The sequence below is a fragment of the Ascaphus truei genome, chromosome 3 (assembly GCF_040206685.1).
Source record: "Ascaphus truei isolate aAscTru1 chromosome 3, aAscTru1.hap1, whole genome shotgun sequence".
NCBI lineage: Eukaryota > Metazoa > Chordata > Amphibia > Anura > Ascaphidae > Ascaphus > Ascaphus truei.
Window position 1 is genome coordinate 173222702 of NC_134485.1, and position 144179 is coordinate 173366880.

Sequence of the window (144179 nt, forward strand, 5' to 3'; positions counted from 1 at the left end):
CATTTTGAGAGCTCCTAGACCTTCCTATAAGAAGTTAGCCAAAAAGTAGCTTCGAAAAACGCTTAGGTTAAATTTCAGAGTTGCTTCTAATGTACCAAAGCTGGACTTAGACATAATTTCACTCTCACAACATTATGGCTGGTTGGAGACAGTCCGAACCACAAGTACCGGGTCCATGGTTCTGGGCGTATACTGGGGGGACGGGGACGACTCCCATTAACCCCTGACTATACCGGGGATACGCTTATCACAATGCCTTTCTGGTCTGTGCTGAAGCAGGGCATTCTGGCAGCCAAGTGGCTTGACCTTTATTAGTGAGCCTGGTTACCCCCTCTCGGAACCACAGACTTAGAAATCGCCAGCTCATATACAGTGCATAAAATATATTTATATAATATATTTATATATAAACCCTTATACACCATTTTAATAAAAAATATCACAAAATTCTTCTAAGTCCCTCGGGAAGAGTGAAAGACGCTCACGTTCATTTTCAGAGCTCCTACTTCCTATAAGAAGTTAGCCAAAAAGTAGCTTCGAAAAACGCTTGGGTTAAGTTTCAGAGTGGCTTCTAATGTACCAAAGCTGGACTTAGACATCATTTCACTCTCACAACATTATGGCTGGTTGGAGACAGTCCGAACCACAAGTACCGGGTCCATGGTTCTGGGCATATACTGGGGGATGGGGACGACTCCCATTAACCCCTGACTATACCGGGGATACACTTATCACAATGCCTTTCTGGTCTGTGCTGAAGCAGGGCATTCTGGCAGCCAAGTGGCTTGACCTTTATTAGTGAGCCTGGTTACCCCCTCTCGGAACCACAGACTTAGAAATCGCCAGCTCATATACAGTGCATAAAATATATTTATATAATATATTTATATATAAACCCTTATACACCATTTTAATAAAAACTATCACAAAATTCTTCTAAGTCCCTCGGGAAGAGTGAAAGACGCGCACGTTCATTTTCAGAGCTCCTAGACCTTCCTATAAGAAGTTAGCCAAAAAGTAGCTTCGAAAAACGCTTAGGTTAAGTTTCAGAGTTGCTTCTAATGTACCAAAGCTGGACTTAGACATAATTTCACTCTCACAACATTATGGCTGGTTAGAGACAGTCCAAACCACAAGTACCGGGTCCATGGTTCTGGGCGTATACTGGGGGGACGGGGACGACTCCCATTATCCCCTGACTATACCGGGGATACGCTTAGCACAATGCCTTTCTGGTCTGTGCTGAAGCAGGGCATTCTGGCAGCCAAGTGGCTTGACCTTTATTAGTGAGCCTGGTTACCCCCTCTCGGAACCACAGACTTAGAAATCGCCAGCTCATATACAGTGCATAAAATATATATATATATATATATATATATATATATATACCCTTATACACCATTTTAATAAAAAATATCACAAAATTCTTCTAAGTCCCTCGGGAAGAGTGAAAGACGCGCACGTACATTTTGAGAGCTCCTAGACCTTCCTATAAGAAGTTAGCAAAAAGTAGCTTCGAAAAACGCTTAGGTTAAGTTTCAGAGTTGCTTCTAATGTACCAAAGCTGGACTTAGACATTATTTCACTCTCACAACATTATGGCTGGTTGGAGACAGTCCGAACCACAAGTACCGGGTCCATGGTTCTGGGCGTATACTGGGGGGACGGGGACGACTCCCATTATCCCCTGACTATACCGGGGATACGCTTAGCACAATGTCTTTCTGGTCTGTGCTGAAGCAGGGCATTCTGGCAGCCAAGTGGCTTGACCTTTATTAGTGAGCCTGGTTACCCCCTCTCGGAACCACAGACTTAGAAATCGCCAGCTCATATACAGTGCATAAAATATATATATATATATATACCCTTATACACCATTTTAATAAAAAATATCACAAAATTCTTCTAAGTCCCTCGGGAAGAGTGAAAGACGCGCACGTTCATTTTCAGAGCTCCTAGACCTTCCTATAAGAAGTTAGCCAAAAAGTAGCTTCGAAAAACGCTTAGGTTAAGTTTCAGAGTTGCTTCTAATGTACCAAAGCTGGACTTAGACATAATTTCACTCTCACAACATTATGGCTGGTTGGAGACAGTCCGAACCACAAGTACCGGGTCCATAGTTCTGGGCGTATACTGGGGGGACGGGGACGACTCCCATTAACCCCTGACTATACCGGGGATACGCTTATCACAATGCCTTTCTGGTCTGTGCTGAAGCAGGGCATTCTGGCAGCCAAGTGGCTTGACCTTTATTAGTGAGCCTGGTTACCCCCTCTCGGAACCACAGACTTAGAAATCGCCAGCTCATATACAGTGCATAAAATATTTATATATATATACCCTTATACACCATTTTAATAAAAAATATCACAAAATTCTTCTAAGTCCCTCGGGAAGAGTGAAAGACGCGCACGTTCATTTTCAGAGCTCCTAGACCTTCCTATAAGAAGTTAGCCAAAAAGTAGCTTCGAAAAACGCTTAGGTTAAATTTCAGAGTTGCTTCTAATGTACCAAAGCTGGACTTAGACATAATTTCACTCTCACAACATTATGGCTGGTTGGAGACAGTCCGAACCACAAGTACCGGGTCCATGGTTCTGGGCGTATACTGGGGGGACGGGGACGACTCCCATTAACCCCTGACTATACCGGGGATACGCTTATCACAATGCCTTTCTGGTCTGTGCTGAAGCAGGGCATTCTGGCAGCCAAGTGGCTTGAACTTTATTAGTGAGCCTGGTTACCCCCTCTCGGAACCACAGACTTAGAAATCGCCAGCTCATATACAGTGCATAAAATATATTTATATAATATATTTATATATAAACCCTTATACACCATTTTAATAAAAAATATCACAAAATTCTTCTAAGTCCTTCGGGAAGAGTGAAAGACGCGCACGTTCATTTTCAGAGCTCCTACTTCCTATAAGAAGTTAGCCAAAAAGTAGCTTCGAAAAACGCTTGGGTTAAGTTTCAGAGTTGCTTCTAATGTACCAAAGCTGGACTTAGACATAATTTCACTCTCACAACATTATGGCTGGTTGGAGACACTCCGAACCACAAGTACCGGGTCCATGGTTCTGGGCGTATACTGGGGGGATGGGGACGACTCCCATTAACCCCTGACTATACCGGGGATACACTTATCACAATGCCTTTCTGGTCTGTGCTGAAGCAGGGCATTCTGGCAGCCAAGTGGCTTGACCTTTATTAGTGAGCCTGGTTACCCCCTCTCGGAACCACAGACTTAGAAATCGCCAGCTCATATACAGTGCATAAAATATATTTATATAATATATTTATATATAAACCCTTATACACCATTTTAATAATAACTATCACAAAATTCTTCTAAGTCCCTCGGGAAGAGTGAAAGACGCGCACGTTCATTTTCAGAGCTCCTAGACCTTCCTATAAGAAGTTAGCCAAAAAGTAGCTTCGAAAAACGCTTAGGTTAAGTTTCAGAGTTGCTTCTAATGTACCAAAGCTGGACTTAGACATAATTTCACTCTCACAACATTATGGCTGGTTAGAGACAGTCCAAACCACAAGTACCGGGTCCATGGTTCTGGGCGTATACTGGGGGGACGGGGATGACTCCCATTATCCCCTGACTATACCGGGGATACGCTTAGCACAATGCCTTTCTGGTCTGTGCTGAAGCAGGGCATTCTGGCAGCCAAGTGGCTTGACCTTTATTAGTGAGCCTGGTTACCCCCTCTCGGAACCACAGACTTAGAAATCGCCAGCTCATATACAGTGCATAAAATATATATATATATATATACCCTTATCCACCATTTTAATAAAAAATATCACAAAATTCTTCTAAGTACCTCGGGAAGAGTGAAAGACGCGCACGTTCATTTTCAGAGCTCCTAGACCTTCCTATAAGAAGTTAGCCAAAAAGTAGCTTCGAAAAACGCTTAGGTTAAATTTCAGAGTTGCTTCTAATGTACCAAAGCTGGACTTAGACATAATTTCACTCTCACAACATTATGGCTGGTTGGAGACAGTCCGAACCACAAGTACCGGGTCCATGGTTCTGGGCGTATACTGGGGGGACGGGGACGACTCCCATTAACCCCTGACTATACCGGGGATACGCTTATCACAATGCCTTTCTGGTCTGTGCTGAAGCAGGGCATTCTGGCAGCCAAGTGGCTTGACCTTTATTAGTGAGCCTGGTTACCCCCTCTCGGAACCACAGACTTAGAAATCGCCAGCTCATATACAGTGCATAAAATATATTTATATAATATATTTATATATAAACCCTTATACACCATTTTAATAATAACTATCACAAAATTCTTCTAAGTCCCTCGGGAAGAGTGAAAGACGCGCACGTTCATTTTCAGAGCTCCTAGACCTTCCTATAAGAAGTTAGCCAAAAAGTAGCTTCGAAAAACGCTTGGGTTAAGTTTCAGAGTTGCTTCTAATGTACCAAAGCTGGACTTAGACATAATTTCACTCTCACAACATTATGGCTGGTTGGAGACACTCCGAACCACAAGTACCGGGTCCATGGTTCTGGGCGTATACTGGGGGGATGGGGACGACTCCCATTAACCCCTGACTATACCGGGGATACACTTATCACAATGCCTTTCTGGTCTGTGCTGAAGCAGGGCATTCTGGCAGCCAAGTGGCTTGACCTTTATTAGTGAGCCTGGTTACCCCCTCTCGGAACCACAGACTTAGAAATCGCCAGCTCATATACAGTGCATAAAATATATTTATATAATATATTTATATATAAACCCTTATACACCATTTTAATAATAACTATCACAAAATTCTTCTAAGTCCCTCGGGAAGAGTGAAAGACGCGCACGTTCATTTTCAGAGCTCCTAGACCTTCCTATAAGAAGTTAGCCAAAAAGTAGCTTCGAAAAACGCTTAGGTTAAGTTTCAGAGTTGCTTCTAATGTACCAAAGCTGGACTTAGACATAATTTCACTCTCACAACATTATGGCTGGTTAGAGACAGTCCAAACCACAAGTACCGGGTCCATGGTTCTGGGCGTATACTGGGGGGACGGGGATGACTCCCATTATCCCCTGACTATACCGGGGATACGCTTAGCACAATGCCTTTCTGGTCTGTGCTGAAGCAGGGCATTCTGGCAGCCAAGTGGCTTGACCTTTATTAGTGAGCCTGGTTACCCCCTCTCGGAACCACAGACTTAGAAATCGCCAGCTCATATACAGTGCATAAAATATATATATATATATACCCTTATCCACCATTTTAATAAAAAATATCACAAAATTCTTCTAAGTACCTCGGGAAGAGTGAAAGACGCGCACGTTCATTTTCAGAGCTCCTAGACCTTCCTATAAGAAGTTAGCCAAAAAGTAGCTTCGAAAAACGCTTAGGTTAAATTTCAGAGTTGCTTCTAATGTACCAAAGCTGGACTTAGACATAATTTCACTCTCACAACATTATGGCTGGTTGGAGACAGTCCGAACCACAAGTACCGGGTCCATGGTTCTGGGCGTATACTGGGGGGACGGGGACGACTCCCATTAACCCCTGACTATACCGGGGATACGCTTATCACAATGCCTTTCTGGTCTGTGCTGAAGCAGGGCATTCTGGCAGCCAAGTGGCTTGACCTTTATTAGTGAGCCTGGTTACCCCCTCTCGGAACCACAGACTTAGAAATCGCCAGCTCATATACAGTGCATAAAATATATATATATATATATATATATATATACCCTTATACACCATTTTAATAAAAAATATCACAAAATTCTTCTAAGTCCCTCGGGAAGAGTGAAAGACGCGCACGTACATTTTGAGAGCTCCTAGACCTTCCTATAAGAAGTTAGCCAAAAAGTAGCTTCGAAAAACGCTTAGGTTAAATTTCAGAGTTGCTTCTAATGTACCAAAGCTGGACTTAGACATAATTTCACTCTCACAACATTATGGCTGGTTGGAGACAGTCCGAACCACAAGTACCGGGTCCATGGTTCTGGGCGTATACTGGGGGGACGGGGACGACTCCCATTAACCCCTGACTATACCGGGGATACGCTTATCACAATGCCTTTCTGGTCTGTGCTGAAGCAGGGCATTCTGGCAGCCAAGTGGCTTGACCTTTATTAGTGAGCCTGGTTACCCCCTCTCGGAACCACAGACTTAGAAATCGCCAGCTCATATACAGTGCATAAAATATATTTATATAATATATTTATATATAAACCCTTATACACCATTTTAATAAAAAATATCACAAAATTCTTCTAAGTCCCTCGGGAAGAGTGAAAGACGCGCACGTTCATTTTCAGAGCTCCTACTGTACTTCCTATAAGAAGTTAGCCAAAAAGTAGCTTCGAAAAACGCTTGGGTTAAGTTTCAGAGTGGCTTCTAATGTACCAAAGCTGGACTTAGACATCATTTCACTCTCACAACATTATGGCTGGTTGGAGACAGTCCGAACCACAAGTACCGGGTCCATGGTTCTGGGCGTATACTGGGGGGACGGGGACGACTCCCATTAACCCCTGACTATACCGGGGATACGCTTATCACAATGCCTTTCTGGTCTGTGCTGAAGCAGGGCATTCTGGCAGCCAAGTGGCTTGACCTTTATTAGTGAGCCTGGTTACCCCCTCTCGGAACCACAGACTTAGAAATCGCCAGCTCATATACAGTGCATAAAATATATATATATATATATATATACCCTTATACACCATTTTAATAAAAAATATCACAAAATTCTTCTAAGTCCCTCGGGAAGAGTGAAAGACGCGCACGTTCATTTTAAGAGCTCCTAGACCTTCCTATAAGAAGTTAGCCAAAAAGTAGCTTCAAAAAACGCTTTGGTTTAGTTTCAGAGTTGCTTCTAATGTACCAAAGCTGGACTTAGACATAATTTCACTCTCACAACATTATGGCTGGTTGGAGACAGTCCGAACCACAAGTACCGGGTCCATGGTTCTGGGCGTATACTGGGGGGACGGGGACGACTCCCATTAACCCCTGACTATACCGGGGATACGCTTATCACAATGCCTTTCTGGTCTGTGCTGAAGCAGGGCATTCTGGCAGCCAAGTGGCTTGAACTTTATTAGTGAGCCTGGTTACCCCCTCTCGGAACCACAGACTTAGAAATCGCCAGCTCATATACAGTGCATAAAATATATTTATATAATATATTTATATATAAACCCTTATACACCATTTTAATAAAAAATATCACAAAATTCTTCTAAGTCCTTCGGGAAGAGTGAAAGACGCGCACGTTCATTTTCAGAGCTCCTACTTCCTATAAGAAGTTAGCCAAAAAGTAGCTTCGAAAAACGCTTGGGTTAAGTTTCAGAGTTGCTTCTAATGTACCAAAGCTGGACTTAGACATAATTTCACTCTCACAACATTATGGCTGGTTGGAGACACTCCGAACCACAAGTACCGGGTCCATGGTTCTGGGCGTATACTGGGGGGATGGGGACGACTCCCATTAACCCCTGACTATACCGGGGATACACTTATCACAATGCCTTTCTGGTCTGTGCTGAAGCAGGGCATTCTGGCAGCCAAGTGGCTTGACCTTTATTAGTGAGCCTGGTTACCCCCTCTCGGAACCACAGACTTAGAAATCGCCAGCTCATATACAGTGCATAAAATATATTTATATAATATATTTATATATAAACCCTTATACACCATTTTAATAATAACTATCACAAAATTCTTCTAAGTCCCTCGGGAAGAGTGAAAGACGCGCACGTTCATTTTCAGAGCTCCTAGACCTTCCTATAAGAAGTTAGCCAAAAAGTAGCTTCGAAAAACGCTTAGGTTAAGTTTCAGAGTTGCTTCTAATGTACCAAAGCTGGACTTAGACATAATTTCACTCTCACAACATTATGGCTGGTTAGAGACAGTCCAAACCACAAGTACCGGGTCCATGGTTCTGGGCGTATACTGGGGGGACGGGGATGACTCCCATTATCCCCTGACTATACCGGGGATACGCTTAGCACAATGCCTTTCTGGTCTGTGCTGAAGCAGGGCATTCTGGCAGCCAAGTGGCTTGACCTTTATTAGTGAGCCTGGTTACCCCCTCTCGGAACCACAGACTTAGAAATCGCCAGCTCATATACAGTGCATAAAATATATATATATATATATACCCTTATCCACCATTTTAATAAAAAATATCACAAAATTCTTCTAAGTCCCTCGGGAAGAGTGAAAGACGCGCACGTTCATTTTCAGAGCTCCTAGACCTTCCTATAAGAAGTTAGCCAAAAAGTAGCTTCGAAAAACGCTTAGGTTAAATTTCAGAGTTGCTTCTAATGTACCAAAGCTGGACTTAGACATAATTTCACTCTCACAACATTATGGCTGGTTGGAGACAGTCCGAACCACAAGTACCGGGTCCATGGTTCTGGGCGTATACTGGGGGGACGGGGACGACTCCCATTAACCCCTGACTATACCGGGGATACGCTTATCACAATGCCTTTCTGGTCTGTGCTGAAGCAGGGCATTCTGGCAGCCAAGTGGCTTGACCTTTATTAGTGAGCCTGGTTACCCCCTCTCGGAACCACAGACTTAGAAATCGCCAGCTCATATACAGTGCATAAAATATATTTATATAATATATTTATATATAAACCCTTATACACCATTTTAATAATAACTATCACAAAATTCTTCTAAGTCCCTCGGGAAGAGTGAAAGACGCGCACGTTCATTTTCAGAGCTCCTAGACCTTCCTATAAGAAGTTAGCCAAAAAGTAGCTTCGAAAAACGCTTGGGTTAAGTTTCAGAGTTGCTTCTAATGTACCAAAGCTGGACTTAGACATAATTTCACTCTCACAACATTATGGCTGGTTGGAGACACTCCGAACCACAAGTACCGGGTCCATGGTTCTGGGCGTATACTGGGGGGATGGGGACGACTCCCATTAACCCCTGACTATACCGGGGATACACTTATCACAATGCCTTTCTGGTCTGTGCTGAAGCAGGGCATTCTGGCAGCCAAGTGGCTTGACCTTTATTAGTGAGCCTGGTTACCCCCTCTCGGAACCACAGACTTAGAAATCGCCAGCTCATATACAGTGCATAAAATATATTTATATAATATATTTATATATAAACCCTTATACACCATTTTAATAATAACTATCACAAAATTCTTCTAAGTCCCTCGGGAAGAGTGAAAGACGCGCACGTTCATTTTCAGAGCTCCTAGACCTTCCTATAAGAAGTTAGCCAAAAAGTAGCTTCGAAAAACGCTTAGGTTAAGTTTCAGAGTTGCTTCTAATGTACCAAAGCTGGACTTAGACATAATTTCACTCTCACAACATTATGGCTGGTTAGAGACAGTCCAAACCACAAGTACCGGGTCCATGGTTCTGGGCGTATACTGGGGGGACGGGGATGACTCCCATTATCCCCTGACTATACCGGGGATACGCTTAGCACAATGCCTTTCTGGTCTGTGCTGAAGCAGGGCATTCTGGCAGCCAAGTGGCTTGACCTTTATTAGTGAGCCTGGTTACCCCCTCTCGGAACCACAGACTTAGAAATCGCCAGCTCATATACAGTGCATAAAATATATATATATATATATACCCTTATCCACCATTTTAATAAAAAATATCACAAAATTCTTCTAAGTACCTCGGGAAGAGTGAAAGACGCGCACGTTCATTTTCAGAGCTCCTAGACCTTCCTATAAGAAGTTAGCCAAAAAGTAGCTTCGAAAAACGCTTAGGTTAAATTTCAGAGTTGCTTCTAATGTACCAAAGCTGGACTTAGACATAATTTCACTCTCACAACATTATGGCTGGTTGGAGACAGTCCGAACCACAAGTACCGGGTCCATGGTTCTGGGCGTATACTGGGGGGACGGGGACGACTCCCATTAACCCCTGACTATACCGGGGATACGCTTATCACAATGCCTTTCTGGTCTGTGCTGAAGCAGGGCATTCTGGCAGCCAAGTGGCTTGACCTTTATTAGTGAGCCTGGTTACCCCCTCTCGGAACCACAGACTTAGAAATCGCCAGCTCATATACAGTGCATAAAATATATATATATATATATATATATATATACCCTTATACACCATTTTAATAAAAAATATCACAAAATTCTTCTAAGTCCCTCGGGAAGAGTGAAAGACGCGCACGTACATTTTGAGAGCTCCTAGACCTTCCTATAAGAAGTTAGCCAAAAAGTAGCTTCGAAAAACGCTTAGGTTAAATTTCAGAGTTGCTTCTAATGTACCAAAGCTGGACTTAGACATAATTTCACTCTCACAACATTATGGCTGGTTGGAGACAGTCCGAACCACAAGTACCGGGTCCATGGTTCTGGGCGTATACTGGGGGGACGGGGACGACTCCCATTAACCCCTGACTATACCGGGGATACGCTTATCACAATGCCTTTCTGGTCTGTGCTGAAGCAGGGCATTCTGGCAGCCAAGTGGCTTGACCTTTATTAGTGAGCCTGGTTACCCCCTCTCGGAACCACAGACTTAGAAATCGCCAGCTCATATACAGTGCATAAAATATATTTATATAATATATTTATATATAAACCCTTATACACCATTTTAATAAAAAATATCACAAAATTCTTCTAAGTCCCTCGGGAAGAGTGAAAGACGCGCACGTTCATTTTCAGAGCTCCTACTGTACTTCCTATAAGAAGTTAGCCAAAAAGTAGCTTCGAAAAACGCTTGGGTTAAGTTTCAGAGTGGCTTCTAATGTACCAAAGCTGGACTTAGACATCATTTCACTCTCACAACATTATGGCTGGTTGGAGACAGTCCGAACCACAAGTACCGGGTCCATGGTTCTGGGCGTATACTGGGGGGACGGGGACGACTCCCATTAACCCCTGACTATACCGGGGATACGCTTATCACAATGCCTTTCTGGTCTGTGCTGAAGCAGGGCATTCTGGCAGCCAAGTGGCTTGACCTTTATTAGTGAGCCTGGTTACCCCCTCTCGGAACCACAGACTTAGAAATCGCCAGCTCATATACAGTGCATAAAATATATATATATATATATATATACCCTTATACACCATTTTAATAAAAAATATCACAAAATTCTTCTAAGTCCCTCGGGAAGAGTGAAAGACGCGCACGTTCATTTTAAGAGCTCCTAGACCTTCCTATAAGAAGTTAGCCAAAAAGTAGCTTCAAAAAACGCTTTGGTTTAGTTTCAGAGTTGCTTCTAATGTACCAAAGCTGGACTTAGACATAATTTCACTCTCAAATCATTATGGCTGGTTAGAGACAGTCCAAACCACAAGTACCGGGTCCATGGTTCTGGGCGTATACTGGGGGGACGGGGACGACTCCCATTATCCCCTGATTATACCGGGGATACGCTTATCAAAATGCCTTTCTGGTCTGTGCTGAAGCAGGGCATTCTGGCAGCCAAGTGGCTTGACCTTTATTAGTGAGCCTGGTTACCCCCTCTCGGAACCACAGACTTAGAAATCGCCAGCTCATATACAGTGCATAAAATATATTTATATAATATATTTATATATAAACCCTTATACACCATTTTAATAAAAAATATCACAAAATTCTTCTAAGTCCCTCGGGAAGAGTGAAAGACGCGCACGTTCATTTTCAGAGCTCCTACTTCCTATAAGAAGTTAGCCAAAAAGTAGCTTCGAAAAACGCTTGGGTTAAGTTTCAGAGTTGCTTCTAATGTACCAAAGCTGGACTTAGACATAATTTCACTCTCACAACATTATGGCTGGTTGGAGACAGTCCGAACCACAAGTACCGGGTCCATGGTTCTGGGCGTATACTGGGGGGATGGGGACGACTCCCATTATCCCCTGACTATACCGGGGATACGCTTAGCACAATGCCTTTCTGGTCTGTGCTGAAGCAGGGCATTCTGGCAGCCAAGTGGCTTGACCTTTATTAGTGAGCCTGGTTACCCCCTCTCGGAACCACAGACTTAGAAATCGCCAGCTCATATACAGTGCATAAAATATATTTATATATATATACCCTTATACACCATTTTAATAAAAAATATCACAAAATTCTTCTAAGTCCCTCGGGAAGAGTAAAAGACGTGCACGTTCATTTTCAGAGCTCCTAGACCTTCCTATAAGAAGTTAGCCAAAAAGTAGCTTCGAAAAACGCTTAGGTTAAATTTCAGAGTTGCTTCTAATGTACCAAAGCTGGACTTAGACATAATTTCACTCTCACAACATTATGGCTGGTTGGAGACAGTCCGAACCACAAGTACCGGGTCCATGGTTCTGGGCGTATACGGGGGGGACGGGGACGACTCCCATTAACCCCTGACTATACCGGGGATACGCTTATCACAATGCCTTTCTGGTCTGTGCTGAAGCAGGGCATTCTGGCAGCCAAGTGGCTTGACCTTTATTAGTGAGCCTGGTTACCCCCTCTCGGAACCACAGACTTAGAAATCGCCAGCTCATATACCGTGCATAAAATATATATATATATATATATATATATATATATACCCTTATACACCATTTTAATAAAAAATATCACAAAATTCTTCTAAGTCCCTCGGGAAGAGTGAAAGACGCGCACGTACATTTTGAGAGCTCCTAGACCTTCCTATAAGAAGTTAGCCAAAAAGTAGCTTCGAAAAACGCTTAGGTTAAATTTCAGAGTTGCTTCTAATGTACCAAAGCTGGACTTAGACATAATTTCACTCTCACAACATTATGGCTGGTTGGAGACAGTCCGAACCACAAGTACCGGGTCCATGGTTCTGGGCGTATACGGGGGGGACGGGGACGACTCCCATTAACCCCTGACTATACCGGGGATACGCTTATCACAATGCCTTTCTGGTCTGTGCTGAAGCAGGGCATTCTGGCAGCCAAGTGGCTTGACCTTTATTAGTGAGCCTGGTTACCCCCTCTCGGAACCACAGACTTAGAAATCGCCAGCTCATATACCGTGCATAAAATATATATATATATATATATATATATATATACCCTTATACACCATTTTAATAAAAAATATCACAAAATTCTTCTAAGTCCCTCGGGAAGAGTGAAAGACGCGCACGTACATTTTGAGAGCTCCTAGACCTTCCTATAAGAAGTTAGCCAAAAAGTAGCTTCGAAAAACGCTTAGGTTAAATTTCAGAGTTGCTTCTAATGTACCAAAGCTGGACTTAGACATAATTTCACTCTCACAACATTATGGCTGGTTGGAGACAGTCCGAACCACAAGTACCAGGTCCATGGTTCTGGGCGTATACTGGGGGGACGGGGACGACTCCCATTAACCCCTGACTATACCGGGGATACGCTTATCACAATGCCTTTCTGGTCTGTGCTGAAGCAGGGCATTCTGGCAGCCAAGTGGCTTGACCTTTATTAGTGAGCCTGGTTACCCCCTCTCGGAACCACAGACTTAGAAATCGCCAGCTCATATACAGTGCATAAAATATATTTATATAATATATTTATATATAAACCCTTATACACCATTTTAATAAAAAATATCACAAAATTCTTCTAAGTCCCTCGGGAAGAGTGAAAGACGCGCACGTTCATTTTCAGAGCTCCTACTTCCTATAAGAAGTTAGCCAAAAAGTAGCTTCGAAAAACGCTTGGGTTAAGTTTCAGAGTTGCTTCTAATGTACCAAAGCTGGACTTAGACATAATTTCACTCTCACAACATTATGGCTGGTTGGAGACAGTCCGAACCACAAGTACCGGGTCCATGGTTCTGGGCGTATACTGGGGGGATGGGGACGACTCCCATTATCCCCTGACTATACCGGGGATACGCTTAGCACAATGCCTTTCTGGTCTGTGCTGAAGCAGGGCATTCTGGCAGCCAAGTGGCTTGACCTTTATTAGTGAGCCTGGTTACCCCCTCTCGGAACCACAGACTTAGAAATCGCCAGCTCATATACAGTGCATAAAATATATATATATATATATACCCTTATCCACCATTTTTTTTTTTTTTTCAACTTTTTATTTTCATTGTTTTCCAAGCATACAGCGGTGTAAATACATTTTTTGGCCAATATTAGCTGAGGTTGCCACATAACTTGCTGATTCTCTTACACATAACACGTTGACTCGGGGGGGAAAGGGTTGCGCCACATCGGGGAAGACACATGTGGGAAATGGGGGGGGGGGAAGGGGTAACACAAAGGGGGGGGGCAGAGGTGGGGTAGGGGGGGATGGGGAGGGGGTGTTGACCCGTATTCCACAGCTTCTTGTAACTCCTCGAAACTCTCGGCTCACGCCGTGCAACCCAGTGTTGGGCTGTTCTTGCCACGTCCCCTCTCTGGTCTGTGTCTGGGGCTCGTACTCCCCCTGTTACCGTCCGGAACACGTCGAAGGAGAACTCACCTTCCATTATTACAGCCAAATGGTGGCATTGCTCACCCCTGTGATGTCAGTCTGTACCAACCAGGGGAACCAGACTTTTTGGAAATTTGCGCCAGTGTCGTTGACCAAACTAGTCAACTTTTCCATCTGGCAAACAAACCAAATTCTATTCCGAATCTTTTCTAACGATGGAGTTGTATTTTGCTTCCACAATGCTGCTGTCTCACACCTCACCGCCGTCGCAAAATGAGCGATCAATTTGTTCCCCGCTCTTGACAGGCCCTTTAGTGGCCGATTCAGGAGAAATAGCCAGGGGTCTAGAGGAATTTCAAGGCCCAAGATCCTCTCCAGCCAATTCTGAATCTGTTCCCATATTGGGCGCAGTCGAGGGCAAGACCACAGCATGTGCAGCAGGTCTCCGGGCTCTCCACATTGTCTAGGGCACAAGGGGGAGTAACCCGCGACAAATTTTGATAATCTAACTGGGGTGAGATACCACCTCATTAACACCTTATATGAGTTCTCCTTCAATGTCGTGCAAATCGATGTTTTTGCTGTCGCCTCGAGTATGTCTGTCCAGTCTTCGTCCTCTAAAGTCTCCCCTAAGTCCCTCTCCCAGTGGGTCATGTAGTCAAGACGTGTGTTGGGGCCGGTCCCAGGATCGACTACCTCTCTGTACAACCTAGATGTAAGTCCCGAGATGTTGTGCCCTCGTGCACAGAGCGATTCAAAATTTGTCACTTTAGGACGGTTCTTGTATTTGGTGTAAAATGCCCGGATCTGGAGGTATCTAAAAAATTCTGTGTTGGGGATGCCTTTGTCAGCCTGAATTTGCGTGAATGTTTGAATAGTGCTCATGCCCTCCAGATCCCTCAACCTCCCGTAACCCTTCTGCTTCCAAACCATAAAGTGTCCCTCGTCCAGCCCTGGAGCAAAATCTGGGTTGCCGAATAGTGGTGTCATCAAGGAGTACTTCTTAGTTAAGGCGCATTTGAATTTAGTATCTTCCCAAATCGAGAGTGAGTTAGTTATTGAGGATAGCGGTCTCGAGATTTTCTTTAACCTAAATTTTGGGTACCAAATCAGATTCTGAATGTCCAATGGGGCACACAGCTCGCTCTCCAGTTTCACCCATCTACGGCGCTCCGGATCTACGTGCCATTGGATAATTTGGCTCAATTGTGCCGCTTTGTAATATGAGAACAAGCAAGGTACCGCCAATCCGCCTGCTGTTTTGGGTTTAGTCAGTGTTTTTGCTGGAATCCTAGCTTTCTTATTGTGCCAAATGAATTTAAAGATCTGAGCCTGCAAGTCACTTATCTCCGCTCTATCTATGGGTATGGGGAGTGTCTGGAAAAGGTATAAGAGCCTGGGCAAAAGGTTCATCTTCACGCTATAAATTCTTCCAATCCATGAGATCCCGAATGTCGCCCATTCCTTCAGCTCTCTTCTCAAAGATTGCAAGAGTTTGGGATAATTTGCTTTATATAGTGATTTGACCTCCTTCGTGAGATTAACTCCCAGGTATTTAATCATTTTGGGTTGCCAATTCAGATTGAAGTTAATCTCTACTAGTTTTTCGGTAGTTTTGGGGAGGTTTAGGCTTAGCGCCTCTGATTTTGATTGGTTGATTTTAAACCCCGAAACTGAGTTGAATTTGTCCAGGAGGTCAAAGAGGTTGGGTAGGGAGACTAGGGGCTTTGACAGTGTCAGGATAACATCATCGGCGTATAACGCGGTTTTGTACTCCTGAGACTGAATGTGGATTCCCGTGATGTCTTTATTGCTGCGAATGTGATTTGCAAGTGGTTCCATGCATAGGGCGAACAACAGTGGCGAGAGTGGGCAGCCCTGTCTTGTACCACTTTTAATGTGCAGCGAGTCTGACGGGTACCCTTGATGGATTACCCGCGCTGTTGGATTTGTGTACAGCGCTTTGATTGCCCGTATTACCGTTTCCCCCATTCCAAATGCTGCAAGCGTGGCATCCAGGTATGGCCAGTCGATTCTGTCAAAGGCTTTTTCCGCGTCTAAGCTTACAATCATCCCCGGGATCTTGTTGGCATTTATGTAATCTATAGTATCAATTATCCTTCTAGTATTATCGGCCGCTTGCCTACCTGCGATGAAGCCAACCTGATCTGGGTGAATCAGCCTAGGCAGAATCGAACTCAATCTATTGGCCAGTAATTTGGAGTAAATTTTAATATCTGAGTTAATTAAAGATATTGGCCGATAGCTTGGACAATTGGTGGGATCTTTGCCCTGTTTATGGATCACTGAGATGGACGCTTGCAACATCATGTCTGAGAAGGAGCCCCCTGTCAAAATATGGTTGAACATCCTCAGCAAATGCGGGGACAGGATTCCTATGTATTTTTTATAATACAGGTTAGAGAATCCATCTGGGCCTGGAGCTTTAGCAGGTTTAAGATTAACAACTACCTCTTTTAGTTCCTCCGCTGTGAACTCCTTACCTAGGAACTCCCGCTCCAACCTTGTCAGTTTTGGTAGGTTTGCTTTGGCTATAAATTCGCCTAAAGCCTTATTTGTTTTAGCGTTATGCCGAACCTTCTGGCCATCGTATAGCTTTGCATAGTATGCTCTAAACTCCTCGACTATGTGTTTGGGATTGGCTGTTATCTCTCCCGTTCTAGTCTTAATCGCATGGATTGTGTAGTTGTGTTGTTTATTGCGAATTTTCCTCGCTAGCATGGTATCTGGCTTGTTCGATTTTTCAAAAAATTTCCTCTTTGTCCAACTCAGTTCTTTCTCAGCCTGGGAAGTGAGGAGGATGTTAAGCTCTATTCTAACGTCCTTCAACTCCTTCAATGTATCTGCGTTCCCGGATTGGATATGTTGTATAGAGAGCTCATGGAGCCTCTCTCGTAATAATTTTGTTTTGGCTTCCCTCACTTTTTTCTTACCCGCTGCTATGCTTATCAGGACCCCTCGCATAGTAGCCTTGTGAGCCTCCCACAAGGTGACGTGAGATTCCACACTGCCGGAGTTAGCTTTAAAGAATTGTGAGATCTCGGTTTTAATTCGTTGAGCGGTCTCTGGGATCTTTAATAAAGACTCATTTAGTTTCCAGTTTGCTCCCGGGCTGATCAGCTTAATCTGGGAGCACCTCAGCTCAATCGGTGCATGATCAGACCATGAAATATCATGTATCCCTGAGTAGGTGATCTGAGGGACCAGTCTAGCCGACACCAAAAAATAGTCGATCCTGCTGTAGCTGTCGTGTGGGTTTGAGTAGAATGTGTAACTCCGCTCCCCAGGGTGTTGTTCCCTCCAAATATCCACCAGCTGATTCTCTCTGATCCCCTGTCGGAGAGCTGTGACCCCGTCCACTCTGTCCCTATGTTTCGTCTGTGTTCTGTCCATATCTGGGTCCAACCGTTTATTAAGGTCCCCCGCGAGTACTATACTGCCCTCTGCGACCCTGCTTAGGATGGCGAAAAAGGATCTAAAAAACTGCGGGTCATTCTCGCACGGGGCATAGATTGAGGCCAATGTCAGTTTACTGTTTTGTGTCGTCCCTATCAGAATCAGATACCTGCCTCCCACATCCCTTTTAATCTTCTCTATTTTGAATGGGAAGTTATTGTGTAGGAGTATAGCCACCCCCTTCCTTTTTTCTCTTGCTGAGGCTAAGTAAAACTGTCGGTATTGGGCATCTAAATATTTGGGGTTATGTCTGGCCCGGAAGTGTGTTTCCTGTAGGAACAAAACATCTATTTTCTTTTTCTTATATTCAGAAAAGGCAACCCTCCGCTTCTGCGGACTATTAAAGCCTTTCACATTTTGGGATAACCAGGTTACAGACATTGGGGAGTGTGTATAGATCTGCTTACCCTATTCTGTGCCCTCATACGGATGATTTTGCCGGACGATGGCTGAGATTCCTTTAGACAGCGTGACTCCGAATGCTCCTGCAGTCGCTCCATGTGGGGGGTCGGGATAGGGGGGAGGGGGATACGCACAAAAACAGACAGGGGAGACAACACAACATGTGGTATAGACAGCATCACAATAGACAACAATATAAACTGTTCTGAGCTTATGCCAGCCCTTGCTGGTTTGAGCTCATGTGCCCGGGGACCCCGTGGTCTTGCGTCCACCTCACCGTTCATCACTGCAAGGCTCCAGTTCTGGAGACAGTCCACATTCCCCGGGTCTTGCCCACCTGACCCCAATGTATCTAGGTCAGTGTGGTTGAGGCCCATGCCTACTACCAGGAGAGCGGAGCTACCTCCTACCCCCCCGCGCTGTAGAGCATTATCTGATGTGTCACTAAATACCCACATAAAGTATACCATTAAGTAACTCTACCACCCAGCTTTCCTGGGAAACCCAACTTGTATCGAAACTTCAACTTCAACTTTAAACTTTATCTCCTTTCCCCCCCCCCCTCCCCCCTCCACTCCCTTGATTGGGATAATGAACCTGTTGTGCTACCCCTGTTTTAAATCATTTAGCTGCCTATCCTCTTTCCTGTGTTGTTATTTGTAATTTTGTTTTCCCTGCTTTTGTAATTTTGACTCCTCCTTTGTGCTTTCTTTACCATTCCCCTTCCACTCTCTGCCCTCAGTTCCCTCTCCTTGCCCTCTCTCCCCCCTCTTACCCTCTCCTCATCTGCCCTCCTTCTCAACCTCCATCCACCCCCCCTCCCTCCTCTCCCTCTATCTGTGGAGCCTAATGCTCCGCGTGTCAGCAGCTTCTGCCGTCTCCCCCTGCTGTGATATGGGGCTGCCTTGCCCAGTGTGTCGCCAAGCCTCTCCGCTGGCTCCCCTCCCCGTGTCTCAGCGCCCCCCTCCCGCTGGCCGACGGGACCCTCGGCTGAGGAGTGCGCGTACCTCTGCCTCGGGTCCTCGGCAGATCTCCCCTTCCCTTCCGGGTGGCGCGCCGATGACGTCATGTCCGGGCGCGCCGATGACGTCATATCCGGGCGCTCTGTTCCGGCCGACGTCAGATCCTGCTGCATGCGGATCGGGTGAGTGGGGCCTCCCTCTTCCTCTGCTCCTCCCGAAACTCCGCCCCCGCTTCCTCCCCTCCCTCCCACTTGCCTGGCAGCAGTCTGTTCGCGCCATTTGCAGGGGCGCCATGTTTCCCCGGGAGAAACTCCCGCTTCTTCCCCGGCTCCTCAGTGTAGCTGCAGAAGGCGCCATCTTGGGGGCCATTATCCCCTGACAGTAATACGATGCTTCTTATGCTGCTAACGGGGGACCGCCATCTTTCATTACACAGGAGGATAACTTGAGAGCTGCTTCAAACTGCAGCAACAGGTTGGAAAAAGAAACTTAGTCTCTATAGCCAATAACTGTCACTTCTAGGGGGCAACGTGTCCTCTAGGAGAATCGGGGGTATAACTAGGGGGTAATATCCAGTCCAATCTCCCCTCCCGACCTTAGGGTTTGTTTTTATTGTTGGTCTTCCTGTTCTCGGCCGCCCTGCTCACTCGTGTCCAGGAGGTTTCTGCAATCGGGCGCTGCTCTGATTGCTGCAGGAGCTTGTCCCCAACTCCTAAGGATTGCAGGAGTGCTGCCCCCTCCTCAAGATGCCTTATGGTGCGGGCTTTGCCATCCTTAATGACGAGGAGTCCAAAGGGAAAAACCCACCTATAACGTATGCCCCTCTCTCTCAGTATTTTTGTAAGGGGCTGTAGTGCCTGTCGTCTGTGTAGAGTAGTGGGGGAGATGTCCTGGTAAACAGCCAGCTTCACTCCCTCGAATTGGAGGGTGGGGGATGCCCTTGTGATTTTACTAAGCGCCTCTTTTATTTTAAAATAGTGAATGCGCAGGATGACATCACGTGGGGGATTGTTGGGAAGAGGTTTCGCTCGCAAGGCACGGTGACATCTGTCCAGTTGGAGATCAGAAGGGGACTTATCTGGCAGCAGGGACTCCATCCACCTCTCCACAAAGTCCTCGATGTCCGTGACCTCCTCAGGTATGCCTCTCAGCCGGAGATTGTTCCTTCTGTCCCTGTTTTCTCCGTCCTCTTGCTTCTCTTCCAGCTCGAGCAGCCTTTGTTTTATGTGATTTAATTCTTGTCCCGTGTGCTGGTGACACTCCATAGAGACATCCATCTGCTGCTCCAATTCGTGGGTGCGTTCTCCTATGCCCTGTATGTCCTTGCGCAGCCCATCTATTTCACTACGGAAAAAGTCTTTTATTTCCGTTAGGAACTTAGTCATGTCCTTCCTTAGGACGGGCTGCATCCCCGCATCCTCCTCTGGGTCTCCTCTGCCCTGCGTGGAATCTGTGTCAGAACTCCCCCCTGCAGACATGGCCATCTCGTCCCTGGCCTTTACTTGCTCTGTGTGCCAGAAATAGGATCTCAAATCCAGGGACTTTCTCTTCGTGCTTTTTGTCGTGGCCCGAGTTATGGGCATAGCCGCCGCTTCAATGCTGCTGAGGGTATATTTTGCGCTGAGTTTGGGTGGGTTTTTCTGGTATTTATTTATATAAATGCGCTGGGGATCGGAGGAGCTCTCAGCTTAAGCAGCCATCTCCCAGTCCGTCGCACATGTGCCTCTCCTTATCCACCATTTTAATAAAAAATATCACAAAATTCTTCTAAGTCCCTCGGGAAGAGTGAAAGACGCGCACGTTCATTTTCAGAGCTCCTAGACCTTCCTATAAGAAGTTAGCCAAAAAGTAGCTTCGAAAAACGCTTAGGTTAAATTTCAGAGTTGCTTCTAATGTACCAAAGCTGGACTTAGACATAATTTCACTCTCACAACATTATGGCTGGTTGGAGACAGTCCGAACCACAAGTACCGGGTCCATGGTTCTGGGCGTATACGGGGGGGACGGGGACGACTCCCATTAACCCCTGACTATACCGGGGATACGCTTATCACAATGCCTTTCTGGTCTGTGCTGAAGCAGGGCATTCTGGCAGCCAAGTGGCTTGACCTTTATTAGTGAGCCTGGTTACCCCCTCTCGGAACCACAGACTTAGAAATCGCCAGCTCATATACAGTGCATAAAATATATATATATATATATATATATATACCCTTATACACCATTTTAATAAAAAATATCACAAAATTCTTCTAAGTCCCTCGGGAAGAGTGAAAGACGCGCACGTACATTTTGAGAGCTCCTAGACCTTCCTATAAGAAGTTAGCCAAAAAGTAGCTTCGAAAAACGCTTAGGTTAAATTTCAGAGTTGCTTCTAATGTACCAAAGCTGGACTTAGACATAATTTCACTCTCACAACATTATGGCTGGTTGGAGACAGTCCGAACCACAAGTACCAGGTCCATGGTTCTGGGCGTATACTGGGGGGACGGGGACGACTCCCATTAACCCCTGACTATACCGGGGATACGCTTATCACAATGCCTTTCTGGTCTGTGCTGAAGCAGGGCATTCTGGCAGCCAAGTGGCTTGACCTTTATTAGTGAGCCTGGTTACCCCCTCTCGGAACCACAGACTTAGAAATCGCCAGCTCATATACAGTGCATAAAATATATTTATATAATATATTTATATATAAACCCTTATACACCATTTTAATAAAAAATATCACAAAATTCTTCTAAGTCCCTCGGGAAGAGTGAAAGACGCGCACGTTCATTTTCAGAGCTCCTACTTCCTATAAGAAGTTAGCCAAAAAGTAGCTTCGAAAAACGCTTGGGTTAAGTTTCAGAGTGGCTTCTAATGTACCAAAGCTGGACTTAGACATCATTTCACTCTCACAACATTATGTCTGGTTGGAGACAGTCCGAACCACAAGTACCGGGTCCATGGTTCTGGGCGTATACTGGGGGGACGGGGACGACTCCCATTAACCCCTGACTATACCGGGGATACGCTTATCACAATGCCTTTCTGGTCTGTGCTGAAGCAGGGCATTCTGGCAGCCAAGTGGCTTGACCTTTATTAGTGAGCCTGGTTACCCCCTCTCGGAACCACAGACTTAGAAATCGCCAGCTCATATACAGTGCATAAAATATATATATATACCCTTATACACCATTTTAATAAAAAATATCACAAAATTCTTCTAAGTCCCTCGGGAAGAGTGAAAGACGCGCACGTTCATTTTCAGAGCTCCTAGACCTTCCTATAAGAAGTTAGCCAAAAGTATCTTCGAAAAACGCTTAGGTTGAGTTTCAGAGTTGCTTCTAATGTACCAAAGCTGGACTTAGACATAATTTCACTCTCACAACATTATGGCTGGTTGGAGACAGCCCGAACCACAAGTACCGGGTCCATGGTTCTGGGCGTATACTGGGGGGACGGGGACGACTCCCATTAACCCCTGACTATACCGGGGATACGCTTATCACAATGCCTTTCTGGTCTGTGCTGAAGCAGGGCATTCTGGCAGCCAAGTGGCTTGACCTTTATTAGTGAGCCTGGTTACCCCCTCTCGGAACCACAGACTTAGAAATCGCCAGCTCATATACAGTGCATAAAATATATTTATATATATACCCTTATACACCATTTTAATAAAAAATATCACAAAATTCTTCTAAGTCCCTCGGGAAGAGTGAAAGACGCGCACGTTCATTTTCAGAGCTCCTAGACCTTCCTATAAGAAGTTAGCCAAAAAGTAGCTTCGAAAAACGCTTAGGTTAAGTTTCAGAGTTGCTTCTAATGTACCAAAGCTGGACTTAGACATAATTTCACTCTCACAACATTATGGCTGGTTGGAGACAGTCCGAACCACAAGTACCGGGTCCATGGTTCTGGGCGTATACTGGGGGGACGGGGACGACTCCCATTAACCCCTGACTATACCGGGGATACGCTTATCACAATGCCTTTCTGGTCTGTACTGAAGCAGGGCATTCTGGCAGCCAAGTGGCTTGACCTTTATTAGTGAGCCTGGTTACCCCCTCTCGGAACCACAGACTTAGAAATCGCCAGCTCATATACAGTGCATAAAATATATTTATATATATACCCTTATACACCATTTTAATAAAAAATATCACAAAATTCTTCTAAGTCCCTCGGGAAGAGTGAAAGACGCGCAAGTTCATTTTCAGAGCTCCTAGACCTTCCTATAAGAAGTTAGCCGAAAAGTATCTTCGAAAAACGCTTAGGTTGAGTTTCAGAGTTGCTTCTAATGTACCAAAGCTGGACTTAGACATAATTTCACTCTCACAACATTATGGCTGGTTGGAGACAGTCCGAACCACAAGTACCGGGTCCATGGTTCTGGGCGTATACTGGGGGGACGGGGACGACTCCCATTAACCCCTGACTATACCGGGGATACGCTTATCACAATGCCTTTCTGGTCTGTGCTGAAGCAGGGCATTCTGGCAGCCAAGTGGCTTGACCTTTATTAGTGAGCCTGGTTACCCCCTCTCGGAACCACAGACTTAGAAATCGCCAGCTCATATACAGTGCATAAAATATATATATATATATATACCCTTATACACCATTTTAATAAAAAATATCACAAAATTCTTCTAAGTCCCTCGGGAAGAGTGAAAGACGCGCACGTTCATTTTCAGAGCTCCTAGACCTTCCTATAAGAAGTTAGCCAAAAGTATCTTCGAAAAACGCTTAGGTTGAGTTTCAGAGTTGCTTCTAATGTACCAAAGCTGGACTTAGACATAATTTCACTCTCACAACATTATGGCTGGTTGGAGACAGTCCGAAACACAAGTACCGGGTCCATGGTTCTGGGCGTATACGGGGGGGACGGGGACGACTCCCATTAACCCCTGACTATACCGGGGATACGCTTATCACAATGCCTTTCTGGTCTGTGCTGAAGCAGGGCATTCTGGCAGCCAAGTGGCTTGACCTTTATTAGTGAGCCTGGTTACCCCCTCTCGGAACCACAGACTTAGAAATCGCCAGCTCATATACAGTGCATAAAATATATATATATATATATATACCCTTATACACCATTTTAATAAAAAATATCACAAAATTCTTCTAAGTCCCTCGGGAAGAGTGAAAGACGCGCACGTACATTTTGAGAGCTCCTAGACCTTCCTATAAGAAGTTAGCCAAAAAGTAGCTTCGAAAAACGCTTAGGTTAAATTTCAGAGTTGCTTCTAATGTACCAAAGCTGGACTTAGACATAATTTCACTCTCACAACATTATGGCTGGTTGGAGACAGTCCGAACCACAAGTACCAGGTCCATGGTTCTGGGCGTATACTGGGGGGACGGGGACGACTCCCATTAACCCCTGACTATACCGGGGATACGCTTATCACAATGCCTTTCTGGTCTGTGCTGAAGCAGGGCATTCTGGCAGCCAAGTGGCTTGACCTTTATTAGTGAGCCTGGTTACCCCCTCTCGGAACCACAGACTTAGAAATCGCCAGCTCATATACAGTGCATAAAATATATTTATATAATATATTTATATATAAACCCTTATACACCATTTTAATAAAAAATATCACAAAATTCTTCTAAGTCCCTCGGGAAGAGTGAAAGACGCGCACGTTCATTTTCAGAGCTCCTACTTCCTATAAGAAGTTAGCCAAAAAGTAGCTTCGAAAAACGCTTGGGTTAAGTTTCAGAGTGGCTTCTAATGTACCAAAGCTGGACTTAGACATCATTTCACTCTCACAACATTATGGCTGGTTGGAGACAGTCCGAACCACAAGTACCGGGTCCATGGTTCTGGGCGTATACTGGGGGGACGGGGACGACTCCCATTAACCCCTGACTATACCGGGGATACGCTTATCACAATGCCTTTCTGGTCTGTGCTGAAGCAGGGCATTCTGGCAGCCAAGTGGCTTGACCTTTATTAGTGAGCCTGGTTACCCCCTCTCGGAACCACAGACTTAGAAATCGCCAGCTCATATACAGTGCATAAAATATATATATATACCCTTATACACCATTTTAATAAAAAATATCACAAAATTCTTCTAAGTCCCTCGGGAAGAGTGAAAGACGCGCACGTTCATTTTCAGAGCTCCTAGACCTTCCTATAAGAAGTTAGCCAAAAGTATCTTCGAAAAACGCTTAGGTTGAGTTTCAGAGTTGCTTCTAATGTACCAAAGCTGGACTTAGACATAATTTCACTCTCACAACATTATGGCTGGTTGGAGACAGCCCGAACCACAAGTACCGGGTCCATGGTTCTGGGCGTATACTGGGGGGACGGGGACGACTCCCATTAACCCCTGACTATACCGGGGATACGCTTATCACAATGCCTTTCTGGTCTGTGCTGAAGCAGGGCATTCTGGCAGCCAAGTGGCTTGACCTTTATTAGTGAGCCTGGTTACCCCCTCTCGGAACCACAGACTTAGAAATCGCCAGCTCATATACAGTGCATAAAATATATTTATATATATACCCTTATACACCATTTTAATAAAAAATATCACAAAATTCTTCTAAGTCCCTCGGGAAGAGTGAAAGACGCGCACGTTCATTTTCAGAGCTCCTAGACCTTCCTATAAGAAGTTAGCCAAAAAGTAGCTTCGAAAAACGCTTAGGTTAAGTTTCAGAGTTGCTTCTAATGTACCAAAGCTGGACTTAGACATAATTTCACTCTCACAACATTATGGCTGGTTGGAGACAGTCCGAACCACAAGTACCGGGTCCATGGTTCTGGGCGTATACTGGGGGGACGGGGACGACTCCCATTAACCCCTGACTATACCGGGGATACGCTTATCACAATGCCTTTCTGGTCTGTACTGAAGCAGGGCATTCTGGCAGCCAAGTGGCTTGACCTTTATTAGTGAGCCTGGTTACCCCCTCTCGGAACCACAGACTTAGAAATCGCCAGCTCATATACAGTGCATAAAATATATTTATATATATACCCTTATACACCATTTTAATAAAAAATATCACAAAATTCTTCTAAGTCCCTCGGGAAGAGTGAAAGACGCGCAAGTTCATTTTCAGAGCTCCTAGACCTTCCTATAAGAAGTTAGCCGAAAAGTATCTTCGAAAAACGCTTAGGTTGAGTTTCAGAGTTGCTTCTAATGTACCAAAGCTGGACTTAGACATAATTTCACTCTCACAACATTATGGCTGGTTGGAGACAGTCCGAACCACAAGTACCGGGTCCATGGTTCTGGGCGTATACTGGGGGGACGGGGACGACTCCCATTAACCCCTGACTATACCGGGGATACGCTTATCACAATGCCTTTCTGGTCTGTGCTGAAGCAGGGCATTCTGGCAGCCAAGTGGCTTGACCTTTATTAGTGAGCCTGGTTACCCCCTCTCGGAACCACAGACTTAGAAATCGCCAGCTCATATACAGTGCATAAAATATATATATATATATATACCCTTATACACCATTTTAATAAAAAATATCACAAAATTCTTCTAAGTCCCTCGGGAAGAGTGAAAGACGCGCACGTTCATTTTCAGAGCTCCTAGACCTTCCTATAAGAAGTTAGCCAAAAGTATCTTCGAAAAACGCTTAGGTTGAGTTTCAGAGTTGCTTCTAATGTACCAAAGCTGGACTTAGACATAATTTCACTCTCACAACATTATGGCTGGTTGGAGACAGTCCGAACCACAAGTACCGGGTCCATGGTTCTGGGCGTATACTGGGGGGACGGGGACGACTCCCATTAACCCCTGACTATACCGGGGATACGCTTATCACAATGCCTTTCTGGTCTGTGCTGAAGCAGGGCATTCTGGCAGCCAAGTGGCTTGACCTTTATTAGTGAGCCTGGTTACCCCCTCTCGGAACCACAGACTTAGAAATCGCCAGCTCATATACAGTGCATAAAATATATTTATATATATACCCTTATACACCATTTTAATAAAAAATATCACAAAATTCTTCTAAGTCCCTCGGGAAGAGTGAAAGACGCGCAAGTTCATTTTCAGAGCTCCTAGACCTTCCTATAAGAAGTTAGCCAAAAAGTATCTTCGAAAAACGCTTAGGTTGAGTTTCAGAGTTGCTTCTAATGTACCAAAGCTGGACATAGACATAATTTCACTCTCACAACATTATGGCTGGTTGGAGACAGCCCGAACCACAAGTACCGGGTCCATGGTTCTGGGCGTATACTGGGGGGACGGGGACGACTTCCATTAACCCCTGACTATACCGGGGATACGCTTATCACAATGCCTTTCTGGTCTGTGCTGAAGCAGGGCATTCTGGCAGCCAAGTGGCTTGACCTTTATTAGTGAGCCTGGTTACCCCCTCTCGGAACCACAGACTTAGAAATCGCCAGCTCATATACAGTGCATAAAATATATTTATATATATACCCTTATACACCATTTTAATAAAAAATATCACAAAATTCTTCTAAGTCCCTCGGGAAGAGTGAAAGACGCGCAAGTTCATTTTCAGAGCTCCTAGACCTTCCTATAAGAAGTTAGCCAAAAAGTAGCTTCGAAAAACGCTTAGGTTAAGTTTCAGAGTTGCTTCTAATGCACCAAAGCTGGACTTAGACATAATTTCACTCTCACAACATTATGGCTGGTTGGAGACAGTCCGAACCACAAGTACCGGGTCCATGGTTCTGGGCGTATACGGGGGGGACGGGGACGACTCCCATTAACCCCTGACTATACCGGGGATACGCTTATCACAATGCCTTTCTGGTCTGTGCTGAAGCAGGGCATTCTGGCAGCCAAGTGGCTTGACCTTTATTAGTGAGCCTGGTTACCCCCTCTCGGAACCACAGACTTAGAATTAGCCAGCTCATATACAGTGCATAAAATATATATATATACCCTTATACACCATTTTAATAAAAAATATCACAAAATTCTTCTAAGTCCCTCGGGAAGAGTGAAAGACGCGCACGTTCATTTTCAGAGCTCCTAGACCTTCCTATAAGAAGTTAGCCAAAAGTATCTTCGAAAAACGCTTAGGTTGAGTTTCAGAGTTGCTTCTAATGTACCAAAGCTGGACTTAGACATAATTTCACTCTCACAACATTATGGCTGGTTGGAGACAGCCCGAACCACAAGTACCGGGTCCATGGTTCTGGGCGTATACTGGGGGGACGGGGACGACTCCCATTAACCCCTGACTATACCGGGGAGACGCTTATCACAATGCCTTTCTGGTCTGTGCTGAAGCAGGGCATTCTGGCAGCCAAGTGGCTTGACCTTTATTAGTGAGCCTGGTTACCCCCTCTCGGAACCACAGACTTAGAAATCGCCAGCTCATATACAGTGCATAAAATATATTTATATATATACCCTTATACACCATTTTAATAAAAAATATCACAAAATTCTTCTAAGTCCCTCGGGAAGAGTGAAAGACGCGCACGTTCATTTTCAGAGCTCCTAGACCTTCCTATAAGAAGTTAGCCAAAAAGTAGCTTCGAAAAACGCTTAGGTTAAGTTTCAGAGTTGCTTCTAATGTACCAAAGCTGGACTTAGACATAATTTCACTCTCACAACATTATGGCTGGTTGGAGACAGTCCGAACCACAAGTACCGGGTCCATGGTTCTGGGCGTATACTGGGGGGACGGGGACGACTCCCATTAACCCCTGACTATACCGGGGATACGCTTATCACAATGCCTTTCTGGTCTGTACTGAAGCAGGGCATTCTGGCAGCCAAGTGGCTTGACCTTTATTAGTGAGCCTGGTTACCCCCTCTCGGAACCACAGACTTAGAAATCGCCAGCTCATATACAGTGCATAAAATATATTTATATATATACCCTTATACACCATTTTAATAAAAAATATCACAAAATTCTTCTAAGTCCCTCGGGAAGAGTGAAAGACGCGCAAGTTCATTTTCAGAGCTCCTAGACCTTCCTATAAGAAGTTAGCCGAAAAGTATCTTCGAAAAACGCTTAGGTTGAGTTTCAGAGTTGCTTCTAATGTACCAAAGCTGGACTTAGACATAATTTCACTCTCACAACATTATGGCTGGTTGGAGACAGTCCGAACCACAAGTACCGGGTCCATGGTTCTGGGCGTATACTGGGGGGACGGGGACGACTCCCATTAACCCCTGACTATACCGGGGATACGCTTATCACAATGCCTTTCTGGTCTGTGCTGAAGCAGGGCATTCTGGCAGCCAAGTGGCTTGACCTTTATTAGTGAGCCTGGTTACCCCCTCTCGGAACCACAGACTTAGAAATCGCCAGCTCATATACAGTGCATAAAATATATATATATATATATATATACCCTTATACACCATTTTAATAAAAAATATCACAAAATTCTTCTAAGTCCCTCGGGAAGAGTGAAAGACGCGCACGTTCATTTTCAGAGCTCCTAGACCTTCCTATAAGAAGTTAGCCAAAAGTATCTTCGAAAAACGCTTAGGTTGAGTTTCAGAGTTGCTTCTAATGTACCAAAGCTGGACTTAGACATAATTTCACTCTCACAACATTATGGCTGGTTGGAGACAGTCCGAACCACAAGTACCGGGTCCATGGTTCTGGGCGTATACTGGGGGGACGGGGACGACTCCCATTAACCCCTGACTATACCGGGGATACGCTTATCACAATGCCTTTCTGGTCTGTGCTGAAGCAGGGCATTCTGGCAGCCAAGTGGCTTGACCTTTATTAGTGAGCCTGGTTACCCCCTCTCGGAACCACAGACTTAGAAATCGCCAGCTCATATACAGTGCATAAAATATATTTATATATATACCCTTATACACCATTTTAATAAAAAATATCACAAAATTCTTCTAAGTCCCTCGGGAAGAGTGAAAGACGCGCACGTACATTTTGAGAGCTCCTAGACCTTCCTATAAGAAGTTAGCCAAAAAGTAGCTTCGAAAAACGCTTAGGTTAAATTTCAGAGTTGCTTCTAATGTACCAAAGCTGGACTTAGACATAATTTCACTCTCACAACATTATGGCTGGTTGGAGACAGTCCGAACCACAAGTACCAGGTCCATGGTTCTGGGCGTATACTGGGGGGACGGGGACGACTCCCATTAACCCCTGACTATACCGGGGATACGCTTATCACAATGCCTTTCTGGTCTGTGCTGAAGCAGGGCATTCTGGCAGCCAAGTGGCTTGACCTTTATTAGTGAGCCTGGTTACCCCCTCTCGGAACCACAGACTTAGAAATCGCCAGCTCATATACAGTGCATAAAATATATTTATATAATATATTTATATATAAACCCTTATACACCATTTTAATAAAAAATATCACAAAATTCTTCTAAGTCCCTCGGGAAGAGTGAAAGACGCGCACGTTCATTTTCAGAGCTCCTACTTCCTATAAGAAGTTAGCCAAAAAGTAGCTTCGAAAAACGCTTGGGTTAAGTTTCAGAGTGGCTTCTAATGTACCAAAGCTGGACTTAGACATAATTTCACTCTCACAACATTATGGCTGGTTGGAGACAGTCCGAACCACAAGTACCGGGTCCATGGTTCTGGGCGTATACTGGGGGGACGGGGACGACTCCCATTAACCCCTGACTATACCGGGGATACGCTTATCACAATGCCTTTCTGGTCTGTGCTGAAGCAGGGCATTCTGGCAGCCAAGTGGCTTGACCTTTATTAGTGAGCCTGGTTACCCCCTCTCGGAACCACAGACTTAGAAATCGCCAGCTCATATACAGTGCATAAAATATATTTATATATATACCCTTATACACCATTTTAATAAAAAATATCACAAAATTCTTCTAAGTCCCTCGGGAAGAGGGAAAGACGCGCACGTTCATTTTAAGAGCTCCTAGACCTTCCTATAAGAAGTTAGCCAAAAAGTAGCTTCGAAAAACGCTTAGGTTAAGTTTCAGAGTTGCTTCTAATATACCAAAGCTGGATTTAGACATAATTTCACTCTCACAACATTATGGCTGGTTGGAGACAGTCCGAACCACAAGTACCGGGTCCATGGTTCTGGCCGTATACTGGAGGAACGGGGACGACTCCCATTAACCCCTGACTATACCGGGGATACGCTTATCACAATGCCTTTCTGGTCTGTGCTGAGGCAGGGCATTCTGGTAGCCAAGTGGCTTGACCTTTATTAGTGAGCCTGGTTACCCCCTCTCGGAACCACAGACTTAGAAATCGCCAGCTCATATACAGTGCATAAAATATATTTATATATATACCCTTATACACCATTTTAATAAAAAATATCACAAAATTCTTCTAAGTCCCTCGGGAAGAGTGAAAGACGCGCAAGTTCATTTTCAGAGCTCCTAGACCTTCCTATAAGAAGTTAGCCGAAAAGTATCTTCGAAAAACGCTTAGGTTGAGTTTCAGAGTTGCTTCTAATGTACCAAAGCTGGACTTAGACATAATTTCACTCTCACAACATTATGGCTGGTTGGAGACAGTCCGAACCACAAGTACCGGGTCCATGGTTCTGGGCGTATACTGGGGGGACGGGGACGACTCCCATTAACCCCTGACTATACCGGGGATACGCTTATCACAATGCCTTTCTGGTCTGTGCTGAAGCAGGGCATTCTGGCAGCCAAGTGGCTTGACCTTTATTAGTGAGCCTGGTTACCCCCTCTCGGAACCACAGACTTAGAAATCGCCAGCTCATATACAGTGCATAAAATATATATATATATATATACCCTTATACACCATTTTAATAAAAAATATCACAAAATTCTTCTAAGTCCCTCGGGAAGAGTGAAAGACGCGCACGTTCATTTTCAGAGCTCCTAGACCTTCCTATAAGAAGTTAGCCAAAAGTATCTTCGAAAAACGCTTAGGTTGAGTTTCAGAGTTGCTTCTAATGTACCAAAGCTGGACTTAGACATAATTTCACTCTCACAACATTATGGCTGGTTGGAGACAGTCCGAACCACAAGTACCGGGTCCATGGTTCTGGGCGTATACTGGGGGGACGGGGACGACTCCCATTAACCCCTGACTATACCGGGGATACGCTTATCACAATGCCTTTCTGGTCTGTGCTGAAGCAGGGCATTCTGGCAGCCAAGTGGCTTGACCTTTATTAGTGAGCCTGGTTACCCCCTCTCGGAACCACAGACTTAGAAATCGCCAGCTCATATACAGTGCATAAAATATATTTATATATATACCCTTATACACCATTTTAATAAAAAATATCACAAAATTCTTCTAAGTCCCTCGGGAAGAGTGAAAGACGCGCACGTACATTTTGAGAGCTCCTAGACCTTCCTATAAGAAGTTAGCCAAAAAGTAGCTTCGAAAAACGCTTAGGTTAAATTTCAGAGTTGCTTCTAATGTACCAAAGCTGGACTTAGACATAATTTCACTCTCACAACATTATGGCTGGTTGGAGACAGTCCGAACCACAAGTACCAGGTCCATGGTTCTGGGCGTATACTGGGGGGACGGGGACGACTCCCATTAACCCCTGACTATACCGGGGATACGCTTATCACAATGCCTTTCTGGTCTGTGCTGAAGCAGGGCATTCTGGCAGCCAAGTGGCTTGACCTTTATTAGTGAGCCTGGTTACCCCCTCTCGGAACCACAGACTTAGAAATCGCCAGCTCATATACAGTGCATAAAATATATTTATATAATATATTTATATATAAACCCTTATACACCATTTTAATAAAAAATATCACAAAATTCTTCTAAGTCCCTCGGGAAGAGTGAAAGACGCGCACGTTCATTTTCAGAGCTCCTACTTCCTATAAGAAGTTAGCCAAAAAGTAGCTTCGAAAAACGCTTGGGTTAAGTTTCAGAGTGGCTTCTAATGTACCAAAGCTGGACTTAGACATAATTTCACTCTCACAACATTATGGCTGGTTGGAGACAGTCCGAACCACAAGTACCGGGTCCATGGTTCTGGGCGTATACTGGGGGGACGGGGACGACTCCCATTAACCCCTGACTATACCGGGGATACGCTTATCACAATGCCTTTCTGGTCTGTGCTGAAGCAGGGCATTCTGGCAGCCAAGTGGCTTGACCTTTATTAGTGAGCCTGGTTACCCCCTCTCGGAACCACAGACTTAGAAATCGCCAGCTCATATACAGTGCATAAAATATATTTATATATATACCCTTATACACCATTTTAATAAAAAATATCACAAAATTCTTCTAAGTCCCTCGGGAAGAGTGAAAGACGCGCAAGTTCATTTTCAGAGCTCCTAGACCTTCCTATAAGAAGTTAGCCAAAAAGTATCTTCGAAAAACGCTTAGGTTGAGTTTCAGAGTTGCTTCTAATGTACCAAAGCTGGACATAGACATAATTTCACTCTCACAACATTATGGCTGGTTGGAGACAGCCCGAACCACAAGTACCGGGTCCATGGTTCTGGCCGTATACTGGAGGAACGGGGACGACTCCCATTAACCCCTGACTATACCGGGGATACGCTTATCACAATGCCTTTCTGGTCTGTGCTGAGGCAGGGCATTCTGGTAGCCAAGTGGCTTGACCTTTATTAGTGAGCCTGGTTACCCCCTCTCGGAACCACAGACTTAGAAATCGCCAGCTCATATACAGTGCATAAAATATATGTATATATATACCCTTATACACCATTTTAATAAAAAATATCACAAAATTCTTCTAAGTCTCTCGGGAAGAGTGAAAGACGCGCACGTTCATTTTCAGAGCTCCTAGACCTTCCTATAAGAAGTTAGCCAAAAAGTAGCTTCGAAAAACGCTTAGGTTAAGTTTCAGAGTTGCTTCTAATGTACCAAAGCTGGACTTAGACATAATTTCACTCTCACAACATTATGGCAGGTTGGAGAGAGTCTGAACCACAAGTACCGGGTCCATGGTTCTGGGCGTATACTGGGGGGACGGGGACGACTCCCAATAACCCCTGACTATACCGGGGATACGCTTATCACAATGACTTTCTGGTCTGTGCTGAAGCAGGGCATTCTGGCAGCCAAGTGGCTTGACCTTTATTAGTGAGCCTGGTTACCCCCTCTCGGAACCACAGACTTAGAAATCGCCAGCTCATATATAGTGCATAAAATATATTTATATATATATACCCTTATACACCATTTTAATAAAAAATATCACAAAATTCTTCTAAGTCCCTCGGGAAGAGTGAAAGACGCGCACGTTCATTTTGAGAACTCCTAGACCTTCCTATAAGAAGTTAGCCAAAAAGTAGCTTCGAAAAACGCTTAGGTTAAGTTTCAGAGTTGCTTCTAATGTACCAAAGCTGGACTTAGACATAATTTCACTCTCACAACATTATGGCTGGTTGGAGACAGTCCGAACCACAAGTACCGGGTCCATGGTTCTGGGCGTATACTGGGGGGACGGGGACGACTCCCATTAACCCCTGACTATACCGGGGATACGCTTATCACAATGCCTTTCTGGTCTGTGCTGAAGCAGGGCATTCTGGCAACCAAGTGGCTTGACCTTTATTAGTGAGCCTGGTTACCCCCTCTCGGAACCACAGACTTAGAAATCGCCAGCTCATATACAGTGCATAAAATATATTTATATATATACCCTTATACACCATTTTAATAAAAAATATCACAAAATTCTTCTAAGTCCCTCGGGAAGAGTGAAAGACGCGCACGTTCATTTTCAGAGCTCCTAGACCTTCCTATAAGAAGTTAGCCAAAAAGTAGCTTCGAAAAACGCTTAGGTTAAGTTTCAGAGTTGCTTCTAATGTACCAAAGCTGGACTTAGACATAATTTCACTCTCACATTATTATAGCTGGTTGGAGACAGTCCGAACCACAAGTACCGGGTCCATGGTTCTGGCCGTATACTGGGGGGACGGGGACGACTCCCATAAACCCCTGACTATACCGGGGATACGCTTATCACAATGCCTTTCTGGTCTGTGCTGAAGCAGGGTATTCTGGCAGCCAAGTGGCTTGACCTTTATTAGTGAGCCTGGTTACCCCCTCTCGGAACCACAGACTTAGAAATAGCCAGCTCATATATAGTGTATAAAATATATTTATATATATACCCTTATACACCATTTTAATAAAAAATATCACAAAATTCTTCTAAGTCCCTCGGGAAGAGTGAAAGACGCGCACGTTCATTTTCAGAGCTCCTAGACCTTCCTATAAGAAGTTAGCCAAAAAGTAACTTCGAAAAACGCTTAGGTTAAGTTTCAGAGTTGCTTCTAATGTACCAAAGCTGGACTTAGACATAATTTCACTCTCACATTATTATGGCTGGTTGGAGACAGTCCGAACCACAAGTACCGGGTCCATGGTTCTGGGCGTATACTGGGGGGACGGGGACGACTCCCATTAACCCCTGACTATACCGGGGATACGCTTATCACAATGCCTTTCTGGTCTGTGCTGAAGCAGGGCATTCTGGCAGCCAAGTGGCTTGACCTTTATTAGTGAGCCTGGTTACCCCCTCTCGGAACCACAGACTTAGAAATCGCCAGCTCATATACAGTGCATAAAATATATTTATATATATACCCTTATACACCATTTTAATAAAAAATATCACAAAATTCTTCTAAGTCCCTCGGGAAGAGGGAAAGACGCGCACGTTCATTTTAAGAGCTCCTAGACCTTCCTATAAGAAGTTAGCCAAAAAGTAGCTTCGAAAAACGCTTAGGTTAAGTTTCAGAGTTGCTTCTAATATACCAAAGCTGGATTTAGACATAATTTCACTCTCACAACATTATGGCTGGTTGGAGACAGTCCGAACCACAAGTACCGGGTCCATGGTTCTGGCCGTATACTGGAGGAACGGGGACGACTCCCATTAACCCCTGACTATACCGGGGATACGCTTATCACAATGCCTTTCTGGTCTGTGCTGAGGCAGGGCATTCTGGTAGCCAAGTGGCTTGACCTTTATTAGTGAGCCTGGTTACCCCCTCTCGGAACCACAGACTTAGAAATCGCCAGCTCATATACAGTGCATAAAATATATGTATATATATACCCTTATACACCATTTTAATAAAAAATATTACAAAATTCTTCTAAGTCCCTCGGGAAGAGTGAAAGACGCGCACGTTCATTTTCAGAGCTCCTAGACCTTCCTATAAGAAGTTAGCCAAAAAGTAGCTTCGAAAAACGCTTAGGTTAAGTTTCAGAGTTGCTTCTAATGTACCAAAGCTGGACTTAGACATAATTTCACTCTCACAACATTATGGCAGGTTGGAGAGAGTCTGAACCACAAGTACCGGGTCCATGGTTCTGGGCGTATACTGGGGGGACGGGGACGACTCCCAATAACCCCTGACTATACCGGGGATACGCTTATCACAATGACTTTCTGGTCTGTGCTGAAGCAGGGCATTCTGGCAGCCAAGTGGCTTGACCTTTATTAGTGAGCCTGGTTACCCCCTCTCGGAACCACAGACTTAGAAATCGCCAGCTCATATATAGTGCATAAAATATATTTATATATATATACCCTTATACACCATTTTAATAAAAAATATCACAAAATTCTTCTAAGTCCCTCGGGAAGAGTGAAAGACGCGCACGTTCATTTTGAGAACTCCTAGACCTTCCTATAAGAAGTTAGCCAAAAAGTAGCTTCGAAAAACGCTTAGGTTAAGTTTCAGAGTTGCTTCTAATGTACCAAAGCTGGACTTAGACATAATTTCACTCTCACAACATTATGGCTGGTTGGAGACAGTCCGAACCACAAGTACCGGGTCCATGGTTCTGGGCGTATACTGGGGGGACGGGGACGACTCCCATTAACCCCTGACTATACCGGGGATACGCTTATCACAATGCCTTTCTGGTCTGTGCTGAAGCAGGGCATTCTGGCAACCAAGTGGCTTGACCTTTATTAGTGAGCCTGGTTACCCCCTCTCGGAACCACAGACTTAGAAATCGCCAGCTCATATACAGTGCATAAAATATATTTATATATATACCCTTATACACCATTTTAATAAAAAATATCACAAAATTCTTCTAAGTCCCTCGGGAAGAGTGAAAGACGCGCACGTTCATTTTCAGAGCTCCTAGACCTTCCTATAAGAAGTTAGCCAAAAAGTAGCTTCGAAAAACGCTTAGGTTAAGTTTCAGAGTTGCTTCTAATGTACCAAAGCTGGACTTAGACATAATTTCACTCTCACATTATTATAGCTGGTTGGAGACAGTCCGAACCACAAGTACCGGGTCCATGGTTCTGGCCGTATACTGGGGGGACGGGGACGACTCCCATAAACCCCTGACTATACCGGGGATACGCTTATCACAATGCCTTTCTGGTCTGTGCTGAAGCAGGGTATTCTGGCAGCCAAGTGGCTTGACCTTTATTAGTGAGCCTGGTTACCCCCTCTCGGAACCACAGACTTAGAAATAGCCAGCTCATATATAGTGTATAAAATATATTTATATATATACCCTTATACACCATTTTAATAAAAAATATCACAAAATTCTTCTAAGTCCCTCGGGAAGAGTGAAAGACGCGCACGTTCATTTTCAGAGCTCCTAGACCTTCCTATAAGAAGTTAGCCAAAAAGTAACTTCGAAAAACGCTTAGGTTAAGTTTCAGAGTTGCTTCTAATGTACCAAAGCTGGACTTAGACATAATTTCACTCTCACATTATTATGGCTGGTTGGAGACAGTCCGAACCACAAGTACTGGGTCCATGGTTCTGGGCGTATACTGGGGGGACGGGGACGACTCCCATTAACCCCTGACTATACCGGGGATACGCTTATCACAATGCCTTTCTGGTCTGTGCTGAAGCAGGGCATTCTGGCAGCCAAGTGGCTTGACCTTTATTAGTGAGCCTGGTTACCCCCTCTCGGAACCACAGACTTAGAAATCGCCAGCTCATATACAGTGCATAAAATATATTTATATATATACCCTTATACACCATTTTAATAAAAAATATCACAAAATTCTTCTAAGTCCCTCGGGAAGAGTGAAAGACGCGCACGTTCATTTTCAGAGCTCCTAGACCTTCCTATAAGAAGTTAGCCAAAAAGTAGCTTCGAAAAACGCTTAGGTTAAGTTTCAGAGTTGCTTCTAATGTACCAAAGCTGGACTTAGACATTATTTCACTCACAACATTATGGCTGGTTGGAGACAGTCCGAACCACAAGTACCGGGTCCATGGTTCTGGGCGTATACTGGGGGGGACGGGGACGACTCCCATTAACCCCTGACTATACCGGGGATACGCTTATCACAATGCCTTTCTGGTCTGTGCTGAAGCAGGGCATTCTGGCAGCCAAGTGGCTTGACCTTTATTAGTGAGCCTGGTTACCCCTTCTCGGAACCACAGACTTAGAAATCGCCAGCTCATATACAGTGCATAAAATATATTTTTTATATATACCCTTATACACCATTTTAATAAAAAATATCACAAAATTCTTCTAAGTCCCTCGGGAAGAGTGAAAGACGCGCACGTTCATTTTCAGAGCTCCTAGACCTTCCTATAAGAAGTTAGCCAAAAAGTAGCTTCGAAAAACGCTTAGGTTAAATTTCAGAGTTGCTTCTAATGTACCAAAGCTGGACTTAGACATTATTTCACTCACAACATTATGGCTGGTTGGAGACAGTCCGAACCACAAGTACCGGGTCCATGGTTCTGGGCGTATACTGGGGGGGACGGGGACGACTCCCATTAACCCCTGACTATACCGGGGATACGCTTATCACAATGCCTTTCTGGTCTGTGCTGAAGCAGGGCATTCTGGCAGCCAAGTGGCTTGACATTTATTAGTTAGCCTGGTTACCCCTTCTCGGAACCACAGACTTAGAAATCGCCAGCTCATATACAGTGCATAAAATATATTTATATATATACCCTTATACACCATTTTAATAAAAAATATCACAAAATTCTTCTAAGTCCCTCGGGAAGAGTGAAAGACGGCCACGTTCATTTTCAGAGCTCCTAGACCTTCCTATAAGAAGTTAGCCAAAAAGTAGCTTCGAAAAACGCTTAGGTTAAGTTTCAGAGTTGCTTCTAATGCACCAAAGCTGGACTTAGACATAATTTCACTCTCACAACATTATGGCTGGTTGGAGACAGTCCGAACCACAAGTACCGGGTCCATGGTTCTGGGCGTATACTGTGGGGACGGGGACGACTCCCATTAACCCCTGACTATACCGGGGATACGCTTATCACAATGCCTTTTTGGTCTGTGCTGAAGCAGGGCATTCTGGCAGCCAAGTGGCTTGACCTATATTAGTGAGCCTGGTTACCCCCTCTCGGAACCACAGACTTAGAAATCGCCAGCTCATATACAGTGCATAAAATATATTTATATATATACCCTTATACACCATTTTAATAAAAAATATCACAAAATTCTTCTAAGTCCCTCGGGAAGAGTGAAAGACGCGCACGTTCATTTTCAGAGCTCCTAGACCTTCCTATAAGAAGTTAGCCAAAAAGTAGCTTCGAAAAACGCTTAGGTTAAGTTTCAGAGTTGCTTCTAATGCACCAAAGCTGGACTTAGACATAATTTCACTCTCACAACATTATGGCTGGTTGGAGAGAGTCCGAACCACAAGTACCGGGTCCATGGTTGTGGGCGTATACTGGGGGGACGGGGACGACTCCCATTAACCCCTGACTATACCGGGGATACGCTTATCACAATGCCTTTCTGGTCTGTGCTGAAGCAGGGCATTCTGGCAGCCAAGTGGCTTGACCTCTATTAGTGAGCCTGGTTACCCCCTCTCGGAACCACAGACTTAGAAATCGCCAGCTCATATACAGTGCATAAAATATATTTATATATATATACCCTTATACACCATTTTAATAAAAAATATCACAAAATTCTTCTAAGTCCCTCGGGAAGAGTGAAAGACGCGCACGTTCATTTTCAGAGCTCCTAGACCTTCCAATAAGAAGTTAGCCAAAAAGTATCTTCGAAAAACGCTTAGGTTGAGTTTCAGAGTTGCTTCTAATGTACGAAAGCTGGACTTAGACATAATTTCACTCTCACAACATTATGGCTGGTTGGAGACAGCCCGAACCAAAAGTACCGGGTCCATGGTTCTGGGCGTATACTGGGGGGACGGGGACGACTCCCATTAACCCCTGACTATACCGGGGATACGCTTATCACAATGCCTTTCTGGTCTGTGCTGAAGCAGGGCATTCTGGCAGCCAAGTGGCTTGACCTTTATTAGTGAGCCTGGTTACCCCCTCTCGGAACCACAGACTTAGAAATCGCCAGCTCATATACAGTGCATAAAATATATTTATATATATACCCTTATACACCATTTTAATAAAAAATATCACAAAATTCTTCTAAGTCCCTCGGGAAGAGTGAAAGACGCGCACGTTCATTTTCAGAGCTCCTAGACCTTCCTATAAGAAGTTAGCCAAAAAGTAGCTTCGAAAAACGCTTAGGTTAAGTTTCAGAGTTGCTTCTAATGTACCAAAGCTGGACTTAGACATAATTTCACTCTCACAACATTATGGCTGGTTAGAGACAGTCCGAACCACAAGTACCGGGTCCATGGTTCTGGGCGTATACTGGGGGGGACGGGGACGACTCCCATTAACCCCTGACTATACCGGGGATACGCTTATCACAATGCCTTTCTGGTCTGTGCTAAAGCAGGGCATTCTGGCAGCCAAGTGGCTTGACCTTTATTAGTGAGCCTGGTTACCCCCTCTCGGAACCACAGACTTAGAAATCGCCAGCTCATATACAGTGCATAAAATATATTTATATATATACCCTTATACACCATTTTAATAAAAAATATCACAAAATTCTTCTAAGTCCCTCGGGAAGAGTGAAAGACGCGCACGTTCATTTTCAGAGCTCCTAGACCTTCCTATAAGAAGTTAGCCAAAAAGTAGCTTCGAAAAACGCTTAGGTTAAGTTTCAGAGTTGCTTCTAATGCACCAAAGCTGGACTTAGACATAATTTCACTCTCACAACATTATGGCTGGTTGGAGAGAGTCCGAACCACAAGTACCGGGTCCATGGTTGTGGGCGTATACTGGGGGGACGGGGACGACTCCCATTAACCCCTGACTATACCGGGGATACGCTTATCACAATGCCTTTCTGGTCTGTGCTGAAGCAGGGCATTCTGGCAGCCAAGTGGCTTGACCTCTATTAGTGAGCCTGGTTACCCCCTCTCGGAACCACAGACTTAGAAATCGCCAGCTCATATACAGTGCATAAAATATATTTATATATATATACCCTTATACACCATTTTAATAAAAAATATCACAAAATTCTTCTAAGTCCCTCGGGAAGAGTGAAAGACGCGCACGTTCATTTTCAGAGCTCCTAGACCTTCCAATAAGAAGTTAGCCAAAAAGTATCTTCGAAAAACGCTTAGGTTGAGTTTCAGAGTTGCTTCTAATGTACGAAAGCTGGACTTAGACATAATTTCACTCTCACAACATTATGGCTGGTTGGAGACAGCCCGAACCAAAAGTACCGGGTCCATGGTTCTGGGCGTATACTGGGGGGACGGGGACGACTCCCATTAACCCCTGACTATACCGGGGATACGCTTATCACAATGCCTTTCTGGTCTGTGCTGAAGCAGGGCATTCTGGCAGCCAAGTGGCTTGACCTTTATTAGTGAGCCTGGTTACCCCCTCTCGGAACCACAGACTTAGAAATCGCCAGCTCATATACAGTGCATAAAATATATTTATATATATACCCTTATACACCATTTTAATAAAAAATATCACAAAATTCTTCTAAGTCCCTCGGGAAGAGTGAAAGACGCGCACGTTCATTTTCAGAGCTCCTAGACCTTCCTATAAGAAGTTAGCCAAAAAGTAGCTTCGAAAAACGCTTAGGTTAAGTTTCAGAGTTGCTTCTAATGTACCAAAGCTGGACTTAGACATAATTTCACTCTCACAACATTATGGCTGGTTAGAGACAGTCCGAACCACAAGTACCGGGTCCATGGTTCTGGGCGTATACTGGGGGGGACGGGGACGACTCCCATTAACCCCTGACTATACCGGGGATACGCTTATCACAATGCCTTTCTGGTCTGTGCTAAAGCAGGGCATTCTGGCAGCCAAGTGGCTTGACCTTTATTAGTGAGCCTGGTTACCCCCTCTCGGAACCACAGACTTAGAAATCGCCAGCTCATATACAGTGCATAAAATATATTTATATATATACCCTTATACACCATTTTAATAAAAAATATCACAAAATTCTTCTAAGTCCCTCGGGAAGAGTGAAAGACGCGCACGTTCATTTTCAGAGCTCCTAGACCTTCCTATAAGAAGTTAGCCAAAAAGTAGCTTCGAAAAACGCTTAGGTTAAGTTTCAGAGTTGCTTCTAATGTACCAAAGCTGGACTTAGACATTATTTCACTCACAACATTATGGCTGGTTGGAGACAGTCCGAACCACAAGTACCGGGTCCATGGTTCTGGGCGTATACTGGGGGGACGGGGACGACTCCCATTAACCCCTGACTATACCGGGGATACGCTTATCACAATGCCTTTCTGGTCTGTGCTGAAGCAGGGCATTCTGGCAGCCAAGTGGCTTGACCTTTATTAGTGAGCCTGGTTACCCCCTCTCGGAACCACAGACTTAGAAATCGCCAGCTCATATACAGTGCATAAAATATATTTATATATATACCCTTATACACCATTTTAATAAAAAATATCACAAAATTCTTCTAAGTCCCTCGGGAAGAGTGAAAGACGCGCAAGTTCATTTTCAGAGCTCCTAGACCTTCCTATAAGAAGTTAGCCAAAAAGTATCTTCGAAAAACGCTTAGGTTGAGTTTCAGAGTTGCTTCTAATGTACCAAAGCTGGACATAGACATAATTTCACTCTCACAACATTATGGCTGGTTGGAGACAGCCCGAACCACAAGTACCGGGTCCATGGTTCTGGGCGTATACTGGGGGGACGGGGACGACTTCCATTAACCCCTGACTATACCGGGGATACGCTTATCACAATGCCTTTCTGATCTGTGCTGAAGCAGGGCATTCTGGCAGCCAAGTGGCTTGACCTTTATTAGTGAGCCTGGTTACCCCCTCTCGGAACCACAGACTTAGAAATCGCCAGCTCATATACAGTGCATAAAATATATTTATATATATACCCTTATACACCATTTTAATAAAAAATATCACAAAATTCTTCTAAGTCCCTCGGGAAGAGTGAAAGACGCGCAAGTTCATTTTCAGAGCTCCTAGACCTTCCTATAAGAAGTTAGCCAAAAAGTAGCTTCGAAAAACGCTTAGGTTAAGTTTCAGAGTTGCTTCTAATGCACCAAAGCTGGACTTAGACATAATTTCACTCTCACAACATTATGGCTGGTTGGAGAGAGTCCGAACCACAAGTACCGGGTCCATGGTTCTGGGCGTATACTGGGGGGACGGGGACGACTCCCATTAACCCCTGACTATACCGGGGATACGCTTATCACAATGCCTTTCTGGTCTGTGCTGAAGCAGGGCATTCTGGCAGCCAAGTGGCTTGACCTCTATTAGTGAGCCTGGTTACCCCCTCTCGGAACCACAGACTTAGAAATCGCCAGCTCATATACAGTGCATAAAATATATTTATATATATATACCCTTATACACCATTTTAATAAAAAATATCACAAAATTCTTCTAAGTCCCTCGGGAAGAGTAAAAGACGTGCACGTTGATTTTCAGAGCTCCTAGACCTTCCTATAAGAAGTTAGCCAAAAAGTAGCTTCGAAAAACGCTTAGGTTAAGTTTCAGAGTTGCTTCTAATGTACCAAAGCTGGACTTAGACATTATTTCACTCACAACATTATGGCTGGTTGGAGACAGTCCGAACCACAAGTACCGGGTCCATGGTTCTGGGCGTATACTGGGGGGGACGGGGACGACTCCCATTAACCCCTGACTATACCGGGGATACGCTTATCACAATGCCTTTCTGGTCTGTGCTGAAGCAGGGCATTCTGGCAGCCAAGTGGCTTGACCTTTATTAGTGAGCCTGGTTACCCCCTCTCGGAACCACAGACTTAGAAATCGCCAGCTCATATACAGTGCATAAAAAATATATATATACCCTTATACACCATTTTAATAAAAAATATCACAAAATTCTTCTAAGTCCCTCGGGAAGAGTGAAAGACGCGCACGTTCATTTTGAGAGCTCCTAGACCTTCCTATAAGAAGTTAGCCAAAAAGTAGCTTCGAAAAACGCTTAGGTTAAGTTTCAGAGTTGCTTCTAATGTACCAAAGCTGGACTTAGACATAATTTCACTCTCACAACATTATGGCTGGTTAGAGACAGTCCGAACCACAAGTACCGGGTCCATGGTTCTGGGCGTATACTGGGGGGGACGGGGACGACTCCCATTAACCCCTGACTATACCGGGGATACGCTTATCACAATGCCTTTCTGGTCTGTGCTGAAGCAGGGCATTCTGGCAGCCAAGTGGCTTGACCTTTATTAGTGAGCCTGGTTACCCCTTCTCGGAACCACAGACTTAGAAATCGCCAGCTCATATACAGTGCATAAAATATATTTATATATATACCCTTATACACCATTTTAATAAAAAATATCACAAAATTCTTCTAAGTCCCTCGGGAAGAGTAAAAGACGTGCACGTTCATTTTCAGAGCTCCTAGACCTTCCTATAAGAAGTTAGCCAAAAAGTAGCTTCGAAAAACGCTTAGGTTAAGTTTCAGAGTTGCTTCTAATGTACCAAAGCTGGACTTAGACATTATTTCACTCACAACATTATGGCTGGTTGGAGACAGTCCGAACCACAAGTACCGGGTCCATGGTTCTGGGCGTATACTGGGGGGGACGGGGACGACTCCCATTAACCCCTGACTATACCGGGGATACGCTTATCACAATGCCTTTCTGGTCTGTGCTGAAGCAGGGCATTCTGGCAGCCAAGTGGCTTGACCTTTATTAGTGAGCCTGGTTACCCCCTCTCGGAACCACAGACTTAGAAATCGCCAGCTCATATACAGTGCATAAAAAATATATATATACCCTTATACACCATTTTAATAAAAAATATCACAAAATTCTTCTAAGTCCCTCGGGAAGAGTGAAAGACGCGCACGTTCATTTTGAGAGCTCCTAGACCTTCCTATAAGAAGTTAGCCAAAAAGTAGCTTCGAAAAACGCTTAGGTTAAGTTTCAGAGTTGCTTCTAATGTACCAAAGCTGGACTTAGACATAATTTCACTCTCACAACATTATGGCTGGTTAGAGACAGTCCGAACCACAAGTACCGGGTCCATGGTTCTGGGCGTATACTGGGGGGGACGGGGACGACTCCCATTAACCCCTGACTATACCGGGGATACGCTTATCACAATGCCTTTCTGGTCTGTGCTGAAGCAGGGCATTCTGGCAGCCAAGTGGCTTGACCTTTATTAGTGAGCCTGGTTACCCCTTCTCGGAACCACAGACTTAGAAATCGCCAGCTCATATACAGTGCATAAAATATATTTATATATATACCCTTATACACCATTTTAATAAAAAATATCACAAAATTCTTCTAAGTCCCTCGGGAAGAGTGAAAGACGCGCACGTTCATTTTCAGAGCTCCTAGACCTTCCTATAAGAAGTTAGCCAAAAAGTAGCTTCGAAAAACGCTTAGGTTAAGTTTCAGAGTTGCTTCTAATGTACCAAAGCTGGACTTAGACATTATTTCACTCACAACATTATGGCTGGTTGGAGACAGTCCGAACCACAAGTACCGGGTCCATGGTTCTGGGCGTATACTGGGGGGGACGGGGACGACTCCCATTAACCCCTGACTATACCGGGGATACGCTTATCACAATGCCTTTCTGGTCTGTGCTGAAGCAGGGCATTCTTGCAGCCAAGTGGCTTGACATTTATTAGTTAGCCTGGTTACCCCTTCTCGGAACCACAGACTTAGAAATCGCCAGCTCATATACAGTGCATAAAATATATTTATATATATACCCTTATACACCATTTTAATAAAAAATATCACAAAATTCTTCTAAGTCCCTCGGGAAGAGTGAAAGACGCGCACGTTCATTTTCAGAGCTCCTAGACCTTCCTATAAGAAGTTAGCCAAAAAGTAGCTTCGAAAAACGCTTAGGTTAAGTTTCAGAGTTGCTTCTAATGCACCAAAGCTGGACTTAGACATAATTTCACTCTCACAACATTATGGCTGGTTGGAGACAGTCCGAACCACAAGTACCGGGTCCATGGTTCTGGGCGTATACTGTGGGGACGGGGACGACTCCCATTAACCCCTGACTATACCGGGGTTACGCTTATCACAATGCCTTTTTGGTCTGTGCTGAAGCAGGGCATTCTGGCAGCCAAGTGGCTTGACCTTTATTAGTGAGCCTGGTTACCCCCTCTCGGAACCACAGACTTAGAAATCGCCAGCTCATATACAGTGCATAAAATATATTTATATATATACCCTTATACACCATTTTAATAAAAAATATCACAAAATTCTTCTAAGTCCCTCGGGAAGAGTGAAAGACGCGCACGTTCATTTTCAGAGCTCCTAGACCTTCCTATAAGAAGTTAGCCAAAAAGTAGCTTCGAAAAACGCTTAGGTTAAGTTTCAGAGTTGCTTCTAATGTACCAAAGCTGGACTTAGACATAATTTCACTCTCACAACATTATGGCTGGTTAGAGACAGTCCGAACCACAAGTACCGGGTCCATGGTTCTGGGCGTATACTGGGGGGGACGGGGACGACTCCCATTAACCCCTGACTATACCGGGGATACGCTTATCACAATGCCTTTCTGGTCTGTGCTGAAGCAGGGCATTCTGGCAGCCAAGTGGCTTGACCTTTATTAGTGAGCCTGGTTACCCCCTCTCGGAACCACAGACTTAGAAATCGCCAGCTCATATACAGTGCATAAAAAATATATATATACCCTTATACACCATTTTAATAAAAAATATCACAAAATTCTTCTAAGTCCCTCGGGAAGAGTGAAAGACGCGCACGTTCATTTTGAGAGCTCCTAGACCTTCCTATAAGAAGTTAGCCAAAAAGTAGCTTCGAAAAACGCTTAGGTTAAGTTTCAGAGTTGCTTCTAATGTACCAAAGCTGGACTTAGACATAATTTCACTCTCACAACATTATGGCTGGTTAGAGACAGTCCGAACCACAAGTACCGGGTCCATGGTTCTGGGCGTATACTGGGGGGGACGGGGACGACTCCCATTAACCCCTGACTATACCGGGGATACGCTTATCACAATGCCTTTCTGGTCTGTGCTGAAGCAGGGCATTCTGGCAGCCAAGTGGCTTGACCTTTATTAGTGAGCCTGGTTACCCCTTCTCGGAACCACAGACTTAGAAATCGCCAGCTCATATACAGTGCATAAAATATATTTATATATATACCCTTATACACCATTTTAATAAAAAATATCACAAAATTCTTCTAAGTCCCTCGGGAAGAGTGAAAGACGCGCACGTTCATTTTCAGAGCTCCTAGACCTTCCTATAAGAAGTTAGCCAAAAAGTAGCTTCGAAAAACGCTTAGGTTAAGTTTCAGAGTTGCTTCTAATGTACCAAAGCTGGACTTAGACATTATTTCACTCACAACATTATGGCTGGTTGGAGACAGTCCGAACCACAAGTACCGGGTCCATGGTTCTGGGCGTATACTGGGGGGGACGGGGACGACTCCCATTAACCCCTGACTATACCGGGGATACGCTTATCACAATGCCTTTCTGGTCTGTGCTGAAGCAGGGCATTCTTGCAGCCAAGTGGCTTGACATTTATTAGTTAGCCTGGTTACCCCTTCTCGGAACCACAGACTTAGAAATCGCCAGCTCATATACAGTGCATAAAATATATTTATATATATACCCTTATACACCATTTTAATAAAAAATATCACAAAATTCTTCTAAGTCCCTCGGGAAGAGTGAAAGACGCGCACGTTCATTTTCAGAGCTCCTAGACCTTCCTATAAGAAGTTAGCCAAAAAGTAGCTTCGAAAAACGCTTAGGTTAAGTTTCAGAGTTGCTTCTAATGCACCAAAGCTGGACTTAGACATAATTTCACTCTCACAACATTATGGCTGGTTGGAGACAGTCCGAACCACAAGTACCGGGTCCATGGTTCTGGGCGTATACTGTGGGGACGGGGACGACTCCCATTAACCCCTGACTATACCGGGGTTACGCTTATCACAATGCCTTTTTGGTCTGTGCTGAAGCAGGGCATTCTGGCAGCCAAGTGGCTTGACCTTTATTAGTGAGCCTGGTTACCCCCTCTCGGAACCACAGACTTAGAAATCGCCAGCTCATATACAGTGCATAAAATATATTTATATATATACCCTTATACACCATTTTAATAAAAAATATCACAAAATTCTTCTAAGTCCCTCGGGAAGAGTGAAAGACGCGCACGTTCATTTTCAGAGCTCCTAGACCTTCCTATAAGAAGTTAGCCAAAAAGTAGCTTCGAAAAACGCTTAGGTTAAGTTTCAGAGTTGCTTCTAATGTACCAAAGCTGGACTTAGACATAATTTCACTCTCACAACATTATGGCTGGTTAGAGACAGTCCGAACCACAAGTACCGGGTCCATGGTTCTGGGCGTATACTGGGGGGGACGGGGACGACTCCCATTAACCCCTGACTATACCGGGGATACGCTTATCACAATGCCTTTCTGGTCTGTGCTGAAGCAGGGCATTCTGGCAGCCAAGTGGCTTGACCTTTATTAGTGAGCCTGGTTACCCCTTCTCGGAACCACAGACTTAGAAATCGCCAGCTCATATACAGTGCATAAAATATATTTTTTATATATACCCTTATACACCATTTTAATAAAAAATATCACAAAATTCTTCTAAGTCCCTCGGGAAGAGTGAAAGATGCGCACGTTCATTTTCAGAGCTCCTAGACCTTCCTATAAGAAGTTAGCCAAAAAGTAGCTTCGAAAAACGCTTAGGTTAAGTTTCAGAGTTGCTTCTAATGTACCAAAGCTGGACTTAGACATTATTTCACTCACAACATTATGGCTGGTTGGAGACAGTCCGAACCACAAGTACCGGGTCCATGGTTCTGGGCGTATACTGGGGGGGACGGGGACGACTCCCATTAACCCCTGACTATACCGGGGATACGCTTATCACAATGCCTTTCTGGTCTGTGCTGAAGCAGGGCATTCTGGCAGCCAAGTGGCTTGACATTTATTAGTTAGCCTGGTTACCCCTTCTCGGAACCACAGACTTAGAAATCGCCAGCTCATATACAGTGCATAAAATATATTTATATATATACCCTTATACACCATTTTAATAAAAAATATCACAAAATTCTTCTAAGTCCCTCGGGAAGAGTGAAAGACGCGCACGTTCATTTTCAGAGCTCCTAGACCTTCCTATAAGAAGTTAGCCAAAAAGTAGCTTCGAAAAACGCTTAGGTTAAGTTTCAGAGTTGCTTCTAATGCACCAAAGCTGGACTTAGACATAATTTCACTCTCACAACATTATGGCTGGTTGGAGACAGTCCGAACCACAAGTACCGGGTCCATGGTTCTGGGCGTATACTGTGGGGACGGGGACGACTCCCATTAACCCCTGACTATACCGGGGTTACGCTTATCACAATGCCTTTTTGGTCTGTGCTGAAGCAGGGCATTCTGGCAGCCAAGTGGCTTGACCTTTATTAGTGAGCCTGGTTACCCCCTCTCGGAACCACAGACTTAGAAATCGCCAGCTCATATACAGTGCATAAAATATATTTATATATATACCCTTATACACCATTTTAATAAAAAATATCACAAAATTCTTCTAAGTCCCTCGGGAAGAGTGAAAGACGCGCACGTTCATTTTCAGAGCTCCTAGACCTTCCTATAAGAAGTTAGCCAAAAAGTAGCTTCGAAAAACGCTTAGGTTAAGTTTCAGAGTTGCTTCTAATGTACCAAAGCTGGACTTAGACATAATTTCACTCTCACAACATTATGGCTGGTTAGAGACAGTCCGAACCACAAGTACCGGGTCCATGGTTCTGGGCGTATACTGGGGGGGACGGGGACGACTCCCATTAACCCCTGACTATACCGGGGATACGCTTATCACAATGCCTTTCTGGTCTGTGCTGAAGCAGGGCATTCTGGCAGCCAAGTGGCTTGACCTTTATTAGTGAGCCTGGTTACCCCTTCTCGGAACCACAGACTTAGAAATCGCCAGCTCATATACAGTGCATAAAATATATTTTTTATATATACCCTTATACACCATTTTAATAAAAAATATCACAAAATTCTTCTAAGTCCCTCGGGAAGAGTGAAAGACGCGCACGTTCATTTTCAGAGCTCCTAGACCTTCCTATAAGAAGTTAGCCAAAAAGTAGCTTCGAAAAACGCTTAGGTTAAGTTTCAGAGTTGCTTCTAATGTACCAAAGCTGGACTTAGACATTATTTCACTCACAACATTATGGCTGGTTGGAGACAGTCCGAACCACAAGTACCGGGTCCATGGTTCTGGGCGTATACTGGGGGGGACGGGGACGACTCCCATTAACCCCTGACTATACCGGGGATACGCTTATCACAATGCCTTTTTGGTCTGTGCTGAAGCAGGGCATTCTGGCAGCCAAGTGGCTTGACCTTTATTAGTGAGCCTGGTTACCCCCTCTCGGAACCACAGACTTAGAAATCGCCAGCTCATATACAGTGCATAAAATATATTTATATATATACCCTTATACACCATTTTAATAAAAAATATCACAAAATTCTTCTAAGTCCCTCGGGAAGAGTGAAAGACGCGCACGTTCATTTTCAGAGCTCCTAGACCTTCCTATAAGAAGTTAGCCAAAAAGTAGCTTCGAAAAACGCTTAGGTTAAGTTTCAGAGTTGCTTCTAATGCACCAAAGCTGGACTTAGACATAATTTCACTCTCACAACATTATGGCTGGTTGGAGAGAGTCCGAACCACAAGTACCGGGTCCATGGTTGTGGGCGTATACTGGGGGGACGGGGACGACTCCCATTAACCCCTGACTATACCGGGGATACGCTTATCACAATGCCTTTCTGGTCTGTGCTGAAGCAGGGCATTCTGGCAGCCAAGTGGCTTGACATTTATTAGTTAGCCTGGTTACCCCTTCTCGGAACCACAGACTTAGAAATCGCCAGCTCATATACAGTGCATAAAATATATTTATATATATACCCTTATACACCATTTTAATAAAAAATATCACAAAATTCTTCTAAGTCCCTCGGGAAGAGTGAAAGACGCGCACGTTCATTTTCAGAGCTCCTAGACCTTCCTATAAGAAGTTAGCCAAAAAGTAGCTTCGAAAAACGCTTAGGTTAAGTTTCAGAGTTGCTTCTAATGCACCAAAGCTGGACTTAGACATAATTTCACTCTCACAACATTATGGCTGGTTGGAGACAGTCCGAACCACAAGTACCGGGTCCATGGTTCTGGGCGTATACTGTGGGGACGGGGACGACTCCCATTAACCCCTGACTATACCGGGGTTACGCTTATCACAATGCCTTTTTGGTCTGTGCTGAAGCAGGGCATTCTGGCAGCCAAGTGGCTTGACCTTTATTAGTGAGCCTGGTTACCCCCTCTCGGAACCACAGACTTAGAAATCGCCAGCTCATATACAGTGCATAAAATATATTTATATATATACCCTTATACACCATTTTAATAAAAAATATCACAAAATTCTTCTAAGTCCCTCGGGAAGAGTGAAAGACGCGCACGTTCATTTTCAGAGCTCCTAGACCTTCCTATAAGAAGTTAGCCAAAAAGTAGCTTCGAAAAACGCTTAGGTTAAGTTTCAGAGTTGCTTCTAATGTACCAAAGCTGGACTTAGACATAATTTCACTCTCACAACATTATGGCTGGTTAGAGACAGTCCGAACCACAAGTACCGGGTCCATGGTTCTGGGCGTATACTGGGGGGGACGGGGACGACTCCCATTAACCCCTGACTATACCGGGGATACGCTTATCACAATGCCTTTCTGGTCTGTGCTGAAGCAGGGCATTCTGGCAGCCAAGTGGCTTGACCTTTATTAGTGAGCCTGGTTACCCCTTCTCGGAACCACAGACTTAGAAATCGCCAGCTCATATACAGTGCATAAAATATATTTTTTATATATACCCTTATACACCATTTTAATAAAAAATATCACAAAATTCTTCTAAGTCCCTCGGGAAGAGTGAAAGACGCGCACGTTCATTTTCAGAGCTCCTAGACCTTCCTATAAGAAGTTAGCCAAAAAGTAGCTTCGAAAAACGCTTAGGTTAAGTTTCAGAGTTGCTTCTAATGTACCAAAGCTGGACTTAGACATTATTTCACTCACAACATTATGGCTGGTTGGAGACAGTCCGAACCACAAGTACCGGGTCCATGGTTCTGGGCGTATACTGGGGGGGACGGGGACGACTCCCATTAACCCCTGACTATACCGGGGATACGCTTATCACAATGCCTTTTTGGTCTGTGCTGAAGCAGGGCATTCTGGCAGCCAAGTGGCTTGACCTTTATTAGTGAGCCTGGTTACCCCCTCTCGGAACCACAGACTTAGAAATCGCCAGCTCATATACAGTGCATAAAATATATTTATATATATACCCTTATACACCATTTTAATAAAAAATATCACAAAATTCTTCTAAGTCCCTCGGGAAGAGTGAAAGACGCGCACGTTCATTTTCAGAGCTCCTAGACCTTCCTATAAGAAGTTAGCCAAAAAGTAGCTTCGAAAAACGCTTAGGTTAAGTTTCAGAGTTGCTTCTAATGCACCAAAGCTGGACTTAGACATAATTTCACTCTCACAACATTATGGCTGGTTGGAGAGAGTCCGAACCACAAGTACCGGGTCCATGGTTGTGGGCGTATACTGGGGGGACGGGGACGACTCCCATTAACCCCTGACTATACCGGGGATACGCTTATCACAATGCCTTTCTGGTCTGTGCTGAAGCAGGGCATTCTGGCAGCCAAGTGGCTTGACCTTTATTAGTGAGCCTGGTTACCCCCTCTCGGAACCACAGACTTAGAAATCGCCAGCTCATATACAGTGCATAAAATATATTTATATATATACCCTTATACACCATTTTAATAAAAAATATCACAAAATTCTTCTAAGTCCCTCGGGAAGAGTGAAAGACACGCACGTTCATTTTCAGAGCTCCTAGACCTTCCTATAAGAAGTTAGCCAAAAAGTAGCTTCGAAAAACGCTTAGGTTAAGTTTCAGAGTTGCTTCTAATGTACCAAAGCTGGACTTAGACATAATTTCACTCTCACAACATTATGGCTGGTTAGAGACAGTCCGAACCACAAGTACCGGGTCCATGGTTCTGGGCGTATACTGGGGGGGACGGGGACGACTCCCATTAACCCCTGACTATACCGGGGATACGCTTATCACAATGCCTTTCTGGTCTGTGCTAAAGCAGGGCATTCTGGCAGCCAAGTGGCTTGACCTTTATTAGTGAGCCTGGTTACCCCCTCTCGGAACCACAGACTTAGAAATCGCCAGCTCATATACAGTGCATAAAATATATTTATATATATACCCTTATACACCATTTTAATAAAAAATATCACAAAATTCTTCTAAGTCCCTCGGGAAGAGTGAAAGACGCGCACGTTCATTTTCAGAGCTCCTAGACCTTCCTATAAGAAGTTAGCCAAAAAGTAGCTTCGAAAAACGCTTAGGTTAAGTTTCAGAGTTGCTTCTAATGTACCAAAGCTGGACTTAGACATTATTTCACTCACAACATTATGGCTGGTTGGAGACAGTCCGAACCACAAGTACCGGGTCCATGGTTCTGGGCGTATACTGGGGGGGACGGGGACGACTCCCATTAACCCCTGACTATACCGGGGATACGCTTATCACAATGCCTTTCTGGTCTGTGCTGAAGCAGGGCATTCTGGCAGCCAAGTGGCTTGACATTTATTAGTTAGCCTGGTTACCCCTTCTCGGAACCACAGACTTAGAAATCGCCAGCTCATATACAGTGCATAAAATATATTTATATATATACCCTTATACACCATTTTAATAAAAAATATCACAAAATTCTTCTAAGTCCCTCGGGAAGAGTGAAAGACGCGCACGTTCATTTTCAGAGCTCCTAGACCTTCCTATAAGAAGTTAGCCAAAAAGTAGCTTCGAGAAACGCTTAGGTTAAGTTTCAGTTGCTTCTAATGCACCAAAGCTGGACTTAGACATTATTTCACTCACAACATTATGGCTGGTTGGAGACAGTCCGAACCACAAGTACCGGGTCCATGGTTCTGGGCGTATACTGGGGGGACGGGGACGACTCCCATTAACCCCTGACTATACCCGGGATACGCTTATCACAATGCCTTTCTGGTCTGTGCTGAAGCAGGGCATTCTGGCAGCCAAGTGGCTTGACCTTTATTAGTGAGCCTGGTTACCCCCTCTCGGAACCACAGACTTAGAAATCGCCAGCTCATATACAGTGCATAAAATATATTTATATATATATACCCTTATACACCATTTTAATAAAAAATATCACAAAATTCTTCTAAGTCCCTCGGGAAGAGTGAAAGACGCGCAAGTTCATTTTCAGAGCTCCTAGACCTTCCTATAAGAAGTTAGCCAAAAAGTAGCTTCGAAAAACGCTTAGGTTAAGTTTCAGAGTTGCTTCTAATGTACCAAAGCTGGACTTAGACATAATTTCACACTCACAACATTATGGCTGGTTGGAGAGAGTCCGAACCACAAGTACCGGGTCCATGGTTCTGGGCGTATACTGGGGGGACGGGGACGACTCCCATTAACCCCTGACTATACCGGGGATACGCTTATCACAATGCCTTTCTGGTCTGTGCTGAAGCAGGGCATTCTGGCAGCCAAGTGGCTTGACCTCTATTAGTGAGCCTGGTTACCCCCTCTCGGAACCACAGACTTAGAAATCGCCAGCTCATATACAGTGCATAAAATATATTTATATATATATACCCTTATTCACCATTTTAATAAAAAATATCACAAAATTCTTCTAAGTCCCTCGGGAAGAGTGAAAGACGCGCACGTTCATTTTCAGAGCTCCTAGACCTTCCTATAAGAAGTTAGCCAAAAAGTAGCTTCGAAAAACGCTTAGGTTAAGTTTCAGAGTTGCTTCTAATGCACCAAAGCTGGACTTAGACATAATTTCACTCTCACAACATTATGGCTGGTTGGAGACAGTCCGAACCACAAGTACCGGGTCCATGGTTCTGGGCGTATACTGGGGGGGACGGGGACGACTCCCATTAACCCCTGACTATACCGGGGATACGCTTATCACAATGCCTTTCTGGTCTGTGCTGAAGCAGGGCATTCTGGCAGCCAAGTGGCTTGACCTTTATTAGTGAGCCTGGTTACCCCTTCTCGGAACCACAGACTTAGAAATCGCCAGCTCATATACAGTGCATAAAATATATTTTTTATATATACCCTTATACACCATTTTAATAAAAAATATCACAAAATTCTTCTAAGTCCCTCGGGAAGAGTGAAAGACGCGCACGTTCATTTTCAGAGCTCCTAGACCTTCCTATAAGAAGTTAGCCAAAAAGTAGCTTCGAAAAACGCTTAGGTTAAGTTTCAGAGTTGCTTCTAATGTACCAAAGCTGGACTTAGACATTATTTCACTCACAACATTATGGCTGGTTGGAGACAGTCCGAACCACAAGTACCGGGTCCATGGTTCTGGGCGTATACTGGGGGGGACGGGGACGACTCCCATTAACCCCTGACTATACCGGGGATACGCTTATCACAATGCCTTTCTGGTCTGTGCTGAAGCAGGGCATTCTGGCAGCCAAGTGGCTTGACATTTATTAGTTAGCCTGGTTACCCCTTCTCGGAACCACAGACTTAGAAATCGCCAGCTCATATACAGTGCATAAAATATATTTATATATATACCCTTATACACCATTTTAATAAAAAATATCACAAAATTCTTCTAAGTCCCTCGGGAAGAGTGAAAGACGGCCACGTTCATTTTCAGAGCTCCTAGACCTTCCTATAAGAAGTTAGCCAAAAAGTAGCTTCGAAAAACGCTTAGGTTAAGTTTCAGAGTTGCTTCTAATGCACCAAAGCTGGACTTAGACATAATTTCACTCTCACAACATTATGGCTGGTTGGAGACAGTCCGAACCACAAGTACCGGGTCCATGGTTCTGGGCGTATACTGTGGGGACGGGGACGACTCCCATTAACCCCTGACTATACCGGGGATACGCTTATCACAATGCCTTTCTGGTCTGTGCTGAAGCAGGGCATTCTGGCAGCCAAGTGGCTTGACCTTTATTAGTGAGCCTGGTTACCCCTTCTCGGAACCACAGACTTAGAAATCGCCAGCTCATATACAGTGCATAAAATATATTTTTTATATATACCCTTATACACCATTTTAATAAAAAATATCACAAAATTCTTCTAAGTCCCTCGGGAAGAGTGAAAGACGCGCACGTTCATTTTCAGAGCTCCTAGACCTTCCTATAAGAAGTTAGCCAAAAAGTAGCTTCGAAAAACGCTTAGGTTAAGTTTCAGAGTTGCTTCTAATGTACCAAAGCTGGACTTAGACATTATTTCACTCACAACATTATGGCTGGTTGGAGACAGTCCGAACCACAAGTACCGGGTCCATGGTTCTGGGCGTATACTGGGGGGGACGGGGACGACTCCCATTAACCCCTGACTATACCGGGGATACGCTTATCACAATGCCTTTCTGGTCTGTGCTGAAGCAGGGCATTCTGGCAGCCAAGTGGCTTGACATTTATTAGTTAGCCTGGTTACCCCTTCTCGGAACCACAGACTTAGAAATCGCCAGCTCATATACAGTGCATAAAATATATTTATATATATACCCTTATACACCATTTTAATAAAAAATATCACAAAATTCTTCTAAGTCCCTCGGGAAGAGTGAAAGACACGCACGTTCATTTTCAGAGCTCCTAGACCTTCCTATAAGAAGTTAGCCAAAAAGTAGCTTCGAAAAACGCTTAGGTTAAGTTTCAGAGTTGCTTCTAATGTACCAAAGCTGGACTTAGACATAATTTCACTCTCACAACATTATGGCTGGTTAGAGACAGTCCGAACCACAAGTACCGGGTCCATGGTTCTGGGCGTATACTGGGGGGGACGGGGACGACTCCCATTAACCCCTGACTATACCGGGGATACGCTTATCACAATGCCTTTCTGGTCTGTGCTAAAGCAGGGCATTCTGGCAGCCAAGTGGCTTGACCTTTATTAGTGAGCCTGGTTACCCCCTCTCGGAACCACAGACTTAGAAATCGCCAGCTCATATACAGTGCATAAAATATATTTATATATATACCCTTATACACCATTTTAATAAAAAATATCACAAAATTCTTCTAAGTCCCTCGGGAAGAGTGAAAGACGCGCACGTTCATTTTCAGAGCTCCTAGACCTTCCTATAAGAAGTTAGCCAAAAAGTAGCTTCGAAAAACGCTTAGGTTAAGTTTCAGAGTTGCTTCTAATGTACCAAAGCTGGACTTAGACATTATTTCACTCACAACATTATGGCTGGTTGGAGACAGTCCGAACCACAAGTACCGGGTCCATGGTTCTGGGCGTATACTGGGGGGGACGGGGACGACTCCCATTAACCCCTGACTATACCGGGGATACGCTTATCACAATGCCTTTCTGGTCTGTGCTGAAGCAGGGCATTCTGGCAGCCAAGTGGCTTGACATTTATTAGTTAGCCTGGTTACCCCTTCTCGGAACCACAGACTTAGAAATCGCCAGCTCATATACAGTGCATAAAATATATTTATATATATACCCTTATACACCATTTTAATAAAAAATATCACAAAATTCTTCTAAGTCCCTCGGGAAGAGTGAAAGACGGCCACGTTCATTTTCAGAGCTCCTAGACCTTCCTATAAGAAGTTAGCCAAAAAGTAGCTTCGAAAAACGCTTAGGTTAAGTTTCAGAGTTGCTTCTAATGCACCAAAGCTGGACTTAGACATAATTTCACTCTCACAACATTATGGCTGGTTGGAGACAGTCCGAACCACAAGTACCGGGTCCATGGTTCTGGGCGTATACTGTGGGGACGGGGACGACTCCCATTAACCCCTGACTATACCGGGGATACGCTTATCACAATGCCTTTCTGGTCTGTGCTGAAGCAGGGCATTCTGGCAGCCAAGTGGCTTGACCTTTATTAGTGAGCCTGGTTACCCCTTCTCGGAACCACAGACTTAGAAATCGCCAGCTCATATACAGTGCATAAAATATATTTTTTATATATACCCTTATACACCATTTTAATAAAAAATATCACAAAATTCTTCTAAGTCCCTCGGGAAGAGTGAAAGACGCGCACGTTCATTTTCAGAGCTCCTAGACCTTCCTATAAGAAGTTAGCCAAAAAGTAGCTTCGAAAAACGCTTAGGTTAAGTTTCAGAGTTGCTTCTAATGTACCAAAGCTGGACTTAGACATTATTTCACTCACAACATTATGGCTGGTTGGAGACAGTCCGAACCACAAGTACCGGGTCCATGGTTCTGGGCGTATACTGGGGGGGACGGGGACGACTCCCATTAACCCCTGACTATACCGGGGATACGCTTATCACAATGCCTTTCTGGTCTGTGCTGAAGCAGGGCATTCTGGCAGCCAAGTGGCTTGACATTTATTAGTTAGCCTGGTTACCCCTTCTCGGAACCACAGACTTAGAAATCGCCAGCTCATATACAGTGCATAAAATATATTTATATATATACCCTTATACACCATTTTAATAAAAAATATCACAAAATTCTTCTAAGTCCCTCGGGAAGAGTGAAAGACACGCACGTTCATTTTCAGAGCTCCTAGACCTTCCTATAAGAAGTTAGCCAAAAAGTAGCTTCGAAAAACGCTTAGGTTAAGTTTCAGAGTTGCTTCTAATGTACCAAAGCTGGACTTAGACATAATTTCACTCTCACAACATTATGGCTGGTTAGAGACAGTCCGAACCACAAGTACCGGGTCCATGGTTCTGGGCGTATACTGGGGGGGACGGGGACGACTCCCATTAACCCCTGACTATACCGGGGATACGCTTATCACAATGCCTTTCTGGTCTGTGCTAAAGCAGGGCATTCTGGCAGCCAAGTGGCTTGACCTTTATTAGTGAGCCTGGTTACCCCCTCTCGGAACCACAGACTTAGAAATCGCCAGCTCATATACAGTGCATAAAATATATTTATATATATACCCTTATACACCATTTTAATAAAAAATATCACAAAATTCTTCTAAGTCCCTCGGGAAGAGTGAAAGACGCGCACGTTCATTTTCAGAGCTCCTAGACCTTCCTATAAGAAGTTAGCCAAAAAGTAGCTTCGAAAAACGCTTAGGTTAAGTTTCAGAGTTGCTTCTAATGTACCAAAGCTGGACTTAGACATTATTTCACTCACAACATTATGGCTGGTTGGAGACAGTCCGAACCACAAGTACCGGGTCCATGGTTCTGGGCGTATACTGGGGGGGACGGGGACGACTCCCATTAACCCCTGACTATACCGGGGATACGCTTATCACAATGCCTTTCTGGTCTGTGCTGAAGCAGGGCATTCTGGCAGCCAAGTGGCTTGACATTTATTAGTTAGCCTGGTTACCCCTTCTCGGAACCACAGACTTAGAAATCGCCAGCTCATATACAGTGCATAAAATATATTTATATATATACCCTTATACACCATTTTAATAAAAAATATCACAAAATTCTTCTAAGTCCCTCGGGAAGAGTGAAAGACGCGCACGTTCATTTTCAGAGCTCCTAGACCTTCCTATAAGAAGTTAGCCAAAAAGTAGCTTCGAGAAACGCTTAGGTTAAGTTTCAGTTGCTTCTAATGCACCAAAGCTGGACTTAGACATTATTTCACTCACAACATTATGGCTGGTTGGAGACAGTCCGAACCACAAGTACCGGGTCCATGGTTCTGGGCGTATACTGGGGGGACGGGGACGACTCCCATTAACCCCTGACTATACCCGGGATACGCTTATCACAATGCCTTTCTGGTCTGTGCTGAAGCAGGGCATTCTGGCAGCCAAGTGGCTTGACCTTTATTAGTGAGCCTGGTTACCCCCTCTCGGAACCACAGACTTAGAAATCGCCAGCTCATATACAGTGCATAAAATATATTTATATATATATACCCTTATACACCATTTTAATAAAAAATATCACAAAATTCTTCTAAGTCCCTCGGGAAGAGTGAAAGACGCGCAAGTTCATTTTCAGAGCTCCTAGACCTTCCTATAAGAAGTTAGCCAAAAAGTAGCTTCGAAAAACGCTTAGGTTAAGTTTCAGAGTTGCTTCTAATGTACCAAAGCTGGACTTAGACATAATTTCACACTCACAACATTATGGCTGGTTGGAGAGAGTCCGAACCACAAGTACCGGGTCCATGGTTCTGGGCGTATACTGGGGGGACGGGGACGACTCCCATTAACCCCTGACTATACCGGGGATACGCTTATCACAATGCCTTTCTGGTCTGTGCTGAAGCAGGGCATTCTGGCAGCCAAGTGGCTTGACCTCTATTAGTGAGCCTGGTTACCCCCTCTCGGAACCACAGACTTAGAAATCGCCAGCTCATATACAGTGCATAAAATATATTTATATATATATACCCTTATTCACCATTTTAATAAAAAATATCACAAAATTCTTCTAAGTCCCTCGGGAAGAGTGAAAGACGCGCACGTTCATTTTCAGAGCTCCTAGACCTTCCTATAAGAAGTTAGCCAAAAAGTAGCTTCGAAAAACGCTTAGGTTAAGTTTCAGAGTTGCTTCTAATGCACCAAAGCTGGACTTAGACATAATTTCACTCTCACAACATTATGGCTGGTTGGAGACAGTCCGAACCACAAGTACCGGGTCCATGGTTCTGGGCGTATACTGGGGGGGACGGGGACGACTCCCATTAACCCCTGACTATACCGGGGATACGCTTATCACAATGCCTTTCTGGTCTGTGCTGAAGCAGGGCATTCTGGCAGCCAAGTGGCTTGACCTTTATTAGTGAGCCTGGTTACCCCTTCTCGGAACCACAGACTTAGAAATCGCCAGCTCATATACAGTGCATAAAATATATTTTTTATATATACCCTTATACACCATTTTAATAAAAAATATCACAAAATTCTTCTAAGTCCCTCGGGAAGAGTGAAAGACGCGCACGTTCATTTTCAGAGCTCCTAGACCTTCCTATAAGAAGTTAGCCAAAAAGTAGCTTCGAAAAACGCTTAGGTTAAGTTTCAGAGTTGCTTCTAATGTACCAAAGCTGGACTTAGACATTATTTCACTCACAACATTATGGCTGGTTGGAGACAGTCCGAACCACAAGTACCGGGTCCATGGTTCTGGGCGTATACTGGGGGGGACGGGGACGACTCCCATTAACCCCTGACTATACCGGGGATACGCTTATCACAATGCCTTTCTGGTCTGTGCTGAAGCAGGGCATTCTGGCAGCCAAGTGGCTTGACATTTATTAGTTAGCCTGGTTACCCCTTCTCGGAACCACAGACTTAGAAATCGCCAGCTCATATACAGTGCATAAAATATATTTATATATATACCCTTATACACCATTTTAATAAAAAATATCACAAAATTCTTCTAAGTCCCTCGGGAAGAGTGAAAGACGGCCACGTTCATTTTCAGAGCTCCTAGACCTTCCTATAAGAAGTTAGCCAAAAAGTAGCTTCGAAAAACGCTTAGGTTAAGTTTCAGAGTTGCTTCTAATGCACCAAAGCTGGACTTAGACATAATTTCACTCTCACAACATTATGGCTGGTTGGAGACAGTCCGAACCACAAGTACCGGGTCCATGGTTCTGGGCGTATACTGTGGGGACGGGGACGACTCCCATTAACCCCTGACTATACCGGGGATACGCTTATCACAATGCCTTTCTGGTCTGTGCTGAAGCAGGGCATTCTGGCAGCCAAGTGGCTTGACCTTTATTAGTGAGCCTGGTTACCCCTTCTCGGAACCACAGACTTAGAAATCGCCAGCTCATATACAGTGCATAAAATATATTTTTTATATATACCCTTATACACCATTTTAATAAAAAATATCACAAAATTCTTCTAAGTCCCTCGGGAAGAGTGAAAGACGCGCACGTTCATTTTCAGAGCTCCTAGACCTTCCTATAAGAAGTTAGCCAAAAAGTAGCTTCGAAAAACGCTTAGGTTAAGTTTCAGAGTTGCTTCTAATGTACCAAAGCTGGACTTAGACATTATTTCACTCACAACATTATGGCTGGTTGGAGACAGTCCGAACCACAAGTACCGGGTCCATGGTTCTGGGCGTATACTGGGGGGGACGGGGACGACTCCCATTAACCCCTGACTATACCGGGGATACGCTTATCACAATGCCTTTCTGGTCTGTGCTGAAGCAGGGCATTCTGGCAGCCAAGTGGCTTGACATTTATTAGTTAGCCTGGTTACCCCTTCTCGGAACCACAGACTTAGAAATCGCCAGCTCATATACAGTGCATAAAATATATTTATATATATACCCTTATACACCATTTTAATAAAAAATATCACAAAATTCTTCTAAGTCCCTCGGGAAGAGTGAAAGACGGCCACGTTAATTTTCAGAGCTCCTAGACCTTCCTATAAGAAGTTAGCCAAAAAGTAGCTTCGAAAAACGCTTAGGTTAAGTTTCAGAGTTGCTTCTAATGCACCAAAGCTGGACTTAGACATAATTTCACTCTCACAACATTATGGCTGGTTGGAGACAGTCCGAACCACAAGTACCGGGTCCATGGTTCTGGGCGTATACTGTGGGGACGGGGACGACTCCCATTAACCCCTGACTATACCGGGGATACGCTTATCACAATGCCTTTTTGGTCTGTGCTGAAGCAGGGCATTCTGGCAGCCAAGTGGCTTAACCTTTATTAGTGAGCCTGGTTACCCCCTCTCGGAACCACAGACTTAGAAATCGCCAGCTCATATACAGTGCATAAAATATATTTATATATATACCCTTATACACCATTTTAATAAAAAATATCACAAAATTCTTCTAAGTCCCTCGGGAAGAGTGAAAGACGCGCACGTTCATTTTCAGAGCTCCTAGACCTTCCTATAAGAAGTTAGCCAAAAAGTAGCTTCGAAAAACGCTTAGGTTAAGTTTCAGAGTTGCTTCTAATGTACCAAAGCTGGACTTAGACATAATTTCACTCTCACAACATTATGGCTGGTTAGAGACAGTCCGAACCACAAGTACCGGGTCCATGGTTCTGGGCGTATACTGGGGGGGACGGGGACGACTCCCATTAACCCCTGACTATACCGGGGATACGCTTATCACAATGCCTTTCTGGTCTGTGCTGAAGCAGGGCATTCTGGCAGCCAAGTGGCTTGACCTCTATTAGTGAGCCTGGTTACCCCCTCTCGGAACCACAGACTTAGAAATCGCCAGCTCATATACAGTGCATAAAATATATTTATATATATATACCCTTATACACCATTTTAATAAAAAATATCACAAAATTCTTCTAAGTCCCTCGGGAAGAGTGAAAGACGCGCACGTTCATTTTCAGAGCTCCTAGACCTTCCAATAAGAAGTTAGCCAAAAAGTATCTTCGAAAAACGCTTAGGTTGAGTTTCAGAGTTGCTTTTAATGTACGAAAGCTGGACTTAGACATAATTTCACTCTCACAACATTATGGCTGGTTGGAGACAGCCCGAACCAAAAGTACCGGGTCCATGGTTCTGGGCGTATACTGGGGGGACGGGGACGACTCCCATTAACCCCTGACTATAACGGGGATACGCTTATCACAATGCCTTTCTGGTCTGTGCTGAAGCAGGGCATTCTGGCAGCCAAGTGGCTTGACCTTTATTAGTGAGCCTGGTTACCCCCTCTCGGAACCACAGACTTAGAAATCGCCAGCTCATATACAGTGCATAAAATATATTTATATATATACCCTTATACACCATTTTAATAAAAAATATCACAAAATTCTTCTAAGTCCCTCGGGAAGAGTGAAAGACGCGCACGTTCATTTTCAGAGCTCCTAGACCTTCCTATAAGAAGTTAGCCAAAAAGTAGCTTCGAAAAACGCTTAGGTTAAGTTTCAGAGTTGCTTCTAATGTACCAAAGCTGGACTTAGACATAATTTCACTCTCACAACATTATGGCTGGTTAGAGACAGTCCGAACCACAAGTACCGGGTCCATGGTTCTGGGCGTATACTGGGGGGGACGGGGACGACTCCCATTAACCCCTGACTATACCGGGGATACGCTTATCACAATGCCTTTCTGGTCTGTGCTAAAGCAGGGCATTCTGGCAGCCAAGTGGCTTGACCTTTATTAGTGAGCCTGGTTACCCCCTCTCGGAACCACAGACTTAGAAATCGCCAGCTCATATACAGTGCATAAAATATATTTATATATATACCCTTATACACCATTTTAATAAAAAATATCACAAAATTCTTCTAAGTCCCTCGGGAAGAGTGAAAGACGCGCACGTTCATTTTCAGAGCTCCTAGACCTTCCTATAAGAAGTTAGCCAAAAAGTAGCTTCGAAAAACGCTTAGGTTAAGTTTCAGAGTTGCTTCTAATGTACCAAAGCTGGACTTAGACATTATTTCACTCACAACATTATGGCTGGTTGGAGACAGTCCGAACCACAAGTACCGGGTCCATGGTTCTGGGCGTATACTGGGGGGACGGGGACGACTCCCATTAACCCCTGACTATACCGGGGATACGCTTATCACAATGCCTTTCTGGTCTGTGCTGAAGCAGGGCATTCTGGCAGCCAAGTGGCTTGACCTTTATTAGTGAGCCTGGTTACCCCCTCTCGGAACCACAGACTTAGAAATCGCCAGCTCATATACAGTGCATAAAATATATTTATATATATACCCTTATACACCATTTTAATAAAAAATATCACAAAATTCTTCTAAGTCCCTCGGGAAGAGTGAAAGACGCGCAAGTTCATTTTCAGAGCTCCTAGACCTTCCTATAAGAAGTTAGCCAAAAAGTATCTTCGAAAAACGCTTAGGTTGAGTTTCAGAGTTGCTTCTAATGTACCAAAGCTGGACATAGACATAATTTCACTCTCACAACATTATGGCTGGTTGGAGACAGCCCGAACCACAAGTACCGGGTCCATGGTTCTGGGCGTATACTGGGGGGACGGGGACGACTTCCATTAACCCCTGACTATACCGGGGATACGCTTATCACAATGCCTTTCTGATCTGTGCTGAAGCAGGGCATTCTGGCAGCCAAGTGGCTTGACCTTTATTAGTGAGCCTGGTTACCCCCTCTCGGAACCACAGACTTAGAAATCGCCAGCTCATATACAGTGCATAAAATATATTTATATATATACCCTTATACACCATTTTAATAAAAAATATCACAAAATTCTTCTAAGTCCCTCGGGAAGAGTGAAAGACGCGCAAGTTCATTTTCAGAGCTCCTAGACCTTCCTATAAGAAGTTAGCCAAAAAGTAGCTTCGAAAAACGCTTAGGTTAAGTTTCAGAGTTGCTTCTAATGCACCAAAGCTGGACTTAGACATAATTTCACTCTCACAACATTATGGCTGGTTGGAGAGAGTCCGAACCACAAGTACCGGGTCCATGGTTCTGGGCGTATACTGGGGGGACGGGGACGACTCCCATTAACCCCTGACTATACCGGGGATACGCTTATCACAATGCCTTTCTGGTCTGTGCTGAAGCAGGGCATTCTGGCAGCCAAGTGGCTTGACCTCTATTAGTGAGCCTGGTTACCCCCTCTCGGAACCACAGACTTAGAAATCGCCAGCTCATATACAGTGCATAAAATATATTTATATATATATACCCTTATACACCATTTTAATAAAAAATATCACAAAATTCTTCTAAGTCCCTCGGGAAGAGTAAAAGACGTGCACGTTCATTTTCAGAGCTCCTAGACCTTCCTATAAGAAGTTAGCCAAAAAGTAGCTTCGAAAAACGCTTAGGTTAAGTTTCAGAGTTGCTTCTAATGTACCAAAGCTGGACTTAGACATTATTTCACTCACAACATTATGGCTGGTTGGAGACAGTCCGAACCACAAGTACCGGGTCCATGGTTCTGGGCGTATACTGGGGGGGACGGGGACGACTCCCATTAACCCCTGACTATACCGGGGATACGCTTATCACAATGCCTTTCTGGTCTGTGCTGAAGCAGGGCATTCTGGCAGCCAAGTGGCTTGACCTTTATTAGTGAGCCTGGTTACCCCCTCTCGGAACCACAGACTTAGAAATCGCCAGCTCATATACAGTGCATAAAAAATATATATATACCCTTATACACCATTTTAATAAAAAATATCACAAAATTCTTCTAAGTCCCTCGGGAAGAGTGAAAGACGCGCACGTTCATTTTGAGAGCTCCTAGACCATCCTATAAGAAGTTAGCCAAAAAGTAGCTTCGAAAAACGCTTAGGTTAAGTTTCAGAGTTGCTTCTAATGTACCAAAGCTGGACTTAGACATAATTTCACTCTCACAACATTATGGCTGGTTAGAGACAGTCCGAACCACAAGTACCGGGTCCATGGTTCTGGGCGTATACTGGGGGGGACGGGGACGACTCCCATTAACCCCTGACTATACCGGGGATACGCTTATCACAATGCCTTTCTGGTCTGTGCTGAAGCAGGGCATTCTGGCAGCCAAGTGGCTTGACCTTTATTAGTGAGCCTGGTTACCCCTTCTCGGAACCACAGACTTAGAAATCGCCAGCTCATATACAGTGCATAAAATATATTTATATATATACCCTTATACACCATTTTAATAAAAAATATCACAAAATTCTTCTAAGTCCCTCGGGAAGAGTGAAAGACGCGCACGTTCATTTTCAGAGCTCCTAGACCTTCCTATAAGAAGTTAGCCAAAAAGTAGCTTCGAAAAACGCTTAGGTTAAGTTTCAGAGTTGCTTCTAATGTACCAAAGCTGGACTTAGACATTTTTTCACTCACAACATTATGGCTGGTTGGAGACAGTCCGAACCACAAGTACCGGGTCCATGGTTCTGGGCGTATACTGGGGGGGACGGGGACGACTCCCATTAACCCCTGACTATACCGGGGATACGCTTATCACAATGCCTTTCTGGTCTGTGCTGAAGCAGGGCATTCTGGCAGCCAAGTGGCTTGACATTTATTAGTTAGCCTGGTTACCCCTTCTCGGAACCACAGACTTAGAAATCGCCAGCTCATATACAGTGCATAAAATATATTTATATATATACCCTTATACACCATTTTAATAAAAAATATCACAAAATTCTTCTAAGTCCCTCGGGAAGAGTGAAAGACGCGCACGTTCATTTTCAGAGCTCCTAGACCTTCCTATAAGAAGTTAGCCAAAAAGTAGCTTCGAAAAACGCTTAGGTTAAGTTTCAGAGTTGCTTCTAATGCACCAAAGCTGGACTTAGACATAATTTCACTCTCACAACATTATGGCTGGTTGGAGACAGTCCGAACCACAAGTACCGGGTCCATGGTTCTGGGCGTATACTGTGGGGACGGGGACGACTCCCATTAACCCCTGACTATACCGGGGTTACGCTTATCACAATGCCTTTTTGGTCTGTGCTGAAGCAGGGCATTCTGGCAGCCAAGTGGCTTGACCTTTATTAGTGAGCCTGGTTACCCCCTCTCGGAACCACAGACTTAGAAATCGCCAGCTCATATACAGTGCATAAAATATATTTATATATATACCCTTATACACCATTTTAATAAAAAATATCACAAAATTCTTCTAAGTCCCTCGGGAAGAGTGAAAGACGCGCACGTTCATTTTCAGAGCTGCTAGACCTTCCTATAAGAAGTTAGCCAAAAAGTAGCTTCGAAAAACGCTTAGGTTAAGTTTCAGAGTTGCTTCTAATGTACCAAAGCTGGACTTAGACATAATTTCACTCTCACAACATTATGGCTGGTTAGAGACAGTCCGAACCACAAGTACCGGGTCCATGGTTCTGGGCGTATACTGGGGGGGACGGGGACGACTCCCATTAACCCCTGACTATACCGGGGATACGCTTATCACAATGCCTTTCTGGTCTGTGCTGAAGCAGGGCATTCTGGCAGCCAAGTGGCTTGACCTTTATTAGTGAGCCTGGTTACCCCTTCTCGGAACCACAGACTTAGAAATCGCCAGCTCATATACAGTGCATAAAATATATTTTTTATATATACCCTTATACACCATTTTAATAAAAATATCACAAAATTCTTCTAAGTCCCTCGGGAAGAGTGAAAGACGCGCACGTTCATTTTCAGAGCTCCTAGACCTTCCTATAAGAAGTTAGCCAAAAAGTAGCTTCGAAAAACGCTTAGGTTAAGTTTCAGAGTTGCTTCTAATGTACCAAAGCTGGACTTAGACATTATTTCACTCACAACATTATGGCTGGTTGGAGACAGTCCGAACCACAAGTACCGGGTCCATGGTTCTGGGCGTATACTGGGAGGGACGGGGACGACTCCCATTAACCCCTGACTATACCGGGGATACGCTTATCACAATGCCTTTCTGGTCTGTGCTGAAGCAGGGCATTCTGGCAGCCAAGTGGCTTGACATTTATTAGTTAGCCTGGTTACCCCTTCTCGGAACCACAGACTTAGAAATCGCCAGCTCATATACAGTGCATAAAATATATTTATATATATACCCTTATACACCATTTTAATAAAAAATATCACAAAATTCTTCTAAGTCCCTCGGGAAGAGTGAAAGACGGCCACGTTCATTTTCAGAGCTCCTAGACCTTCCTATAAGAAGTTAGCCAAAAAGTAGCTTCGAAAAACGCTTAGGTTAAGTTTCAGAGTTGCTTCTAATGCACCAAAGCTGGACTTAGACATAATTTCACTCTCACAACATTATGGCTGGTTGGAGACAGTCCGAACCACAAGTACCGGGTCCATGGTTCTGGGCGTATACTGTGGGGACGGGGACGACTCCCATTAACCCCTGACTATACCGGGGATACGCTTATCACAATGCCTTTTTGGTCTGTGCTGAAGCAGGGCATTCTGGCAGCCAAGTGGCTTGACCTTTATTAGTGAGCCTGGTTACCCCCTCTCGGAACCACAGACTTAGAAATCGCCAGCTCATATACAGTGCATAAAATATATTTATATATATACCCTTATACACCATTTTAATAAAAAATATCACAAAATTCTTCTAAGTCCCTCGGGAAGAGTGAAAGACGCGCACGTTCATTTTCAGAGCTCCTAGACCTTCCTATAAGAAGTTAGCCAAAAAGTAGCTTCGAAAAACGCTTAGGTTAAGTTTCAGAGTTGCTTCTAATGCACCAAAGCTGGACTTAGACATAATTTCACTCTCACAACATTATGGCTGGTTGGAGAGAGTCCGAACCACAAGTACCGGGTCCATGGTTGTGGGCGTATACTGGGGGGACGGGGACGACTCCCATTAACCCCTGACTATACCGGGGATACGCTTATCACAATGCCTTTCTGGTCTGTGCTGAAGCAGGGCATTCTGGCAGCCAAGTGGCTTGACCTCTATTAGTGAGCCTGGTTACCCCCTCTCGGAACCACAGACTTAGAAATCGCCAGCTCATATACAGTGCATAAAATATATTTATATATATATACCCTTATACACCATTTTAATAAAAAATATCACAAAATTCTTCTAAGTCCCTCGGGAAGAGTGAAAGACGCGCACGTTCATTTTCAGAGCTCCTAGACCTTCCAATAAGAAGTTAGCCAAAAAGTATCTTCGAAAAACGCTTAGGTTGAGTTTCAGAGTTGCTTCTAATGTACGAAAGCTGGACTTAGACATAATTTCACTCTCACAACATTATGGCTGGTTGGAGACAGCCCGAACCAAAAGTACCGGGTCCATGGTTCTGGGCGTATACTGGGGGGACGGGGACGACTCCCATTAACCCCTGACTATACCGGGGATACGCTTATCACAATGCCTTTCTGGTCTGTGCTGAAGCAGGGCATTCTGGCAGCCAAGTGGCTTGACCTTTATTAGTGAGCCTGGTTACCCCCTCTCGGAACCACAGACTTAGAAATCGCCAGCTCATATACAGTGCATAAAATATATTTATATATATACCCTTATACACCATTTTAATAAAAAATATCACAAAATTCTTCTAAGTCCCTCGGGAAGAGTGAAAGACACGCACGTTCATTTTCAGAGCTCCTAGACCTTCCTATAAGAAGTTAGCCAAAAAGTAGCTTCGAAAAACGCTTAGGTTAAGTTTCAGAGTTGCTTCTAATGTACCAAAGCTGGACTTAGACATAATTTCACTCTCACAACATTATGGCTGGTTAGAGACAGTCCGAACCACAAGTACCGGGTCCATGGTTCTGGGCGTATACTGGGGGGGACGGGGACGACTCCCATTAACCCCTGACTATACCGGGGATACGCTTATCACAATGCCTTTCTGGTCTGTGCTAAAGCAGGGCATTCTGGCAGCCAAGTGGCTTGACCTTTATTAGTGAGCCTGGTTACCCCCTCTCGGAACCACAGACTTAGAAATCGCCAGCTCATATACAGTGCATAAAATATATTTATATATATACCCTTATACACCATTTTAATAAAAAATATCACAAAATTCTTCTAAGTCCCTCGGGAAGAGTGAAAGACGCGCACGTTCATTTTCAGAGCTCCTAGACCTTCCTATAAGAAGTTAGCCAAAAAGTAGCTTCGAAAAACGCTTAGGTTAAGTTTCAGAGTTGCTTCTAATGTACCAAAGCTGGACTTAGACATTATTTCACTCACAACATTATGGCTGGTTGGAGACAGTCCGAACCACAAGTACCGGGTCCATGGTTCTGGGCGTATACTGGGGGGGACGGGGACGACTCCCATTAACCCCTGACTATACCGGGGATACGCTTATCACAATGCCTTTCTGGTCTGTGCTGAAGCAGGGCATTCTGGCAGCCAAGTGGCTTGACATTTATTAGTTAGCCTGGTTACCCCTTCTCGGAACCACAGACTTAGAAATCGCCAGCTCATATACAGTGCATAAAATATATTTATATATATACCCTTATACACCATTTTAATAAAAAATATCACAAAATTCTTCTAAGTCCCTCGGGAAGAGTGAAAGACGCGCACGTTCATTTTCAGAGCTCCTAGACCTTCCTATAAGAAGTTAGCCAAAAAGTAGCTTCGAAAAACGCTTAGGTTAAGTTTCAGTTGCTTCTAATGCACCAAAGCTGGACTTAGACATTATTTCACTCACAACATTATGGCTGGTTGGAGACAGTCCGAACCACAAGTACCGGGTCCATGGTTCTGGGCGTATACTGGGGGGACGGGGACGACTCCCATTAACCCCTGACTATACCCGGGATACGCTTATCACAATGCCTTTCTGGTCTGTGCTGAAGCAGGGCATTCTGGCAGCCAAGTGGCTTGACCTTTATTAGTGAGCCTGGTTACCCCCTCTCGGAACCACAGACTTAGAAATCGCCAGCTCATATACAGTGCATAAAATATATTTATATATATATACCCTTATACACCATTTTAATAAAAAATATCACAAAATTCTTCTAAGTCCCTCGGGAAGAGTGAAAGACGCGCAAGTTCATTTTCAGAGCTCCTAGACCTTCCTATAAGAAGTTAGCCAAAAAGTAGCTTCGTAAAACGCTTAGGTTAAGTTTCAGAGTTGCTTCTAATGTACCAAAGCTGGACTTAGACATAATTTCACACTCACAACATTATGGCTGGTTGGAGAGAGTCCGAACCACAAGTACCGGGTCCATGGTTCTGGGCGTATACTGGGGGGACGGGGACGACTCCCATTAACCCCTGACTATACCGGGGATACGCTTATCACAATGCCTTTCTGGTCTGTGCTGAAGCAGGGCATTCTGGCAGCCAAGTGGCTTGACCTCTATTAGTGAGCCTGGTTACCCCCTCTCGGAACCACAGACTTAGAAATCGCCAGCTCATATACAGTGCATAAAATATATTTATATATATATACCCTTATTCACCATTTTAATAAAAAATATCACAAAATTCTTCTAAGTCCCTCGGGAAGAGTGAAAGACGCGCACGTTCATTTTCAGAGCTCCTAGACCTTCCTATAAGAAGTTAGCCAAAACGTAGCTTCGAAAAACGCTTAGGTTAAGTTTCAGAGTTGCTTCTAATGTACCAAAGCTGGACTTAGACATAATTTCACTCTCACAACATTATGGCTGGTTGGAGACAGTCCGAACCACAAGTACCGGGTCCATGGTTCTGGCCGTATACTGGGGGGGACGGGGACGACTCCCATTAACCCCTGACTACAGTATACCGGGGATACGCTTATCACAATGCCTTTCTGGTCTGTGCTGAAGCAGGGCATTCTGGCAGCCAAGTGGCTTGACCTTTATTAGTGAGCCTGGTTACCCCCTCTCGGAACCACAGACTTAGAAATCGCCAGCTCATATACAGTGCATAAAAAATATATATATATATACCCTTATACACCATTTAATAAAAAATATCACAAAATTCTTCTAAGTCCCTCGGGAAGAGTGAAAGACGCGCACGTTCATTTTGAGAGCTCCTAGACCTTCCTATAAGAAGTTAGCCAAAAAGTAGCTTCGAAAAACGCTTAGGTTAAGTTTCAGAGTTGCTTCTAATGTACCAAAGCTGGACTTAGACATAATTTCACTCTCACAACATTATGGCTAGTTAGAGACAGTCCGAACCACAAGTACCGGGTCCATGGTTCTGGGCGTATACTGGGGGGGACGGGGGGGACTCCCATTAACCCCTGACTATACCGGGGATACGCTTATCACAATGCCTTTCTGGTCTGTGCTGAAGCAGGGCATTCTGGCAGCCAAGTGGCTTGACCTTTATTAGTGAGCCTGGTTACCCCCTCTCGGAACCACAGACTTAGAAATCGCCAGCTCATATACAGTGCATAAAATATATTTATATATATACCCTTATACACCATTTTAATAAAAAATATCACAAAATTCTTCTAAGTCCCTCGGGAAGAGTGAAAGACGCGCAAGTTCATTTTCAGAGCTCCTAGACCTTCCTATAAGAAGTTAGCCAAAAAGTAGCTTCGAAAAACGCTTAGGTTAAGTTTCAGAGTTGCTTCTAATGCACCAAAGCTGGACTTAGACATAATTTCACTCTCACAACATTATGGCTGGTTGGAGAGAGTCCGAACCACAAGTACCGGGTCCATGGTTGTGGGCGTATACTGGGGGGACGGGGACGACTCCCATTAACCCCTGACTATACCGGGGATACGCTTATCACAATGCCTTTCTGGTCTGTGCTGAAGCAGGGCATTCTGGCAGCCAAGTGGCTTGACCTCTATTAGTGAGCCTGGTTACCCCCTCTCGGAACCACAGACTTAGAAATCGCCAGCTCATATACAGTGCATAAAATATATTTATATATATATACCCTTATACACCATTTTAATAAAAAATATCACAAAATTCTTCTAAGTCCCTCGGGAAGAGTGAAAGACGCGCACGTTCATTTTCAGAGCTCCTAGACCTTCCAATAAGAAGTTAGCCAAAAAGTATCTTCGAAAAACGCTTAGGTTGAGTTTCAGAGTTGCTTCTAATGTACCAAAGCTGGACTTAGACATAATTTCACTCTCACAACATTATGGCTGGTTGGAGACAGCCCGAACCAAAAGTACCGGGTCCATGGTTCTGGGCGTATACTGGGGGGACGGGGACGACTCCCATTAACCCCTGACTATACCGGGGATACGCTTATCACAATGCCTTTCTGGTCTGTGCTGAAGCAGGGCATTCTGGCAGCCAAGTGGCTTGACCTTTATTAGTGAGCCTGGTTACCCCTTCTCGGAACCACAGACTTAGAAATCGCCAGCTCATATACAGTGCATAAAATATATTTATATATATACCCTTATACACCATTTTAATAAAAAATATCACAAAATTCTTCTAAGTCCCTCGGGAAGAGTGAAAGACGCGCACGTTCATTTTCAGAGCTCCTAGACCTTCCTATAAGAAGTTAGCCAAAAAGTAGCTTCGAAAAACGCTTAGGTTAAGTTTCAGAGTTGCTTCTAATGTACCAAAGCTGGACTTAGACATAATTTCACTCTCACAACATTATGGCTGGTTGGAGACAGTCTGAACCACAAGTACCGGGTCCATGGTTCTGGGCGTATACTGGGGGGACGGGGACGACTCCCATTAACCCCTGACTATACCCGGGATACGCTTATCACAATGCCTTTCTGGTCTGTGCTGAAGCAGGGCATTCTGGCAGCCAAGTGGCTTGACCTTTATTTGTGAGCCTGGTTACCCCTTCTCGGAACCACAGACTTAGAAATCGCCAGCTCATATACAGTGCATAAAATATATTTATATATATACCCTTATACACCATTTTAATAAAAAATATCACAAAATTCTTCTAAGTCCCTCGGGAAGAGTGAAAGACGCGCACGTTCATTTGCAGAGCTCCTAGACCTTCCTATAAGAAGTTAGCCAAAAAGTAGCTTCGAAAAACGCTTAGGTTAAGTTTCAGAGTTGCTTCTAATGTACCAAAGCTGGAATTAGACATTATTTCACTCACAACATTATGGCTGGTTGGAGACAGTCCGAACCACAAGTACCGGGTCCATGGTTCTGGGCGTATACTGGGGGGGACGGGGACGACTCCCATTAACCCCTGACTATACCGGGGATACGCTTATCACAATGCCTTTCTGGTCTGTGCTGAAGCAGGGCATTCTGGCAGCCAAGTGGCTTGACCTTTATTAGTTAGCCTGGTTACCCCTTCTCGGAACCACAGACTTAGAAATCGCCAGCTCATATACAGTGCATAAAATATATTTATATATATACCCTTATACACCATTTTAATAAAAAATATCACAAAATTCTTCTAAGTCCCTCGGGAAGAGTGAAAGACGCGCACGTTCATTTTCAGAGCTCCTAGACCTTCCTATAAGAAGTTAGCCAAAAAGTAGCTTCGAAAAACGCTTAGGTTAAGTTTCAGAGTTGCTTCTAATGCACCAAAGCTGGACTTAGACATAATTTCACTCTCACAACATTATGGCTGGTTGGAGACAGTCCGAACCACAAGTACCGGGTCCATGGTTCTGGGCGTATACTGTGGGGACGGGGACGACTCCCATTAACCCCTGACTATACCGGGGATACGCTTATCACAATGCCTTTCTGGTCTGTGCTGAAGCAGGGCATTCTGGCAGCCAAGTGGCTTGACCTTTATTAGTGAGCCTGGTTACCCCCTCTCGGAACCACAGACTTAGAAATCGCCAGCTCATATACAGTGCATAAAATATATTTATATATATACCCTTATACACCATTTTAATAAAAAATATCACAAAATTCTTCTAAGTCCCTCGGGAAGAGTGAAAGACGCGCACGTTCATTTTCAGAGCTCCTAGACCTTCCTATAAGAAGTTAGCCAAAAAGTAGCTTCGAAAAACGCTTAGGTTAAGTTTCAGAGTTGCTTCTAATGTACCAAAGCTGGACTTAGACATAATTTCACTCTCACAACATTATGGCTAGTTAGAGACATTCCGAACCACAAGTACCGGGTCCATGGTTCTGGGCGTATACTGGGGGGGACGGGGGGGACTCCCATTAACCCCTGACTATACCGGGGATACGCTTATCACAATGCCTTTCTGGTCTGTGCTGAAGCAGGGCATTCTGGCAGCCAAGTGGCTTGACCTTTATTTGTGAGCCTGGTTACCCCTTCTCGGAACCACAGACTTAGAAATCGCCAGCTCATATACAGTGCATAAAATATATTTATATATATACCCTTATACACCATTTTAATAAAAAATATCACAAAATTCTTCTAAGTCCCTCGGGAAGAGTGAAAGACGCGCACGTTCATTTGCAGAGCTCCTAGACCTTCCTATAAGAAGTTAGCCAAAAAGTAGCTTCGAAAAACGCTTAGGTTAAGTTTCAGAGTTGCTTCTAATGTACCAAAGCTGGAATTAGACATTATTTCACTCACAACATTATGGCTGGTTGGAGACAGTCCGAACCACAAGTACCGGGTCCATGGTTCTGGGCGTATACTGGGGGGGACGGGGACGACTCCCATTAACCCCTGACTATACCGGGGATACGCTTATCACAATGCCTTTCTGGTCTGTGCTGAAGCAGGGCATTCTGGCAGCCAAGTGGCTTGACCTTTATTAGTTAGCCTGGTTACCCCTTCTCGGAACCACAGACTTAGAAATCGCCAGCTCATATACAGTGCATAAAATATATTTATATATATACCCTTATACACCATTTTAATAAAAAATATCACAAAATTCTTCTAAGTCCCTCGGGAAGAGTGAAAGACGCGCACGTTCATTTTCAGAGCTCCTAGACCTTCCTATAAGAAGTTAGCCAAAAAGTAGCTTCGAAAAACGCTTAGGTTAAGTTTCAGAGTTGCTTCTAATGCACCAAAGCTGGACTTAGACATAATTTCACTCTCACAACATTATGGCTGGTTGGAGAGAGTCCGAACCACAAGTACCGGGTCCATGGTTGTGGGCGTATACTGTGGGGACGGGGACGACTCCCATTAACCCCTGACTATACCGGGGATACGCTTATCACAATGCCTTTCTGGTCTGTGCTGAAGCAGGGCATTCTGGCAGCCAAGTGGCTTGACCTCTATTAGTGAGCCTGGTTACCCCCTCTCGGAACCACAGACTTAGAAATCGCCAGCTCATATACAGTGCATAAAATATATTTATATATATATACCCTTATACACCATTTTAATAAAAAATATCACAAAATTCTTCTAAGTCCCTCGGGAAGAGTGAAAGACGCGCACGTTCATTTTCAGAGCTCCTAGACCTTCCAATAAGAAGTTAGCCAAAAAGTATCTTCGAAAAACGCTTAGGTTGAGTTTCAGAGTTGCTTCTAATGTACGAAAGCTGGACTTAGACATAATTTCACTCTCACAACATTATGGCTGGTTGGAGACAGCCCGAACCAAAAGTACCGGGTCCATGGTTCTGGGCGTATACTGGGGGGACGGGGACGACTCCCATTAACCCCTGACTATACCGGGGATACGCTTATCACAATGCCTTTCTGGTCTGTGCTGAAGCAGGGCATTCTGGCAGCCAAGTGGCTTGACCTTTATTAGTGAGCCTGGTTACCCCCTCTCGGAACCACAGACTTAGAAATCGCCAGCTCATATACAGTGCATAAAATATATTTATATATATACCCTTATACACCATTTTAATAAAAAATATCACAAAATTCTTCTAAGTCCCTCGGGAAGAGTGAAAGACACGCACGTTCATTTTCAGAGCTCCTAGACCTTCCTATAAGAAGTTAGCCAAAAAGTAGCTTCGAAAAACGCTTAGGTTAAGTTTCAGAGTTGCTTCTAATGTACCAAAGCTGGACTTAGACATAATTTCACTCTCACAACATTATGGCTGGTTAGAGACAGTCCGAACCACAAGTACCGGGTCCATGGTTCTGGGCGTATACTGGGGGGGACGGGGACGACTCCCATTAACCCCTGACTATACCGGGGATACGCTTATCACAATGCCTTTCTGGTCTGTGCTAAAGCAGGGCATTCTGGCAGCCAAGTGGCTTGACCTTTATTAGTGAGCCTGGTTACCCCCTCTCGGAACCACAGACTTAGAAATCGCCAGCTCATATACAGTGCATAAAATATATTTATATATATACCCTTATACACCATTTTAATAAAAAATATCACAAAATTCTTCTAAGTCCCTCGGGAAGAGTGAAAGACGCGCACGTTCATTTTCAGAGCTCCTAGACCTTCCTATAAGAAGTTAGCCAAAAAGTAGCTTCGAAAAACGCTTAGGTTAAGTTTCAGAGTTGCTTCTAATGTACCAAAGCTGGACTTAGACATTATTTCACTCACAACATTATGGCTGGTTGGAGACAGTCCGAACCACAAGTACCGGGTCCATGGTTCTGGGCGTATACTGGGGGGGACGGGGACGACTCCCATTAACCCCTGACTATACCGGGGATACGCTTATCACAATGCCTTTCTGGTCTGTGCTGAAGCAGGGCATTCTGGCAGCCAAGTGGCTTGACATTTATTAGTTAGCCTGGTTACCCCTTCTCGGAACCACAGACTTAGAAATCGCCAGCTCATATACAGTGCATAAAATATATTTATATATATACCCTTATACACCATTTTAATAAAAAATATCACAAAATTCTTCTAAGTCCCTCGGGAAGAGTGAAAGACGCGCACGTTCATTTTCAGAGCTCCTAGACCTTCCTATAAGAAGTTAGCCAAAAAGTAGCTTCGAAAAACGCTTAGGTTAAGTTTCAGTTGCTTCTAATGCACCAAAGCTGGACTTAGACATTATTTCACTCACAACATTATGGCTGGTTGGAGACAGTCCGAACCACAAGTACCGGGTCCATGGTTCTGGGCGTATACTGGGGGGACGGGGACGACTCCCATTAACCCCTGACTATACCCGGGATACGCTTATCACAATGCCTTTCTGGTCTGTGCTGAAGCAGGGCATTCTGGCAGCCAAGTGGCTTGACCTTTATTAGTGAGCCTGGTTACCCCCTCTCGGAACCACAGACTTAGAAATCGCCAGCTCATATACAGTGCATAAAATATATTTATATATATATACCCTTATACACCATTTTAATAAAAAATATCACAAAATTCTTCTAAGTCCCTCGGGAAGAGTGAAAGACGCGCAAGTTCATTTTCAGAGCTCCTAGACCTTCCTATAAGAAGTTAGCCAAAAAGTAGCTTCGAAAAACGCTTAGGTTAAGTTTCAGAGTTGCTTCTAATGTACCAAAGCTGGACTTAGACATAATTTCACACTCACAACATTATGGCTGGTTGGAGAGAGTCCGAACCACAAGTACCGGGTCCATGGTTCTGGGCGTATACTGGGGGGACGGGGACGACTCCCATTAACCCCTGACTATACCGGGGATACGCTTATCACAATGCCTTTCTGGTCTGTGCTGAAGCAGGGCATTCTGGCAGCCAAGTGGCTTGACCTCTATTAGTGAGCCTGGTTACCCCCTCTCGGAACCACAGACTTAGAAATCGCCAGCTCATATACAGTGCATAAAATATATTTATATATATATACCCTTATTCACCATTTTAATAAAAAATATCACAAAATTCTTCTAAGTCCCTCGGGAAGAGTGAAAGACGCGCACGTTCATTTTCAGAGCTCCTAGACCTTCCTATAAGAAGTTAGCCAAAACGTAGCTTCGAAAAACGCTTAGGTTAAGTTTCAGAGTTGCTTCTAATGTACCAAAGCTGGACTTAGACATAATTTCACTCTCACAACATTATGGCTGGTTGGAGACAGTCCGAACCACAAGTACCGGGTCCATGGTTCTGGCCGTATACTGGGGGGGACGGGGACGACTCCCATTAACCCCTGACTACAGTATACCGGGGATACGCTTATCACAATGCCTTTCTGGTCTGTGCTGAAGCAGGGCATTCTGGCAGCCAAGTGGCTTGACCTTTATTAGTGAGCCTGGTTACCCCCTCTCGGAACCACAGACTTAGAAATCGCCAGCTCATATACAGTGCATAAAAAATATATATATATATATACCCTTATACACCATTTAATAAAAAATATCACAAAATTCTTCTAAGTCCCTCGGGAAGAGTGAAAGACGCGCACGTTCATTTTGAGAGCTCCTAGACCTTCCTATAAGAAGTTAGCCAAAAAGTAGCTTCGAAAAACGCTTAGGTTAAGTTTCAGAGTTGCTTCTAATGTACCAAAGCTGGACTTAGACATAATTTCACTCTCACAACATTATGGCTAGTTAGAGACAGTCCGAACCACAAGTACCGGGTCCATGGTTCTGGGCGTATACTGGGGGGGACGGGGGGGACTCCCATTAACCCCTGACTATACCGGGGATACGCTTATCACAATGCCTTTCTGGTCTGTGCTGAAGCAGGGCATTCTGGCAGCCAAGTGGCTTGACCTTTATTAGTGAGCCTGGTTACCCCCTCTCGGAACCACAGACTTAGAAATCGCCAGCTCATATACAGTGCATAAAATATATTTATATATATACCCTTATACACCATTTTAATAAAAAATATCACAAAATTCTTCTAAGTCCCTCGGGAAGAGTGAAAGACGCGCAAGTTCATTTTCAGAGCTCCTAGACCTTCCTATAAGAAGTTAGCCAAAAAGTAGCTTCGAAAAACGCTTAGGTTAAGTTTCAGAGTTGCTTCTAATGCACCAAAGCTGGACTTAGACATAATTTCACTCTCACAACATTATGGCTGGTTGGAGAGAGTCCGAACCACAAGTACCGGGTCCATGGTTGTGGGCGTATACTGGGGGGACGGGGACGACTCCCATTAACCCCTGACTATACCGGGGATACGCTTATCACAATGCCTTTCTGGTCTGTGCTGAAGCAGGGCATTCTGGCAGCCAAGTGGCTTGACCTCTATTAGTGAGCCTGGTTACCCCCTCTCGGAACCACAGACTTAGAAATCGCCAGCTCATATACAGTGCATAAAATATATTTATATATATATACCCTTATACACCATTTTAATAAAAAATATCACAAAATTCTTCTAAGTCCCTCGGGAAGAGTGAAAGACGCGCACGTTCATTTTCAGAGCTCCTAGACCTTCCAATAAGAAGTTAGCCAAAAAGTATCTTCGAAAAACGCTTAGGTTGAGTTTCAGAGTTGCTTCTAATGTACCAAAGCTGGACTTAGACATAATTTCACTCTCACAACATTATGGCTGGTTGGAGACAGCCCGAACCAAAAGTACCGGGTCCATGGTTCTGGGCGTATACTGGGGGGACGGGGACGACTCCCATTAACCCCTGACTATACCGGGGATACGCTTATCACAATGCCTTTCTGGTCTGTGCTGAAGCATGGCATTCTGGCAGCCAAGTGGCTTGACCTTTATTAGTGAGCCTGGTTACCCCTTCTCGGAACCACAGACTTAGAAATCGCCAGCTCATATACAGTGCATAAAATATATTTATATATATACCCTTATACACCATTTTAATAAAAAATATCACAAAATTCTTCTAAGTCCCTCGGGAAGAGTGAAAGACGCGCACGTTCATTTTCAGAGCTCCTAGACCTTCCTATAAGAAGTTAGCCAAAAAGTAGCTTCGAAAAACGCTTAGGTTAAGTTTCAGAGTTGCTTCTAATGTACCAAAGCTGGACTTAGACATAATTTCACTCTCACAATATTATGGCTGGTTGGAGACAGTCTGAACCACAAGTACCGGGTCCATGGTTCTGGGCGTATACTGGGGGGACGGGGACGACTCCCATTAACCCCTGACTATACCCGGGATACGCTTATCACAATGCCTTTCTGGTCTGTGCTGAAGCAGGGCATTCTGGCAGCCAAGTGGCTTGACCTTTATTTGTGAGCCTGGTTACCCCTTCTCGGAACCACAGACTTAGAAATCGCCAGCTCATATACAGTGCATAAAATATATTTATATATATACCCTTATACACCATTTTAATAAAAAATATCACAAAATTCTTCTAAGTCCCTCGGGAAGAGTGAAAGACGCGCACGTTCATTTGCAGAGCTCCTAGACCTTCCTATAAGAAGTTAGCCAAAAAGTAGCTTCGAAAAACGCTTAGGTTAAGTTTCAGAGTTGCTTCTAATGTACCAAAGCTGGAATTAGACATTATTTCACTCACAACATTATGGCTGGTTGGAGACAGTCCGAACCACAAGTACCGGGTCCATGGTTCTGGGCGTATACTGGGGGGGACGGGGACGACTCCCATTAACCCCTGACTATACCGGGGATACGCTTATCACAATGCCTTTCTGGTCTGTGCTGAAGCAGGGCATTCTGGCAGCCAAGTGGCTTGACCTTTATTAGTTAGCCTGGTTACCCCTTCTCGGAACCACAGACTTAGAAATCGCCAGCTCATATACAGTGCATAAAATATATTTATATATATACCCTTATACACCATTTTAATAAAAAATATCACAAAATTCTTCTAAGTCCCTCGGGAAGAGTGAAAGACGCGCCCGTTCATTTTCAGAGCTCCTAGACCTTCCTATAAGAAGTTAGCCAAAAAGTAGCTTCGAAAAACGCTTAGGTTAAGTTTCAGAGTTGCTTCTAATGCACCAAAGCTGGACTTAGACATAATTTCACTCTCACAACATTATGGCTGGTTGGAGACAGTCCGAACCACAAGTACCGGGTCCATGGTTCTGGGCGTATACTGTGGGGACGGGGACGACTCCCATTAACCCCTGACTATACCGGGGATACGCTTATCACAATGCCTTTCTGGTCTGTGCTGAAGCAGGGCATTCTGGCAGCCAAGTGGCTTGACCTTTATTAGTGAGCCTGGTTACCCCCTCTCGGAACCACAGACTTAGAAATCGCCAGCTCATATACAGTGCATAAAATATATTTATATATATACCCTTATACACCATTTTAATAAAAAATATCACAAAATTCTTCTAAGTCCCTCGGGAAGAGTGAAAGACGCGCACGTTCATTTTCAGAGCTCCTAGACCTTCCTATAAGAAGTTAGCCAAAAAGTAGCTTCGAAAAACGCTTAGGTTAAGTTTCAGAGTTGCTTCTAATGCACCAAAGCTGGACTTAGACATAATTTCACTCTAACAACATTATGGCTGGTTGGAGAGAGTCCGAACCACAAGTACCGGGTCCATGGTTGTGGGCGTATACTGGGGGGACGGGGACGACTCCCATTAACCCCTGACTATACCGGGGATACGCTTATCACAATGCCTTTCTGGTCTGTGCTGAAGCAGGGCATTCTGGCAGCCAAGTGGCTTGACCTCTATTAGTGAGCCTGGTTACCCCCTCTCGGAACCACAGACTTAGAAATCGCCAGCTCATATACAGTGCATAAAATATATTTATATATATATACCCTTATACACCATTTTAATAAAAAATATCACAAAATTCTTCTAAGTCCCTCGGGAAGAGTGAAAGACGCGCACGTTCATTTTCAGAGCTCCTAGACCTTCCTATAAGAAGTTAGCCAAAAAGTAGCTTCGAAAAACGCTTAGGTTAAGTTTCAGAGTTGCTTCTAATGTACCAAAGCTGGACTTAGACATAATTTCACTCTCACAACATTATGGCTGGTTGGAGACAGTCCGAACCACAAGTACCGGGTCCATGGTTCTGGGCGTATACTGGGGGGACGGGGACGACTCCCATTAACCCCTGACTATACCGGGTATACGCTTATCACAATGCCTTTCTGGTCTGTGCTGAAGCAGGGCATTCTGGCAGCCAAGTGGCTTGACCTTTATTAGTGAGCCTGGTTACCCCCTCTCGGAACCACAGACTTAGAAATCGCCAGCTCATATACAGTGCATAAAATATATTTATATATATACCCTTATACACCATTTTAATAAAAAATAACACAAAATTCTTCTAAGTCCCTCGGGAAGAGTGAAAGACGCGCAAGTTCATTTTCAGAGCTCCTAGACCTTCCTATAAGAAGTTAGCCAAAAAGTAGCTTCGAAAAACGCTTAGTTTAAGTTTCAGAGTTGCTTCTAATGTACCAAAGCTGGACTTAGACATAATTTCACTCTCACAACATTATGGCTGGTTGGAGACAGTCCGAACCACAAGTACCGGGTCCATGGTTCTGGGCGTATACTGGGGGGACGGGGACGACTCCCATTAACCCCTGACTATACCGGGGATACGCTTATCACAATGCCTTTCTGGTCTGTGCTGAAGCAGGGCATTCTGGCAGCCAAGTGGCTTGACCTCTATTAGTGAGCCTGGTTACCCCCTCTCGGAACCACAGACTTAGAAATCGCCAGCTCATATACAGTGCATAAAATATATTTATATATATACCCTTATACACCATTTTAATAAAAAATATCACAAAATTCTTCTAAGTCCCTCGGGAAGAGTGAAAGACGCGCACGTTCATTTTCGGAGCTCCTAGACCTTCCTATAAGAAGTTAGCCAAAAAGTAGCTTCGAAAAACGCTTAGGTTAAGTTTCAGAGTTGCTTCTAATGGACGACTCCCATTAACCCCTGACTATACCGGGGATACGCTTATCACAAAGCCTTTCTGGTCTGTGCTGAAGCAGGGCATTCTGGCAGCCAAGTGGCTTGACCTTTATTAGTGAGCCTGGTATGTAATAATACTATCCTTATCCCTGTATGTACAGCGCCGCCATCACTGTCAGTGGGTAGAAAGTACTTTTCTCCACCCCTGTTATTGCCACAGACTTGCCCATTACAGGGCGCCGCCGTCACTGTCATTGCTATGTAATACTATCCTTATCACTGTATCTACAGCGCCGACGTCACTGTCACTGCTATGTAATAATACTTTCCTTATCCCTGTATGTACAGTGCCGCCGTCACTGTCACTGCTATGCAATAATACTATCTTTATCTCTGTATGTACAGCGCCGCCGTCACTGTCAGTGCTATGTAATAATACTATACTTATCCCTGTATGTACAGCGCCACCGTCACAGTCAGTGCTATGTAATAATACTATCCTAATCCCTGTCTGTACAGCGCCGCGGTCACTGTCAGTGCTATGTAATAATACTATTCTTATCCCTGTATGTACAGCGCCACCGTCACTGTCAGTGCTATGTAATAATACTATCCTTATGCCTGTATGTACAGCGCCGCCGTTACTGTCAGTGCTATGTAATTGTACCTACAGGGATAAGGATAGTATTACATAGCACTGACAGTGACGGCGGCGCTGTACATACAGGGATAAGGATAGTATTATTACATAGCACTGACAGTGACGGCGGCGCTGTGCATACAGGGATAAGGATAGTATTATTACATAGCATTGACAGTGATGGCGGCGCTATACATACAGGGATAAGGATAGTATTACATAGCACTGACAGTGACGGCGGCGCTGTACATACAGGGATAAGGATAGTATTATTACATAGCACTGACAGTGACGGCGGCACTGTACACACAGGGATAAGGATAGTATTATTACACAGCACTGACAGTGTAGGCGGCGCTGTACACACAGGGATAAGGATAGTATTACATAGCACTGACAGTGACGGCTGCGCCCTGTAAAGGGCAAGTCTGTGGCAATAACAGGGGTGGAGAAAAGTACTTTCTACCCACTGACAGTGATGGCGGCGCTGTACATACAGGGATAAGGATAGTATTATTACATAGCACTGACAGTGACGGCGGCGCTGTACACACAGGGATAAGGATAGTATTATAACATAGCACTGACAGTGACGGCGGCGCTGTACATACAGGGATAAGGATAGTATTATTACATAGCACTGACAGTGACGGCGGCGCTGTACATACAGGGATAAGGATAGTATTATTACATAGCATTGACAGTGACGGCGGCGCTGTACATACAGGGATAAGGATAGTAGTATTACATAGCACTGACAGTGACGGTTGCGCTGTACATACAGGGATAAGGATAGTATTATTACATAGCACTGACAGTGATGGTGGCACTGTACATACAGGGATAAGGATAGTATTATTACATAGCACTGACAGTGACGGCGTCGCTGTACACAGGGATAAGGATAGTATTACATAGCACTGACAATGACGCGGCGCTGTACATACAGGGATAAGGATAGTATTACATAGCACTGACAGTGACGGCGACGCTGTACATACAGGGATAAGGATAGTATTACACAGCACTGACAGTGACGGCGGTGCTGTATACAGGGATAAGGATAGTATTACACAGCACTGACAGTGACGGCGGCGCTGTACATACAGGGATAAGGATAGTATTACATAGCACTGACAGTGACGGCGGCGCTGTACATACAGGGATAAGGATATTATTATTGCATAGCACTGACAGTGACGGCGGTGCTTTACATACAGGGATAAGGATAGTATTATTACATAGCACTGACAGTGACGGCGGCGCTGTACATACAGGGATAAGTATAGTATTATTACATAGCAGTGACAGTGACGACTGCGCTGTACATACAGGGATAAGGATAGTATTACATAGAACTGACAGTGACGGCGGCGCTGTACATACAGGGATAAGGATAGTATTACATAGCACTGACAGTGACGGAGGCGCTGTACATACAGGGATAAGGATAGTATTATTACATAGCACTGACAGTGACGGCGGCGCTGTACATACAGGGATAAGGATAGTATTATTACATAGCACTGACAGTGACGGCGGCGCTGTACATACAGGGATAAGGATAGTATTATTACATAGCACTGACAGTGACGGCGGCGCTGTGCATACAGGGATAAGGATAGTATTATTACATAGCACTGACAGTGACGGCGGCGCTGAACATACAGGGATAAGGATAGTATTATTACATAGCACTGACAGTGATGGCGGCGCTATACATACAGGGATAAGGATAGTATTACATAGCACTGACAGTGACGGCGGCGCTGTACATACAGGGATAAGGATAGTATTACATAGCACTGACAGTGACGGCGGGGCTGTACATACAGGTATAAGAATAGTATTATTGCACAGCACTGACAGAGACGGCGGCGCTGCACATACAGGGTTAAGGATAGTATTATTACATAGCACTGACAGTGACGGCGGCGCTGTACATACAGGGATAAGGATAGGATATATATTAGACAGTACTGACAGTGACGGCGGCGCTTATCCGTCACTGTCAGTGCTATGTAATAATACTATCCTTATCCCTGTATGTACAGCGCCGCCATCACTGTCAGTGGGTAGAAAGTACTTTTCTCCACCCCTGTTATTGCCTCAGACTTGTCCTTTACAGGGCGCCGCCGTCACTGTCAGTGCTATGTAATACTATCCTTATCCCTGTATCTACAGCGCCGCCATCACATTCACTGCTATGTAATAATACTATCCTTATCCCTGTATGTACAGCGCCGCGGTCACTGTCAGTGCTATGTAATAATACTATTCTTATCCCTGTATGTACAACGCCGCCGTTACTGTCAGTGCTATGTAATTGTACATACAGGGATAAGGATAGTATTACATAGCACTGACAGTGACGGCAGCGCTGTACATACAGGGATAAGGATATTATTATTACATAGCACTGACAGTGACGGAGGCGCTGTACATACAGGGATAAGGATAGTATTATTACATAGCAGTGACAGTGACGGCGGCGCTGTACATACAGGGATAAGGATAGTATTGCATAGAACTGACAGTGACGGCGGCGCTGTACATACAGGGATAAGGTTAGTATTACATAGCACTGACAGTGACGGCGGTGCTGTACATACAGGGATAAGGATAGTATTACACAGCACTGACAGTGACGACGGCGCTGTACATACAGCGATAAGGATAGTATTACATAGCACTGACAGTGACGGCGGCGCTGTACATACAGGGATAAGGATATTATTATTGCATAGCACTGACAGTGACGGCGGCGCTGTACATACAGGGATAAGGATAGTATTATTACATAGCAGTGACTGTGACGGCGGCGCTGTACATACAGGGATAAGGATAGTATTACATAAAACTGACAGTGACGGCGGTGCTGTACATACAGGGTTAAGGATAGTATTACATAGCACTGACAGTGACGGCGGCGCTGTACATACAGGGATAAGGATAGTATTATTACATAGCACTGACAGTGACGGCGGCGCTGTACATACAGGGATAAGGATAGTATTATTACATAGCACTGACAGTGACGGCGGCGCTGTACATACAGGGATAAGTATAGTATTATTACATAGCAGTGACAGTGACGGCGGCACTGTACATACAGGGATAAGGATAGTATTACATAGAACTGACAGTGACGGCGGCGCTGTACATACAGGGATAAGGATAGTATTACATAGCACTGACAGTGACGGCGGCGCTGTACATACAGGGATAAGGATAGTCTTATTACATAGCACTGACAGTGATGGCGGCGCTGTACATACAGGGATAAGAATAGTATTATTACATAGCACTGACAGTAACGGCGGCGATGTATATACAGGGATAAGAATAGTGTTATTACATAGCACTGACAGTGACGGCGGCGCTGTACATACAGGGATAAGGATAGTATTACACAGCACTGACAGTGACGGCGGCGCTATACATACAGGGATAAGGATAGTATTATTACATAGCACTGACAGTGACGGCGGCGCTGTACACACAGGGATAAGGATAGTATTACATAGCACTGACAGTGACGGCGGTGCTGTACATACAGGGATAAGGATAGTATTATTACACAGCACTGACAGTGACGGCGGCGCTTATACCTGTATGTACAGCGCCGCCGTCACTGTCAGTGCTATGTAATAATACTATCCTTATCCCTGTATGTACAGCGCCGCCGTCACTGTCAGTGCTGTGTAATACTATCCTAATCCCTGTATGTACAGCGCTGCCGTCACTGTCAGTGCTGTGTAATACTATCCTTATCCCTGTATGTACAGCGTCGCCGTCACTGTCAGTGCTATGTAATACTATCCTTATCCCTGTATGTACAGCGCCGCGTCACTGTCAGTGCTATGTAATACTATCCTTATCCCTGTGTGTACAGCGCCGCCGTCACTGTCAGTGCTATGTAATAATACTATCCTTATCCCTGTATGTACAGCGCCGCCGTCACTGTCAGTGCTATGTAATAATACTATCCTTATCCCTGTATGTACAGCGCCGCGGTCACTGTCAATGCTATGTAATAATACTATTCTTATCCCTGTATGTACAACGCCGCCGTTACTGTCAGTGCTATGTAATTGTACATACAGGGATAAGGATAGTATTACATAGCACTGACAGTGACGGCGGCTCTGTACATACAGGGATAAGGATATTATTATTACATAGCACTGACAGTGACGGCGGCGCTGTACATACAGGGATAAGGATAGTATTATTACATAGCAGTGACAGTGACGGCGGCGCTGTACATACAAGGATAATGATAATATTACATAGAACTGACAGTGACGGCGGCGCTGTACATACAGGGATAATAATAGTATTACATAGCACTGACAGTGACGGCGGTGCTGTACATACAGGGATAAGGATAGTATTACACAGCACTGACATTGATGGCGGCGCTGTACATACAGGGATAAGGATAGTATTACATAGCACTGATAGTGACGGCGGTGCTGTAAATACAGGGATAAGGATATTATTATTGCATATCACTGACAGTGACGGCGGCGCTGTACATACAGGGATAAGGATAGTATTATTACATAGCAGTGACAGTGACGGCGGCGCTGTACATACAGGGATAAGGATAGTATTACATAGAACTGACAGTGACGGCGGTGCTGTACATACAGGGATAAGGATAGTATTACATAGCACTGACAGTGACGGCGGCGCTGTACAAACAGGGATAAGGATAGTATTATTACATAGCACTGACAGTGACGGCGGCGCTGTACATACAGGGATAAGGATAGTATTATTACATAGCACTGACAGTGACGGCGGCGCTGTACATACAGGGATAAGGATAGTATTATTACATAGCACTGACAGTGACGGCGGCGCTGTACATACAGGGATAAGGATAGTATAACATAGCACTGACAGTGACGGCGGTGCTGTACATACAGGGATAAGGATAGTATTATTACACAGCACTGACAGTGACGGCGGTGCTGTACATACATGAATATGGATAGTATTATTACATAGCACTGACAGTGATGGCGGCGCTATACATACAGGGATAAGGATAGTGTTACATAGCACTGACAGTGACGGCGGCGCTGTACATACAGGGATAAGGATAGTATTATTACATAGCACTGACAGTGACGGCGGCGCTGTACACACAGGGATAAGGATAGTATTATTACATAGCACTTACAGTGACGGCGGCGCTGTACATACAGCGATAAGGATAGTATTATTACATAGCACTGACAGTGACGGCGGCGCTGTACATATAGGAATAAGGATAGTTTTATTACATAGCACTGACAGTGACGGCGGCGCTGTACATACAGGGATAAGTATAGTATTATTACATAGCAGTGACAGTGATGGCGGCGCTGTACATACAGGGATTAGGATAGTATTACATAGCACTGACAGTAATTCTATCCTTATCCCTGTATGTATAGCACCGCCATTACTATTAGTGCTATGTAATAATACTATCCTTATCCCTGTATGTACAGCGCCACCATCACTGTCAGTGCTGTGTAATAATACAATCCTTATCCCTGTATGTCCAGCGCCGCCATCACTGTCAGTGGGTAGAAAGTACGTTTCTCCACCCCTGTTATTGCCACAGACTTGCCCTTTACAGGGCGCCGCCGTCACTGTCAGTGCTATGTAATACTATCTTTATCCCTGTATCTAAAGCGCCGCCGTCACTGTCACTGCTATGTAATAATACTATCCTTATACCTGTATGTACAGTGCCGCCGTCACTGTCACTGCTATGTAATAATACTATCATTATCTCTGTATGTACAGCGCCGCCGTCACTGTCAGTGCTATGTAATAATACTATACTTATCCCTGTATGTACAGCGCCACCGTCACTGTCAGTGCTATGTAATAATACTATCCTTATCCCTGTATGTACAGCGCCGCGGTCACTGTCAGTGCTATGTAATAATACTATCCTTATCCCTGTATGTACAGCGCCGCCGTCACTGTCAGTGCTATGTAATACTATCCTTATCCCTGTATGTACAGCGCCACCGTCACTGTCAGTTCTATGTAATACTATCCTTATCCCTGTATGTACAGCGCCGCCATCACTGTCACTGCTATGTAATAATACTATTCTTATCCCTGTATGTACAGCGCCGCCGTCACTGTCAGTACTATGTAATAATAATATCCTTATCCCTGTATGTACAGCGCCGCCGTCACTGTCAGTGCTATGTAATACTATCCTTATCCCTGTATGTACAGCGCCGCGTCACTGTCAGTGCTATGTAATACAATCCTTATCCCTGTGTGTACAGCGCCGCCGTCACTGTTAGTGCTATGTAATAATACTATCCTTATCCCTGTATGTACAGCGCCGCCGTCACTGTCAGTGCTATGTAATAATACTATCCTTATCCCTGTATGTACAGCGCCGCGGTCACTGTCAGTGCTATGTAATAATACTATTCTTATCCCTGTATGTACATACAGGGATAAGGATAGTATTACACAGCACTGACAGTGACGGAGGCGCTGTACATACAGGGATAAGGATAGTATTACATAGCACTGACAGTGACGGCGGCGCTGTACATACAGGGATAAGGATATTATTATTGCATATCACTGACAGTGACGGCGGCGCTGTACATACAGGGATAAGGATAGTATTATTACATAGCACTGACAGTGACGGCGGCGCTGTACATACAGGGATAAGGATATTATTATTGCATATCACTGACAGTGATGGCGGCGCTATACATACAGGGATAAGGATAGTGTTACATAGCACTGACAGTGACGGCGGCGCTGTACATACAGGGAAAAGGATAGTATTATTACATAGCACTGACAGTGACGGCGGCAATGTACACACAGGGATAAGGATAGTATTATTACATAGCACTTACAGTGACGGCGGCGCTGTACATACAGCGATAAGGATAGTATTATTACATAGCACTGACAGTGACGGCGGCGCTGTACATACAGGGATAAGTATAGTATTATTACATAGCAGTGACAGTGACGGCGGCGCTGTACATACAGGGATTAGGATAGTATTACATAGCACTGACAGTAATTCTATCCTTATCCCTGTATGTATAGCACCGCCATCACTGTTAGTGCTATGTAATAATACTATCCTTATCCCTGTATGTACAGCGCCGCCGTCACTGTCAGTGCTATGTAATAATAATATCCTTATCCCTGTATGTACAGTGCCGCCGTCACTGTCAGTGCTATGTAATACTATCCTTATCCCTGTATGTACAGCGCCGCCGTCACTGTCAGTGCTGTGTAATACTATCATTATCCCTGTATTTACAGCACCGCCGTCACTGTCAGTGCTATGTAATACTATCCTTATCCCTGTATGTACAGCGCCGCGTCACTGTCAGTGCTATGTAATACTATTCTTATCCCTGTGTGTACAGCGCCGCCGTCACTGTCAGTGCTATGTAATAATACTATCCTTATCCCTGTATGTACAGCGCCACCGTCACTGTCAGTGCTATGTAATAATACTATCCTTATTCCTGTTTGTACAGCGTCCCCTGTATGTACAGCGCCGCCGTCACTGTCTGTTCTATCTAATACTATCCTTATCCCTGTATGTACAGCGCCGCCGTCACTGTCACTGCTATGTAATAATACTATCCTTATCCCTGTATGTACAGCGCCGCCGTCACTGTCAGTGCTATGCAATAATAATATCCTTATCCCTGTATGTACAGCGCCGCCGTCACTGTCAGTGCTATGTAATACTATCCTTATCCCTGTATGTACAGCGCCGCCGTCACTGTCAGTGCTGTGTAATACTATCCTTATCCCTGTATTTACAGCATCGCCGTCACTGTCAGTGCTATGTACTGTAATACTATACTTATCCCTGTATGTACAGCGCCGCCGTCACTGTCAGTGCTATGTAATACTATCCTTATCCCTGTATGTACAGCGCCGCCGTCACTGTCAGTGCTGTGTAATACTATCCTTATCCCTGTATGTACAGCACCGCCGTCACTGTCAGTGCTATGTAATACTATCCTTATCCCTGTGTGTACAGCGCCGCCGTCACTGTCAGTTCTATGTAATACTATCATTATCCTTGTATGTACAGCGCCGCCGTCACTGTCACTGCTATGTAATAATACTATCCTTATCCCTGTATGTACAGCGCCGCTGTCACTGTCAGTGCTATGTAATAATAATATCCTTATCCCTGTATGTACAGCGCCGCCGTCACTGTCAGTGCTATGTAATACTATCCTTATCCCTGTATGTACAATTACATAGCACTGACAGTAACGGCGGCGTTGTACATACAGGGATAAGAATAGTATTATTACATAGCACTGACAGTGACCGCGGCGCTGTACATACAGGGATAAGGATAGTATTATTACATAGCACTGACAGTGACGGTGGCGCTGTACATACAGGGATAAGTATAGTATTATTACATAGCACTGACAGTGACGGCGGCGCTGTACATACAGAGATAAAGATAGTATTATTGCATAGCAGTGACAGTGACGGCGGCACTGTACATACAGGGATAAGGATAGTATTATTACATAGCAGTGACAGTGACGGCGGCGCTGTAGATACAGGGATAAGGATAGTATTACATAGCACTGACAGTGACGGCGGCGCCCTGTAAAGGGCAAGTCTGTGGCAATAACAGGGGTGGAGAAAAGTACTTTCTACCCACTGAAAGTGATGGCGGTGCTGTACATACAGGGATAAGGATAGTATTATTACATAGCACTGACAGTGACGGCGGCGCCTGAAGTGATCGGCGGCGCCGATTCCTGAAGAAGCCACAGCGAAACGCGTAGAATCGATCCGCTGTGGGAAGTGATTGTGCTGAGGAGATCGGGAGACAAGTGCTGGCAAACCATCAGGAGACGGATACACCAGGCAGCCTCTTCCGCCCTGACCCAAGACAACACAGGACGTGACGAGGGTATCCGTGACGTATGCGGAAGGGCTCCGCCGCTCCTGGAAAAACCGGCGTTCTCCATCCACAGCTGTCCTCTCCCTCGAACATTATTTTATTTCAAAATGTGAGTGTATTATACATATACTAATCGATTGCTGCTAATACAATTTAGACTATACTACTCTATTGTGCGTTCTCTCTTTTACTTTCACATACCCCTGGGAGAATAATTGACCATCCATACTACAAGCCTCCTGTATCAAGACACCACTCTGAGGGGTATCCATTAAAGGGCTCCCATCAGAGAGAGAAGGGTCTCTGATACGCTTATATTTGATATTACAATCTGTGAGTACAACTATTACAGAGAACATTTATATTCAGACTATCATTGTTATACCATCTGCACTATTGCATTTATTTTTCTTTTTCATAATCACGAATCACCCAGCGCTCCGCTCCAATTTGAAAACCTGCACAAGAACCATCTGGACCTGAACAGTCCGCCTTAAGGGTGTAGAGCTGCTTTTTTCATTATTGTATTGCACTGTAATATTTATATATTTTTTCACACATTGGTGAAGGTCACTAAACACAATTTGTGTATTGATTATTAATTGAACATCACTGTCACGTATATCGCATAATTACTTAATTATTTAATATTCACTTATCTTTGAGAAGCGCCCGGTTTTTATTTATTTTTTGTCTTAAACTAAGTGACCCTATTTCAAGAGAATATATAAGTATTTTACTGTGTATTTCTGTCATGTTGGATGTAGCATTGGGCTTCTCTGTCGTCTGTTCTATGTAATACAAACACTGACAGTGACGGAGGCGCTGTACATACAGGGGGCGCTGTACATACAGGTATAAGCATAGTATTATTACATAGCAATGACAGTGACGGTGGCGCTGTACATACAGGGATAAGGATAGTATTATTACATAGCACTGACAGTGATGGTGGCACTGTACATACAGGGATAAGGATAGTATTATTACATAGCACTGACAGTGACGGCGGCGCTGTACACACAGGGATAAGGATAGTTTTACATAGCACTGACAGTGACGCGGTGCTGTACATATAGGGATAAGGATAGTATTACATAGCACTGACAGTGACGGCGACGCTGTACATACAGGGATAAGGATAGTATTACACAGCACTGACAGTGACGGCGGCGCTGTACATACAGGGATAAGGATAGTATTACATAGCACTGACAGTGACGGCGGCGTTGTACATACACTGGCGACACACTTTATTCGAGCTCGGCTAGTCCCACGAATTCGGGTATACCCGGGTGTATTGAGGTTTGTGACTGTTTTCTGCCCGAGTGCATTGAGGTATTTTCCAGGCAGGGATTGAAGCATTTTATTCCCGCTGGCTGCAATACTGCACAGTATATATATATATACTGCATTACAATTCATGAATTTATGCCATCTGGTAGACACGCGAAGCATTGGAGCCTATTAAATCCTAATCATTATCATTTAACAGATCAGCCGCCCGTCAGCCAGGCATGAACCCAGGCTGGGAAGGCAAACGCAACGGGGCTTGTCAGAGGTGAGGAGCGGCGCATTCCAGGTATCTGCCAGGTACATACTGGGAATTTGCTCGAATAAAGTGTGTCGGTGCAGTACAGGGATAAGGATATTATTATTACATAGCACTGAAAGTGACGGCGGCGCTGTACATACAGGGTTAAGGATAGTATTATTACATAGCAGTGACAGTGACGGCGGCGCTGTACATACAGGGATAAGGATAGTATTACATAGAACTGACAGTGAAGGCGGCGCTGTACATACAGGGATAAGGATAGTATTACATAGCACTGACAGTGACGGCGGCGCTGTACATACAGGGATAAGGATAGTATTATTACATAGCACTGACAGTGACGGCGGCGCTGTACATACAGGGATAAGGATAGTATTATTACATAGCACTGACAGTGACAGCGCCGTCGTCACTGTCAGTGCTATGTAATACTATCCTTATCCCTGAATGTACAGCGCTGCCATCACTGTAACTGCTATGTAATAATACTATACTTATCCCTGTATGTACAGCGCCGCCGTTACATAGCACTGACAGTGAAGGCGGCGCTGTACATACAGGGATAAGGATAGTATTATTACTTAGCACTGACAGTGACGGCAGCGCAGTGGCATACAGGGATAAGGATAGTATTACATAGCACTGACAGTAACGGCGGCGCTGTACATACAGGGATAAGGATAGTATTATTACATAGCACTTACAGTGACGGCGGCGCTGTACACACAGTGATAAGGATAGTATTATTACATAGCAGTGACAGTGACGGCGGCGCTGTACATACAGGGATAAGAATAGTATTATTACATAGCAGTGACAGTGATGGCGGCGCTGTACATACAGGATAAGGATAGTATTACATAGAACTGACAGTGACGGCGGCGCTGTACATACAGGGATAAGGATAGTATTACATAGCACTGACAGTGACGGCGGCGCTGTACATACAGGGATAAGGATAGTATTATTACATAGCAGTGACAGTGACGGCGGCGCTGTAGATACAGGGATAAAGATAGTATTACATAGCACTGACAGTGACGGCGGCGCCCTGTAAAGGGCAAGTCTGTGGCAATAACAGGGGTGGAGAAATATATTTTCTACCCACTGACAGTGATGGCGGCGCTGTACATACAGGGATAAGGATAGTATTATTACACAGCACTGACAGTGACGGCGGCGCTGTACATACAGGGATAAGGATAGTATTATTACATAGCACTAACAGTGATGGCGGTGCTATACATACAGGGATAAGGATAGAATTACTGTCAGTGCTATGTAATACTATCCTAATCCCTGTATGTACAGCGCCGCCGTCACTGTCAGTGCTATGTAATACTATCCTTATCCCTGTATGTACAGCGCCGCCGTCACTGTCAGTTCTATGTAATACTATCCTTATCCCTGTATGTACAGCGCCGCCGTCACTGTAACTGCTATGTAATAATACTATACTTATCCCTGAATGTACAACGCCGCCGTCACTGTCAGTGCTATGTAATAATACTATCCTTATCCCTGTATGTACAGCGCCGCCGTCACTGTCAGTGCTATGTAATAATACTATCCTTATCCCTGTATGTACAGCGCCGCCATCACTGTCAGTGCTATGTAATAAAACTATCCTTATCCCTGTATGTTCATCGCCGCCGTCACTGTCAGTGCTGTGTAATAATACTATCCTTATCGCTGTATGTACAGCGCCGCCGTCACTGTAAGTGCTATGTAATAATACTATCCTTATCCCTGTGTGTACAGCGCCGCCGTCACTGTCAGTGCTATGTAATAATACTATCCTTATCCCTGAATGTACAGCGCCGCCGTCACTGTCAGTGCTATGTAATAATACTTTCCTTATCCCTTTATGTACAGCGCCGCCGTCACTGTCAGTGCTATGTAATAATACTATCCTTATCCCTGTATGTACAGCGCCGCCGTCACTGTCAGTGCTATGTAATACTATCCTTATCCCTGTATGTACAGCGCCGCCGTCACTGTCAGTGCTATGTAATACTATCCTTATCCCTGTATGTACAGCACCGCCGTCACTGTCAGTTCTATGTAATACTATCCTTATCCCTGTATGTACAGCGCCGCCGTCACTGTCACTGCTATGTAATAATACTATCCTTATCCCTGTATGTACAGCGCCGCCGTCACTGTCAGTGCTATGCAATAATAATATCCTTATCCCTGTATGTTCAGCGCCGCCGTCACTGTCAGGGCTATGTAATACTATCCTTATCCCTGTATGTACAGCGCCGCCGTCACTGTCAGTCCTGTGTAATGCTATCCTTATCCCTGTATGTACAGCACCGCCGTCACTGTCAGTGCTATGTAATACTATCCTTATCCCTGTATGTACAGCGCCGCCGTCACTGTCAGAGCTATGTAATACTATCCTTATCCCTGTGTGTACAGCGCCGCCGTCACTGTCACTGCTATGTAATAATACTATCCATATCCCTGTATGTACAGCGCCGCCGTCACTGTCAGTGCTATGTAATACTATCCTTATCCCTGTATGTACAATTACATAGCACTGACAGTAACGGTGGCGTTGTACATACAGGGATAAGAATAGTATTATTACATAGCACTGACAGTGACCGCGGCGCTGTACATACAGGGATAAGGATAGTATTATTACATAGCACTGACAGTAACGATGGCGCTGTACATACAGGGATAAGTATAGTATTATTACATAGCACTGACAGTGACGGCGGCGCTGTACATACAGGGATAAGGATAGTATTATTGCATAGCAGTGACAGTGACGGTGGCACTGTACATACAGTGATAAGGATAGTATTATTACATAGCAGTGAATGTGACGGCGGCGCTGTAGATACAGGGATAAGGATAGTATTACATAGCACTGACAGTGACGGCGGCGCCCTGTAAAGGACAAGTCTGAGGCAATAACAGGGGTGGAGAAAAGTACTTTCTACCCACTGACAGTGATGGCGGCGCTGTACATTCAGGGATAAGGATAGTATTATTACATAGCACTGACAGTGACGGCGACGCTGTACATACAGGGATATGTAATACTATCCTTATCCCTGTATGTACAGCGCCGCGTCACTGTCAGTGCTATGTAATACTATCCTTATCCCTGTGTGTACAGCGCAACCATCACTGTCAGTGCTATGTAATAATACTATCCTTATCCCTGTATGTACAGCGCCGCCGTCACTGTCAGTGCTATGTAATAATACTATCCTTATCCCTGTATGTACAGCGCCGCCGTCACTGTCAGTGCTATGTAATAATACTATCCTTATCCCTGTATGTACAGCGCCGCCGTCACTGTCAGTGCTATGTTATAATACTATCCTTATCCCTGTGTGTACAGCGCCGCCGTCACTGTCAGTGCTATGTAATAATAATATCCTTATCCCTGTATGTACAGCGCCGCCATCACTGTCAGTGGGTAGAAAGTACTTTTCTCCACCCCTGTTATTGCCACAGACTTGCCCTTTATAGGGCGCCGCCGTCACTGTCAGTGCTATGTAATACTATCCTTATCCCTGTATGTACAGCGCCGCCTTCACTGTCAGTGCTATGTAATAATGCTATCCTTAACCCTGTATGTGCAGCGCCGCCGTCACTGTCAGTGCTGTGCAATAATACTATTCTTATCCCTGTATGTACAGCGCCGCGTCACTGTCAGTGCTATGTAATACTATCCTTATCCCTGTGTGTACAGCGCCGCCTACACTGTCAGTGCTGTGTAATAATACTATCCTTATCCCTGTGTGTACAGCGCCGCCGTCACTATCAGTGCTATGTAATAATACTATCCTTTACCCTGTATGTACAGCGCCGCCGTCACTGTCAGTGCTATGTAATACTATCCTTATCCCTGTATGTATAGCGCCGCCATCACTGTCAGTGCTATGTAATAATACTATCCTTATCCCTGTATGTGCAGCGCCGCCATCACTGTCAGTGCTGTGCAATAATACTATCCTTATCCCTGTATGTACAGCGCCGCCGTCACTGTCAGTGCTATGTAATAATACTATCCTTATCACTGTATGTACAGCGCCGCCGTCACTGTCAGTGCTATGTAATAATACTATCCTTATCCCTGTATGTACAGCGCCGCCATCACTGTCAGTGCTATGTAATAATACTATTCTTATCCCTGTATGTACAGCGCCGCCGTCACTGTCAGTGTGTGCAATAATACTATTCTTATCCCTGTATGTACAGCGCCGCCATCACTGTCAGTGCTATGTAATAATACTATTCTTATCCCTTTATGTACAGCGCCGCCATCACTGTCAGTGCTATGTAATAATACTATTCTTATCCCTTTATATACAGCGCCGCCGTCACTGTCACTGCTATGTAATAATACTATCCTTATCCCTGTATGTACAGTGCCGCCGTCACTGTCACTGCTATGTAATAATACTATCCTTATCTCTGTATGTACAGCGCCGCCGTCACTGTCAGTGCTATGTAATAATACTATACTTATCCCTGTATGTACAGCGCCACCGTCACTGTCAGTGCTATGTAATAATACTATCCTTATCCCTGTATGTACAGCGCCGCGGTCACTGTCAGTGCTATGTAATAATACTATCCTTATCCCTGTATGTACAGCGCCGCCGTCACTGTCAGTTCTATGTAATACTATCCTTATCCCTGTATGTACAGCGCCGCCATCACTGTCACTGCTATGTAATATTACTATCCTTATCCCTGTATGTACAGCGCCGCCATCACTGTCAGTGCTATGTAATAATAATATCCTTATCCCTGTATGTACAGTGCCGCCGTCACTGTCAGTGCTATGTAATATTATCCTTATCCCTGTATGTACAGCGCCACCGTCACTGTCAGTGCTGTGTAATACTATCGTTATCCCTGTATGTACAGCGTCGCCGTCACTGTCAGTGCTATGTAATACTATCCTTATCCCTGTATGTACAGCGCCGCGTCACTGTCAGTGCTATGTAATACTATCCTTATCCCTGTGTGTACAGCGCCGCCGTCACTGTCAGTGCTATGTAATAATACTATCCTTATCCCTGTATGTACAATTACATAGCACTGACAGTAACGGCGGCGTTGTACAAACAGGGATAAGAATAGTATTATTACATAGCACTGACAGTGACCGCAGCGCTGTACATACAGGGATAAGGATAGTATTATTACATAGCACTGACAGTGACGGTGGCGCTGTACATAAAGGAATAAGTATAGTATTATTACATAGCACTGACAGTGACGGCGGCGCTGTACATACAGAGATAAGGATAGTATTATTGCATAGCAGTGACAGTGACGGCGGCACTGTACATACAGGGATAAGGATAGTATTATTACATAGCAGTGAATGTGACGGCGGCGCTGTAGATACAGGTATAAGGATAGTATTACATAGCACTGACAGTGACGGCGGCGCCCTGTAAAGGGCAAGTCTGTGGCAATAACAGGGGTGGAGAAAAGTACTTTCTAGCCACTGACAGTGATGGCGGCGCTGTACATACAGGGATAAGGATAGTATTATTACATAGCACTGACAGTGACTGCGGCGCTGTACATACAGGGATAAGTATAGTATTATTACATAGCAGTGACAGTGACGGCGGCACTGTACATACAGGGATAAGGATAGTATTATTACATAGCACTGACAGTGACGGTGGCGCTGTACATAAAGGGATAAGTATAGTATTATTACATAGCACTGACAGTGACGGCGGCGCTGTACATACAGAGATAAGGATAGTATTATTGCATAGCAGTGACAGTGACGGCGGCACTGTACATACAGGGATAAGGATAGTATTATTACATAGCAGTGAATGTGACGGCGGCGCTGTAGATACAGGTATAAGGATAGTATTACATAGCACTGACAGTGACGGCGGCGCCCTGTAAAGGGCAAGTCTGTGGCAATAACAGGGGTGGAGAAAAGTACTTTCTAGCCACTGACAGTGATGGCGGCGCTGTACATACAGGGATAAGGATAGTATTATTACATAGCACTGACAGTGACGGCGGCGCTGTACATATAGGGAAAAGCGCCGCCGTCACTGTCAGTACTGTCTTATATATCCTATCCTTATCCCTGTATGTACAGCGCCGCCATCACTGTCAGTGCTATGTAATAATGCTATCCTTAACCCTGTATGTGCAGCGCCGCCATCACTGTCAGTGCTGTGCAATAATACTATTCTTATCCCTGTATGTACAGCCCCGCCGTCACTGTCAGTGCTATGTAATACTATCCTTATCCCTGTATGTACAGCGCCGCCGTCACTGTCAGTGCTATGTAATAATACTATTCTTATCCCTGTATGTACAGCGCCGCCGTCACTGTCAGTGCTATGTAATAATACTATCCTTATCCCTGTATGTACAGCGCCGCCGTCACTTTCAGTGCTATGTAATAATACTATCCTTATCCCTGTATGTACAGCGCCGCCGTCACTGTCAGTGCTATGTAATAATACTATCCTTATCCCTGTATGTACAACGCCGCCATCACTGTCAGTGCTATGTAATAATACTATTCTTATCCCTGTATGTACAGCGCCGCCGTCACTGTCAGTGCTATGCAATAATACTATTCTTATCCCTGTATGTACAGCGCCGCCATCACTGTCAGTGCTATGTAACATACTATTCTTATCCCTTTATGTACAGCGCCGCCGTCACTGTCAGTGCTATGTAATAATACTATTCTTATCCCTTTATGTACAGCGCCGCCGTCACTGTCACTGCTATGTAATAATACTATCCTTATCCCTGTATGTACAGTGCCGCCGTCACTGTCACTGCTATGTAATAATACTATCCTTATCTCTGTATGTACTGCGCCGCCGTCACTGTCAGTGCTATGTAATAATACTATACTTATCCCTGTATGTACAGCGCCACCGTCACTGTCAGTGCTATGTAATAATACTATCCTTATCCCTGTATGTACAGCGCCGCGGTCACTGTCAGTGCTATGTAATAATACTATCCTTATCCCTGTATGTACAGCGCCGCCGTCACTGTCAGTTCTATGTAATACTATCCTTATCCCTGTATGTACAGCGCCGCCATCACTGTCACTGCTATGTAATAATACTATCCTTATCCCTGTATGTACAGCGCCGCCATCACTGTCAGTGCTATGTAATAATAATATCCTTATCCCTGTATGTACAGCGCCGCCGTCACTGTCAGTGCTATGTAATATTATCCTTATCCCTGTATGTACAGCGCCACCATCACTGTCAGTGCTGTGTAATACTATCATTATCCCTGTATGTACAGCGTCGCCGTCACTGTCAGTGCTATGTAATACTATCCTTATCCCTGTATGTACAGCGCCGCGTCACTGTCAGTGCTATGTAATACTATCCTTATCCCTGTGTGTACAGCGCCGCCGTCACTGTCAGTGCTATGTAATAATACTATCCTTATCCCTGTATGTACAGTGCCACCATCACTGTCAGTGCTATGTAATAATACTATCCTTATCCCTGTATGTACAGCGCCGCCATCACTGTCAGTGCTATGTAATAATAATATCCTTATCCCTGTATGTACAGCGCCGCCGTCACTGTCAGTGCTATTTAATATTATCCTTATCCCTGTATGTACAGCGCCACCGTCACTGTCAGTGCTGTGTAATACTATCGTTATCCCTGTATGTACAGCGTCGCCGTCACTGTCAGTGCTATTTAATATTATCCTTATCCCTGTATGTACAGCGCCACCGTCACTGTCAGTGCTATGTAATACTATCCTTATCAATGTATGTACAGCGCCGCGTCACTGTCAGTGCTATGTAATACTATCCTTATCCCTGTGTGTACAGCGCCGCCGTCACTGTCAGTGCTATGTAATAATACTATCCTTATCCCTGTATGTACAATTACATAGCACTGACAGTAACGGCGGCGTTGTACAAACAGGGATAAGAATAGTATTATTACATAGCACTGACAGTGACCGCAGCGCTGTACATACAGGGATAAGGATAGTATTATTACATAGCACTGACAGTGACGGTGGCGCTGTACATAAAGGGATAAGTATAGTATTATTACATAGCACTGACAGTGACGGCGGCGCTGTACATACAGAGATAAGGATAGTATTATTGCATAGCAGTGACAGTGACGGCGGCACTGTACATACAGGGATAAGGATAGTATTATTACATAGCAGTGAATGTGACGGCGGCGCTGTAGATACAGGTATAAGGATAGTATTACATAGCACTGACAGTGCTATGCAATAATACTATTCTTATCCCTGTATGTACAGCGCCGCCATCACTGTCAGTGCTATGTAACATACTATTCTTATCCCTTTATGTACAGCGCCGCCGTCACTGTCAGTGCTATGTAATAATACTATTCTTATCCCTTTATGTACAGCGCCGCCGTCACTGTCACTGCTATGTAATAATATTATCCTTATCCCTGTATGTACAGTGCCGCCGTCACTGTCACTGCTATGTAATAATACTATCCTTATCTCTGTATGTACAGCGCCGCCGTCACTGTCAGTGCTATGTAATAATACTATACTTATCCCTGTATGTACAGCACCACCGTCACTGTCTGTGCTATGTAATAATACTATCCTTATCCCTGTATGTACAGCGCCGCGGTCACTGTCAGTGCTATGTAATAATACTATCCTTATCCCTGTATGTACAGTGCCGCCGTCACTGTCAGTTCTATGTAATACTATCCTTATCCCTGTATGTACAGCGCCGCCATCACTGTCACTGCTATGTAATAATACTATCCTTATCCCTGTATGTACAGCGCCGCCATCACTGTCAGTGCTATGTAATAATAATATCCTTATCCCTGTATGTACAGCGCCGCCGTCACTGTCAGTGCTATGTAATATTATCCTTATCCCTGTATGTACAGCGCCACCATCACTGTCAGTGCTGTGTAATACTATCGTTATCCCTGTATGTACAGCGTCGCCGTCACTGTCAGTGCTATGTAATACTATCCTTATCCCTGTATGTACAGCGCCGCGTCACTGTCAGTGCTATGTAATACTATCCTTATCCCTGTGTGTACAGCGCCGCCGTCACTGTCAGTGCTATGTAATAATACTATCCTTATCCCTGTATGTACAGTGCCACCATCACTGTCAGTGCTATGTAATAATACTATCCTTATCCCTGTATGTACAGCGCCGCCATCACTGTCAGTGCTATGTAATAATAATATCCTTATCCCTGTATGTACAGCGCCGCCGTCACTGTCAGTGCTATTTAATATTATCCTTATCCCTGTATGTACAGCGCCACCGTCACTGTCAGTGCTGTGTAATATTATCCTTATCCCTGTATGTACAGCGTCGCCGTCACTGTCAGTGCTATGTAATACTATCCTTATCCCTGTGTGTACAGCGCCGCCGTCACTGTCAGTGCTATGTAATAATACTATCCTTATCCCTGTATGTACAATTACATAGCACTGACAGTAACGGCGGCGTTGTACAAACAGGGATAAGAATAGTATTATTACATAGCACTGACAGTGACCGCAGCGCTGTACATACAGGGGTAAGGATAGTATTATTACATAGCACTGACAGTGACGGTGGCGCTGTACATAAAGGGATAAGTATAGTATTATTACATAGCACTGACAGTGACGGCGGCGCTGTACATACAGAGATAAGGATAGTATTATTGCATAGCAGTGACAGTGACGGCGGCACTGTACATACAGGGATAAGGATAGTATTATTACATAGCAGTGAATGTGACGGCGGCGCTGTAGATACAGGTATAAGGATAGTATTACATAGCACTGACAGTGACGGCGGCGCCTGTAAAGGGCAAGTCTGTGGCAATAACAGGTGTGGAGAAAAGTACTTTCTAGCCACTGACAGTGATGGCGGCGCTGTACATACAGGGATAAGGATAGTATTATTACATAGCACTGACAGTGACGGCGGCGCTGTACATATAGGGAAAAGCGCCGCCGTCACTGTCAGTACTGTCTTATATATCCTATCCTTATCCCTGTATGTACAGCGCCGCCATCACTGTCAGTGCTATGTAATAATGCTATCCTTAACCCTGTATGTGCAGCGCCGCCATCACTGTCAGTGCTGTGCAATAATACTATTCTTATCCCTGTATGTACAGCCCCGCCGTCACTGTCAGTGCTATGTAATACTATCCTTATCCCTGTATGTACAGCGCCGGCGTCACTGTCAGTGCTATGTAATAATACTATTCTTATCCCTATATGTACAGCGCCGCCGTCACTGTCAGTGCTATGTAATAATACTATCCTTATCCCTGTATGTACAGCGCCGCCGTCACTTTCAGTGCTATGTAATAATACTATCCTTATCCCTGTATGTACAGCGCCGCCGTCACTGTCAGTGCTATGTAATAATACTATCCTTATCCCTGTATGTACAGCGCCGCCATCACTGTCAGTGCTATGCAATAATACTATTCTTATCCCTGTATGTACAGCGCCGCCATCACTGTCAGTGCTATGTAACATACTATTCTTATCCCTTTATGTACAGCGCCGCCGTCACTGTCAGTGCTATGTAATAATACTATTCTTATCCCTTTATGTACAGCGCCGCCGTCACTGTCACTGCTATGTAATAATACTATCCTTATCCCTGTATGTACAGTGCCGCCGTCACTGTCACTGCTATGTAATAATACTATCCTTATCTCTGTATGTACAGCGCCGCCGTCACTGTCAGTGCTATGTAATAATACTATACTTATCCCTGTATGTACAGCGCCACCGTCACTGTCAGTGCTATGTAATAATACTATCCTTATCCCTGTATGTACAGCGCCGCGGTCACTGTCAGTACTATGTAATAATACTATCCTTATCCCTGTATGTACAGTGCCGCCGTCACTGTCACTGCTATGTAATAATACTATCCTTATCCCTGTATGTACAGCGCCGCCATCACTGTCAGTGCTATGTAATAATAATATCCTTATCCCTGTATGTACAGCGCTGCCGTCACTGTCAGTGCTATGTAATATTATCCTTATCCCTGTATGTACAGCGCCACCATCACTGTCAGTGCTGTGTAATACTATCGTTATCCCTGTATGTACAGCGTCGCCGTCACTGTCAGTGCAATGTAATACTATCCTTATCCCTGTATGTACAGCGCCGCGTCACTGTCAGTGCTATGTAATACTATCCTTATCCCTGTGTGTACAGCGCCGCCGTCACTGTCAGTGCTATGTAATAAAACTATCCTTATCCCTGTATGTACAGTGCCACCATCACTGTCAGTGCTATGTAATAATACTATCCTTATCCCTGTATGTACAGCGCCGCCATCACTGTCAGTGCTATGTAATAATAATATCCTTATCCCTGTATGTACAGCGCCGCCGTCACTGTCAGTGCTATTTAATATTATCCTTATCCCTGTATGTACAGCGCCACCGTCACTGTCAGTGCTGTGTAATACTATCGTTATCCCTGTATGTACAGCGTCGCCGTCACTGTCAGTGCTATGTAATACTATCCTTATCCCTGTATGTACAGCGCCGCGTCACTGTCAGTGCTATGTAATACTATCCTTATCCCTGTGTGTACAGCGCCGCCGTCACTGTCAGTGCTATGTAATAATACTATCCTTATCCCTGTATGTACAATTACATAGCACTGACAGTAACGGCGGCGTTGTACAAACAGGGATAAGAATAGTATTATTACATAGCACTGACAGTGACCGCAGCGCTGTACATACAGGGATAAGGATAGTATTATTACATAGCACTGACAGTGACGGTGGCGCTGTACATACAGGGATAATTATAGTATTATTACATAGCACTGACAGTGACGGCGGCGCTGTACATACAGAGATAAGGATAGTATTATTGCATAGCAGTGACAGTGACGGCGGCACTGTACATACAGGGATAAGGATAGTATTATTACATAGCAGTGAATATGACGGCAGCGCTGTAGATACAGGATAAGGATAGTATTACATAGCACTGACAGTGACGGCGGCGCCCTGTAAAGGGCAAGTCTGTGGCAATAATAGAGGTGGAGAAAAGTACTTTCTAGCCACTGACAGTGATGGCGGCGCTGTACATACAGGGATAAGGATAGTATTATTACATAGCACTGACAGTGACGGCGGCGCTGTACATACAGGGATAAGCGCCGCCGTCACTGTCAGTACTCTCTTATATATCCTATCCTTATCCCTGTATGTACAGCGCCGCCATCACTGTCAGTGCTATGTAATAATGCTATCCTTAACCCTGTATGTGCAGCGCCGCCATCACTGTCAGTGCTGTGCAATAATACTATTCTTATCCCTGTATGTACAGCCCCGCCGTCACTGTCAGTGCTATGTAATACTATCCTTATCCCTGTATGTACAGCGCCGCCGTCACTGTCAGTGCTATGTAATAATACTATTCTTATCCCTGTATGTACAGCGCCGCCGTCACTGTCAGTGCTATGTAATAATACTATCCTTATCCCTGTATGTACAGCGCCGCCGTCACTGTCAGTGCTATGTAATAATACTATCCTTATCCCTGTATGTACAGGGCCGCCGTCACTGTCAGTGCTATGTAATAATACTATCCTTATCCCTGTATGTACAGCGCCGCCATCACTGTCAGTGCTATGTAATAATACTATTCTTATCCCTGTATGTACAGCGCCGCCGTCACTGTCAGTGCTATGCAATAATACTATTCTTATCCCTGTATGTACAGCGCCGCCATCACTGTCAGTGCTATGTAATAATACTATTCTTATCCCTTTATGTACAGCGCCGCCGTCACTGTCAGTGCTATGTAATACTATCCTTATCCCTGTATGTACAGCGCCGCGTCACTGTCAGTGCTATGTAATACTATCCTTATCCCTGTGTGTACAGCGCCGCCGTCACTGTCAGTGCTATGTAATAATACTATCCTTATCCCTGTATGTACAATTACATAGCACTGACAGTAACGGCGGCGTTGTACAAACAGGGATAAGAATAGTATTATTACATAGCACTGACAGTGACCGCAGCGCTGTACATACAGGGATAAGGATAGTATTATTACATAGCACTGACAGTGACGGTGGCGCTGTACATACAGGGATAAGTATAGTATTATTACATAGCACTGACAGTGACGGCGGCGCTGTACATACAGAGATAAGGATAGCATTATTGCATAGCAGTGACAGTGACGGCTATGCAATGTACATACAGGGATAAGGATAGTATTATTACATAGCAGTGAATGTGACGGCGGCGCTGTAGATAGAGGGATAAGGATAGTATTACATAGCACTGACAGTGACGGCGGCGCCCTGTATAGGGCAAGTCTGTGGCAATAACAGGGGTGGAGATAAGTACTTTCTAGCCACTGACAGTGATGGCGGCGAAGTACATACAGGGATAAGGATAGTATTATTACATAGCACTGACAGTGACGGCGGCGCTGTACATACAGGGATAAGCGCCGCCGTCACTGTCAGTACTGTCTTATATATCCTATCCTTATCCCTGTATGTACAGCGCCGCCATCACTGTCAGTGCTATGTAATAATGCTATCCTTAACCCTGTATGTGCAGCTCCGCCATCACTGTCAGTGCTGTGCAATAATACTATTCTTATCCCTGTATGTACAGCCCCGCCGTCACTGTCAGTGCTATGTAATACTATCCTTATCCCTGTATGTACAGCGCCGCCGTCACTGTCAGTGCTATGTAATAATACTATTCTTATCCCTGTATGTACAGCGCAGCCGTCACTGTCAGTGCTATGTAATAATATTATCCTTATCCCTGTATGTACAGCGCCGCCGTCACTGTCAGTGCTATGTAATAATACTATCCTTATCCCTGTATGTACAGCGCCGCCGTCACTGTCAGTGCTATGTAATAATACTATCCTTATCCCTGTATGTACAGCGCCGCCATCACTGTCAGTGCTATGCAATAATACTATTCTTATCCCTGTATGTACAGCGCCGCCGTCACTGTCACTGCTATGTAATAATACTATCCTTATCCTGTATGTACAGTGCCACCGTCACTGTCACTGCTATGTAATAATACTATCCTTATCTCTGTATGTAGAGCGCCGCCGTCACTGTCAGTGCTATGTAATAATACTATACTTATCCCTGTATGTACAGCGCCACCGTCACTGTCAGTGCTATGTAATAATACTATCCTTATCCCTGTATGTACAGCGCCGCGGTCACTGTCAGTGCTATGTAATAATACTATCCTTATCCCTGTATGTACAGCGCCGCCGTCACTGTCAGTTCTATGTAATACTATCCTTATCCCTGTATGTACAGCGCCGCCATCACTGTCACTGCTATGTAATAATACTATCCTTATCCCTGTATGTACAGCGCCGCCATCACTGTCAGTGCTATGTAATAATAATATCCTTATCCCTGTATGTACAGCGCCGCCGTCACTGTCAGTGCTATGTAATATTATCCTTATCCCTGTATTTACAGCGCCACCATCACTGTCAGTGCTGTGTAATACTATCGTTATCCCTGTATGTACAGCGTCGCCGTCACTGTCAGTGCTATGTAATACTATCCTTATCCCTGTATGTACAGCGCCGCGTCACTGTCAGTGCTATGTAATACTATCCTTATCCCTGTGTGTACAGCGCCGCCGTCACTGTCAGTGCTATGTAATAATACTATCCTTATCCCTGTATGTACAGTGCCACCATCACTGTCAGTTCTATGTAATACTATCATTATCCTTGTATGTACAGCGCCGCCGTCACTGTCACTGCTATGTAATAATACTATCCTTATCCCTGTATGTACAGCGCCGCTGTCACTGTCAGTGCTATGTATTAATACTATCCTTATCCCTGTATGTACAGCGCAGCCGTCACTGTCAGTGCTATGTTATAATACTATCCTTATCCCTGTGTGTACAGCGCCGCCGTCACTGTCACTGCTATGTAATAATACTATCCTTATCCCTGTATGTACAACGCCGCCATCACTGTCAGTGCTATGTAATACTATCCTTATCCCTGTATGCCACTGCGCTGCCGTCACTGTCAGTGCTATGTAATAAAACTATCCTTATCCCTATATGTACAGCGCCGCCGTCACTGTCAGTGCTATGTAACGGCGGCGCTGTACATAGAGGGATAAGGATAGTATTATTACATAGCAGTTACAATGACGGCAGCGCTGTACATACAGGGATAAGGATAGTATTACATAGCACTGACAGTGACGACGGCGCTTTACATACAGGGATAAGCGCCGCCGTCACTGTCAGTGCTGTCTTATATATCTTATCCTTATCCCTGTATGTACAGCGCCGCCGTCACTGTCAATGCTAGCATTAGCTATCCTTATCCCTGTAAGTACAGCGCCGCTGTCACTGTCAGTGCTATGTAATACTATCCTTATCCCTGTATGTACAGCACCGCCGTCACTGTCAGTGCTATGTAATACTATCCTTATCCCTGTATGTACAGCACCGCCGTCACTGTCAGTGCTATGTAATAATACTATCCTAATCCCTGTGTGTACAGCGCCGCCGTCACTGTCAGTGCTATGCAATAATACTATTCTTATCCCTGTATGTACAGCGCCGCCGTCACTGTCAGTGCTATGTAATACTATCCTTATCCCTGTATGTACAGCGCCGCTGTCACTGTCAGTGCTATGTAATACTATCCTTATCCCTGTATGTACAGCACCGCCGTCACTGTCAGTGCTATGTAATAATACTATCCTAATCCCTGTGTGTACAGCGCCGCCGTCACTGTCAGTGCTATGTAATAATACTATCCTTATCCCTGTATGTACAGTGCCGCCGTCACTGTCAGTGCTATGTAATACTAGCACTGACAGTGACGGAGGCGCTGTACATACAGGGGGCGCTGTACATACAGGGATAAGGATAGTATTATTACATAGCACTGACAGTGACGGTGGCGCTGTACATACAGGGATAAGGATAGTATTATTACATAGCACTGACAGTGATGGTGGCACTGTACATACAGGGATAAGGATAGTATTATTACATAGCACTGACAGTGACGGCGGCGTTGTACACACAGGGATAAGGATAGTTTTACATAGCACTGACAGTGACGCGGTGCTGTACATACAGGGATAAGGATAGTATTACATAGCACTGACAGTGATGGCGACGCTGTACATACAGGGATAAGGATATTATTATTACATAGCACTGACAGTGACGGCGGCGCTGTACATACAGGATTTTGGATAGTATTATTACATAGCAGTGACAGTGACGGCGGCGCTGTACATACAAGGATAAGGATAGTATTACATAGAACTGACAGTGACGGCGGCGCTGTACATACAGGGATAAGGATAGTATTACATAGCACTGACAGTGACAGCGGCGCTGTACATACAGGGATAAGGATTGTATTATTACATAGCACTGACAGTGACGGTGGTGCTGTACATACAGGGATACGTATAGTGTTATTACATAGCACTGACAGTGACGGCGGCGCTGTACATACAGAGATAAGGATAATATTATTACATAGCAGTAACAGTGACGGCGGCACTGTACATACAGGGATAAGGATAGTATTATTACATAGCAGTGACAGTGACGGCGGCACTGTAGATACAGGGATAAGGATAGGATATATAAGACAGTACTGACAGTGACGGCGGTGCTTATCTCTATATGTATGTACAGCGCCGCCGTCACTGTCAGTCCTATGTAATAATACTATCTTTATCCCTGTATGTACAGCGCCGCCGTCACTGTCAGTGCTATGTAATAATACTATTCTTATCACTGTATGTACAGCGCCGCCGTCACTGTCAGTGCTATGCAATAATACTATTCTTATCCCTGTTTGTAAAGCGCCGCCATCACTGTCAGTGCTATGTAATAATACTATTCTTATCCCTTTATGTACAGCGCCGCAGTCACTGTCAGTGCTATGTAATAATACTATTCTTATCCCTGTATGTACAACGCCGCCGTCACTGTCAGTGCTATGTAATAATACTATCCTTTTCCCTGTATGTACAGCGCCGCCGTCACTGTCAGTGCTGTGTAATAATACTATCCTTATCCCTGTATGTACAGCGCCGCCGTCACTGTCACTGCTGTGTAATAATACTATCCTATCCCTGTATGTACAGCACCGCTGTCTCTGTCAGTGCTGTGTAATAATACTATCCTTATTCCTGTATGTACTGCGCCGCCGTCACTGTCAGTGCTATGTAATAATACTATACTTATCCCTGTATGTACAGCGCCGCCGTCACTGTCAGTGCTATGTAATAATACTATCCTTATCCCTGTATGTACAGCGCTGCTGTCACTGTCAGTGCTATGTAATAATACTATCCTTATCCCTGTATGTACAGCGCCGCCGTCACTGTCACTGCTATGTAATACTATCCTTATCCCTGTATGTACAGTGCCGCCGTCACTGTCAGTTCTATGTAATACTATCCTTATCCCTGTATGTACAGCGCCGCCGTCACTGTCACTGCTATGTACTGTAATAATACTATCCTTATCCCTGTATGTACAGCGCCGCCGTCACTGTCAGTGCTATGTAATAATAATTTCCTTATCCCTGTATGTACAGCGCCGCCGTCACTGTCAGTGCTATGTAATACTATCCTTATCCCTGTATGTACAGCGCTGCCGTCACTGTCAGTGCTGTGTAATACTATCCTTATCCCTGTATGTACAGCACCGCCGTCACTGTCAGTGCTATGTAATACTATCCTTATCCCTGTATGTACAGCGCCGCGTCACTGTCAGTGCTATGTAATACTATCCTTATCCCTGTATGTACAGCGCCGCCGTCACTGTCAGTTCTATGTAATACTATCCTTATCCCTGTATGTACAGCGCCGCCGTCACTGTCACTGCTATGTAATAATACTATCCTTATCCCTGTATGTACAGCGCCGCCGTCACTGTCAGTGCTATGTAATAATAATATCCTTATCCCTGTATGTACAGCGCCGCCGTCACTGTCAGTGCTATGTAATACTATCCTTATCCCTGTAGGTACAATTACATAGCACTGACAGTAACGGCGGCGCTGTACATACAGGGATAAGGATATTATTATTACATAGCTCTGACAGTGACGGTGGCGCTGTACATACAGGGATAAGAATAGTATTATTACAAAGCACTGACAGTGACCGCAGCGCTGTACACACAGGGATAAGGATAGAATTATTACATAGCACTGACAGTGACGGTGGTGCTGTACATACAGGGGTAAGTATAGTATTATTACATAGCACTGACAGTGACGGCGGCGCTGTACATACAGAGATAAGGATAGTATTATTGCATAGCAGTGACAGTGACGGCGGCACTGTACATACAGGGATAAGGATAGTATTATTACATAGCAGTGACAGTGACGGCTGCGCTGTAGTTACAGTGAAAAGGATAGTATTACATAGCACTGACAGTGACGGCGGCGCCCTGTAAAGGGCAAGTCTGTGGCAATAACAGGGGTGGAGAAAAGTTCTTTCTACCCACTGACAGTGATGGCGGCACTGTACATACAGGGATAAGGATAGTATTATTACATACCAGGCTCACTAATAAAGGTCAAGCCACTTGGCTGCCAGAATGCCCTGCTTCAGCATAGACAAGAAAGGCATTGTGATAAGCGTATCCCCGGTATAGTCAGGGGTTAATGGGAGTCGTCCCCGTCCCCCCCAGTATACGCCCAGAACCATGGACCCGGTACTTGTGGTTCGGACTGTCTCCAACCAGCCATAATGTTGTGAGAGTGAAATTATGTCTAAGTCCAGCTTTGGTACATTAGAAGCAACTCTGAAACTTAACCTAAGCGTTTTTCGAAGCTACTTTTTGGCTAACTTCTGATAGGAAGGTCTAGGAGCTCTGAAAATGAACGTGCGCGTCTTTCACTCTTCCCGAGGGACTTAGAAGAATTTTGTGATATTTTTTATTAAAATGGTGTATAAGGGTATATATATAAATATATTTTATGCACTGTATATGAGCTGGCGATTTCTAAGTCTGTGGTTCCGAGAGGGGGTAACCAGGCTCACTAATAAAGGTCAAGCCACTTGGCTGCCAGAATGCTCTGCTTCAGCACAGACCAGAAAGGCATTGTGATAAGCGTATCCCCGGTATAGTCAGGGGTTAATGGGAATCGTCCCCGTCCCCCCAGTATACGCCCAGAACCATGGACCCGGTACTTGTGGTTCGGACTGTCTCCAACCAGCCATAATGTTGTGAGAGTGAAATTATGTCTAAGTCCAGCTTTGGTACATTAGAAGCAACTCTGAAACTTAACCTAAGCGTTTTTCGAAGCTACTTTTTGGCTAACTTCTTATAGGAAGGTCTAGGAGCTCTCAAAATGAACGTGCGCTTCTTTCACTCTTCCCGAGGGTCTTAGAAGAATTTTGTGATATTTTTTATTAAAATGGTGTATAAGGGTATATATATAAATATATTTTATGCACTGTATATGAGCTGGTGATTTCTAAGTCTGTGGTTCCGAGAGGGGGTAACCAGGCTCACTAATAAAGGTCAAGCCACTTGGTTGCCAGATTGCCCTGCTTCAGCACAGACCAGAAAGGCATTGTGATAAGTGTATCCCCGGTATAGTCAGGGGTTAATGGGAGTCGTCCCCGTCCCCCCAGTATACGCCCAGAACCATGGACCCGGTACTTGTGGTTCAGACTGTACAAAAACATTTATTTACAAATACTGTACAATGTAAAAACATCAGCAATTCAAAACATCAACAGGTTTACTGCTAGTTAAAACATTTATGTACAGAAAGTAAAAACATTTACAGTCAGTCAGTATGGTTTACAGTCACATGTTGTTATTAAAAAAAATTCTTTATTCATAAAATATACAAAACGCAACATCTCCTTTATTAAAGAACAGCAAGAACATTTACAGTGGGATGGTGTGCAGAGCGGTCAGTCAGGCCTGCACAACTCCAGTCCTCGAGGGCCGCAAACAGGCCCGGTTTTCAGTGTAACCTTTGAAAACCGGGCCTGTTTGTTGCCCTCAGGGACTGGAATTGTGCAGGTCTTGTGTACAGTAAACACAAACATTTATTTATTAATACTAGTTAAAACCCACAACATCTCCTGTATTTAAGTACAGCAGGTCAAAACATGTACAGTACAGCACAACAGTATGGTCTTACCTGTTTTAAAAAAAAATCTTTATTCATACAGTAAAATATACAAAACGCAACATCTCCTTTATTAAATAACGGCAAGTCAAAACATTTACAGTGGGATGGTGTGCAGAACAGTCAGTCAGGCCTGCACAACTCCAGTCCTCGAGGGCCGCAAACAGGCCCTGTTTTCAAAACAACCTTGAAAACCGGGCCTGTTTGCAGCCCTCAGGGACTGGAACAAAACATTTACCAAAAATTTACAACAATGCGTACCCCACCAGATTGTCCTTCCATGGCCGATGCCTTGCATAGCGCAAAATGCCATTAATGCAGTCTCGAACGCCTTTCATTACAGGATCTGTAATTGAAAAAAAGCGCCGCAATTCCTCCAGAATAGTCTTTCTTAAATTGTCTTAAATTGCCTTTTTTTCGCGATTTCCTTTATAGAGATTTATAGAGTTTATAGAGATTTTAAATTATTATGTAATCAGGAATTCTCCAGTAATACAAGAAAACTAATTCTAACCTATCACAATGGGAGACGAAAGCGATCAAAGCATTGAAGGATGATGAGAATATTGTAATTAGACAGGCAGATAAGGGAGGCGGCATCATTGTACAGAATAACACTATACTAGGGAAGTACTACGGTTATTACAAGATAGTACCTCATATAAAATTCTGAAAAAAATGATAATGGAAAAGCAGAGCACTGCCAAAAGAAAATAAAGAGGGCCTGATGCAAAAATGAGTTTATTAATTAGGCATAATAGCCAAAAAAGGACAAACACACTAAATATAAAAACTCTGACGCGTTTCCCGCCGTGGAGGCGCTTTATCAAAGAGTACTATTGCTCCCTGGGAGTCGGATTATATAATGGTCAGAGGCTAATGCACGCCCACAGTGAGATCAAAGTTAAATGGTATAAGCTGAAGGGTATCAGTAATCAACTGAATCCTCCGCCCAACAAGATCTACCCCTAAAGGAGCGTCCAGAGCCTCTGAACATCACAGAAGTCCAATGGAGCTTTAACAATAAACAGCAGTTAACATGTTAACCAATCATCAAGAATGGAAGACTAATATCCCAAAAACACAATAGTAAATAACACTTAAACAAGGAAAAATATGTCTAGGAACAAAAAAACCTATATCCAAGTTTATACACTAGTATAACATATGTATAAGTGAAAAAAATGATGTTAACCCTTGATATTTAAATATAATCTAGTGTGAATGTGATATAATATGTGATAAAAATAATTAAAGATGAGTGAATATAAATGTGCAACTAACCAATGCATATATAATAAAAATAATATTAGTCTAACCAATAAATGTGTAAAATAAACAGAATAAAAACAAGAAAAAAATGTATAATAAAAAACCCCAATTAAAATGTAATATAATATATGATAGTCACCAATGTATGACTTATTGTGGTTATGTCCCACCAAAGCCGGATGCTATCGGTTAATAATTTTTCTAATTTGAGGAAATGTGCTGTTAAATCAGAATTTTCCTCACATACAAACTCAATGGAATTGTCAAAGACATGTTCAGCTCGCTTAATTCTTCTAGTATTGTCGCTGCAGGTCTGAACAAAAAGATTACTTTGTATATCCTCATTTTCAGATTGTTCAATGTCCTCCATGATAGATTTGCAAAAATAGACTTGGAATTAAAAGCTAAAAAAAGAGGGGAAGGGGGTTGTAGTGTGTGTATGAAAACTTTAATGGGAAAAATATAAAATATCCAAAAATATATCAAAAAACGCTTTGCATCATCAGCCCTTTGGGAATAATAGATAATCTGCCTTACTGATATGAGCTACCAACCAATATGACAGATTAGGCATGTTGAATAGGAGGGAAATGTTCTGGATGTACAGTTTAGACACAATGCAACCCTCTGGCATAAATATTGACTGGGAATTGAAGCATTTTTTATAAACAATATATTTATGTAACAATTTCCATTTTCATTATTTTTGTCTATACTTTCCCAAATGGTTTATTTATGCATTTAGATATTCATTTTTTTATTCTATATACCTTCTTGAAGATCTGTTTCTAATATTATGTTTATGTTGAATTTATTATTATATTTGGATATTCTGTTTATATGACTAATTGTAGCCATATTCTTTCATTTTGTGTGTTTGCAAAGTACACTTATGAATTGTCTCCATATTATGAGCCTCATTTATGTTTAGGTAATTTTTTGATTTAAATATCTGTTTAAATACAATACATATATTTAATATATATACATTTACCATAAATTTATTATATTTATATTTTAGATTATTATTTTTCTTATATCTAAACACTGACATCATCTTATGACATGTAATTTATCATTTCATTATATACATTGGTGACTATCATATATTATATTACATTTTAATTGGGGTTTTTTATTATACATTTTTTTCTTGTTTTTATTCTGTTTATTTTACACATTTATTGGTTAGACTAATATTATTTTTATTATATATGCATTGGTTAGTTGCACATTTATATTCACTCATCTTTAATTATTTTTATCACATATTATATCACATTCACACTAGATTATATTTAAATATCAAGGGTTAACATCATTTTTTTCACTTATACATATGTTATACTAGTGTATAAACTTGGATATAGGTTTTTTTGTTCCTAGACATATTTTTCCTTGTTTAAGTGTTATTTACTATTGTGTTTTTGGGATATTAGTCTTCCATTCTTGATGATTGGTTAACATGTTAACTGCTGTTTATTGTTAAAGCTCCATTGGACTTCTGTGATGTTCAGAGGCTCTGGACGCTCCTTTAGGGGTAGATCTTGTTGGGCGGAGGATTCAGTTGATTACTGATACCCTTCAGCTTATACCATTTAACTTTGATCTCACTGTGGGCGTGCATTAGCCTCTGACCATTATATAATCCGACTCCCAGGGAGCAATAGTACTCTTTGATAAAGCGCCTCCACGGCGGGAAACGCGTCAGAGTTTTTATATTTAGTGTGTTTGTCCTTTTTTGGCTATTATGCCTAATTAATAAACTCATTTTTGCATCAGGCCCTCTTTATTTTCTTTTGGCAGTGCTCTGCTTTTCCATTATCATTTTTTTGACCTCTCCCTAGCATTGTAGCACGCACCGGCACTTTACACACGGAGCAGCTGTTCCATCCGGGAGGATTTCCTTCATGAGCTGCGCAGTGTCCTGGACATAGCCAGTGTGCAGCCGATAACCCCTTTCCTCACCTGCTCCGGGACATCACAGCATCGACGGACCCAGCTTGGAGGTTTGAGTGTGTCGTCCTCCCCACCATCAGCCGCCACTTACCCCCCTGCAGCGACGGACCGGTTCACCAAGGGATCTCCAGCAGGCACCCGGTTAGACGGTCAGAGACTCTGCCTGCAGGGCTGCTTTACACCTGTCAGTCTCTTCACCGGGTTTGCCGCAAGTTCAGCTGAGGAGTTGTACACCAGCTATCTTCTCCTCCTCGGGGGGGTGTGTTGCATCGGCGTGGGGATATCGCTTCCAACGGCTCCAAACAGGTGAGGTGGGGGTATTCAGGCCCGCACATAACATCGGCATTCCAATTGGGACACTTATACCGTTCATTTATTCAATATTTGGTTTTTACTTAGTGCATATTTCTTTATTGACTGCCTGGTATATTTGTAGCACCACCAGGGGATCATCCCCATTTCTTTTACAAAATTCTGAAAAAAGATCCCACTCCAAGCTTTAAAGAAAGTTTAGACATGATTCTAATTGACGCCGCTGCTGAAGGTATTCTATGTTCAAAGGAATTGAAGTTTTTAACTATCGATTACCCCAGGATCCCTCATTTTTATCATCTTCCTAAAATTCACAAGGACATTAAAGTACCTCCAGGTTGACCCATAATTTCTGGAATCAATTCCCTAAACGCTAATTTATCAAAATATTTGGATCACTTTCTCCAGAAGTATGTAACTACACTAGTGTCACACATTAAAGATACCACTCATGGGTTGAATCTTATACAGGACTTAGAGTGGGATACTGGTTTTTATTGGGTTACATGTGATGTGGAGTCCCTATATTCTAATATTCTACATACTTCTGGAATACAAGCGGTAGAATTTTATCTAAAAAATGACAAAGATATTTCCATTATACAAAGGGAATTTATTCTGACAGGTGTCCAGTTTATTTTAACACACAATTATTTTAGATTTAATGACAATTTTTATATACAAACCAAGGGCACAGCAATGGGTACGACCTTTGCACCTAGTTATGCAAATGTAATGATGGGATTCTGGGAGTATAGTTTTATTTGGAATAATAACCCATTTTTAGAATTTTTGGGATTTTATCGACGTTTCATAGATGATATTTTAGTAGTGTGGAAAGGGACCCTAGAAGATTTAGATTTATTCTTAGAGTACATGAATAATAACCCTTGTAATCTCAAGTTGTATTGTATTGTATGTCTTTATTTATATAGCGCCATTAATGTACATACACTGGCGACACACTTTATTCGAGCTCGGCTAGTCCCACGAATTCGGGTATACCCGGGTGTATTGAGGTTTGTGACTGTTTTCTGCCCGAGAGCATTGAGGTATTTTCCAGGCAGGGATTGAAGCATTTTATTCCCGCTGGCTGCAATACTGCACAGTATATATATATATACTGCATTACAATTCATGAATTTATGCCATCTGGTAGACACGCGAAGCATTGCAGCCTATTAAATCCTAATCATTATCATTTAACAGATCAGCCGCCCGTCAGCCAGGCATAAACCCAGGCTGGGAAGGCAAACGCAACGGGACTTGTCAGAGGTGAGGAGCGGCGCATTCCAGGTATCTGCCAGGTACATACTGGGTATTTGCTCGAATAAAGTGTGTCGGTGCAGTAGCGCTTCACGGTAGTAATGCATGTGGTAATCGAATAAATAACAGATAATATACATAGCAGATCATGGGAATAAGTGCTTTAGACAAACATAACATTAAGGAAGAGGAGTCCCTGCTCTGAGGAGCTTACAATCTAATTAGTAGGTATGGAGAACGTACAGAGACAGTAGGAGGGAGTTCTGGTAAGTGCATCTGCAGGGGGCCAAGCTTTATGTATCATGTGTTCAGAATGTTCACAGTGCTATTCGTATGCTTCTTTAAGCAAGTGTGTCTTAAGGTGGGTCTTAAAGGTGGATAGAGAGGGTGCTAGTCGGGTACTGAGGGGAAGGGCATTCCAGAGGTGTGGGGCAGTCAGTGAAAAAGGGTTAAGGTGGGAGAGGGCTTTAGATAAAAAGGGGGTAGAAAGAAGACATCCTTGAGCAGAACGCAAGAGTCGGGGTGGTGCATAGGGAGAAATTAGGGCTGAGATGTAAGGAGGGGCAGAAGAGTGTAAAGCTTTAAAAGTGAGGAGAAGAATGGAGTGTGAGATGCGGGATTTGATTGGAAGCCAGGAGAGGGATTTCAGGAGGGGAGATGCTGAGACAGATCTAGGAAAGAGTAGAGTGATTCTGGCAGCAGCATTTAGGATAGATTGTAGGGGAGACAGGTGAGAGGCAGGAAGGCCGGACAGCAGGAGGTTACAGTAATCAAGACGGGAGAGAATGAGGGCCTGAGTTAGAGTTTTAGCAGTCGAGCAACAGAGGAAAGGGCGTATCTTTGTTATATTGCGGAGGAAAAAGCGACAAGTTTTAGAAATGTTTTGAATGTGAGGGGCGATTGTGAAAGAGGAGTCGAGTGTGACCCCTAGGCAGCGTGCTTGGGCTACTGGGTGGATGATCGTAGTTCCAACAGTAATGTGGAAGGAGGTAGTAGGGCCAGGTTTGGGAGGAAGTATGAGGAACTCTGTTTTAGCCATGTTGAGTTTAAGGCGACGGAGGGCCATCCAGGATGATATAGCAGAGAGACATTCAGAAACTTTGGTCTGTATAGCAGGTGTAAGGTCAGGTGTTGAAAAGTATATTTGTGTGTCGTCAGCATATAGGTGATATTTAAGCCCAAAATATGTTATTAGGTCACCTAGAGAGAGTGTGTACAGAGAAAAGAGAAGAGGTCCCAGGACAGAGCCCTGGGGTACCCCCACAGAGAGATAAATAGAGGAGGAGGAGGTGTTAGCAGAAGAGACACTGAAAGTATGATGGGAGAGGTAGGATGAGATCCAGGATAGAGCTTTGTTCCGAATACCAAGAGTATGGAGAATGTGAAGGAGAAGAGGGTGGTCCACGGTGTCAAATGCTGCAGAGAGGTCAAGTAATATGAGCAGAGTGTAATGACCTCTGTCTTTGGCAGCATGGAGGTCGTCAGTTATTTTAGTGAGGGCTGTTTCCGTGGAGTGATGGGAGGTTTAGGATGGGAAGAAGAAACAGAGGGGATGTTCTGCCGTATGGATTCCACCTTTTCCTTAAAATAGTCAGCAAAGTCCTGAGCGGAGATGGAGGAAGGAAAGGCCGCTGAGGGTGGTTTGAGTAGAGTATCAAAGACAGAAAACAGTCGGCGTGAGTTAGACTTGTGCATGTTGATTAGTGCAGAAAAGTAGGCTTGTTTAGCTTGCGAGAGGGCAGAGTTGAAACAGGATAGCATAAATTTGTAGTGACGGAAGTCTGCGAGAGTGTGAGACTTCCTCCAGAGGCGTTCAGAGGAACGAGTGGAGGAACGCAGCATGTGTGTGTGGGAATTTAGCCAGGGTCTAAGGTTAGAAGGGCGAGTGCGGCAGAGAGAAAGTGGGGCATGTAGATCAAGAGAGGAGGACAAGACAGAGTTGTAGTTCCTGACCAGGTTGTCGGGGTCTGTAGCAGAGCTGAGAGAGGAGAGGGAGGAGTGTAAAGTGGACTCAAGGTCAGGTAAGTGAATAGAGCGCAGGTTTCTGCAGAACCGGTGTGTAGATTGAGGTGGAGAAGGGGAGAAGCGAGATAGAGAGAATGAGATGAGATGATGGTCAGAGAGAGGAAAAGGGGAAATGGAGAAATCGGAGAGAGAGAAGTTCTTAGTGAAAACCAGGTCTAAGTAGTGGCCATCCTTGTGGGTGCTGGCTGCAATCCACGGTTGAAGGCCAAAAGAAGAGGTTAGAGAAAGAAAGCGGGAAGCCCAAGGGAGAGAGGGGTCATCAATGTGGCAATTGAAGTCCCCAAGGAGAAGAACAGGGGAGTCTGAGGAGATTAAGAAAGAGAGCCAGGATTCAAAGTGAGAGAGAAAGGCAGAAGGGGGATGAGTAGAGGTAGGTGGGTGATAGATGACCGCCACATGAACAGGGAGCGGAGAGAAAATCTCGACAGTGTGAGCCTCAAAGGAGGGAAAAGCAAGAGAGGGAGGAATAGGAAGGGTTCGGTAACGACAGAGAGTGGAGAGCAGGAGCCCCACGCCTCCACCCCTGCCATCAGTGCACGGAGTGTGGGAGAAGGAAAGGCCACCGTAGGAGAGGGCAGCTTCCAGAGCAGAGTCAGACTGAGTGAGCCAGGTCTCAGTTATAGCAAAGAGAAGCAGGGAGTGAGAGAAAGAAGTCATGCACAGAGAGGAACTTATTAGAGAGGGAGCGAGCATTCCAAAGGGCACAGGAGAAAGGGAGAGAGGAGGGAGGGTGGCAGGGGATGGGTATGAGGTTGGAGGGGTTGACACCAGAAGGAGTAGGGGTTGCAGTTGGCAGGCGAGGATGAGCGCAAGTAGGAATAAGACAGGGACCAGGATTGGGAGAGATATCCCCAGAAGCAAGGAGGAGAAGCATGGACAGAAAGAGGATGTGTGAGGATGATTTGTAAGGGTGTGTTTTAGTGCAGGGGATATAGCTGTGTGGTGTCAGAGGACGCAGGTAAGAAAGGAGTTCATGTGAAAAGAGAAGTGGTGAAGGAAGGAGAGATGGAGATATATGAATAGAGTTAGAGACATACTGAGGCTGGTAAAAAGAAGTGCATAATTTGAGAAGAAGTGAAGTCACAGCAAATATAAATGGTAAAGGCAGCATCACAGCAGTAATGATGCAGTCTGGTATAGATGATATCCTCCTTTCCAGCGTAGTTCAAATGCAGGAATCAGGGCCAGATGGGGTGTCCACTTCTTCCTCACTTCTTTTTAACTTCCTTTTAAACTTCAGTTGTTCAATAGTCATGCCACTTATAATGGGCCACTTGGATATGGGCTGCAAGTTCACATACCTGTATGATTTAAAGAGAATAGCCTTTTTAGATTTAGTACTATTTATTTCTGAAGATTTAACAATTCATACAAGAACCTTCCATAAAGAAGTTGACTGTAATAAATACTTGGAGGCTACCAGCAATCATCATAAAAGATGGATTAATAATATACCATACAGACAGTTCCAAAGGTTGAGAAGGAACTGTTCTAGGATGGATGATTTTATGATACAGTCAACACAATTGAAAGAAAAATTTCTAATGAAAGGCCACAGTCTAACGAATGTAGATAAAGCTTTGAATAGAGCATTGCTTTTGGATCATGATACTATTCTAAGAGATAAAAAACCTAAAGCAGTTAATAATCAGGATATTCTTTTTATTACAAAATATACAGTAATGGAGCCTCGAGACAAATAAAGCAAATTATGGACAAACACTGGAAAATTCTTATATATGATAACATTCTTAATAAAATTCTCCCAGACCATTCAAAGATATTTTACCATAAAGCAAATACACTAAAAACATTGCTGGCACCCACACTGTTAAACAATAAATTGAGTGCGGATGAGGCAAATACTATTACGAGGATGCCTATTAAATGTTTCCATCAATGTAGTGGTAGATGCATTACCTGCAAATATGTACAGAGTAATCAGGTCAGTTTTAAATCCAATGTTTTTCTTACTAGCCATCCTATTCAAGATTTTATTAACTGTAAAACCAATTTTGTGGTGTATCTTTTAGAATGTGGATGTGGTCTCCAATACGGGGGGAGGACCAAAATGTACCCTTAAAAAACGGTTCTTAGAACACAGGAGTAATATTCTCAAAGGAGTTGTTACCCACGGAGTATCCAGACATTTTAAAATTAGACATAACATGGACCCAAGAAGTTTAAAGGCAACGGGGATAGAACATGTTAAATTAGGGATTAAGGGAGGTGATCGTTTTCTTAAATTGCGACAACGTGAGACTTTCTGGATACACCAATTAGGGAATCTCTCCCCTAAGGGTCTTAATGAAGGGATTGATCTGGCCTCTTTTTTATGATTAAACTAATATTCACATGGTCTTTTAGTACAGGCTGTATTATGTAATCAATTTTATATATATATTTATTTCTATTTTAGCTACTGCACCGACACACTTTATTCGAGCAAATACCCGGTATGTACCTGGCAGATACCTGGAATGCGCCGCTCCTCACCTCTGACAAGCCCCGTTGCATTTGCCTTCCCAGCCTGGGTTCATGCCTGGCTGATGGGCGGCTGATCTGTTAAATGATAATGATTAGGATTTAATAGGCTGCAATGCTTCGCGTGTCTACCAGATGGCATAAATTCATGAATTGTAATGCAGTATATATATATGTACTGTGCAGTATTGCAGCAAACGGGAATAAAATGCTTCAATCCCTGCCGGAAAATAACTCAATGCACTCGGGCAGAAAACAGTCACAAACCTCAATACACCCGGGTATACCCGTATTCGTGGGACTAGCCGAGCTCGAATAAAGTGTGTCGCCAGTGTATGCATACTGTATATATTATAGTATTCAAAAGTATATTTTGTAATATTACATTTAATATGGTTTATGTCATCCATGTGTGGTTTTAGGTTAAGTTATAATAGATTGTATGGGTTTTTGTACTAATATTATTCTATTTATTGGCTTCAAACTTGTCAGACATTTATTTTGGGGCTATAGTAGTCCCCCAAAAAGTTATATCACATTATGCCTATAGTATTATGATGCTTTTTTAATTAACTTAGTATGTGTGTATATATATAAAAAATATTTTGATTATTGGTTTATTGTTTGCATACATTTATGATACCCCTGCCTTATACATATTTATATGTCTATTTTCCGTATTTCTGTTCATTATTAAAGTATATTCCTTTACATTTTATCAATTGCATGTTAAGGCAGAGGTATATAAATGACAGTCCCACCAACCACAAACCACACCCCGGACGAAGAGGCACACGCTTTGAAACGCGTAGGGTGGTTCTGGTTGGTCAGGACACTGTGTGGGAGCATCAGAGGCAGGCTCTGTGGAAGAAGGAGAACTCGAGGAGATGCTGATCGAGTAACATCATTCCCCTTGCTCCTCCTGATCTGCTCGTGGTGCCGGAGCTCTGAGGCCAGTGACGTCATTACGTGGGAACGTAGTGACGCATTAACACAGCGACGCGGCGCCCCACGTGGTGCGGAAGCACTCTGCACTTTGAGGAACCTACACCAGCAGGGCAGACCTGACGGACGTGTCAGTGGAGGTGAACAGGAGTACACAGATGCTACTTATGCTGAGATACCCCGCGTGTTCACATTCAGTGCTCTCATTGCACTGACATTTTGTAAGTGAAATTTAATCTTTTCTTGCCAAGTAAAACTAACATACTACACAATGCGGTGTGCGCTTTTTTCTTGTTTTTCTCTATTCTAGTACCCGTGTGGAATGTTGGGTTGTTCCCAACATTTGGAAAAGCAGCATCTTCTCAACAGAATTGGACTTTCTAACTCCATGGTTTTTTTTTTTTTAACTTCAAGATTTTTATTGGGTTTCACAACAGATACATTATGCCACATCCCATAGTAAAACAAATTGAAACCCCCCGAGGTTTACCCTTTTCGCTCTCACCAGCAAGGATAAAATCACTCCAAAGCAACAAGGGACTAACAACATACACACACAAGACTAGACAAACCTGACTCACCAGACCCAAGACTGGACAACAGAGGGGATAAACAACCGGGAGGGAAGAGGAAGGGGAGAGGGGGAGGGGAAATGGACTACCACCATGTTCTTTGGTATTCGACGATCTGCTTACGGTCCGTGTTGCGCCCTTCTTTGTGCCACCTGACGACTCCTCCTCTTAGTTCAAGTTTTAATAGTCGGGGGGGAACCTACCTGTCACGTTCCTATGTTATAGTATGTTCCGCTCCGTCACCAGAGAACGCACTTGTTTTTATTATTGCAGAATTGTGCTGGCATCTACCCCGGGGATATCGGATTGGGTAAGCCATGGCTCCCATTCTTTTAAGAAATTTCGGCCAGAGTCTTTGACCCAGCTAGTCAACTGTTCCAGAAAAAAGAAAAAGAAAACAGCGCAAAAAAACCTCATGGTGTAGTATTACAAATAAATTTTATAGAGTGAAATGGTGATTATTGCACGTACATCAATAAAAGCATAATTCAGCATGACATGTTAGGGACATGTTACCACTCGCAGGAAACAGCTATGTGCAGGCTGATGTGTATCTTGATCGTCCTCTGGTCCTCTGTATACAGCTCAGCAAAGGGTTCCACGTCTCTTAGGAAATCCTCCTTGTAAGGTGTTCGCCAGGCTCCGTCAAACCGCTTAGTGAGAGATTTGTGCCTCCTTCAGGGATCTCCCTGCAGCAGCCGTCAGCTCCGGCACGATATTCTCACAGGCAGTTCCGGAGTGATCACAGTGGCGTCTGACGTCATCAGACGGCGCCCGTCTATGCTCGCGTCTCTCTGCTCACAATGTCAATGGAGTGGGAGTCCCACAGGTCATAAACTCGAGTTATGCAGTGAAATAAAGCCACAATGGGGTTCAGATTAGGAAGGTATTGGAACGCGCCCTCTCCTACGCGTTTCGTAATGAATACTTCTTCAGGGAATAACGGAGGAAGTTTCAGGGGCGGTTCTTATACTTAGTGAAACTGGTTTGATTGGCCATACTTAGTTGGCAAACATTTCCCACCTGGGGAGACAAGGCTATGGCCTCAATCAACATCTAAGTTAATACAAAAAACATTTAGCACATAACAAATACATTCAATTTTTAATAACCAATTGCGGTTCTTGAAATTTTAAAATAGAACTTCTAAAAATAAAGAAAATAAAGAAAACAAATGTTAGTAATATTTAAAAACAGAACAGGTGCATAACAAATCACTATCTGGATATAAATGTTTAAGAGTGAATAAAATGATATAGAAAATGGTAAGGACTGGTTTTTTATATAAAATGTACAGACATTCATAGTAAAGAGAATAGATATACTGATAAAAATATATTGTGTAAAAAATACATTATTTATAAAAAATCACTGGTTAAAATTAGCACTAGAAAAAATAAAAAGGTAACAAGTTAAAAAAGAGACCAGACATCAATCTCTTCATTAAGACCTAGTGGAGATAGAGTTTGGAGTTTGTAGATCCACAAACTTTCTTGTTTTGATAGTTTCTTCTCTCTATCTCCACCACGTCTCCCTGCTTGCACAATTTGGATACCTATGTAAGACATAAATGAAGGGTCAGAATTGTGTTTAAGTTTAAAATGCCTGGACACGCTATGTTGCTCAAAACCTATTCTAATATTTCTCGCGTGTTCTAAAATCCTGACCCTTAAAAATCTTTTTGTCCGCCCTACATATTGGTATCCACAGGGATATTGTATTAGATATACCACATATACTGACTTACAGGATATGCAGTCTTTGACAGTGAAATTTTCTTTGGTTGTGTTAGATTGAAAGGTTTTACGATCTTTACTTAACATTTTACAGGCTTTGCATTTTCCACAGCAATAGTTACCGTTGGGTTTATGTCCCTAACATGTCATGCTGAATTATGCTTTTATTGATGTACGTGCAATAATCACCATTTCACTCTATAAAATTTATTTGTAATACTACACCATGAGGTTTTTTTGCGCTGTTTTCTTTTTCTTTTTTCTGTATTAGCTGGATAGCTGAGTCAACCCCTAAGAGCAGCAGCACAAAACCTCCCTATACCAAGGTTGTATTTATCTTGATCACAATATCACTTAATCCCTATTTACCACTAATGAGCGCAATACCTATTTGTTTCACAGTCAACTGTTCCATCTGACAAACTTGCCACAATCTGTTTCGAATTTTAGGGATGACTGGTAGATCTTGCTGTATCCACAATGCTGCAATCTCGCACCTAGTGGCTGTGGCCATATGTGCCACCAATTTGTGTGCCGATTTCGGCAGCCCCTGGGCCCGCCTGCCCAACAAGAACAGCCACGGGTCCAGGGGGACCTCTAAATCGAGGATACTTTGTGCCCAAGCTCTAATGCTCTCCCAAATCGGGAGTACCTTCGGACAGGACCACAGCATGTGGACTAGGTCTGCTGATTCCCCGCACTGTTTTGGGCAGAGCGGGGAATAACCGCCGACGAATTTGGACAGACGTAATGGGGTGTGGTACCAGCGCATCATGACCTTATATGCGTTCTCTTTTAACGTTGAGCATATGGAGCTTTTGGCCGCCGCCTGTAAAATCCACTCCCAGTCTTTGTCCTCTAAAGTCTCCCCTAGGTCTGTCTCCCATTTAGTCATGTAGTTCAGTTTGTCGGCATCAGGTCCACCCGGACAGATCACTTCCCGGTATAATCTAGAGGTAAGTCGCCATGTGTTCATAGCTCTAGAACACAGCTGCTCAAAATTAGTCCTGGCTGTCTAATTGGAAATTCGTTATAAAATGCTCTTATCTGGAGGTAGAGGAATAATTCGGTGTTTGGGAGACACTTTTCTGATTTGATGTGTTCAAATATTTTAATATACGTGGGCCCCTCCAGATTTATTAACCGCTTATATCCTGACTGTAACCAAATTTTGAAGTGCCGCTCACCGGCCATCCCCGGGGCGAAATCTGGGTTATCGAAGAGCGGGGTCATTAAGGAGTGTTTCGTCGTTAACTTATGTTTAAATTTGGAACTCCTCCACACCGCCAGAGAGTTCACCATGGTCCTTAACAGCATCCCCACTGTGTTATCGTACCGTTTTGGCAGCCAAATTAAGTTTTGCAACTCAATTGGAGCACAGCAGGTTTCCTCCAGCGCCACCCATCTCCGCAGTGACGGATCCAGGTGCCACTGGACAATCTGATCCAATCGTGCTGCTTTGTAGTATGCCATCAGACAAGGTACCGCTAATCCCCCTCTAATCGTGGGTCTGGTTAGTATATTCTTAGCAATTCGTGGACTCTTCTTGTGCCAAATGAATTTCATGATCTTTGACTGTAAGGCGAGGATATCTGCCCGCACCAATGGTATCGGCAGGGCCTGGAACAGGTAAAGCACCCTTGGCAGAAGATTCATCTTAATGCTATGAATTCTTCCAAACCAAGAAATTCCAAACCCCGCCCACACCCGCAGATCCTCTCTTAGAGCTTGGAATAATTTGGGATAGTTTGCTTTGTATAACGAGTCATATGTCTTTGTAATTTGGATACCTAAGTATTTAATTGAGGAGGCCTGCCATTTAAAATTGAAATTTAATTCAATTAGTTTCTCCATTGGGCGTGGGAGACTGATATTTAGGGCTTCAGACTTCATCTGGTTAATTTTGAACCCGGAGATGAGGCTAAACGCTCCCAAAATCTCAGAGACATTGGGCAGGGAAGTAAGTGGCCTCGCTAAGGTCAAGATGACATCATCGGCGTATAAAGCCACTTTATGGGATTGGTCCCCTACGTCTATTCCTGTTATATCTGGGCTTAGGCGGATATGAGCCGCCAGGGGTTCTATACATAATGCAAACAGCAGGGGGGACAGGGGGCACCCCTGTCGCGTCCCGCTACAGATATTAAATTGCTCCGATGGGAAGCCCTGATGGTGCACCCTAGCTGTGGGGCCTTTATACAGGGCTAAGATGGCTTCTAGGAGGCGTCCCTCGAACCCAAATGCCCCAAGTACTGCCTTCAGATAGGACCAATCGATCCTATCGAAGGCCTTCTCAGCATCCAGACTCAACAACATAGACGGGATGTTCTTTTTATTTGCCAGATCGATCAAATCTATGATCCATCTCGTGTTGTCTGCCGCTTGCCTTCCTCTGATAAATCCCACCTGATCCGGGTGGATTAGCCCAGGCAGGACAATGCCCACCCTGTTAGCTAGTAGTTTAGAAAATATTTTCACATCGGAATTGATCAGGGATATGGTCCGGTAGCTCTTACAGTCTACTGGGTCCTTACCTGGCTTGTGGATCAGGGAGATTGAGGCCTGGAGCATCTGGGATGGAAAGGAGCCTCCCGCTAGAATTTCGTTAAATAATTTTAGAAGCTGTGGCGCTAGTATTTTAAGGAATTTTTTGTAATATAAATTTGAAAAACCATCTGGTCCCGGAGCTTTGTCTGGTTTAAGGGCCTTTATAACCTCTGATAATTCTTCGAATGTAAAGTCGACCTGTAATGCCTCCCTTTCTGCCCTGCTCAATTTGGGAAGGCGTGCCTCTTTTAGGAACTTCTGGGTTTTTTCTCCTATTTTCTGTGTGTGGCTGACCTTATCTCCGTCATAGAGAACTTCATAGAAATTTTTAAATTCCGCGACAATTCTTCTAGGGTCGGAGGTAAGGTCCCCCCCCCTTGGTGCTGATTGAGGAGATACTATAATTAGGGAGTTTGTTACGTAATTTATTGGCAAGTAAGGTATCTGGCTTGTTGGCTTTGTCGTAAAACTTACGCTTGGACCATGCCAACTCCCTCTCGGCTCTGGAGTTTAGCAACAAATTGAGTCTAGTTTTAATGTCAGAGAGTTCCTTTAGGGTAGCGCCCTGTTTATTGAGACTATGAAGTGCGGAAAGGTGTGCTAGTCTCTCTCGCAAATCTTTTATCTGGGACTCCTTAGCTCTTTTGGTTTGTGCTGCTAAATTCATTAGAAGTCCCCTCATGGTCGCCTTATGGGCCTCCCAGAGTGTAGAGTGGGAAGATACGCTCCCCGTATTGATTTCGAAATATTCCTTAATTTTATCTCCAATCCCCCGCTCCGATATTGGGTTTTTTAACAGCAGCTCATTTAATTTCTAGTTCGCCCCTGGTCTGTCCAGCAGCCGCAGAGCACACCGCAGCTCAATTGGTGCGTGATCCGACCATGAAATATCATGCATCCCAGAATGGGCGACCATGGAGACCGCTTTGTTAGAGACCAGGAAGTAATCTATCCTACTGTATCTGTTATGGGGGTGTGAGTAGAAAGTGTATGCTCTCTCCGTGGGGTGTTGTTCCCTCCAAATGTCAATTAATTGACAGTCACGAAGTCCATGAAGTATGGTTAGTACGTCTTGTTTCTGTGGTAAGTTAGTCCCCGTGCATCTGTCCAAGTCTGGGTCTAGGGTGCGGTTCATATCTCCTGCCAGGAATATACAACCTATTGCCACCTTGTGTAGTTTATCAAAGAATGATGTAAAGAATTGCGGTGTCTGTTCGCAGGGGGCATATATTGAGCTTAATGTGACCTCTTGGTTGTTAATTGTGCCTGTGACTATAACATAGCGTCCATCCGAGTCTTTATATGATTTAACCACTTGATAGGGCACTCTGCGGTGTACTAGTATAGCCACTCCCCTTTTCTTCACTTTCACAGAGGACATAAAAACTGTCCGATAGTGCTTGTCCAGGTAGTTGGGGTGATTCGATTTGGAGAAGTGTGTTTCCTGGACAAACACTATATCTGCTTTTTGACGAATATAGTCCCGGAAGGCAATTCTACGCTTTATTGGGTTATTAAATCCCTTGACATTATGGGAGATAAGGATCAGATCGTTACTCATCTTTGAATTGGATTGAATCTGCGACAGAGGGCGGTGGTGGTGTGTGTTTCACCAGTAACCGTGACCGAAGTATAGCAGTCTCCGAGCTGTAGCACTCACGATGGTCCTTGGTTGGTGGGTCCTGTGGGTTGGGGGGAAACAACAGGGAAACATGGGGGATGACAAACATATAACAATAAACAAATAGTGTCCTCCGAGCTGTGGCCCTGCCAAGTTGGCTCAGAGTCCAATGCCTTTGGGGACTGGGCACCTGCCACTGGTCGCCCTCCGATGTTACCTCACCTCGTGAGCCCCCTCCCTCCCAAAGGACTTCGCTGGAACAACCCTCTCCCAGCCCCTGGCCCATGCGGACCGCAGAGCAGGCTGAGATCCCTCAGCTCCCGCCCCGCTCTTAGACTAAAAACTTGAACAATACCTATATGTCTTGTAACTCCTAGGTTTAACGCTAACCCAGGTATTTAGTGCTACCGCTTGTGTCCCTATCTTTTGTTTACCTATCCGGCTGGGTGGCCTCTTTATCTTCCTCCCCTCCTAGAGAACTCTCTTTGGTGTACTATAACTCCATTCCAGTTTCTCCTCTGTCTCCTCTCCCTGTCTAGCTCTCTTATGACACTATCCTGTTGCCTGCATCTCACTCCCCTCTAATCCTCACCATAACCTACCACACCCTCTTCTACTTGCTACTGCTCTCTAATCACTTCCTGTACCTTCTTCCCTTAAGTAAAACCACTTGCTCTTGCCTTCCTCCTTCACATCTCCCCTCCCCCTTGTCCCCCTCACCCCTGCTACTCAACTTGCTTATTCATCCTGTCGTCTTCCTACTCCCAACACTTCCCTTACGCCTTCCTCTTGCTCAGTACCTCTTACTCACTTGCCACTTCCACCCACTCAACCTCCCCCGGGCTATGCCCACCTTTTTATATGCTGCACCTACTTTACCCTTATTCCGTCCTGCTTTCCGCCGCTAAACCTAACTTCCCTCTCTTATTGCCCTCTATAGATCCCCTTTTCCCCCATCTTTGGGCTTCTACACATGGTTTCCCTCCCGGGGTATGTCCACTGGGCCTTCTTCTCTCCGGTGGTGTTTCGCATGCGGCTACTGCCGCTCCGGCTATTGCGGCGCTTGGGACAGCTGAAAATTGAAATTCCCACCAGTCCGGGCCGCTCGCGTGACGTTCGTCGCCGCCTCATGACGTCCGTGAATCCTCTTTGCCCCCTCCAAGATGGCCGCTCATACATTTCCGCAACTGGCGCCCGGACATCCGGCCGCCGCCATTTTGGGAGCGTCGTTCGTCCTGGGCGGTTGTGTTCGCGCTCTCCTCCTGGCTGATGGTGATTTCCTGCTCCTGCGTTCCATGTTGGATTCTTCTCTCGCCTCGTGGGTGCCGCCATCTTTGGGCCTCCTGCTTCCATCATCCAGGTGAGTGAAGTGTCTTTTACAGGTGGATAAACGAGGGTTTTTGCCCCACCAGCGGGAACCTTGATACAAACTCAGCATTGCTGCTTGGGTTCTCTTCCACTTCATGCTGAGCGTATTTCCCCCTCAGTTTGCTGTAGTTTAAGCAGGCATATGTCCGTAGCGGTATAACAGATAACTGGAAACAAATAACTGGGAAACTCAATACCCAAACCCTGTGGATTATTTATAGAGACTTTGCCTTGTCGGGCCTCAACTTTTGTTCTGTGGAGACCGGGGAGATTGTCCCGCTGTTGCCCAGCTAGGGCCCGGGATCTCCTCCTCCTCCACCGGCGCTGGCGGGGCCCCCTCGAGACCTAGCTTCTGGAGGAACGCCTCTCCCTCCCCAATCTCCCTCATATAGAATGCCCGGCCATTTTTGCTGACTGACAATCCAAAAGGAAAAGTCCAGCGGTATCGGACACTGTGGTCCCTCAGCACTTTTGTGATTGGGAGAAGGGCCCTGCGTCGCAGCAAAGTTAGGGGGGATAGGTCCTGGAAGATGAGCAATCTTGCTCCTTCAAATTCTACCGTCGGGGTAGCGCGGGTCTTGTGGAGGATGGCCTCCCTGGTCTTGTAGTAGTGCAACCGCGCTATGGTATCCCGCGGTTGTTCTGACTGTACAGGCCTCGTTCTTAGAGCTCTATGGCAGCGATCCATCTCCAATCTCTCTCTGGGTGTATCCGGTAGCAATTCCCCCAGCCATCTCAGGACGAATTCCTCGCAGTCTCCTGCTTCCTCGGGGACCCCCCGGATCCTGATATTATTGCGCCGCTCCCGATTTTCGGCATCTTCCTGCTTTTCTTTAAGGTCATTAATTTGGACCTGCATCTCCGCTGTTTTTATGGCATTGCGTTTAGCTGCAGTGGTAGTAATGTCCAATTGGGTCTCAACCCGTCCTGTGCGCTCTCCCAGGCTACCGAGTTCCCTCCCCAACTCTTTAATTTCTGCCTGCAAAAGGGTTTTGAGGTCGGTATACAGGCGATTAAAATCGCATAGCCGAACTGGCCGGTATTCAGGGTTTGCGCCGTCCTCCCTCTCTCCTTCCCGTTCCGAGTCGGAGCCCTGATTTGAACTCGGCGCCATTATGGCCTCCGCCGTGCTGCTCCTTGTGCTGTTGAAATATTGCGGGAGCCCCTTTGGTTTCGGGGTTTTGGCTGGCCGCTTTGACATCCTGGCAGTTTAATAGGGTTGTAGGAGTTAATTTCTAGCAATTCTGTGTGAAATTAAGGTATTTTAGATCGTTATGTTACGAGCGGGGCATAGAGCAATGGAATCATGCGTCCATACTCTCTGCCGTCGCGCATGCGCCTCTCTAACTCCATGGTTTTTATATACTTTAATATGTTTATATGATTTCATTGTTATTTGCATTTTGGTATATTATATATATTGTTCCTATGTCATTGGTTTGAGCGCCCCCTTGCTGAGGCTTGATTTGATATATATATTTTTATATATGGTTTTATTTAATTACTATTAAATCATTCTTGAATCAGCATTTATTTTCTTCATATTTGGAAATGGATACCTGTTCTTAGCTGTTCCATGGACTTACTAAGACTGAGACATTGTGGACTAATGTTACTGTGATCAATGACACTAGATGCCTTGCATTGATCAATATACCCAGCAAAAGGGCTTTATGCTTTAATGATACAGAAATTGCGGGAAGAAGATAATGCAGGATTGTTTGTTTAGTTGTGGGAGATGGTATATAGAAGCCTGCAAATCCTTATCATGATAGTGTTAGGAGTTTTATTATGTATACTACATTGAAAAGTGTTTACTAACCCTCTGTAGCCAGACCAGACCGTACAGGGATAGGCTGAATTAACCCTCACAGACAACAGGTGGATTGTAATAGAAATTAAGTCTATTTCTGTCTCTGACTAAATATTTGCAAGCATGAACCATCAAAGTTTATGATTTGTAACTGTTTTAGTTGAGCCTAGGCCTCAAACAACAGGTGGATGAGGCCTAGGCCATGTAATGAGAATGGCATTTTCTTGTGTTTCTTATGTCCTAGGTGCATGAGGAGTTAACTTTTGTCTCAAACAGATATAATAAAAGTAACTTTCCAGACTGCATCCTGTTCACAGCAAAATTAACTACATTTAAGCATAAGAAAGCTCTCTGTGATGTGTGGGAGTCCCGTGGGAGCGGGCCTCCCCTCTTGCTTCCCTAACTGGCATGTTGGCTGAATACCTGGATGTATTCTCTGATACATTTATAAAGCACAGAAATGCGCCAGACTCTCAACTGTGGCAAAGCTGATAGTATACTCAGGACAGCGCACAGTATCAATTGATCACAGAAAAGCAACAATTGACCAGACAGTTCATCTTAACCGATGATGGGAGTTCCCTGTTTGTTGATGACATCATGAACGGTATCCTGAGTGCCATAGAATGCTGAAATATATCCGAAGCTAAGTACCCAATAAATTATATTTACTCATAACAGCTGGTGTTGGTGTTATTCATGTGTGCACTCGTGGCTGAGATCGACAATCTGAATCACTCTCTTGAACAAGTAATTTTCTTATCAGAACACGTCATTGAATTTCTGCACATGTGTGTGTAACAGCGACTTATCCCTGTTCAAATAAAGCAGCCTCAGAGCTCTTAGAATCCATCAGAGAGATAGTTGATTGCAGCCACGCAATTAACTAGTCTCCACCTGGACTAATGAAAGCTCTGGAAAAAGCCTCATGTGAGACAGTGTCAGGAGAGCAGAGAAGCCTGCACACAGCCTTGAGAACAAAGGTGTGCTGTGATCAAGACACCCAGTGACCTATATTTTCTGTACACAGAGGACCCAGGAACCTGCCAGAGACTGACATAGAGGGCCACCTGCTTAAGTTACTTCCTGAGACTTTGGGGTGATAGGCTGGTAGTGGGAATATCTCTCCAGTCCTGCAGAGAGGGTCTGGGGAAGTAAGTTAGCCCTTACAAAGGGGGAGTTTGGTATTTTGTTGTTTTTGTTGTTGAAACGCATGTGCTTGTCATTACATTTCTGTGCATGCATGTTTCTATAGAACCTGTTTGAAATGCATATGCGTGTCATTGAATTTCAGGGTATTTTCCAAAAAAATAAATAGATGCATGAATTACGTAACATTACCTACAGTATCGCTGGATGTGTTTCCTGCACAAACATGTTGTTGATGCTCATCAGCCTACCAAACCTGCAAAACATGAATGAAAACAAGAATTAAACAATGACAACAATAGGCATTTTTGCATTTTTGAAATACTACAATCATACAATAATACAATCTTCTTGCGCCGCCAACTTACATCGTATTGCTGTGTCTTTTACATGTTCAAATGTTAAATCATTGTAAGATTGTTTTTTAGAGAAAAAAAAATACTGGGATGCATGAAATACCGTATAGTATATACTGTCGTATAAAGATACAGTACTGTAATACTACTTTAACCCATTCTTTATTGTAATTGAAGAGTGTTTCCCATGAGAAGGGGGACTAACAAAATAAAAAGAGTCGACCAAGCCCGTGCATGGATTGAGAGTGGAGAAAGCTTTGATGATGTTATAGTTTCGGATGAGACATCATTCGCCCTTGAAAGATTTGCCACTATGACATTCAGGAAAAATAAATGTTTATCCCTGAAACCTTGGCCCAAGCACCAGGACCAACAATTATATTTGAAGGTAAGTCCCTGTGTATCGGTGTTATCGTCTTTTAAAGTAGTACTGTATGTAGAGAAACAAAAGAATGAGTTTGATCAACTCGATACCACAATTATATAAATATGAGAAACCAATAATGATGTTGGTGCAATGCGTGATTGGAAGGTATTTCAGGTGTCCAGGTGATTCGGGGAGTGCAGATACATATAGAAAGAAAAAAACACAAGCAAATAGTGCAATATGTTTTTCAAAGTGACGATCTTCAATAGATCCCTTGCAAAAAATCCAAAGAAATTTGTACTCACAAATTTCTTAGTATAAACGGTAGGTAAAAGGTATATCTGAATACAAATAAATCACTTGTATGCACACCACTATGCTAAATACTAAATAAAACTAGAATCAATAACCTAAAATTAGTACATATGGTGTTTATACACAGAAGTTGAGAGGAGACACAGTAAAGTATAGTATTATGCAGCGGCACATTCTCATTAAGGGTACCCGGTACACGCCACTACAGTGATTGCATTATATTCACTGGCGCATTAGTACCTTCCAGCGGACTTAAGCTTTGTCTCCCGCCGATACAGTGTGAGAGACCATATCGACTGGTGCATCTTGAGTTACGGGGCATCTGTCCATGCTCTTTAGACAGCTGATAATATTTTGTCGAAAGGTTTTATCTCACCTAAGCACCACACATAGCAGTCTGCCATCAACCTCATTATATGATTGGTTCTCAGCATTTACACTATACTTATCTGCCAGTGATTATAAGTAGCTTTCCCTAATGGTGTTATATGATTAATCATCATTTGATCCTGATATATCTCATTTATATTACTAGGGTTCAGGTTACATTGTTTGAGACCAATCAGGTTGGTATATATATATATATATATATATATATATATATATATATATATATATATATATATATATATATATATATATATATATATATATTGTGACATAGTCCAAAGATGTTAGGCAGCTTTCTGCCCCGTTTTAGGTCAGAAAGTGCAGGAATAGTTAAAAATGATCCGTTCCACAGCTTCCCATTAACTCAGGCAGCTGGATGGAAAATCCAGACCACAGATTACAATGGCTCTAGTTCTCCCTCACCTGCTCTTCTAATCACATGCACAGGTATTTAGAGCAGAGAGGTTTTGCATTTCACTCTCTCTCCTTAGAGCCTGGGGGCTGGGGGTGTCGCTGCTCCCCTGCATCCAGTGTCGGGGTTGACGGCCCCTCCACGTATCACAGTACCAGAGGATTTGCCTGGACACCACGAACAGATAAGACAAAACAAATGGTTATTGCTGTTGCTAAAAGACTGTGCTGTATCTTGTGACCCTAAATGAGAGAGCATTGTTTTAAGCTGGGGAACCAGTTTAGTTGGCCAGCAGCTGTCAGAGAGACTGATTCTGATGTGTAGTTAGATCCCTGAAAGGGATAGGATTTTGCTTATATGATTTTGGTTTTATTTCTTGAAATAACAGTGTGGGAAATATTGTAACACTGAAATGTGTGAACTGCTGAATGAAAGTATCTGAGTACCTCTAACCTTCACATGTTAAAGCTGCAGTACCTTACTTGGATGAAAATAAAGCAGGCAGAAGCCTGAGTTAAGCAGCATAATACTTTGCATGATCCTGTTTGTTGTATAATTAACCCTAGAAGACTGTGTCGGGAAGAACCCAGACAGACGTCAGCACTACAAAAGAGGGGCGTTTGTCACTATATATATATATATATATATATATGTGTGTGTGTGTGTGTGTGTGTGTGTGTGTGTGTGTGTGTGTGTGTGTGTGTGTGTGTGTGTGTGTGTGTGTGTGTGTGTGTGTGTGTGTGTGTGTGTGTGTGTGTATATATATATATATATGTATATATATATATATGTATTCTGACCCATGAGTAAAGTGTATATTTCAACACCTCTTAGCTCATTAAATTTATTTTTAGCTATCACATCCTGTATGGCTATGTACCCTGCCTTCAGTTCTTACTATTGGGACAAATTGATTTATTTTTGAGCATATTTAGCATTTATTCTGTTATCTGTGTCTTCTCAACTTCTGTATATCAACACCATTTGTGTTCATTTTAGGTTATTGATTGTAGTTTTATTTAGTATTATTAAAAGCTATATTTTTGCACCGTAGTGTGCTTACAAGTGATTTTCTTTTGGGGGACACCTCTTTGCCCTCCTATTTGTATGTAGTACTCTAAGTGTATCTGTATGTTACCCTGTCCCTGTATAAAAGTGTTTGACAGTAGTATATTACTGTCTAACATATTGTATACAATACTGTCAATGTATGTGAATGTTACCATGTTTTCGTCTAACAGTGTTACATTTGTTTTTTGTCTAGGAATCATAGATAAAGTGTATTTCCACTACCCCATACCCATCCACGACGCGTGCAGTGCAAGCAGCCGTCTCTCTTGCTGGGACGCGGATCTGTTTTAATAAGGCAATCATTCATGCTTAAGTTATGTTTAATAGAATTCCTCCACCCATTTTGGTCTGAAGTTTCTTGGTTGAGTTTTTACATGTCATACTCTTAGACCTCAGATAGAGTTGCTTTCTTATCTGTTCCGACTTAAATGGCACAACATATCTGCAAGCCGGTCTTGTATGGCCAGGTGTAAGCGTCATGTCCCATGCCATGCACAAACGTTATGACACAGATTCCGTAAATGAATAGTGTTTTTTTTTTTAATAAAGTGTGAAACTGCAACAGTTTATGTACAGAACTGTACATGGTTATTAGACAAAGAGATACTGTATGTGTACATTTTATCTTCCCAGACTCTTGCACTCATTGCATTGTAGCATTGAGAGTATCATAGGCAAAGATATTCAGTGCGCCTTCTGCTGGACAAGGACTGAGCTGCAACACCACAAATAATAATTGCGTCTGACCATAAACAAGGTCTGTGCGGTTCAGTTGCAACTCAGTGCGGCGAGATGCGAAGAGGTTCAATTGGGAGAGTAGATTGGTCACGACAAAATATTATTTACAGCCTAGATAATCCTACATTACATGAAAAGGGGAAATATCTATGCTGAACAGATGCAGCCAGCTTCAACTACAACCTGCCACAACACGGGCTTGTGAACCGCAGACCAAACTTGGAGTTTTCCCAGCAAAGTGCAGAGCAGGGGGGAATTGCCCAACAGAATTGATTCAGAAGCAGGGACCCCCGCTTTAATAGTGTGTTGGTCCTACCGGGCTGCATCCGTCTGGAAGAGTTGCGCACTGAGGGTAGATAGAATCAGTCACTCTCTCTGTGCTCTTCTAGTTTCCCCAGGATGGGTAGTTAGGACTACCGGGACGGTTGCAGGAGGGGTTAACCCCATCATTATCTCAGCTGCTATCGCTAGGGTGATGAAGGTGTTAACCCCTCATACTACCTACCCAATGCCTAACCACCCACCCAGGGCAACTATCCACTTACCCACCCCCTCTATCCCCAACAACCCCCATCCCCTACAAAGGAATGGGAAAATGCCCTAGTAGCCAAATATATCCCCTCTACCCCCAAAAAAACAGGTACTTTGGTTTAACCCCATCATTACCTCAGCGGCTAGCTTTTTATTTTATTTTAATTACATAGTATTGAAGTAGGGGGTCTCCTTAGCTGAACCACATTAATTTCAGCCCCGGGGACCCCTGCTTTACGAGGTACAGGATTCCTAGGAGGAGTATGGATGATAGGAAGTATAGCCAAAAGCGTGGATATAAATTCTTTAAAATATGATCTCGAAACCACAGGAGGTCTAAATCAAATTTTGGAAGGCATGATACTAAAAACTGCCTCAGAAATAGAATCTTATGTTCTGCATCTCCAAGACACAACTTTAGCTCTCATAAACAGTAAAGAAAATACTTAAGTGGCCAGAGCGTGCTTGGAGATACTGTACATATCTGTTAGGGGGATAAGGGCCTTGATGGGTTAATTATGTCGACACACTCAGATTATTCACCTCCCCATGATGTGATGTAGGATGACATACAGGGGAGGGGTTATCCTTCTGCATTATCTTGTGACCTGTGATATCACAATAGGGAGTATAGAGGGTATACAGTATATAGCTCCACCCTAAGTTCTAGAAACAGGTTCTTCAGAGCTCTGACTTGAGCCCTCACTGTGAGTCTTGTAAATAGATTAATGTGTATAGTGAAGTGTATTCTGATGTGTACTGTCACTGTTTGTTGTTTTTATTTACGAAATGTGCCCTGACCTACAGTAGGTAAGCATCAGTAGTAAAGGGCCTCAATTGTTCTCGCTATTGAAAAGGATGAAGCATGCTCTTGGTAAAGAGTTCTCGGTACAGTAGCTCTGAAGTATGCTTGGATCGGCCCAACCAGAAGGTTCTCTGCTCATTCCTAATCATATAGGTACAGAGAAAGTATGCAATACATAAAATGGATTGCTAACTCAGGATCTCAACGTGTATGCTTAATGGCCTTGAAGTACCTCCCCAGTGCAGGTGTGAGAGCTACCCGGGGGATGAAGTCCAGAGTGATATAATTTGCCCTGAGTATCGGTCAAGTAATCATTATGTCAATGTCTGTAAAGTATTATTGAAGGATGTCAAATAAAGCACCCTTTTATTTATAAAACTTCCTGGTACCCCTATCTTTCATATTCAAGCATCCACACTGGGCCTGCACATACCTAGCACCCTGCAAAGGCCTGAGATCCAGGGCACTACCAATGTATATAGTCAATCTGATGTGACCTGTAGAGCTGGGTAAGGAGGGTTAGAAGTGAAAGACATGAGGTAGAAAGAGGAGAAATACTGTACACAAGTGGAGAATAGAGAGACACAAGGAGAAAAGATGGAATTACATGAACGGTATGATAGAGAAAGTCAATTAAGGGCAGAGGGAAAACAAAGAGACATGATGGGGTGAAAAGTAGACCAAATGTGATTGTTATAACATTTGCGGGGGGCCCATTCTTCAAATTTGTCCTGGAACCAAAAAATTCTGTGGCGGCCCTGATGACAGACCATCAATACAGCAATTTTTCTGTAGGTCTGCCCTGCTACTGTATCTTATACTATATAATTGAAAGCACTGTATGCCTGCCTGCCTGCCTGGATGTCCGGTGTCCATAGGGAAAATCTCATTGGTCCCTTGGCCCGCCCCCGCACACCTCTCATTGGCCTGAGGCGGAGTGACGGGCCAAAGGACACACAGGGACACACACACACACAGGGACACACACACACGGACACGGACGGGGACACACTCACAATCCCCTCCCGGTGCCCCTCACTCTCCCCCGTCAGCTGGACCGCACCTCAACTTCCACACCCCCCCCCCACCCTCCCTGTGCCCGAACTTACCCGGAGTCCCGTGTACACACACACACACATTCCCACACCAACCCAAGCTCACACCCCCCCACCCCCCAAAGCTCACACCCCGGCGCCGCTACAGTCAGCGGGGGAGAGGAGCAAGCGCCCGGGACACACGCGGGGGAGCGGCCACAAAACGCGGCCTCCCGCCTCACATCCACGTGGGAGCGGCTGGATTAGTGAGGCAGCGGCCGGAGGAGTGAGGCAGCGGCCGATGAGTGAGGCAGCGGCCGGATCAGTGAAGCAGCGGCAGGATGAGTGAGGCAGCGGCAGGATGAGTGAGCTCCCCCCCCTCCACATGCTACGTGCTGCTATCCCCCCTCCACATGCCCTGTGCTGCTCTCCCTGCAGCTTCCCCTCCCCCCCCTACACATGCCCTCTGTCCGGCTCCGATCTGATCCCCGCCCCTCCGTACCAGATGACTGCAGGGTCCGTCTCCCGGCCTGCACAAGGAAGATGCTGCCGACTGCAAGGTAAGCAGCTCCCCCCCCCCCCACACATTCCTTCAGCTCCCCCCCAACACATTCCTTCAGCTCCCCCCTCATCCCTCCATACACACACACACACTATATATATATATATATCTCTATACATAAATATATATATATATATATATATATATATACACACACATACACAGAGACACACACACACACACACACATGTACACACACACATGTAGACACACACACGCACGTAGGCACACACACACACACGCACATGTAGACACACACACATGTAGAAACACACACAGATGTAGACACACACACACACATGTAGGCACACACACACATGTAGGCACACACACACACATGTAGGCACACACACACACACACATGTAGGCACACACACACACGTCGACAGACACACACACACACACACGTCCACAGACACACACATGTAGACACACACACACATGTAGACACACACACACATGTAGACAGACACACACACACATGTAGACAGGCACACAAACACGTACACAGACACACACACGTAGACACACACACACACACGTAGACACACACACACACACACCTATACATACACACACCTATACAGACACACGTATACACACACACACGTATACACACACACACGTATACACACAGATACACGTATACACACAGACACACACAGACACACAGACACACACAGACACACGTAGACACACAGACACACGTATACACACACACAACTGGCATTCTCGGCTCCTCGCCATTCCCAGCCCCCATCAACACCATCAGCACCCACACATCGGCACCTTTGCACCTCCCCCATCGGCACACCCACATCCGCACCCCCACATCAGCACCAAACCCTCCGAAATCAGCACCC